The sequence below is a fragment of the Lissotriton vulgaris genome, chromosome 5, assembly GCF_964263255.1.
Source record: "Lissotriton vulgaris chromosome 5, aLisVul1.2, whole genome shotgun sequence".
Taxonomy (NCBI): Eukaryota; Metazoa; Chordata; class Amphibia; order Caudata; family Salamandridae; genus Lissotriton; species Lissotriton vulgaris.
In genome coordinates this window covers 1,609,772,128-1,609,916,306 of record NC_141693.1, presented here as the reverse complement: position 1 = coordinate 1,609,916,306, position 144,179 = coordinate 1,609,772,128, and positions in this window count along the sequence as shown.

Genomic DNA, 144,179 nt, shown 5'->3' with positions numbered 1-144,179 from the left:
CTTTTTCATTTATGATAAGGATTTGTTACAGCATTTCAGAGGTGTTCTGTTGGTTCTATTAGCAGCATTGAAAAACTGTTTGCATAAATTATCTGTTGTTCAAACCCGACAGAACTCTTATCATAATGAAGGCCAAACAGACAAAGACTTACTCAATAAATGAAAAGGGTTGGGGAGGAGAAACAGGTCTGGTACTTGACACCTCGCAAAGTCGTGTGACCACATAATATACTTGGAGGGGGTGATCAAAAGCAGGTGGAATTCATGCATAATAAATGTCCTGGTTATGGGAAAACAGGTAGAGATAGGAAGCTGTTTCTGTTCCTGAGTATTAATACCCATTGCTAGGTAATTAACAGAATAGCACAGTATTTAAAAATATCGAGTGCCAGAAATATGGAGTTTTAAATATTGTTACACAAAAATATCATGATGCAGAAAAATCATTGACAAGACTATTGATTTTTTAGGTAATACAGTTTTGAAGAATATCTGTGTTGTTAATATCGTTTTTAGTAACATAGTTGTAAAAACTATAGGGCCCCATTATGATTGCGGGTGGTTCGCCCGCAGAAAACCTCCGCCCGCAGTGTAATCTCCCCCGCCACATTAAGATGGCGGGGGGAGCCTGGCGGACAGAAATACCGTCCGCTAGTTTTCCGCCCCGTCGGAGAATCGACCGGGCGGAAAAGCTGCTAACATGGTGGTCATATTAACATAGGCAGGCGGAAATCTCTTGCGGGCCGATTGCAGGCCCCCAGGGATTTTGGGGGGTGCACATGGGGGGGTACATTTCAAAATACAAAGTGGCAGGCACCGCGAGGTGCCTGTCACGTTGTGCACTGAAATGCATGATGTGCATTTTTAGCATTGCGGCGGGCGGTGCTTTCAGCACCGCCCGCCGCAATGCTAAAAAAGTGGGATGCGCCCACCAGTGTGGAGGGTGCATCCTAATGCCCCCACAAGACCCCCGCCCTTATGGTGGGTGGTCCCGTTTTGCGTCTGGATGGTGGGCGGAGTCCGCCCGCCATCCTAATGGGCTCCATAGTGTTTAAATCATTTTTATGTGTTTTAGTTCATATATTCATTTTACACGTTAGATATTGTTTGTATAATTGTTGACAATATTTTTAAATATAGTTTATATTTTAGGTGTATACCATTTTTAATTTGTCAATAGTAATTTATAGTGTTTAGCAGGTTGCAAGGTATATAGGGATGCAGGGTGTAAAATTAACTAACTATAATTCATTATAATACACTTTTTATTTATTATTATTTATTTACTTGATAATTATGTAAATTGTGAAATTATTATATTTTCTAAGTTCTATTTTAGGTGAGGTTTGTTGGGTTTGTAGTGGTATAGGGTTGGAAGTTAACTAAGTAATAATTAGAAAAAGATTAATTATTAATTTGATATGAATTATTTAATTGATTTATTATGTAATTTGGTAAATAATTATGTCTTTTATGTTATATACTAGGTGCGGGCTATTTTGGTAGGGGCATAGGGGGGAGCTATTTATGTAATAATTAATTAACAATGAATTATTCATTTATTAACAATTGATTAATACATTTGTTAAATGTGTTATACTCCTTTATTTTAGTTTAATTTTTTTTGTGGGAGTAGAGTGTGGGAATTTAATTAAAAAATTAATTAATTAAAAATCCAAATGAATTAATAAAATGTTTTATAATCATGCAGATTGTTTAATTGTTTTTTAATTTGATGTAGATCATTTTTATATTAAGAGCTTTATATTTCTGGTCAGCTAATAGGGTTATTATAATGTGTTATATGTTTGAAGTGAAGTACTTTCCCTAGTGCTGGACAGGCTTCAGTGGAAATAGTAAATATAACCTCTCTGAAGTCCAATGCTTTCCCTACTGTTACACAGACTGGAGTTGTAATAGTACATTTTACCTCTCCAGTGTCAAACGCGTTCCTTACTGTTGCACAGACTGGAGTGGGAATAGTAAGTTTAACCCCTCCGAAGTACAATAATTTCCATAATGTTGCACAGACTGGGATGGAAATAGTAAATGTAACCTCTCTCAAGTCCGTTTTCTCTACTGTGGCACAGACTGGATTTGGAATAGTACATTTTACCTCTCCAAAGTCTAACGCATTCCCTACTATTATATATACTGGAATGAGAATAGTGAATTTTTCCCCTCTGAAGTCCAACACTTTTGCGCATACTGGAGTTGGAATAGTAAATGTAACCTCTCCAAAGTCTAACATTTTTCCCACTGTTGAACAGATTGGGGTTGGGGGGGTTGGGGGAGGACAGTAAATGTTACCCCTTTAAATTCTAACGCTTTCCCTACTGTTGCACAGACCGGAGTGGGAATAGTAAATTTAACCTCTCAGAAGTCCAACCCTTTTTCTACTGTTGCACAGACTGGAGTGGGAATAGGAAATTTTAGTACTCCAAAGTCCAACGCTTTCCCTACTGATGCACAGATTGCAGTGGGAATAATGTATGTTTTATTTGTTGATTTGAATACTTTTCTTTAACTATTGAAATATATATCTTAGTAATATTTGTGTTGAATTATAAATTATGTGTTTATATATATTTTTTGTAATATTTTAAATATTTTTTTATTTTATAATTTTTGATATAATTAATTAATTTGGTAATTGTGTTTTCATATTTTTGTTTATTTAACTATATAACTGTATCTCTTTATGCCTTTGAGAATAGTAAATGAAAAAACAATAATTCATTGTTTTATATAAATTACAATATATATTTGTATTAAGTGTTACATTTTATATATATATGTCTATATAGATGTGTGTGTATGTTTTTATATGAATATATATTTATGTATTTTTAAAATATTTATTTATTTTATATTATGTTGTATGTTAAAATATTTTAGATTTACTATTTTATACTATATATATATATATATATATATATATATGTATATATATATATATATATATATAATGAAAATCGATACTTTTGTATTATTTTTAACACTATTAGAGCCAAATATATTTTTGTTCCAATGTTTTTGTACTTGCCATTATAAGTAGATGATATTTTTGTCATCCATATTTTTTACTTGATATTTGTGTATCACAATATTTGTTGTTCCCATATTCTGTCAAATTTCCGAATAGCACATAACTTCAGATATATAAATATACATAAATGCAGTTAATTCTTGTGTTGAGTCAATGTGCTTCAGTGCACTGCCCCATCCCAGTTTCTCTAAATCACCTGAGTCTGTAACATCGAGTGCTCTCTTTTAACTTACGTTTGGGACTGGTAAGACAGTGCCTGTCGTGGGGTAAATCGCAGCTGTGGGGGGAGAAAGACGCATCTGAATTATACATCATAGTTTTGGCAAGTGCACCTAATGTGGTCAAAGGCAATGCCTCATTTTTAGGATAAACTTTTAAAAGCATGCTTGGTTCACTTCATTTTGTGATTTTCTACAGCGCATCTCTGTAAATGAGGTGTCAAATTACTTTAACCACACCTTTGGAAACAGATGTCTAGAATTACAGATAAAAAACTATTATTTGTCTGTAACCCTAGTTCTCCTGCATTTCTAAAAAGCCCATTACTAAATGGATTGTTGCCTCCATTTTACTATTATTAAAATGCTAACTGATCTTTGTCTGCTAGGCTCAAAGCCCAGCTGCACTGCCTTAAAATATTTCTATTTCTAACATATGTAAAGTGGTCACTTGGTGGTTTGTACATACCTTTAGAATACATTGTTGTCTTGATTCAGCTTCCAGAGCAGGTGCCCATGTAGGAAAAGCTTCTTTTTAGCATCTTTTTGATTAGTATAATTCTGCTATTTTTACTTTTGTCTATCTCTACTTTTAATGGAGATTGGTTTGCTATTCTAATCAGTTCTCAGGACTATAAATGGTAGAGGAGGAATAGTTGCTATCATGTAAACCTAGTTCTCCTCAAGGGGAATTTGCTCTATAGTAATGAACAACTCATTATCCTCCCTGGAGAAGAAGACAAGGAATTAACTACTATACTCCATGATCCTTAACTTTCCAGTTTTTCCATTCTTTTAGGTTCCAAGTTATTAGGCTACAGTGCCCCTATGTTCCCATATTGTTCATTTATAAAGGTCTGTAAAGGAGTTTCCTGTCACTTTCTGAAAATTGTAACGTTTTAGAGTAAAAAAGTGGCTATTGGTAAAAACAAAACCTTTGTAGGCTATCAAAATATTTACTATTGTTTTAAAAACTGCCTTGTCAAAAAAGAAAACGTTATTGAACTTCAGTAACAATCTTTCAGGTGGATACTCAGTCTACCTGAAGGTTCCGTACCTTTTCAGTTTCCCAGGTGCTAGACTGTACCTGGAAACTTTTCCATAGCTCTTCTGTAGTATTGCCTAAGGCCTGCTTTGCACACATGTTATATTAGCATGGCTTATTAGAAGTTTAAACGCCATTTTTACCTTTTGCCGCTTTTGCACACGACAGTCCATGTAGCTGTTTTTGTAAGTTAGGCTTCGTGAAGGTCTACACATGAGAAAAGGTTTGTTTTCGACATCTCTAGACTTACATCGTGCCACTAGTCTGCACAGTGAGTGCTGAAGCCGTCAAGGTTATCATAACATGGTAGCTATTGTTCGACATGATCAAGTAACGCTTTTTAGACACAACAATTTGGCAGCTGTGAGCCAACTGAGATTCTGGTGCCTTTATTATGGTACAGTTGCCATGATTTCACACACTTGGAAGATTTTGCGTTTCCAGGGATGCAGAGAGCTTTGGCTGATCCGGATATGATTTACTCTCACTGAGCGGAAAGGTAATGGGGTTCCCCAAACAAGCCTAAGAGACCTTTTTTATTTTATAAACATAGTTCCTATATAGGGAGGGTGCAAAAACTAGGCGCTATAAGACCTGTTTTCTCCATCATTATAATATGATTTCTCCTTTTGTATTTTATGGAATTGTAACAATGCTAACCATATTATTTCTAATCATATGTCTGCTTATGTTGGCTAAGATACTGCACCTGAGATCACGTCGTTAAACTAAATATTTTAACCTTACCTGTGTCTCTTATTTACTCCTGTTGTGGACTGGTATGAGAGTAGAACGAAAGAGTGTTCTCACTTCCCACCATTCCTGAGTTTGTCCTAAGTCGCATATTCTAGGATGTCTAATCATTGGTTGCTTTGCTATAGGATGAAGAGCTAATATGACATTGATGCTAGCTGGTTGGGGTACTGAGGTGAGTTTCAGGTACACCACAATTCACTGATGTTCTGGGTCTCTGTGCACAATTCTGTGTATGAGCAGGATCCTTGCAACACTTCTACACTGGTGTGAGGGGTGGCGGAGGGTTCCAGCTATGCATCATCGACATAATCAACACTACTGGAGCCACAAAGCACCCACCCCAGTGGTGTTCGTCAGTTTTCCATCCTTACACATTTTTACCACCAACAAGATGGAAGGGCAAGAACAACATCAATCCTGGTGAGGCAGAGTGCCGAAAACAATTTGGGACCTTATTATCATGTCCTATGACCATCTTTCAAGACAGTGAGCAGTATGGGATTGGTAAGGAACCTAGAGGGAAATTGAGTATCCAGCAGAAAGATTGTTACCAAACATAAGTAACTTTTTTTTCTGATGCAGATTATTCACTTTTAAAAAAGACTTGCAGCCCGTCCAGACGTTGTCCGGGTATGAATTGCTGCCGGCCAGTAGTATATTGTTTTGGAGGATTTCGTTTAGATAGCATTTCTTATCTGTGACAGGCCTGTGAAACGCTCCGATTCACAGTGCACTGCTGATGCACTTAAGAGTGTGCATTCAGTAGTGTGTGAACTCGAGTTTCCCTACTTTATTTTTCCTTGCAATATTATATAGCACGAACTTGACAACATGGCATGAGCACAATTTACATTACAGAAGAACACATTCATTTATGGTAGGCACGGGGAGACAAAGCGATTTGCCTGGAATCACAGGATATTGAGCTGATGCCGAGATTCGAACGTAGCTCCCCAGCTCTAAAGCGCGCAATTCTAGAACTTGTGGCGGGAGGTGTGTCTAAAAGTGTATGTCTGTGCTGGCCATCAATGAGAGAGATCTGTGCATTTTTCAAAGGGGTGGTGAAAAAATATGAGTATGTTGCTGGAGATGTGAGCCGCCGTGCCACCAATGTACTTACCGGGGGAGGGTAAACACCCATTATTCCGCAACTTTCTTTCCCGAACCATCACTCCGAATATTTTCGTTACGAAAGTACCATGACTCCACAATGCCATTATAACTCATGGCATTACATTTTATATGCTTTTAACACGCATACATTTACAACGAAATTCGTTGTAAATGCATGAATGGTAAAAGTATGTTTTTTTAAATGTTTGGATACGGTAAGTATGGGTATAGGGGTATATGTTTTGGGGTACTGAGGTATATGTTTTGGGGTGTTTGGGTATTTTAAGGGTTCAGATATAGTTTTGGGTTATGGGTTACAGGGGTAGTTTTAGGGTTTAGGGATAGGTATGGGTTTTGGGGTACAGGGGTATTTTTAGGGTTCAAGGCTAGGTTTGGATTTTGGGGTATAGGGGTATTTTTAGGATTCAGGGGTAGGTTTGGGTTTTGGGGCACAGGGGTATTTTAAGGGTTCAGAGCTAGGTTTGTATTTTGGGGTACAGGGGTATTTTTATGGTTCAGGGCTAGGTTTTGGTGTACAGGGGTATTTTAGGGTTCAGGGGTATGTTTGGGTTTTGGGGTACAGGGTTATTTTTAGGGTTCAGGGTTAGGTTTGAGTTTTGGGGTACAGGGGTATTTTTAGGGTTCAGGGGTAGGTTTGGGTTTTGGGGTACAGGGGTATTTTAAGGGTTCAGGGTTTGGGTTTTGGGGTACAGGGGTATTTTAGGGTTCAGGGGTAGGTTTGGGTTTTGGGGTACAGTGGTATTTTTAGGGTTCAGGGCTAAGTTTGGGTTTTGGGGTACAGGGGTATTTATAGGGTTCAGGGCTAGATTTGGGTTTTGGGATACAGGGGTATTTTTAGGGTTTAGGGATATGTTTGGGTTTTGGGGTACAGGGTATATTTATAGGGTTAAGATGGGTTAGTTTTTAAGGGTGTTGGGGTATTTTAAGGAGTAAGGGTGGGTTATGATTATGGGGTGCAGGGGTATTTAAAGGGAGCAGGGTGGGATTAGCACACAATATGAGACATGGCATGAAGGGCGGAACGTACCACACGCCCCCAACATTTGTTACACCCCCAGCACACACCCACAGCACAACGCAGACACACCCACAAGGGACTACTTTGCTGACACGGTTCTTTTACCTTTTAAATGTATATGGTGGGCGTCTGCATTGCCTATGTCCTTCTGCTGCAACTGCCCTTTCCAACTCTGTATTGGGTGTTGTGATTGGTGCTGTGGTTCCTGAGATTACCCGCCTCAAAGGTTTGGGCTCTCTCTTTATTATATTAGTATGGATAATGAAGCAGTACACCACTTGGAGGAGGGATGTAAAGGAACTTTAAGGGATGGTCAGACAAGAAAGTAATGAAAGACAAACTGGGTGTAAACAATAAGAGGAAATGCACAATGAAGAGGAAAATTCCATGTCAATCATGATACCTCCCACAAGACTCCTTTCAAGTCATACTGGATGGCACAGAACTGCAGGCATTGCATGTTGCTGTGAGTCTAACACAGGATGGATCAATCACTCAATCATGGGCATTTGTTTAGCGTGCTACTCACCCGGGAGGGTCTCAAGGCGCTGGGGAGAGGGGTCCGTTACTGCTCGAAGAGCCAAGTCTTGAGGAGCTTCCTGAAGGAGAGTCGATCCTGGGTCAGCCGGAGGTGGATCGGGAGGGAGTTCCATGTCTTGGCTGCCAGGTAGGAGAAGGATCTTTCCCTGGCGGTGGCTTTGCAGATGCGTGGTACGGCGGCGAGGGCGAGGCTGGACGATCGGAGCTGGCGGGTGGGCGCGTAGAAGTTCAGGCGGTTGTTAAGGTACTTGGGGCCCAGGTCGTGGAGGGCCTTGTGTGCGTGGGTGAGGAGTCTGAACGTGATCCTCTTGCTGACGGGGAACCAGTGCTGGTCTCTCAGGTGGCTGGAGATGTGGCTGTGTCAGGGGATGTCCAGGACGAGTCGTGCGGAGGCGTTCTGGATTCGCTGGAGTCTTTTCTGAAGTTTGGCTGTGGTTCCAGCGTAAAGGGTGTTTCCGTAGTCCAGCCGGCTGGTGACGAGTGCCTGGGTGATCGTCTTCCTGGTTTCGGTGGGGATCCAACAGAAGATCTTGCGGAGCATGCACAGGGTGTTGAAGCATGATAATGAGACGGCGTTGACTTGTCTGGTCATCGAGAGGGAGGAGTCCAGGATGAAGCCCAGGTTGCGTGCGTATTCCGTTGGTTTGGGAGTGGTGCTCAGGGCAGGGGGCCACCAGGAGTTGTCCCAGGCGGAGGGCGATGATCCCAGGATGAGGATTTCCGTCTTGTCTGAGTTCAGTTTCAGGCGGCTGTTCTTCATCTATTCGGCAACGTCTTTCATCCCTTCGTGTAGGCTGGTTCTGGCGGTGGCGGGGTCGTTGGTGAGGGAGAGGATCAGCTGGGTGTCGTCGGCGTAGGAGATGATGTTGAGGTTGTGTTTGCGTGCGATGGCTGCGAGAGGGCTCATGTTGAAGAGGGTTGGGCTGAGGGATGATCCTTGTGGTACGCCGCAGATGACTTCGGTGGGCTCGGATCTGAACGGGGGAGGCGGACTCTCTGGGTTCTTCTGGCGAGGAACGAGATGATCCACTCCAGTGCCTTCTCTTGGATTCCGATGTTGTTGAGGCGCTGTACTAGGGTGCGGTGGCAGACCGTGTTGAAAGCTGCAGAGAGGTCCAGGAGGATGAGGGCAGCTGTTTCCCCGTTGTCGAGCAGGGATCTGATGTCATCAGTGGCTGCGATGAGGGCGGTCTCGGTGCTGTGGTTGGCTCGGAAACCGGACTGCGAGGGGTCGAGGGATCCGTTCGTCTCGAGGAAGGCGGCAAGCTGTCTGTTGGCGGTCTTCACGATGACTTTGGCAGGAAAAGGGAGGAGCGAGATGGGGCGGTAGTTCTTTAGGTCGGTGGGGTCCGCTGTTGGTTTCTTCAGGAGGGCGCTGAGCTCGGCGTGCTTCCAAATCTCCGGGAAGGTGGCGGAGTTGAAGGAGGCGTTGATGATGTCCCGGAGTTGGGGTGCGATGATGGAGTCGGCCTTGTTGAAGACGTGGTAAGGCAGGGGTTGGTTGGTGATCCGGAGTGGATGGTGTTCATCGTGTGGGTGGTGTCTTCAGTGCTAACCGGGGTCCAGGCGTAGATGGTGGTGGTGGGGGGCGTTGGTTCGGTGGTTGGGTGCGTGGTTGGTGCGCTGAAGCTGTTGTGTATATCGGCGATCTTGCGGTGGAAGAACGAGGCGAGTGAGTCGCAGAGGTCTTGCGCGGGAGTGATGTCGTTGTTTACGGCGCTGGGGTTGGAGAACTCTTTGACGATGCTGAAGAGTTCCTTGCTGTTGTGGGCGTTGTTGTCCAGCCGTTCTTTGAATGCTGTCTTCTTGGTGGTGCGGATCAGCTGGTGGTGTTTGCGGGTGGCGTGCTTGAGGGCCGTCATGTTGTCTGTGGTCAGGTCGTGGCGCCAGGCTTTCTCTAGGGTGCGGCAGTTCTTCTTGGAGATCTTGAGTTTGTCAGTGAACCAGGGGGCTTCCTTGCTGCCGGGTCTGCTGGGAGGGTTCTTCAGTGGTGCGAGGTCATCTGCGCAGTTGGTGAGCCACTGTGTGAGGTTGTTGGCTGCTTCGTTGGGGTCCGTTGTGCTGGCGGGAGGGTTCTGGCGGAGGGAGGTGGCGAGCTGCTCGGCGGTGATCTTGCTCCAGCTCCTGTGAGGAATCTGTTGCGGGTGGTGGTAGGTCGTGGTTCTTCTGAAGCTGAAGTGGATGCAGCTGTGTTCAGTCCAATGGAGTCCGGTGGAGTGGCTGAAGGAGATGTGTTTGCTGGAGGAGAAGACGGGGTCAAGCGTGTGGCCGGCGTAATGGGTGGGGGTGTTCACCAGTTGCTTGAGTCCGAGGTTAGCGAGGTTGTCCAGCAGGGTGGTGGTGTTGCTGTCCTTGTTTTTCTCCAGGTGGAAGTTGAGGTCCCCTAGGAGGATGTAGTCAGCGGAGGGGAGGGCGTGCGGGCTGATGAAGTCGGCGATGTCTACGCTGAATTGGGTGGGTGGTCTTGGGGTCAGTGTGTATCTGGAAGTGGAGGTGTTCAGCGGCGGTGAAGGTGTCGTCGGGGTTGGTCGTGATGCGGATGGTGTTCTTGTGTATGGTGGCGATGCCTCCTCCAGTCTGGTTGACGCGGTCCTTCCGGGTGATCTTGTATCCGTCCGGGATGGCTATGGCGATGTCAGGCGCTGAGGAGGCGTTCATCCAGGTTTCTGTGAGGAAGGCGACGTCTGGTGATGTTGTGTCGAGCTGCAAGCAGGTTCCAGAGTGCGACGGCGTGTCTATGGACGGAGCGGGTGTTGGGCAGGATGCACTTGAGGTGGTTGCTGCTGGTGCTCGGCTTGTCGGTGCGGGGCAGGTCCGGAGGCAAGTGAATTTGCAGGCTTGGCAGGTGAAGGGTCCGTGGGTGCGTTTCGGGGTGGCTCAGTAGCAGGCGGGGGTTCGGCCGGCGTTGAGTGCGTTGAGTGTGGCGGTGTCGTAGGTCCGTCGTGTGGTCTGGCGTCAACGGGGGCCAGGGGTCCTGGCACTGGGCGCGGTCCAGGCGCGGACGGGCACAGATGGGCTTCCTTTGGCGCGCCTTCGTCGCACAATCGGCGCGCCCGCTGCGCGCGTCCGCTGTGCGCGTCCTCTGCGTGGCCTCCATATGTAGGTGGGAGGGAGGAGCAGCTGGGAGGGGGAGCGGGTGGCCAATGGGGTCAGGTGGCGGGGCCGCAGGGACACAGCGGTGGGAAAAAACGGCGGCAGAGATGCAGAAAGAAGGTGGTGGTAGGGGCACAAAAGGCAGGTGCACAGGAGGGGAAAGCAAGCCAGAAACGGCGGTAAACAGCGGCGGGAAGGGGTGGCGGCAAGGGCACAGGGGCCCAACAGGAGTCACAGGGTAGAGGGTTAGCAGGCACCGGGGTGTAGAATAGTCAGCAGCGGCTAGCAGGTTAGCAGGTTACGCTGCACCTCCTATACAGCACACCAGTCTGTTTCACCCAGCAGGAGCCATGAATGTGACAGGACCCATACTATCTCAATTTCATGCCTGATCTATACAGCCGGCAGAAGTCCAGTTGAACAAGTTACTTATCTTCCGTAATGCTTTATCTATTTTGCTGTAGATTCTTACCTTAGAATATCCCGAGGCATCAGACTGGATTTGGAAGATTTTTGATCAGTACTCTTGGTAGGTGGCGTCATTCGGCTCCATGTTGACAGTGCCGCCATGACGTGCAAGGTACCTATATAGGTGACAACTCGGTGCGCTGATGTCAGTTACTTTCACGACTTCACCTGTCAGGAGTGTGGACCCACAATGAGCACAGACCACTGGTGTGATAAACTAAGGGACTGAGAAGGTTGTTCCCTACACCGTAATCGATTAGCAGAGCAGGGAGGGTCAGTAAGGAATCTGTAACTCTGATAAAGCATTACAGTAGGTTAGTAACTTCTAGCCACAGATTCCTTACCTTAGAATGAATATCCAAGCAATTCCTCACCGGAGGTGGGACTGTGAATCTAATGAAATCAGAAAGTCCTGCAGGACAGAACAAGTGAAGTGCCCATCATGAGAAACCTGATGACAATGCTCTTTTTGAGTCCAGATGGTAGAGTCTATCCTCTTTGGAGGGGTGAGGTGGAGCAAAGAGGGTAGGCAGGGTTGTTTTCTAGCCCACATGGAAGGGAGTCATAACCTTCAGAAGGAAGGAGGCATATGTCCGGAGAACCAGCTTGTCCAGATCGAACGTGGTAGAAGAAGGGTGCGCAAAGACTGCCTGCAAGTCACTGATCCTCCTGGCCATTGTTACGGCCACTAAAAAGGCAGTTTTTAATGTCAAGAGCCTAAGAGGACAATTGTATAGATGCTCCAATGGTGGACACATGAGAAAGGTGAGGATCAAGTAGAAGTCCCACTGAGGCATGATGAATGGTGTAGGGGGAAACATATGTTGCAGGTCTTTAAGGAATCTAGCCACAATCAGTGATTGAAAGAGAGAAAGTTAATCCGGCTACCGCAAGAATGCCGAGAGATAACTCTTAACTTTAGGCGAAAATGTAAAAAGGTCTTAAAGAAGGCCAATCGATATGTGATCCAGTAGAGAATTATTATTTTTATTTTTTATTTTTTTTGAAGACGTTTATTATTGTAAAAGAAAAAGTGCAGTACATATAGCGGAGCCTACAACCCTGCGGGCCGGCTGCAAGAAATCCGTGAATTGTAGGGGCATAGGGTTACAGGGGAAGGCATTATGCATCGTCTCGCTCGTTGTCCGGTGTGCCTCGTCACTGGCGGATTATGTATACTCTTCACTTTCCGCACACGATCCTTTCTATAATTGACGTCTCATTTTACATTTTTCTATAATTCAACCAGTAACTTTTCAACATAAAACAGGGTTGATCATATCAATATGTCCCAGCGTGTCTGTGATGCCAGTGCCGCGCCACGTATCATCGGTGCGCACGGCACCAACGTCCCATCTACTTGTTAGGCATGTGCTGGTGGCGCATCAATGAAATGTGGGGTCTATAGCTCGCTTATGTGAGTAGCTGTGAAGCTGGTGTGGAACAGGTCTGGTGAGCGGTGGTATCCCCCCATCTGTCGGTTCAGTGTACGGCGTGCGTGGCAGACATATGCGTCGCCCCTGTTGCACTTTCGGTGGGTGTCACCCGCTCCCGTGTTCCCTGCCGAGTGTCCAGTCAGTGGCACTTGACCGCCGCTGTGTGATGGTGGGTGTTCACGCGGCTAGTAAGAACAGGAGTGTGAAACCTTTAACTTGGGGTTACGTGGGGGGGGTCGGATATGAGGGGGGGGGAAGTGTACTCGTGGGGGCTGGGTCAGGGCAAAGTTGCTAAGATCAGTATTCGGGCTATTGTGTGGTGGAGGGCCCTCGTGTGTGCGGCCGATTGGTGGTCGTGGCTTGTGTGTCGAGGGGGTCGGTGCTGCCCACATGGAGGGGGGGGGGGCCATCGTGGCGCGTAGCCTTGTCTATGGTGTCGCCGCTCGCGGGGCCTCTACCCTTCTCAGTTGTCTCTGCGTGAGCCCTCTGGCCTCGCCCTCCCCCCGCAGGGACCCCAGGATATCATCCCAAACGTGTGCGATCGGGAACTGCCTCAAACCCGCAATCTCCTCACTTCGCAGTGCCGTGCCCTCTGCTCTGGCCCAGTTGATAAAGGATGTGTACCAGTGTGCGGGGGTCGGTGGTTCTCTACTTTTCCAGTGCCTGGTGAGCAGGCGCTTGGCCGTGATAAGGCCTAGGTCCCAGAACCGGGCTAGTGTTTTATTTTGTTTGGTCCTCTTGTATAGCCCAAGAACGCATGCCTCCCACGTGTTAGGTAGCCCCGGGCCTGTGCTGTGCGTCAGGAGCGATGTCACCTCCCCCCAGTATGTGGACAGAGTCGGGCAGCTCCAAAGCATGTGCAGGATGTCGGCATCCAGCAGGTCGCACCTGGGACAGGCTGCGGTGTCTGTCGCGAAGTACTTATTTATTCTGTCTGGCGACAGATATGCCCGATGCAGTATATACAGTTGAATAGTGCGGAAGCGGGAGTTACGTGGGATGTTCACAGGGCTGGCTAGGACCAGTTTCCATTCTTTGTCTGTCCATTCCCTCCCCCGGTGGGTCGCCCACTTTTCCCTAATCGGTTGTGTGGACCTCTGAGTGTGCATGAGGAGCGCCTGTGCCAGCCAGTGTGTAATGTGTGATCCTCTGCCCATAACATGCAAGTACTGGATCAAGTGATGGAGTGGTGGCTCCTCCTGGATGTCCCCCTAGGACTCCGTGTATGCCCTCAGCACTGACGCGTGGAGCAGGAATTGTCCCGCTGGCAGGCCAGTGCTCTCCGATAGTTCCGCAAAAGGAAGCAGGCCCCCGTCCGTGTAGAGGTCTCCCATTGTCTCCACTCCGGCGGCAACCCAGGGTTCCATGCTGCGTGGTGACACCATCCTATTCCTCCGGGGGGTACCCAGCAGGGGAAGGGCGGGGGCATACGGCTTGACGTTCTTTGTCAACTTCAGGCAGCGAAGGAAACATTTGCGAGCTACGGCCATGTGCAGGGGCAGGGGGCGAGGTCCTTTGGTCAGTGGGTGAAACAGGGCACACACCTGCGGGTGCGTCCATTGGTAGTCCGCGTTGGCGGTGTCGTCGAGGTGTGAGTCGCTAAGCCAGTACGTGACCCACTGCAGCTGTGCTGCCAGGTAGTACAACTCCATATTGGGGACCGCCAGCCCCCCCTCCGCCGTCGGGGAATACAGCTTCGCCAGGGCTACTCGTGGGCGCCCTGTGTTCCAGATCAGGCCTCGGAGCATCGCCTCCAGTTCGCGGAAGATCCTTGTGGGGACATACAGTGGGACGTTTGCAAAGTGGTAGAGTAGTCTCGGTAGCGCAATCATTTTAGACAGAGCGATCCGGCTAGGCACATTCAATGGCAAGGTCTTCCAGAAGTTCATCTGGGCCCTCAGCGAGGACACGGCGCGCACCAGGTTGCCTTCCAGTATATTCTGCGGGTCTCTGTAAATGTGCAGACCGAGGTACTTGAACGTGGTCGGGTACCAGGTAAGCCGGGCGCCACCAAGGTGCACCTCGCATTCCTCCAGGTCCGGGCTGAAGGCCTATACTCCGGACTTAGTCCAATTGACTCTGAGGCCCGACACCCCTTCAAAGGTCCGGAATATGTCCGACAGCGTTGCAGGCACCGTCGTGAGGTCTCGCACATAGAGTAATAGGTCGTCCGCGTATAGCGAGACCGTGTGCACCCCGTCAGCCAGCGGGATCCCCCATTCCACTCCCTTGTCCCTCAGTAGAGCCGCCAGGGGTTCGATCGCCAGGGAGAAGAGAAGGGGCGACAGGGGGCAGCCTTGTCTGGTACCCCTGCGCACCCGCACCGTCTCCTACAGCAGCCTGCCCGTCCGTACGCGGACTTTAGGTCGCTGGTATAGCAGCCCGACCATGTCCATGAAGGCATCCCCGACGCCAAGTTTGTCTAGCACCGCTCCTAAGTACGGCCACTCCACCGAGTCGAAGGCCTTCTCCAGGTATAAGACGAGGCACCCCGACCTCGGCCAGTGTACCGTGGCCGCTTCCTGGACTCGAAAGAGACGTCGCAAGTTACGGGAAGTGCTCCTCGCCGGCATGAACCCAATTTGGTCTGTATGTACCAGTGCCGGGACCTCCAGGGTCAGGCGGCGGGCCAGCAGGGAGGTGAACACTTTGTAGTCCGTGCTCAGCATGGCTAGAGGCCTGTAGGACCCCATGCACGTGCCATCCCTGCCTGGCTTCAACAGCGAAACCAGGTTCGCCTCATTTAGTGAGTTTGGGAGCGCCGAGTCCTCGATCGCGTGTGTATATAGCTTGAGCATCTCCGGGACCAGTACGTCCGAGCAGGCCTTGAAGAACTCGGCAGGCAGGCCATCGGGGCCGGGAGACTTGCCGTTGGACATTGCGAAGATGGCTTCTCGCAATTCCTCTTGAGTGAATGGGCCCCCTAAGTCCTCCTGCTGCGCGTTCGTCAGAGAAGGCAGTTGGATGTCAGCAAGGAAACCCTCAATGGTGGCCGTTGAGATCCTCAGCTGTGACTTATATAGGGCCTGGTAGTGCCCCACAAATGCCTGGTGTATCTTGCTTTGTGTGTACACGATCTCCCCTCCAGTTGTCCGAATGGCGGATACTGGTTCCGTGCGGGATTCCTGTTTGACCAACCAAGCCAACAACCTCCCCGGTTTGTCGCCATGTTGGTGCACCCGCGCTGAGTGGGCCGCGAAGTTGACGTGCTTCAGTCTTTCTAGTAGCGCAGTGTGTTCCTCACGGGCCTCCCTTAGCCGGTCACTCGCGCCGATCACTGCCTCCCGCTCCCAACGGAGCAAGTCCGCCTCCACCCTGCTTAGGTCCGCCTCCAACTTTTTCTGTATGCTCCGTTGTGTGCCCAAGCAGTGACCCCGTATCACCACTTTGAAGGCGTCCCACTCCACACTTGGGGAGGACGCCGTACCCGAGTTGTCGGTGAAGTACTGTGCTACTCGGGCCTGCAGGGCGTCTCTGAAGGGTGCGTCGAGCAGCAGGGCCGGTTGTAGCCGCCACGTGGGTATGGGTGGGTGCGGGCGTTCCCATGCTATTGCCAGCGTGTGTGGGTTGTGGTCTGAATGTGTCCGGCCGAGGTATTGCGACTCAGTGATGTGCGGTAGCATTTCCGTTGTCACCATGAATCTGTCCAGGCGGACATGTAGCGTGTGTGCCCCCGAGTAATATGAATATACCCTGGTGTCTGGGTTGTGCGCGCGCCATGCATCCTTGAGGTCCCACTGTGTCGCCCATCTAGTGAACGCCTTCGCAGCCCCCAGAGATGTAGCATCTGGCCTGGGCGGGGTCGAGCGGTCCAGCACAGGGTCTAGCACTGTGTTGTAATCACCTCCCAGTACCCAGGGGACTCCGTGCCAGGGCGCCAATTTTTCCGATAGGTGTGTCAGGAAGCTTCCCTGGTCTGTGTTTGGAGAGTAAACGGACGCCAGGACTACTGGCAGCCCGTCCATCCGGCCCTTCACCAGTACATACCTTCCCCCCTGGTCCGTGAGCACTTCAGACATTGTGAAGGGGGTGCCCGGCCTAACCCACAGTAGTGCCCCACGGGCAAACGAGGAGTATTCCGTGGCGTAGAACTGACCCCTCCACCTGCGCCGCAGTGCAGCCACTTCCGCCCCACATAGGTGTGTCTCCTGCAGGAGTGCGATTTGTACATGCTGCCTTTTCAGGTAGGAATATATCTGGTATCTGCGCGCGGGCGTGTGCATTCCCCTGATATTCCAGGTGCATATCTTAATCGAAGTCATACTAGCGGTGCATACTCCTCCCCCTCCCCCGTACAAACAGCCGCTCCACCAGAGGCCCTCCCATCGCCATCCTCAGCATGCCCATCTCCTCCCCCCGTAGTACACTTTGCATTGTTCAGGTAGACATTAGGTGGGGAAAAAACAATAACCAACATTAACCAACTGTGGGCAAGACCCACTGAAATACCAAAGGGGCAGTGGCGAAACGGGCCACCGTCCATAATCTCAATTGAGAGGGACAACAGTTCCAGTCTAAGGGGCAGTGCGCGTAAGCACGGTTGAGGCTAAGAGGAAGTTAAGTCAGTTAAAGGAGTTCCAGTTCCATCCCCGAGCCTCAGGGTGCAGGCCGTTTGCTGGCCACCGGCTGTGGACTGGCACACGACGTGGCTCTGGTCCTATGGGGCCCCGCTTGTGTGGACCCCGTCCATTTGGGGGGAAGGGTCGCAGTTCTGTGCGAGCTATCTCGGCCCCAGTCAGGGAGGGCACCCCTCCCCCCCAGGCCGCACCTGCAGCCGGCCAAGGATGAGCACGGGTCAAGGGGCAACCCCACCATCACCAATCCCTTCAGCCTCCAACGCCACTTGGGCAGTACTCACTGTGTCTGTGGTCCGCTGTCCATTCGGCAGGCAGGGGGGGGAGAGGAGCGCACTCCCGGCTGCACCTGGAGCTAGCTGCGCTTCAGCATCCCGTCGGCCATTGCCGCATCCCCCTCGCCTGGACGGTCTTGTTCCAGACTGCTTCTGTGGGGCTAGTGGATCAGGTCTGAGGTTTGCGGCGTGACCACCGGCAGTTCCACAGAGATCTGTGAGTTCGGGATCCCGTAGATGGCTTCGTCGTTGTCGCTGGGCGCTGTCTGCTGTCCGCCCTCGGGGTGTGATTCCTGGGAGGGTGGGTTGCTGAGCTGGGAAACTTTCCGCATCGCGTCGCGTTGTTCCTGGTGCATCTGATCCAACGGGGGAGAGTGTCGCGACCCTCCCTCTGCCCGCTGGGACTGTTGTGTTCCGTGCCTCCGGCGGTGTCGTGGGCCGCGTCGCCTGGGCCTTGTCTCGCCCCCTCGATGGGTCTTGGGTGCCGCGTCCGTGCCTCCGTCCAGCCACTCGCTGACCTCCCCGGGGGTCCCGAAGAAGTACGTGTTGTCCCCCGCCACCACTCTCAGCTTTGCGGGGAAGAGCAGGGAGTATTTGAGGCCTGCAGTGCGCAACCTCCTCTTAACTTCCAGGAAGTCATGCCTCTGGCGTTGCACCTGGATGGTGTAGTCGGGGAAAAACATGATCGCCGCATTATCTATACGGATTTCACCCATCTTCCTCGTTTCCCGCAGCACTGTGTCACGGTCCCTGTAGTTCAGTATCTTGAAGACTAGTGACCTTGAGTTGGCGCCGGTCGCGTAGGGCCTGGTCGGCACTCGGTGCGCTCGTTCTACGACAAAGTGGGGCGAGAGCGTGCCTTCTGGCAACAGGGTCCGTAGCCAGTCTTCCACATATTGTGCAGGGTGGTTCCCTTCCCATTTTTCCGGGACACCCACGAGCCTGATGTTGTTGCGTCTCGCCCTCCCTTCCGCATCCTTGGCCCTGTCTTCCAGGAACTCTACTCTGTTCAGGAGGTCCTGCACGTGCCTGTCCGTTTGGGTGATTTTGGGCTCTATCTCCTTCATTGCGCCTTCCAGGACCTTTGTTCGGTCGGACAGCTTCCTGTGGTCGTCTCTCAGGAGGGTCAGGTCCACGGCCACGCCGTCTATCTTGGACTCTAGGGAGGTCCTGGTCTGCTGGAGCGATTGTTCCATTCGCATGACGGCCGCCAGCACGCTGTCTAGTCTCGTGGCCAGTTGCTCGGCAGCCATTTTGTCGAGCTGCTTGTTCGTTTTCCCTTTCTGCTGGGCCCCACCAGTCCCGGTGCGGGTCCGCACCCCTCCTGACATGTGCGGGGGTGAACGACCAGCAAATTTGTTGTCTCTGCCGCTCTGGTGGCACCTCTGGGATCACCCCCGGCCTGGGTTGGGGGTTCGCTGGTCCGAGTTCCCCCCCGACCGTGGCTGGTGTCTTCGCAGGGGGGGGTGGGGGGTCCGATGGGTCTTCGCCCCTCCGTGGCCCAGCTCCGCCACGCAGCCCCTGGTGTATCGGGTGCCCCAAGGGTCCGGGCGTCTCGTGTGAGGCCGGTCACTCCCTCCTGGCCTTCCTTCCTCCCTGCACGTGTGCCTGTGCGGAGGGGGGGGGGTTCGCAAATGTCTTTGCGTGTGTCTTCACTGTGGGGGGGGGGGATGCCCGCTGTGCCACCAGCCACCGATCGCGGGCCTGACGTGGCGGCGAGTTGTGTGTGGCCTCCCCGCCCCAGTCCCTCCGTGCCTGCGCCCTTGTCTGTGACTCTCGGTTTGCGCTCCTCGGTCCTCCCAGGCGCATCGGAGGCAGCGTTACCGGACTTGTGGCTTGAGTGCTGGGTCCTCGTCGCCTTCCGAGTGGTAGCGGGTTGCTGGCGGTCCTCGGGGAGCGTGGGCCGGGCGCGGTGGCGAGTTGTGGGCGGCCTCTCCGCCCCGGTCCCTCCGCGCCTGCCTGTGAGTCTGTGGCTCCCCGGGTAGCGCCTGGTGTCGGGCGGCGCCCCAGGGGTCTCCCGACTCTCCCCCTCCTCACCGGGCAAGTCGCGTTCCTAGGCTGCAGCGTGGACGCTGGGCTGCCGCGGTTCGCTGGCCGGGGCAGTGGTATCGAGGCTGGTCGCTGCTGGTGTGGCGGCAGTCCGCTGGCGGCCCTCGAGGAGTGTGGGCCGGGGCCTTCACGCTGGGCCTAAGCCCCGTTCTCTCGTGGCTGCACTGCCGGCCAGGGGGCCTCCGGGTCCGCAGGAGGGCCGTAGGATAGGCCGGGGTCCGGCCCGACGGAGCCTCGGGTCAAAAGTCGGCCTGGCTGTCGGGATGGTCTCCGCGGGTGTCCGCCTGCAATTTCTGGCGGCCTCGATGTAATTTGGCGGATAACTGGCTCGGGGAAGGGGAGCTTTTCACAGAGCTCTACCCGAGCACGTCCTCCGCCATTGCGTGCTTAGCCACGCCCCCATCCAGTAGAGAATTATATCAGTTTAACTATGGCATATTTATTTTTTCAGCTGGGTGATAATCATATTTATGAATTGAATATAACAATTTAAATATTGTTCATGTGGTTTATGTATCTTGAATTTTATTGATCTCTGCTTTGTGTCTGTGTATTTTTTCCCTCCATAACAAACAAATCCAGCTATGGAATAGAATAAAAACATTGTGTGACGCACACCATGACACAAACTTGTCCCAACAATAGGCGTATAATGTCTTGGTGGAGGGACGCCCGGTTGCCAGAATATGATTACAGACTCGGAGGAATATTTAAAGCTGTAAACTGTCGCCTCTCAATCTGCACACATTAATGTGGAGGGTGTGCAGGTTCGGGTGCAGGACCCTCACCTGTTGCTGCAACAGAAGATCCTTTCAACAGGGCAGGCTTGACTGGAGGACCGAGGGTCATGTTTAGCAGATTAAGATACCAGACTCTCCATGCCCAATCTGAAGCATGAACAAGAATGACTTGGGCCTGGTCATTCCTGATCTTCTTGAGAACTGTGGGCAGGTGTAGTATAGGCGGAAAGGTGTACAAGAGGCCTGAGCTCCACTTGAAACGAAACGCATCTCAGAGCGAGAGTTGCCTTGGAAACTCCAGAGCGCAAAACTGCTGCCATTGTGCATTCTCAACTGTAGCAAATAGATCTAACCAAGGCTCTCCCCACTGCTGAAAACATTCAATCAATCAGGGAATTGTAAGAGCGCTACTCACCCGTGAGCGTCTCAAGGCGCTGAGGGGGGCAGGGGTATGCAGATCTGTTCAGCCGAAGAGCCTGTTCTTGGGAGCCTTTTTGAAGGTGTCCAGGGAGGGAGCGCGTCTGATGCCTGTTGGTAGCTTGTTCCAGGTCTTGGCTGCAATGTGAGAGAACGATCTTCCACCTGCTCTGGCGCAGTGGATGCGCAGGTTTTCAGCTAGTGCAAGGTTGGCAGATCGGAGGTTTCTATTGGGTATGTGGAAGTTTATTCTGTTGTTATGTAGGTACTTATAGCCATGGGGGAGCATCTTGAAGGTGACTCTCTTCTCCACTGGGAGCTAGTGGAGTCTCCGCAGGTGTTGGCTGATGTGTTCATGCCGGGGGATGCCGAGGACGAGTCTGGCCGCAGTGTTCTGTATTGTTTGGAGTTTGCAGAGTAAGCACTTGTTAATTCGGGCAGAGAGAGCGTTTCCATAGTCCAGTCTGCTGGTGATGAGTACGTGGGTGACTGTCTTCCTTGACTCCGGGGGGATCCATTTGAAGGTCTTTCGAAGGATGCAGATGGTGTAGAAGCAGCTGGAGGTGACGGCATTGACCGGTTCAATGTGAGTGAAAACACACCACAAAAAGAGCCCACAACAGCGTTAGAACAATGGAATGTTTTTTAATAAATAAAACAAGATCAAAACAACAAAAATTCAACAAGTAGAACTGGAGATATTGAGTGTTAAAGTGTATAGTGAGAAATAGTGCCAAAAAGAAAAAAACACCTATAACAGATATCTGGTCACGCCAGGCAGGAACAAAGTCACAAGTTCAGGCCGAGTGCGATGGAGGGTGGGCTGGCTACAGGGATTCAGTTAGGCCTGCTGAACAAAGTACCTTATAATTCAGGTGCGGAGTGTTACCTTGATCAGGTTAGAAGAAACGCCCTGCAGCAGAAGTGATGCGTTGGTTCCGAGATGCAGCGAGGCTGCAATGCGAGGTCCTGTTGCGTCGATTTAGAGGATCCCATCAGCAGGGCATGTGATGCAAACTCCTGGCTTCGGGGATGTGTGGGACAGCTGGCGATATGTTGGTTCCGCAGAGCCTTGAGGCTGCGATGTGGAGACTGATGTTGTCAAAGCTGCTGTCGACGAGAGATGTGAGGATCTGGGCTGCAGATGTGGCATGCTGTTGGTGATGCACCAGTTCTGAAGACTGGAAAGGCAATGCGGGTCTTCTGTGGCAGGTCAATCCCATGCAGCAGCAGCAATGCATTGGTTCTGCTCAGGGATAATGATCCACTCAGCAGAGAAGATTTGTCTGTTCTGCTCGGGAATGTGTTCTCAGCAGAGAAAATGCATCAGTCCTTCTGGCAAGCACCTTAGGCCTACTTCCAAGGGTCTAGGACTGGGTTGGCACCACTCGGCTGGGCGACTCACAGATGGCATAGTCCAGGTGCAGGTTTCTGGAAGTCTGTTATGTCCCTGAGGCTTCAGTCAGGAGGCCAGCCAACTATCCCTGGGTTCTGGGTTCAAGAGATGCAGGTCCAGTTCTTCTCACCCACGCAAAAGAGCAGCAGGTCAGCACAGCAAAGCAGGAGTCCAACAGAGTAGCTGTCCAGCAGAGTAGCAGTCCTACAGGAGCACAGCAGTCCTTCTTCGTGGCAGAGTATGCACAGGTCCAGAAGTGTACTGAAGTGGTCATGTCTGATGTCCTTCTTTTATACCCCGATGGGCCTTTGAAGTGGGGGAGAAACTTCTAGAGTCATGCCTTTGAAGTGCACAGGTGCTCTGTTCTGCCAGCCCTTGCTCAGGCTAACTATAGGGGGTATGCAGCCCTTTGTTGTGGAGACAGGACACATCCTATTCAGGTGTGAGGAAGGCTGGGTCCAGCTCATCCCTAACATCCGGTCAGTGATGGCCCATTCAGTCACACCTAAGCTCCCATTGTATGTGGCTATCTAGGAGGAATACACAAAGCCCAGTTACCAACTACACCCCATCAGGTGGTCTGAGAGATGCCAGCGGCACCAAATGGCTAAGGCAACAAAATGCCAACTTTCTAAAAGTGGCATTTTCAGAAGTGTAAGTTAAATTTCGACTTCATCATAAGTTAGGATTTAAAACTAAGATTCCAGAGACACCAAACGTGAACCATTTATATCTTCTCATTTGAAAATTACACTAATAAAATATAATGAGATAATCAAAATTTTAACCTATTGGAGATATAGACCTTGCAGCAGCGAAAAATGAATTGAGAAGTTTTTGACTACCACAACATGAAAAAGGTAAAAGTACATGTCCTGCTTTTTAAATAAATTGCACCCTGCCCTTTGGGCTATCGTGAGCTTATCATATAGTTGGCATACATATTAAAATGGAAGGTCTGGTCAAATGTTTATTTTAACAGGTCAAAATGGCAGTTTAAGCTAAGCTGCACACACAGGATCTGCAATGGCAGGACTAAGACATGTTTAGAGGGCTATGTAAGTGGGTGGCACAACAAGAACTGCAGGCCCACTAGCAGCATTTCATCCACAGGACCTGGGCACATGTAGTGCACTTTACTAGGGACTCATAAGTAATTTAAATATGCCAGTTGGGTATGAGCTAATATTACCATATTTAAAGGAAAGAGCACATGCACTTTAGCACTAGTTAGCAGTGGTAAAGTTCTCAGAGTCCTAATGGCAGCAGAAAAGAGGTCAGAAAAATGGAGGAAGGCAGAACGTTGGGAGAAAGATCACCCTAAAGCTGGCAGGTTTAACACAAGTGAATCACTCGCAGCTCCAACTGGTTGATACGAAGCTCGGACTATGCTGGAGACTAGAGACCTCTGATCTCCACGTCTCCCAGATGGCTACCCCAGTCCAGGAGTTATGCATCTGTCACTACAGTGCGTCTGTTACTACAGCCAGCTACGGTTGAGGAAGGGAGAGGGGTCTGCCACTAACCTAATTGCAGTTTGTTAGCCTGTAGATCTTCTGCTGTCCCCTCCAAGATCTGAACCATGTTGGTGAGATTCCCCTGATGCTGGGCCCACTGAAACTTCAGGTCCCATTGCAGAGCCCACATTTGCCAAGGGCATGAGTAAAAGCAAGATGCAGCATGCCATGAGGCCCAGTAGCCTCAGAGTTATTCTCACCAAAATCCAGGATGGAGCCTGAAACATTGCAATCATAGCCTGAATATCCTGTACTCAGGAGGATATACCTGAAACTACACTGTGTCGAGAACAGCTGCAATGAAAGGGAGTGTTTAAGAGGGAGACAGATGTGACTTCAGTATGTTGATAGTGAACCCCAGCGAGTGCAGGAGGTGTGCCGAATTCTGAAGGTGGCAGACGACTACCCTAGGGTGAGTCAGCCTTCAAAAGCCAATTGTTGAGGTACGGGAAGACTGGAAATTGCAAAAAACACAGTTGATGGACAGAATGCAGAACAATGTCTTACATTCACCCCAGTACAAAGATCTGGGCCTAAATCCATCGTTTTTTTGCACTCCACACCACCCTAGGTCAGACAATGGCTATATGCAAATCAGCCTTGACCCTGTGCCTCATGGGAACAGCCCAGCCCGAACTACCAAGCCATGTCTTTCCTAGACCGGAATCAAGCATCCAAGGACTGGTTTCTGGCTATCAGCCTTCTTCAGCCTGGATAGCTTGACTCCAGTGATGTGGAGAACCTGGGACTCACGTCTGAGCATACCCAGCCCACTCCGGGTGAAAATTGCAAAAAACACAGTTGATGGACAGAATGCAGAACAATGTCTTGCATTCACCCCAGTACAAAGATCTGGGGAAGACTGGAACCTCTGACCTCGGCAGGTGCGCTGCAACCACCATCACCACTCTCGTGAACACAAATGGGGTGCTGGTAAGGCCGAAAGGGAGCACTACAAACTGCAAGTGCTCCCTGACGAATTCTGTCCATGCAGGAGAGGAACCTCTCCTGACGTGCGCAGGATTGCCGGGCCCCGGTTAGTGTTTCTTTGCCTCCCCCTCTGTGTGAATTGGCTGGAGAACTGACACACCTCTCCTGAGGCGGTCTACTTCACTACGGCCGTTGCATGGACGTGCTGGACCTGAACTCCGGTAGGAGAGCACTCTTGCTGTTGTTTTATTCCACTCCCCTGGGAGTGGGACTTCTTACTCGATCTAAAGTGTATTGTATTATTCACTGTTTTTAGAGTAGGATCCTTTTCCTTGTAGCACTTCAAGTGTGGGGAGATGCCTGGCTCCCCAATGCTTAAGAATATTTCCTTCTTGTCCTTGTAGCACTTTGGATTTATTCAGAATGGGCCACATGTATCAACATTGGAAACTGCTATTACCTAATTGCAATTCTCAGAAAATCGCAATTAGGTTATCGCAGTTTCCAATGTGTGAAACTCCATCAGTTTCAAATACCGATTCGTAGTTGTCCGCAAACCGACCTACCTCATTAATATTAATGAGGTAGATCCCAATTTGCGACCCCCTAGAAATCGCAAAAATCACAGGGATGGTGGCCTGCTGAAGTCAGAAGACCACCATGTTTGTGGTTGCTTTTAGGAGTCAATCTATTTATTGAAAGGAGTTAATATTTGTGGAACACAGCTTTCTGCCTACATCTGGTGGCCGGCTGAGCAGTGGGAGCACATACACAGCGTTTAAGCCACAACCCAGAGGCCGGCCGCGTACATCCATAGCTAACAGGCTAATATGAGTGTCTTCCAATTTTCGGAGAGTAAAACAAGAAAATTTGAAAAAAAGTATAACAATCAAGAAAGGAGAAATCAAACCTTTCCCAACAGCACCCCTCCGGCCTCCCCACCCTCAGCACCGGCTAATGCCTCTGTATGCGATGTTAAGCATCAGCAGCGAACTTGGGATGAGCCCCCTGTTCACTCCACTGGGGGAGCGTCTGCGGATGGTTTCTCCATTGGTTGGCGTAGGACCTGCAGATACCTGGGGCACGTAACTTCACTCATATCTCGTGACAATAGACTCATAAAGGGGCCCCACAGAGTAGCAAAGTCTCTTCTCCTCCCCTCCGCTCCCAGAGACAGACACTCCATAGCTAATAGATTCCATAAACGATGTAACCAGGACAGTAGCTCTGGTACTGCCACTGTGCCCCAATGTACTAGGATGACCTGCCTGGCCGCCAACAATGCTAGTGCTATTTGTCTACCCCTCAGGGATGTCTGTGGGAAGGCCTTAGGATGTGAAAGGCCTAGGAGAGTGTACTCCGGGGTGCGGGGCAGTGATATGTCAAACGCTGCATCTATTTTATCTAAGACCTCACCCCAGTATCTTTGTAATTTCGGTCGGGCAATTCGACATTCAAGCATAGTTAACAGGCCCCGTGACCCTGTGTGCTAGTTGGCGATATGAGTACGCATCAGTGGCGGGCAAATCGTAATCCTGTTGCAACTGCGGGAATGGGATCAACCCCTCTACATTGAAGAGGGACCCTATGCGCTTGCAGCCCTGCTCTCGCCAGCCACAGGAATATCGTTGAGCCTTTACCCCGGGGAAAGTCCCGATAATCCACAATGGGGGTCATCGGCGAGGGGAAAGAGGTCCAGCCCCTTTGTACTGCCACTCTGTCCCAAACCTTGAGTGTTGGCGCCATAACCATCGAGGAGTACAGACTCCAAGCCCGGTGTTTTCGGGGTAGCCATAGTTCTCTCCAGATGTTTGTACCCGCCACAGACAGGTCCATAAAGTTCCAGTGCTTCTCTGATAGCAGCCTGTTCCATTCAACTACGTATCTAAGGCATGTGGCTTGATAGTATCCACCAATGAGGGGCAAGCCCAAACCACCTTGCATTTTTGGGTGCGTCATTTGTGCAAGTGAGAGGTGCGGCCTCTCCCCCTTCCAGACAAACATATAAATGGGGGCTTACAATTGTTTGAGTGCTTGGAGCGGGGGCGCCATGGGTATCATTTGAAATATATAGACAATGCACGGGAGAATCGAATGCGTCCGAACCATGCGAGGCGCAGCTTTGACCAGGCGTTTAGTGCCTTGGTCGTCTGTTCCAACAGTGTTGAGTAGTTGAACTTCACTGTACATGCAAGGGTCGGGACAGCTGTAGACCCAGGTACTGCATATCACTCTGCATCCAATGAAATGGAAATTGTTGTTCCATAGCAATCACTTCCTAAGTGGGGATGGCTGTGTTCAGGATAATAGATTTGTGCAGGTTCACTTTAAACCCGACACTTCCCCAAAAGCCGAGATCTCTTCTATCAGCGTGGTAGGGAGGTCTGCGGAAGCATGAGGGATAAGATCACGTCATCGACATATAGACTTATTTTGTGGATATCCGCCCCAAACTTCATACCTACAATGCGTTGGTCTGCCCGGATACGCTGGGCAAAAGGCTCCATGTATAGCACAAACAGGAGTGGTGACTAGGGACACCCCTGTTGGGTCCCTCTGGAGGTCGGGAAAAGGATTACAGCCATTAGCGCGTACAAAAGCTGATGGGGCACAGTATATACACCGAATCCGCGTAAGGAAGTTTTCTCCAAAGCCAAAGTGGCGCAAGGTCTCAAACAGATAACCCCAATCTACCCAATCGAAGGCCTTCTCGGAGTCGGTGGCTAACAGTAAGGACTTCCGATCCGATCTCTGCGCACTATCTAACAGGTTAAAGATCCGTTTGGTGTTATCTCACCCCTGGCGAGTGTGAATGAAGTACGCTTGATCAGGATCTATTATTCCCGCCATGAGGGGGTTAAGGCGGGCTGCTAAGACCCCTGCGAAAATTATCGCATTGATTTTAAGGAGGGAGATGGGCCTGTATGATCCACACTCCTTCGCATCTTTGCCCGGTTTGGGGATAACGGTGATGGCCGCCTCAGACATAGAGGGGGTAACTTTCCCAGTCTCTAGAAACAAGTTGAACAGTCTAGTAAAAGGGGAGCCAGCTCCACGCAAAAGGCCATGTAAAAGGAGGTTGGAAATCCGTTGGGGCCAGGTGATTTGGCCACCTTCAACCGAGAAATAGCCGAAATCACCTCTTCTATTCTGATCACTGCCTCAAGCCCGTCCTCCGCGAAACCAGTGATGGGTATAACATCGCAAGTTGCTAGATAAGCACAGGGATCGCTAGTGGGCGTGTCCTGACCAGTATAAAGGGCACTATAAAACTGGTGAAAGGCATCAACTATATTTTCATCTTCCATGTGTTCCACCCCCTTGTGATCACGTATCGCAGAGATTTGCGAGGCTTGCGTTTTGGCACGTAGTCGATGGGCTAGCATCTTGCCGCATTTGTCGCTGCTTAAAAAGAATTTGTGCTGTAACTTCCACAGAGTTTTCATTAAACTCTGTGAAACTCTGTGGAGTGCCACTCCGCATACTCTGCCCAGGGTTAATAGTGACCTCTATACTAATCTGCATAACATAACATATTAGCCACCATTTCACATTTTCCCTTGAGGCCATTTGAACAGTCATCCTAATGTTGATAGCTTTTTGTATGCACTAAAACTTAGACATACCATTTTGAACAATAACGAACAGATGAACACAATTTGGCAAACCATAATAACCACCTTGGTTTATCACAATAGGAAAAAAGGACGAAACACGTTGGCTGATGGTTGTTGGAATAATAAAGAAAAAATACATTCTACATCTTGTATTAGCAATGACTAATTTTATTGGAATAGGATTCTTCAATATTTATAACATATTTCTTTATGGACTCTTTTTTCTGACAAATTGTGGTGCTGTCTCAGAAATGCCCCAGTGCAGTGGGTTGAGCTGCAACTGAGGACCCATTAATTGTACTGGATTGATCCTATTTGGGGGGAAAAGGTCGTACATGTTATTTTTGCATGTTTTTATCTTAATATTTAAAAGTAGTGTATGAAGCAAACACATCTGACAAAGCCTGTGGGTTGGTATTAGTATAGCATCATATAAGCAATATTGGTACTGAGGAAGCACCAAGCCTGAATGCACCAAGATAAGAATCCATAAGTGATATTAAATTCAACAAATGACAGGATTAACAAAGTGGAAGCCAATTCAAGTCTTTGCCTAACCCCATGGTGTATCTGTCTACCCAATCATTCCATACTTCATGCATGGAAATCAGGAAAAAAGGCTCGCCAAAAAGGTGTAAGGGTGAATCTTAGTCTTGAAGAGAGGTCTCTGGGCACACTGTACTGCACCATTCTACTACTATGGAAAAACATGATGTATTAAAGTGACAACGTCAAATTCCTCTCTTATGAGTCTTCTGCTTACCAAACCCGTTTCCTGGATTGTTTCTTCTTTCATACGAAGAATTTAAAAGGCTCTTTAGGCCAGCTATTGGTTTAAGCCTGCTTATAAATCTATTTGGAGTATTAAAGGAAACACACCAAAAAGAGAAAGAACATGTCTTAAACTTGTAAAATAATACGTCGAAGAGTAATATTTCTTTTAGAAAACGGGTTCCGGCATTGGAAACATAAAATGAGATTTTGAATGTTAATGAATGTTAATAAGAATCCCACAATGGAGATCCAGCTTCAGGATGATCAGTCACTAATCTTACTAGGCAAGAATAAAAAATTGTAAGGCAGCAAAATACAGGAATTACTTGATACCAACCTGTATGGGTCTAAGGCTGTTCCCTGGGTTGCCATTACCTTCTTCTCTGAGGTCGGCTAAGGAGAGAAAATATGGAGCAACATGTGAGTCAGGAATTATCAGGCACCTCTCCTTAGTCATCTTTTCTGTAGTGATGGCGTTGGTTATTAAAGGGCGCACAAAAGCTCCTCCTACATGTAAGCAACACACCTGAAAATATGGTAGGGGTGAGAGTGCTGGACTGGCCACGAGCTCGAGCTTCATTCACTCTCTGCCCAGAAGCGGAACCCAGTGAAATATTAAGCTCCGGAGTGTGGGAAGAGGAAGCTGGAATCCTATGAAAAGATAAAAAAAGAACAGTAAATAAATCAGGCGCAATACTTGCAGGCCCACCGTGAAATCATGACCTGGCGTAACAAAAGAGGCGAGAATCTTAGAACAATGTTTCATTCTGGATGTTAGCCTGCTGAAGTGCTATGCTTCATTCTGGATGTTAGCCTGCTGAAGTGTGCACTACTACTTTCTCATGTATGAGAGATGTCCAGTTGGTAATGGATATCTGTCCAGAGAAAACATAATGTCTCCTTATTCGTGTAGGGAATTTGGGGAGGCCAGAGCGGGCACGGCTGGCAGTACACGATTGATGCGTCTTCCACCGGGGACTGGATCCACCTTCTGCGGATAAATCACATTCTCTTGCAGTGGCAGCAAAATGGCATTGTGCCATGGCACTGCAAGGAGGCCCAGGTTGTTAAGCCCAAGTGCACCCTCCAGATCGATGAAAGGAAGGGTCGGGGGTGCGGAGGGGAAAACAAGATGTCGCCCAGCTCCAGAGGAAAGTCGAAACATATGTGCACGGCATGTGAATTATTACTGGCATCAGGGGCTACCTTGTGGGTGAGGTGGGGCAAGGGAGGAGTGGGGGTGTTGGGAGGAGGCTAACACATTCAGCAAGTGGCGCAAGCATTTCAACCCATGGGTGCAGAGCTATCTTATAGCAAATTTGAGGGAAATAAGTGCTAAACTATGCAGTTGAAACATATTAAACAACCCAATCTGATTATTATTGAAAGATTGGAGTCAATGGTTACCCCTAGATTCCTCACTTGGGCTCTTTTGTTTGATGGCGCACCTGGCTGTTGAGGCCAAACTTCTTTTGACTGTTTGAGGCAATGTCCATATAAGTAAGAATCAAAGTCATATGGTATTTCATACCTAAATAGAATTTGAGTATTATGTTATGTTAATGTTATGTTAAAAGCTTTTATAAAGCACGCGTACTCCAAGCGGTTTCATGGCGCTAAGGAGGCAAAAAGGTGATAACAGGAAACTGAGGTTAAATGTCATATATTATTGGGCAAGCAGTCAAATCTTAAGCAGTTTTCTTAACTGTACGTACGACGTAACCAATCTCATCTCCACGCGGAGAGAGTTCCAAATTGTTGGCCTAAAACAGCAAATCCTGAGTCTCCATTCTTCTTACATTTAAAAGAAGGAGTGACTAGCAGGTTTTAATGAGAGGAGCGCAGAACCCGGGAGGGAATATGTTAATGAATCCTAGAAGAGATGAAAGCTGGGCTATTGCCATGAAGGGCTTTAAAGATAGTACATCCCAGCTTGAAAGCACTCCTCTTGGCCACGAGGAGCCAGTGTAGTTTTTTCATAATAGGTGTCACATGTTGCACTTTGGTTGGTGAAAGATGAGTCTGGCAGCTTGGTTCTGGACCAGCTGAAGACGTCTCAGTTGATAGGCGGGGATGCCACAATACAAAGAGTTAGCATAATCAGGTCGGGAGATAACCAAGGCTAAAATAACCAAGGTCAAAGCTTCCCTAGACAGAAATCTACTAATCTTCCTTATTTTCCGCAGTTGGAAGAAACTTGCGGAAACCACTGAACCAATTTGGGCATTCAATGACCGGTCGTTAGAAAATCACAATGCCTAAGCTTTTGGCAGAGCTTGCAGGCACTGGAGAGTTGCCCAAAGAGGATAGCCAGAAGCTGGAATGCCAAGGATTGGCAGAACCACCTGTGAGAATCAGCTTACTTTTGTCAGGGTTCAACTTGAGTTAGTTATTGTTCATCCGAGGGCATATTACCAACAACTAGCGATAATTATCGCTATGTTGGTTTAGCGGCAATATTTTTATCGCCGAGCTGCGGGGGATTTTTATTGCTTAGGAACCTTGCTATTATCAAGTTTTATCTCCTAAGCGATAAAAATAGGCCAAAATGCATGAATATCGCTGAAAAGTCAGCGATATTCATGCATTACCGAGCTAATGCTCTTAGCCATGTTATCCACCTACCATTGGATAAAATGGCTAAGAACAGCTCAGGGGCAGGTGTTAACTTTTGGAGATATTCGCGCTTAGCGCGAATATCTCCAAAAGTTGGTAATAGGAGAAAGCAATTTTAGCGACTGTTTCCGGTCGCTAACATCTTGGCACGCCCACTTTTCATGTCATTAGTGATAACTATCACTGACATGCAAAGCGGGGTCCAAGATGGTCGCTATCTCCTACTAGCTGTCGCTAACTGGTGTTAGGGACAGCTAGGTAATAGGGAGATAATTTTATCTCCGCTTTCTTGGCTTTTAAAGCCAAAAAAGCGGAGATAAACTCCCTTGATAATATGCCCCCCGGTCACTTATAAAGATCATAGTAGTTTGAATGTGGAAGACTGAGAAAGCTGATGAGTTGATGTCAAACACCAATTGGAGATCATCAGCATAGTTGAACGTCCTAATCCTTCTTTCTCTCAAAGATCGAATTAAAGGTTGAAGATTCAAATTAAAGAGAAGTGGAGAAAGGGAAGAACCCTGGGGAACCCTACAAGTCAGTTTCCTCTTGTTGGACGAGAAATTAGCAAGCCGTACTGCTTGAAAACAGTTGCTAAGGAAGGAGGAAAGCCTTCTCAATTCCAGACCCTGGATCTGGATCCCGGCATTTCTGACACAGTCAGTCAAATGCTGCTGACAAATCCAAGAGAACCAGGGCCTGGGGAATGCCACTATCAGCTCCTCTTCTTAATTTATCCAAGACTGTAGGTATGACAGATTCCGTAGAATGGGCAGGTCTAAAACCTGCCTGATGGGAGTCCAAGATCTGGTAGTGTTCAATAAATGAACTGTAGCAATTTGCCACATACCCTCTAAAACTTTACCCAAATAGGGCAGCAGGGAGATGGGGCGATAATTGCTATGGACTGACGGATCCGCACCCGGTTTCTTCAGGATAGGGACGATTTCCGAATATGTCAGGGACAATTCCATGTTAAGTGAGTTGTTGAGGAATGAGAGAGGAGGTTCAGAACAGGTTCAGAACAGATAATAAAAGCTTCTCGAAGTATATGAGGAGGGCAACAATCAGTAGGGGAACCAGAGTTAACCTTTTTAAGTAGATCGAGAAAGGTCGATCGGTGGTGGCCCCAGGGGCTGCAGGGGGTGGTCTGTGCCTGCCCCCACATTAATTAAAATTAAATCCCCGGTTAGGTGGTGGCCCTTAGGGCTGTGGGGGTGTCCACATGGCCCCCTCACATTGTTTAAAGATAAAGCCCTTGGCAGGTAGCGGTCCCTGGGGCTGGGGAGGGGGTCCAAGAGGCCACCCCACTTATAAAAGAATAATTCCGGGGAGGTGGTGGTCCCCGGGGCATCAGGAGAGGCTGTACAGGCTCCCCTGCATTTATTTTAAACAAACCCCAGGGAGGTGGTGTTCCCCGGGGCATCAATAAGCTCCAGGGCCCCCCTCCTTTATTAAAATGCCCCTGGGAACTAGGCCATCCGGGCGCAAATTAGAAAATAGGCGCGGGAGTCCGTGCTTCAATTTTGAAAATATTTTCGTCAGGAGTTGCAGATTTAGCGGGACACCCACCAAATTTATTTTTGTTAAAATTGCTTTTTTTGGCCCAGCAGGGTCCCTGTGGGAGCCCCTTAGTAGGCTTAGGGGTTCAGGATGTTCCTACCCTGCCCTTTTTTCTTTTGTTTAAAATGTTTTTGCTGTGACTCGGTTCAAGCCGAGTCACAAGTGGCTGCCAACACTTCCTAGTTTTTAAGTGTTGGCAACCAATCAGATCTCAGGATGAGATCGGGAGGAGTCGAGGATCCTCTGCATCCTTATGTAGGAAAGTGCCCCTTTTTGTATGACTACCCCCCACTTTTTGCCTGACTTCTGATGCACTTTGACTAAATGTGCACTGGGTTCCTGCTAATCAGGTCCCAAAAATGGTACCTTTGTTCCCACAATTGGCACACCTCTGGTCCAAATATAAGTCCACTGTAAAAGGTACCACTGCTACCAAGGGCCTTGTGACCAAAGAGGGTCTCTAAGGGCTGCAGCATGTATTGTGCCACCCTCAAAGACCCCTCACCCAACACATATACACTGCCTTTGCTGACTGTGTGTTTTGCTGAAGACAAAACGTAAGAGTTGACATTGCACACATCCCTGCCTACAAACACTGCCTGTGGCATAGGTAAGTCACCGCTCTAGCAGGCCTTACAGCCTTAAGGCAGGGTGAGGGCATTTTTTGAGATTGCCGCCATTTTGTGTTGCCCCCACTCAGGCAGCTTGGCGAACGCAATGTTTTTGTCGTTTCTGCTTTGCGTGTCAGGTGGCTTCCTCGCCTATGTTTGCTAACGAGTGTCAGCGTCTGGCCGAGTACACTAATTCCTGTCTGAGCTGATTAATCCCCGTCCCGACTACATGTCATTTCACACCATTGTTTCCTTTAAGTTATCTTATCTGCTGTCCTTCGCTACATGTCTCATGCATTCTCCTGTTTCTCGACTGTCCTTGTACAACACGCAGCTGTGTTTTCTCTGCTTGTAAATCGAATTTTGTGGATTCGCTTGTGATTTACTTAAGGGGTCGAATGACAAACAGAACCGGGAACTTGAGTTGCTTAGGTCTTTAAACATTGTCTATAACATTTGCCAATAGCTCATGCTCGTGTGTGATTGCATTTTGCATTGTATTATATCGTATATAAGCCTGTGCGCCACGGAGTTAAGTGGCAGTCTCTTTTGAACCTCGTTGTACGGAAGACTTCTAAGAACACTGTACTAGCTGCAGCTAATAAATACCATCTTCTACGCCAGACGAAGAGTCTGTGTCTCTGTTTTGACAAGGCAGGTGAATCCCGGGGATTTCAGGCAAACCCTGCGCCGCCGGGCCTTAAGGCTGTGGTTCTCCAGCATAGACATTGTAGGGGCAAAATCTTAATGCAGCCAAGTCCATTCTTAGACATCGTAAGTGCAGTGAAGCCATTTTGAGTACATGGGCTAGGAGTTTATCATCACAAACTCCACAGCTCCAAGATGGCTTTACTGAATGCTAAGAATTTTGCTATCAAACTTAATTAACTTCTCAGCATAATAAATCCTCATTGATGCTAGAGCTGGATTTATTAGAAAATGCACTCAGAGGGCATCTTAGAGATGGCCCATGAAAAACGACCAACTCTCTAGTGTACAGCTGACTGGTCTGCACCCGCCTGCCACATTTAGACATGTCTCTGACCACCTGAGGTGGGAGCCCTTGTGCTCTCATGGGTCTGGAAAAAAGCCTGCTTGGGGTGGCAGTGCTTCTCATCTACCCAAGCAGGAACAGCATTCAGAGCGGTGAGCCTCAATGGCCTCCTGCCCTTTGTAGTGCTAGCCATGTCCTCCCCAGCTCGTAGAGATGGCCGCCGATTTGACCAAGCCACACTTTTGGCAGCAAAGTCGGTGGGAAAACTAGTAAGCAGGAGAGATGTGTCCCCTCTCAGCCAGGACCATCCCTAAGGTGTACCTGACTGAGGTGACCCCCTCCTGAGAAAATTCCCCATATTGGATGGAAGGATTTTAGCCAACCGTGTTAGAGGATGCCCCTCCCCAAAGGGAGGAGTCATACAAAGGGTGTAGTTACCCTAAAGGTAAGTAGCCCATTGGCCATTGCAGCGTTGTGATTGGCTTCCTTTTGCAGCTTAGACGACGCTGGACCGACGAAGCGGACATGGGCCGCAAAAGTAGGTAAACTTTTAATTAAATTAAACCCGCCACCCCCAACCGCGAGTCATGCCGGACACGACTGTCTGTGGCTGACCTCACTTGGGCTCTGTTGAGATGCTTGCTTGAAGAAACGACCAACAGACTGTAAGTAAAATGAAGATCTTTACTGAGAGCACAACCTGGCATCCGACCACCTCAACGACCCAGCTGCAACTGTCGATCATGGAGTGCTGTCAGCCTAACAATCTAAGAACGAAGGATAGAAAATGGAAAAAGAATGTAGAGAGCATGGGAGCTCCAACTCAACTCAGGTAGGAAGAGTACTTAAATAACGTTAAGTAACATCACAACACATCCTATCCCTTTAGTATAAAGAAAGAAAACAGAGAGGGAAAAAAACAACAAAGAAAAAGACAATAAAAGAGAGGAGAAGAAAAAAAACATAAAAAGAAATTCCTGACCAAATATAATCATGAAGATACACTGGTGGTCTGCGATTTCTAATAGACACCTCAACATCAGGAACGTGAGACAAACTGTTGTACTTGGCCCTTTTTGCAGGGTCATCCCTGAACTTTTTGCCTTCCTCCTGTATTTTGTATGAGCTGTTTATGTTGGTTTTATGACTCTGGGCACTTTACCCCTGCTGATCACCCCACTTTCTGGCAGCAGGACAGGCAAGAAAATTAGTTAGATTAGGTGGTGTGCCCACTCCTAGCCAGCACCACCCCTAAGGTGGGGAAGCTGATGTAGGCCCCACTTTTTAAAATCCACCATCTTGTATTGGATGGAACTAGCCAATAAGGGACATGGTTATCCTCACTTCCCACAGAAATAAGTCATAAAGAGGGTGTAGTAACCCTACAGGTAGGTAGCTTATTGGCTGCTACATGATACTCCCATTAACACTGCTGAATTGAGTATTTAGGTGGCACCCCTCGACCCAGAACTTCAGATTTGACCAGCCTAAAGATGAAGAGAACAAAGAAGAGCTGTTGAACCTGAAAACTGAGTGCATGCCACAGATTTTTGGCATGAACACCTGCCTGCTGCTTCAAGACTCGGCAATCGAGGTGTACTGTCACCTCCTGCTGCTTTGTGGCCTCTAAGACCTGCCCAAGAACTCCCTCGGAGTAGAGGAGCTACTTCTCTGCAGAAAACAGGCACAGAAACCGCAGAGTCCGGCCCACAGACTTGCAGCTCCCCAGCCCCGACCTGGGCTGCAACCAACCAGGAAGAGGTTCTTGTGCTCTGGAAGGTCAGATCTGTCTCCACCCCTTACCCCCAAGTGTGGAGACAACAGGACCGACCCGAGCACTGCAGTACCAATACCGGGCTACCAGACGCCCTACAACCAACAGTGACTTTGAAGAGTCCAGTTGGGATTCAAACTGTACCAGAGCCCATCATTTACCAAGGGGCATCAAGACCCCTGAGACCCACTTTGTCAGTGGCGAAGCAGTCCTGAATTCATCCCTCCTAGCTGTCGGTCCCTGGCAGCAAGGAGCACTTTTATGCACAGGGGCCAAACAACCTACCTGCTTTGCTCCCAGCCCGCCTGTCCTGGGTAACAACAAACCGGATGTGCTCCTTTGTCCCTAAGGCCTTTGCAACCCTAGCCCCCATTTCGTAGTTTTTTAACTTGCTTGCAATTCCCCTTATGCAACCTGTCTTTAGAGGGCTCCCCTTCCCAGTAGTGTGCCAGATAGCAAATCCATCAAATCCCTTCTCCCGGCGGAATTCGGATGCATCCAACAAACTCTTGGACCTTGGCTTCCTAATACTCCAAACTCAGAAGGTGACCTGTACAACTTTCTGTGCTTTACTAACCTTCTTTTTCCTCCCATAGGATTGTATGGTGTGAAATTGTGCACGACTTTGAACTATTTACTTATCTTTGAAATTTCATAAGAAATACAGTACTTAGCTTTGAACATGGTTCAAAAATATAGATAAAAAGAATTGTTCTTTTTCTAAATTGGTCTCCGATTTATGTGTCTTGTGTTTTGCCTCTGTGAGTACAACAAATGCTTAGTACTACCCTCTGATATGCCTAAATGGGCGCCCACACTACTATAAACAGAGTGTTAGTATTATCTACTTTAGCCTCTGCCAACCAATTGGGTACTTACTGGACTCTCTGCACAGTATACTTCTTTTTAGTACACTATATAGAGAGCCATCTTCCTACACGCACCACACCAGACTTTACAGCCTCTGCCTCAGTCCAAACTTACTTCTTGTATGACCTAGCAGCCTCAGTACAACTCTCCGCTATTGCACCAGACTAGTTGCAGACGAAACTAAATAGAAATCTAGTACTACAATGTTAGAAATTAGGTTTCCGGTTGACAGAGGTTTGCACCATGTCCAAGAGGGAACCACAATCCTAGTCAGGGTAAGTCAGATGCACACCCTAAATAAACCTGTGCTCACCACCAGGTAGCTTGGCTTAACTTAAGAGGGAATGTATAAAGTATTTGTGCAACACTTCGAACAATAAAACAGTGAAAACACCACACAAGAAGATACCACACCTAGTTAGAAAAACAGAGCTTAATGTAATGAACATAAAGACTAAAATAACAAAAATCCAATAATTAGAACTGGATTTATGAATTTTCAAAGAATAAACTGTAATATAGTGCTTAAAAACATAAAACGTCAACTGGGGCTATCTGGTCGTGCTAGAACGGGTAAGAACCAAAAGCTCAGGCCAACTGTAATGGAGCGCAGGCCGGATTCAGTCCCAGGAAAGTTCCGCTGAATTTTAACTTCTCGCTGGTTTGCCTCTGATACTGAGAAACCATTCCTGATGTCTATAGTTAGATTTCCCATTATCGCCTTAAGAGAACCGGGTGTTGGTCCTCCTAGGTCCCTATTGCCAGTAATTGTTGTATTCTTATCTGGCATGTCTGGCGTATCTGGCGTATGCCCCCATGTCCACCATAATCCTTGTCTCTCTTTTCCTGAGTGTCCTGAATGCTATCTCCATTATGATTTATCATTCCATCTGAAATGGCAGCATTAAAGCTTTTTTCAACATTGACCTGACCACCATTCTCCATAGTGGGGGCTGTGGTACCTACAATGGCTATTGGCTCTCGGATAATTTTCTGGCCCTCTAATTCGGTTTGTGGTGGTGGTCTTTTCAATTTGAGCACAAATGGCTGCACTTTAAGAAATGAACACAAGGATGGTGTACTCTTAAGTTTAGAATCTATGGACCCTGTTTTTTTCTTTTGTATTCTGCCTTTTTTTTCACTTCTTGTCCTACTTTTTCTCTAGGGAGGCATTCCTGAGGATGTGTTGGGGATTTCTCGGGGGAAACTGAGTCAGCCTAAACAGCCAAATCCTGAGCTAAGCCCTGAACAGGGGCCTGCTCTTCTATAGCCCCCTTATTCACCTCACATTCAACTTGGAGCTCCACTGTGGCCTGTCCTTTTAACTCTCTTTGTTCGTTGAGAGAACCCCCCCGCATTGGCCCCCCGAACTTCTCGAAGCTTGCCATCCTTTGTTGTAGATGGAAGCCGGCTGCTTCGCCTGAGTTGCAGTCTCCAAACCTCCTGGGCGTGCAGCCGCAGAGCATGTACTCTACTGACGCTGCCTCCACTCGCCCGAAGGTAATCTTGCGCTGCTGCCCTGTGGCTCTTCTTGAGCTCACAGCGCGGACCGACGCACACACCGAGAGACCCGGAATCAAGATTGTTAGCACCGAGGTGATCTCGGTGGCCAAACACATCGAGGACACAAGAAAAACACCCCAGGTAAGACGTGCAGCATTTAGGGATTGATATCAGCAAAGACTAAACATAATTGTCCATAAATCGAGCGACTGAGAGCCTCCAGAGTTCGCTACCTGCTTTACATGCGGCCGCCATATTTTCCTTCCGTTTGTGTCGCTCAGCGAAGTTTTACCTTCTAAACAATTATGCCAGAGTCCCGTTGGTGGAGAAGAGGTTCGCCGAGAGTCTCGATGGACGAGCTGGACCCTCGCGAACAGGTATATGTACTGTGCAAAGAGATAAACATGCGCCTGCTCATGCTGATGCTTTGTGCAATTGGTGCAGTTCCTGATCAAGCAGGCCCATTCACGGAGAGCCCAAAAGCTTGATTTCAAGAGCTGCAGAACCACCCAAGGACCCAGGCTAGCCTTTTGAGTCACTATAGTGTCCTGGATTCAAGATGGGTTCAAGGTCTTCTTACCCAGGCAAAAGGGCAGCAGGTCATGTAGCAGGGTAGTAGCTCCTTCAGAGTAGCAGTCCAGCAGAGTGACAGTCATTTCAGCAGCACGAGTCATTCTTCCTGGCAGAGAATTCATTGGTAGAGGTCCAAAAGTGGACTGAGTTGGTGGGTCAGGGATACAGTACTTATACCCAGTTGTGTCTTTGATGTGGGGGAGACTTCAAAGGCATTTGAAGTGCACAGAGTTCATGCCCTTACTGCCCTGGCTCCAGGCTCACTGTAGGGGGGAGAGCTCCTGTGTGTGGAGACAGAACACAGCCGTTTCAGGTGTAAGTGTCAGCTCCTCACTCCCAACATGCCCAGGATGACCCATCAGTCACACTTAAAATTCCCTTTGTGTTTTGCTGTCTGGAGGAAAATTAGCAAAGCCCAGCTGTCACCCACCCCATACGTGTATTCAGAGACAGACAGAAGGCGCCAAATGGCTAAAGTAAGAAAATGCCAACTTTCTAAATGTGGTGATTTCATAATTACAATTTAAAGTCTGACTTCACCATAAGTTAGGCTATTAAATTGTGATTCCAGAGGCACCAAACTTGGGTGTACCATCTCTTCTCAATTAGAAATTGCACTTCTAAGATGTTATAAGGTAATATATAGGAGAGATGGGCCTTTAAGTAGTGAAAAATGAATATAAGAATGTTTCACTTCCTGGACATGTAAAACATAAAAGTACATGTCCAGCTTTTTAAATACACTGCACCCTGCCTTCATGTTGTCCAGAGCCTACCTTAAGGGTGACTTGTATGCATTAAAAAGGAAGGTTTGGGTCTGGCAAGAGTGTTAACTTGCCCAGTGGCCATGAACGTTTAAAACTGTAATGACAGGCCTGAGACATGTTTAAAGGGCTACTGAAGCGAATGGCACAATCAGTGTAGTAGGCACTCTAGTTTATAAAGGCAAGTTAGCCAGACCTGCTGTTCAAGTGGCTGTTTCAATTAATTAACAGACTTCAGACCATTTATCTTTTTTGCATGGTCTGGGTAATTTAATTACCAACGTTTTTTTTTAAAGAAAATTTTCACAAATTCTAATTTCTTTCAAAAAGTGTCAGTGGAAAGACACACAACACCTTGTTCTGCAGTTTCAAAATAATATACATAACATATGTTATGAACAAAATAAATCACATGCATTAAGACAAAACATTATGAAACAAAGAAGCCTGTCAATGATTTAAACCAGAAGCAACAACCACTTTTCCTAGTGCTCAAATTCCTACAAAATACAGGGGTTGTTGCACTCCTAAGTTAACATTTTTGGATCCAATGTGCATAAAATTCAAACAGCATGCTACATCTGGACAATTATTATTTAAATAACCCAGCAGTGAGGAGAACGCCGATGCGTTTTGAATTCCCTATTTCTTTATAGGATTCTCATCAGGGCTGTAGACTGGACAAGACGTTTTCTCCGCTTTAACTTTTGATTCAGGGGATAACTCTGGAAAATATTTGGGCAGAGGTCCAGTGTGAAAATTAGATTTCTTTGTTATGTGATGGTGCATCTAATGCGGTGAAGAACGGAGGAGAAGTCAATTAGGTTCCATCTGCGTTCAGAGTTTTACTCTGCGTTTGGCAGTTTTAACACTGTTGTAATGAATCCTGAGCTCTTGCTCTGACTCGAACGTGAATTTGTCTCACAGTTGCAGCTTGCTTTCCAGGTTTCCTGTAGGCACTCTAGTAGCATTTCATTTACAGGTCCTCTGCACATGCAGTGCACTTTAATAGGGACTTATAAGTAAATTAAGTATGCCAATTTTGGATGAGCCAATGTTACCATGTTTTAAGCAGAGAGCACATGCGCTCTGGCACTTGTTAGCAGCGGTAAAGTGCAGAGAGTACTAAAGCCAACAAACAAGAATTCAGTAGGAAGGGGAGGAGGAAGGCAAAAGGTCTCGGGTGACCCTGCAGAAAGGACCAGGTCAAACATACAAGAAGACAAGCTATTCTGTGGTTTGTTTGTAGATATGTGTGCATGTTCATGAGTGTTGGGTCATTTAACGTGTGTTGAGTGAGAGGTGTGCCTGTGTAAGTGCTGGGTGACTGAATATTGTGAGTGCAGAGATAGCGTTGTAAGTGCTGAGTGAAAGGTGTGCCCATGGTAGTGCAGGGTGAGTGGTGTGCTCTTGTGAGAGATTAGTGACCAGTGTGTCTATGTGAGTGAAGGTTGAGCTGTGTACTGGCCGCGTATATTTCTAAGTGAGTAGAGCGCAGTTGGTGAACCTGTATACATGTAGGCTGAGAGGTGAGAGCTGTGTGAATGCAGGACGATATATCCCTAGACACACTAGGTAGCTTACCATGTCACTGACGCTTGGAATGTAAGGTTTGGGGTGTAATTTAAGCTAGGATTACTGTGACATTAATCAGAGAAGTAAGGTGGAGAAAATAAATACATTATCTGCTGATTCTGAATCAAAATGTTAGCTTTTTGAACATGCCTAAAGTTACTTTTCTAGTGGTGTGAAAGTCAATGAAGGCCATGTTGCGCTCTGACTCTGAAAGATATTTTCTTGGAACCTCAAGCCAGCAAGTCTTCATATGGCTTCTGCCACTCACCACTTTTGTAAATTATTAAGCCCCCTCTCCCTTTATCTACTGACTGGTTAGTGCAATGTGAAACGGGCAAACCTGAGATCAAACAGTTTATATGCTTGACAAAATTGTATGAACTTAGACCTAATTTCACTGTACCTCCTTTTCTTATATCATCACATTAATGAGTACCAGTTGATCAGTTAGATATTCTCCTTGAGCGATATTGCTCAAAAGGTAACATTATTGTGGCAGGAGATTTTAATTGTTGTTTTGAACCCCTAGACAGCTACGATATGGACCTTACAGTGGAAGAGGACTATATCAGGAAGATCCCTCAGCTGACAATACCACTTATTAAAAAATGGTCAGAGGCAGCACTACAACTCAAAGTCCTATGTGTGGAGCACGGGTTACGTGCCACTAATGGAAGAATGGGTTCTGACAAACAGGGCGCCTCTACCTTTAACAACGGTATATCTATAGCCGCATAGATTACATCCTTACAAATAAGGAGAACTGGTCCAGTATTGATGACATGCGGATAGAGGAACGGGTAGAGAGTGATCATAACCCATTAATCCTGTCATTTAGGTTATTTGACTTACTTAAACGCGAGGGCCTGGGTGATTGTGTGGAGATAGCCCTCTCAAATAACCATAGACGAATTAGATGAGCTAACTGTGTAATGAATGAAGAAGGCGTTGCTGCCATGAGGCATTTGACTGTCCAGGCTATAGCAGAATTAAGGAACAATTCCACTGTGGAGGCAATCGTGTCAAATGCTAGTCGGATCCACGACAGTTTTTTTAATCAGTTAAGATCTTTCTTTGTCAAAAAGGTGACTAAAAAACAGAGTAGGCCAGTGAGAAAGGAGGATCAATGGTATGGCAAATCCTGTAGGGTTGCATACAGGGCCCTATCAGATGCAGTAAAAACCAAAGATATAGTTAAGATCAAGACTGCCCGAGTCACGTATAAAAAAACACAACTTAAGGCAAAAGGTGACTGGGACAATGAATGCTGGAGGGAGCTCCTGAGTTCTTGCAAAGAAAGATCTATGTGCTCCTTTTGGGATATGGTCAAATGGGGTAGAGGGATTAAAAGGGGTGAACCTATTAATTATGTTTCACCAAATGCTTGGGTCTCTCACTATGCGTCCCAGTTTGCCGCTGTGGAAGAGGAGGGAGAGGAGCGTGAGGCTCTTCTAAAAGCAATTGAGGGTGCAAATCACCTTTCCTTTACCAAAGCTGATATCCTTAAAACCCTGAACAATATCCCAATAGCTAGGGCACCAGGTCTGGACTCCGTTCCAGCAGACCTTTTTTTGCATGACAAGGATCTTTGGGCCTCTTATATCCACCTGCTAGCTAATGGCATTGCGATGGGCTCAGCAATACCAGAGTCATGGAAGGGTGCCGAGATTATCCCAATTTTTAAAAAGGGGGAGTGCTCGGACCCAGGAAATTATAGGCCAATTAGCCTAATTGCTTGCATACAAAAGGTAGTGGCAAGGCTCTTACTGCAGCGTATTCAGGGCTGGATAGAGGAAAACAATATTTTGTCGCCTCTACAGGCAGGGTTTCGTAGCCATACCAGTACGATCAACCAAGTTTTTAGATTTGTTTTATTATATTGGCGTGTAGTGTTACTGGGGGATGGGGTATGGTCTTTGCAGTTTGCGTTGATCTTAAATCAGTGTTTGATTTGGTGCCTCGTACTAAGCTGTGGACAGTCTGACAAGAACAGGGCATCCCACTGGATATCCTGTCACTCCTAATCAGACTGCATGAAGATAATTTTGCCAGGGTCCGCTGGAACCAGCAGGGAAGTGTAACTGATAAATTTCCTATCGCAAGGGGGGTTCGCCAAGGGTGTGTACTTGCCCCTACACTCTTCTCACTATACATCAACAGGGTGATCAGCTATTTTGAACAGCAACCAACCGATGCCCCCAAGTTGGATGGCAAGCTGATCCCCCTGATGATGTTTGCCGACGACACGCTATTGATTTTGAAGACACAGCAGGGCCTCCAAAAGGCTGTTGGAGTCTTTGAATCTTTCTGTAAAGACCATGGTCTTGTCATTAATACATCATTAAGACAAAGTTCATGGTCCTACATAAAAATAAATTCGTCAGAGGGAATATGGTTATGGATGGGGTTCAACTGGAGCAGACCCAAGTATTTAATTATCTGGGCATAACCTTATCATCCAAATTAGACTGGAAACAGCACACCAACCAGCTGGTCACGAAGCACACACAACTGTCAGGAGCACTAACTAAGGAATTTTATCTATCTCATACTAGGCCAATCACCCCGGTCTTAAAGATTTATGACGCTAAAGTTGGAGCAGCAGTTCTCTATGGGGCGGAACTGTGCTATTTGTGTCCAGTTAGGTCTCATAATGGGTTGTGAGGCAGTCAGGATTTTACGATCTGACAACTCCCAAGCCGTAGTCATAGCCATAGCTAAATTCCTCCACTGGATGTGGATAATTCGGGCCCGTAAAATGAGCCTACAGTAATTTTGGCCTAATGACACTTGACACTGTAAAATGTACTTAGTGAGTAATGTACCTAGTGATGAATTTAAACATTTTTTTTTTCATGTTTTCTTTCTTCTTTTTAACATAACTTATTTAATGATTGTAATCTTTGGGTTTTATGTTTGGCGGTAGGCCAATAATTGTTAATCAAGAGTTGAAGTGATGAACTGTGGATTTTACTAGCTGCCAATGAAGGGTAATTTAAAATTTTAAATTGTAAACATTTTTGAAAATGCTCAAGGCTGTAACTGTCTTTTATGATTGAAAAAAATCGAAATAAAGACTTTTTGTATTGAATTGAGTACCTTAAAAAACTTCAGTTTAGTATGTGTGCTCTACAAAAACCAGAAATATTGATCCATATGTTTGTAAAACTCTAGCAGCATTCACATGATTGCTTACTTGTATCTTGTTTTATGCACAGCATCATCAGAGGCATGAATGTCTGTGCTTTTATGTGAAACGATTAGATAGATTTAATAAAAACTCATGCGAAGAATGTAGGAAAGAGCTCCTTTTTACAAGGTTACCCCACACTTTGTGCCTAATTTCTGATGCAATTTGACTGAATGTGCACTGGGTCCCTTCTAATCAGGTTCCCAGTACCTGTGTTCCTTTCCAAAACTGTACCTTTGTTCCTACAACTGGCACACCTCTGGCACACATAAGTCCCTTTGAAAAGGTACCACTGGTACCAATGACCTTGTGACCGAAGAGGGTTTCTAAAGGCTGCAGCATATATTGTGCCACCCTAAGAGACCTCTCACCTAACACATACCCACTTCCATTGCAGATAGTGTATTTTGGTGCAGCCAAAACTGAAGAGTTGACATGGCACACATCCCTGTGTGCCATGCCTACAAACCACTGCCTGTGGGTTAGGTAAGTCACCCCTCAATTATGCATCACAGCCCTAAGGCAGTGTGCACTACAACACAGGTGAGGGCATAGTCACATGAGCAATATGCCCCTACAGTCTAAGTCTATTCTTAGACATTGTAGGTGCAGTGAAGCCTTGTTGAGTATATGGGTTGGGATTTTTGTCATTCGATCTCCACTGCTCCATGATGGCTATACTATACTGAATGCTAAGAAGTTTGATATCACACGTTTCAGCATAATAAACCCACATTGATGCCAGTGTTGGATTTATTGTGAAGTGCACTCTGAGGGCATCTCAGAGATGCCCCCTGAAAAATGACAAACTCTCAAGTGTGCAGCTTACTGGTCTGCACTAGCCAGCCGCTGTCAAATATGTTTCTGGCCCCCTTAGGTGGGAGCCTCGTGCTCCTGTGGGCCATAAACAAAGCCTGCTTGGGTTGAGGTGTTTATCATCTACTCCCAAGCAGGGGCAGTATTCAGGGTGGTGAGTCTCAAAGGATTCCGGGTTTTTGTTATGCTAGCCAGGGCCCCTCCAGCTAGTGGAGATGCCCACCCCACTGACCATGCCACACTTCTGGTGACAAGGTCGGCGGGAAAATCAGTAAGCAGGAGAGGTGTGTCCCATCTCAGGCAGGACCACCCTAAGGTGTCCAGAGCTGAAGTGACCCCACCTTAGAAAATCCTCCATGTTGGATGGAAGGATTTTAGCCAATAGGATTAGGGGATGCCCCCATCCCAAAGGGAGGGGGCATACAAAGGATGTAGTCAACCTAAAGGTCAGTAGCTCATTAGCAAATACCTACTAAATGAGTATTTAGGGTCACCCCTGAACCCTGATTTTCAGATTCCTGGCAACCTAAATAAGAAGAAGGACTGAGGAGCTGTGTAGCAGTCAAGACTCCAGACGACAACCGACTTGGCCCCAGCCCTACCGGTCTACGTGCAGCCCTCGAGGAAACCTGCTGGAAGAAGCGACTTTTCCTGCAGGCCCAGAGACCTCCACAACTCTGGGAGGACTGCCTCCATTCCCTAAAGACCAAGAACTCCTGAGGACAGTGGCCCTTTCCAGAAAGAAACCAATACCAAGGACTCCCTTGTATTCTGGATCTGCAAGTCCTGCCCACTCTGCACCAGACTCCCACGGCCCAAGTCTGAGTGGCCCACCAGTCCAGTGAAGTCTCCCCAACGATCCTGACCTCAAAACCTTCAGTGGCCGACCTCTCCTGGACCCCATGAAGACGCCTGCAGCCTCAGCACGAAGGGTCCCCCTGACCGCGACAACTTCCGGTAAAGATTTTCCAACATCTAAAGGCACCCCTGTATCCTCATCCCCGGACTTTAGGGAGCCCAGCCAACTGTGCCCAGGTGTCCACACATCCCAACTTACCTGCCCAGGTGTTGATCACCTTCGTCTAGCCTCCTGGTCAGAGCCTGCATTCTCTTTTGGAAACCGAACTTCTCCATGTGCTTGTTTTGGGCGCCCAATGCTGTCTTTGTACACTGCCCCTGCGCCGCAAGTGGTGTATGCTTGGTGCTGCTTTGTGGGCCTCCCCTGTGCTTGCTTTATCCCCCGGGGCCCATGCCCTGAAACTGCGCATGCTTACCTGCAAACCGTGGATCTCTCATCACCTCCAAGTCTCCAAAGACAAACTTAGGGCTCCGAGAACCACCTGTGAACTCTGCACCCGGCCGCCCCTGTACCGCTGGTGGTGCAGACTTGGTGTCCACTTGAACCTTGCCCTTTGTTGGTCCAAACCGGTTGGAACTGGCCCTTCTTGCAGGGTCATCCCCAAACTTTTTGCTTCTTCCTCCCTTATTTTTCCTGACCTGTGGCTGTTGGCAATAGGACTCGGCGCACTTTACCACTGCTGATCAGTGCTAAAGTGCATATGCTCTCTGTGTAAATTGTTATTATGATTGGATATACATGATTTGCATATTTGTATCACCATGAAGTCCCTAGTAAAGTGCACTGGGTGTGCCAGGGCTGGTGATGACAAATGCTACTAGTGGGCCTGCAGCACTGATTGGGCCACCCACATGAGTAGCCTCAAAATGGTGTCTCAGGCCTGCCACTGCAGTGCCTGTGTGCAGTCTAGGAACTGCCATGTCCTCCTGGTCAGTGTCCCCACTGACCAGGCCTAACCCTTCCCTTTTTGTGCACATTAGTCACCCCTATGGAAGGCCCAAGGTACCCCCCTGGGCAGGGTGCAGTGTATGTGAAAGGTAGAGCATGTACTGGTGCAGGCGACATGCTCTGGTAGTGAATTACAGCCATTTTCGTTTTTCACTATTGTAAAGCTATCTTGCTCCATAGATTAACATGGGGGGTGCTGGCTACAGTGGCTACCAGCATTTCGTCCCATAGGAACAAGATAGGACATAAGAGTATAGTATCCCTGAACTCAGAGTTTAATAACACATCTTTTAGAAACGGTTGTTTTTAAATCCTGTGTTTAAGAACAGTACTTTTAGAAAGTTGCTGTTCTCTTGTCTGACCCTTCTGTGTGCCTGGGCCTGTTTGTGTATTGACTGTCTGGTTTGAGAGTGACAGGGGCTGGGGATTCCCCAGGAGGCTGGCTGAGTCAGCCCTAGGCTGAATGACTGCATTTGCAACCTGAGTGGTGGGAGGAGTTAGCACCTGGGCCTGAATAGGGCTGTGCCTGCCTGCCACAATGCTGGCTCCACCTCCTGCTGGGCGGCTGACGACCCTGCCCCTCACTCTGAAAGGAAAGGAGAAGCCAGGAAAACAAAGTACTCAAAAACCCAGAACTGGTTCAGACCGGGCTCAGGGCCCACATGCACAAAGAGAACAAAGACTTTTAGGGGTATAAGTACAGGACCCTTGACAACAGAAAATTAGATCATCCTGGAATCAAGAAGGAACCTCTGCCAAGGAGAAAGCTGACTCTGAAGAAGGAATACTGTCCTGCTGTTGCTCTGCTGGACTGACCTGCTGTTGCTTTGCCGCCAAGGAGAAGGGAAGGACTTTGCTAGTGTGCTGTGTCCCCTGTCTTGAAGGAATCTCCAAGGGCCTGAGTAGAGCTGGCTCCCTGTTCTGAAGTCCTAGGAACAAAAGGACTTCACCCCCAGCTTCCCTGAACTCTGCTGAGAGAGTTCTGTCCTTCCTAGAGTACTGGATCCAGTTGTAGGGCCTCTGGAAGTTGTACCTGTGCTGGGAAGCTTGAAATTAAGCTTGAGAGACTTTTGCAATTGAAAAGTGTCGCATCGCTTGCTTGCGGAGCGCATCCCCGACAGTGCGAGAAGATTCCTGCCGCTACGAAGGCCAAATCGCCGCAGCGCCTTCGTTTGCGGGAAGCACTAGATCGGTGCTGGAAAGTCGAACATCGCTGTGAGTGCCGTTGCAGAGCCTGTCGTCGCTGTGTGAGAATGCCGCACCACTTGCTTGCAGACCGCATCACGTCGCTGCGAGTGTCGTCGCAGAAACCATCGCTTCAGGAGCTGCGAGAGAGAAGATCACCGCTGGTCCGCACATCGTCGCCCCGGAGATCATCTTATCGTGCCTTTGCGAGAACAAACTTCCCACAGAACCTCCGCACCGGAATACATACAAGTGGCCTTCCTCCCCATACAGACCGGATTTGTTGCAACACGCCCGCTGCTGCAGCGGGGCTGTCGCATCCCCTCCCCAGGGTTCCAGGGTCTCAGGAGATTAGCCATTTAGAATAAAATTGCACACTCTTAAGGTTTGCGCGCCTCTCAGTACTGAAGCATTACGTGTATTAATTCTGCTCCAAGTGGTTTTTGAGAAGTGCATCCCTTCCCTTTTCCACCATCTATCGCAAATTTTTTCATATAGGGAAAGTGACTTATTTTCGTCTAAAATTTTGACCCATCCACTGAGTGATCGTTGTATGGGTATCAAAAGCTTCATTGATGTCTGCTCTTAAAGGTATACTTCTTAAGTCGAATTTTTCCAAAAAGGGTTTAATTATGATAAATGACCATTTCAACAATGCTTTAGAGTGTAGGAGCCCCATTTCTATCTCAGGACATGACTTCCATCAGTTGCCTATGATAAAATCCCGAATCTGTACATATCCATTATTTTACCATTTTTGAAGATACGGGTCTCTAATAAACATTTTACCACCGTATAAAAATGGGACAGCCTTGTCGAGCAATTATTTGAACATCAATTGAATGGTCTTACATCGAACTTTTTTAAGGATATTTAACTATTCTTGTGGGGTCGGCAAAATTATACTCCATTAATATTTTATTCCTAAAAAAATTATCTGCCTCAGAGGAGTCTAATAGAGATCAAAATCTACAACTATTATGTGCAAAACTAGTATGGTAGTAATTCCTAATATTTGGAAGGGACAGCCCTCCCTCTACAACAGGGTAGCTTAAAGTGCTCAGTGCCAACCTCAGTGTTTTGGTAGACCATAAGAAGGAAGAAAACATTCCATCTATCTCTTTAAAAAGGATGCTTAAATAAGGGAAGAATAGACATACGAATTAGTGCCATCAACCTAATATTAGTAGAGGGAGTTGGTTCCATTGTGCTAAAAGGCATTTCACTTTTTTGATCAACGGGGTATAGTTCAAGTGGAATATGTCTGCTACTTTCTCCGTCACGTAGATTCCTAAGTACCTCTTTGGGAGAGTGTTATAGACGGATCTAAAATCTGGCAATAGTGAATCGGTGAAACAATTGCACAGTAATATCTCCATCTTGTATTTATTTATTGAATAGCCTCCTATTGCCTGGACATCAGAGATAATCCTCATGATTTCCTCCTGGGTGTCATTTCTGGGATTTAAGAGAAGAACAATATCGTCAGCATACAATTTTATGTTAGTCATCCCTTGAAGGGGGACGGTATGCACCTTTTTCTGCCTATTTCGAGGGGCTCTATAAATGGCTCAAATAAAATAAGAGAAAGAGGACACCCTTGTCTGGTGCCTCTATTTATTGGACAGGTGCCTACATTTATGGAGTTAATTAGGATTTGCACCTGTCAGTTCGTATATAACCATCTTATTAGTTGTGTGAACCCATCTGAGAAGCCAAACTTTTCCAAGATTAAAAACAGACATTCCCATGAAACCAAATCAAACGCTTTTTCAGCGTCTAAAAACCAAATCTGGGCCTCAATCCTGTTTTTCTTAAAAAAAATACAGTGCTTATAGTAAAAATGTTGTGTTGGTATGGAGCTGTCTCTCGGCTACAAAACCGCACTGATCCGTGTGGATAAGAGAGCCCACCATATTGTTAAGCCTATTAGTAATGAGCTTTGTAAAGATTTTACAATCGACGTTAAGAAGGCTTATGGGCCTATATGAATTAACGTTCTCACAGTTTTTATCCTTCTTCAGGATATGTCACGATCGCTCTGCCTGGGTGCTGTCAGCACAAGGGGCAGAGCTAGCCGGGAGTTAAAACCCTGCTTGCGGACGGGAGGAGCGCTTCGCGTTCTAGCTGTTTTTTGCATTGCTGTTCTCCTTTGAAGCTCCTCCATGCCACTTCCGGGGTCGTTTAGGCCGCTGTCACGAGCATTCGACTCTCCTCATCCTCAGAGTATTGCTTTCCCTCCTCACATATACGTGGGGTTCCCTCCCTGAGTGTCACCACGCCACCGTTCCTGGTTTCTCCGCTTATCTCCATATTGGGTTTGACAATATCGGGAGCACCGGGCACAATGTGGTAACGCGCTTAGCGCTGGAATGTATGGCTGACACATCATTTTCCCATGATAGGGGAAACAACACTTGAGCATCTGCATTTCTGTTTAGTGGCCTTTATCTGATTTATGCTTAGGATTTAACTACGTAGGGGCTCGCAGTGTTCAGAGGGTCTCTGAGTAGCACTAGGCGCATGTTGTGAATGAGTTCTACCCTCCGATACGTCTACTGTACATTCAGCAGTTTGCATACATCCAGAGAGGAAGGATGATTAGTTGAGCCTGCATCATTTTTCTTTTTTGAATCGCTGTGAACCAGTCTACCTATTGACAGTTGGTCATTATTATTTTTGGGGCTAATCTTTCTTTGTTGTTACACCACACCACTGGTAAGATTCCACTACTTTGTTTTCTTTATATAACTAGACCTCTGGCATTGAGTAATTTCCCTTTTGCTCTGTTCAGGTGGCACCGCTTATGTATCCAGTATTTATGCAATTAGTGGACACCAGCAGAAGAGGGGAAAACAACAGGTATTAGTTCTATGATAGTCGTTGTCCTGCGCAGAGGCATAAGGTTGAAATTAGTTTGGGAAATTATATTGCAGCAGAAGGCGAACGCTATTTCTGTTCACAGGATTTTGACAACTTCAGTAACAGATTATTGCTGTTCCTTGAGGTCTCAGTCAAGGTCAAGACAAGGGTTCTACTGCAGTTGTCTTCCTCCCTTGTTTCCCCTCTTCCCCCTGCTTACTGGTTCATAGTTTTGACACGGTTGGACAGACCAGTGGTAGCAGGAAGTTAGGACCTGTGCATTGGCTTCCTGCCTCTCATTCCCGTGGAAATACAGGTAACCACGCCTCCTTTTATTCCTTTAGCTCCTCCAGAAAGGTTCACGGGCGACCCAGCCCGCTTTGCGTCTTTCATAAATCAATGCCAATTGCACTTTATGTGTAAGGCAGCCTGCTTTCCAACAGAGCAGGTTAAAGTGGCTTTTGTGTTGTCATACCTAGGAGGGGTTGCACATACATGGTCTATACCATTAGTGGAAAATAACGATCCATTGTTATATAATTATGCTTTGTTTAAGGAAGAGTTAAAGAAACTATTCGACAAGCATTTGTTCAATCAGTTGATACGGAACTATTAAATCTGAAACAAGGTTTCAAAGATTTGATTACCTATATTTCTTACTTTAATAGATTGGTTGCAGAAGCGGTTGGCCCATGGCTAAAAGAAGCGCTTTGTTTTACAGAGGATTACGAGACGAGTTGAAAGATTTATTGGCTCAGGTTGTAGACCCTACTGATGATTGTAAAGCTCTCATAGATCTAGTGGTGAAGTTAGACCACAGACTACATGAGAGAAGGAGGGACCGAGGGCGTTCTGAGGTGCGAGTAATGGTTTATCGAGAAAAACGTACTGAGACGGAAAAACCTGTGACAGAAATAGAACCCATGCAAATCAGTAGCATCAAGGGTCCCATTAGTAATGAGGAAAGGCAGCGTCGAAGAGACAACAAGTTGTGTTTGTATTGTGGGAAGCAGGGTCATTTTTTGAGAGACTGTCCTGAAAAACCCAAGAGAAAAACAGATTTGGGAAACTACTGAGCCTGAAACCTAAGGGGAGGAGAGTTTCAGGCGGGTCAAGTCTAATAGTCTCCCAAATTATTCCTCACAAAGCATGGGCGAATTTTGCGAATCTGGCGTTCGCGAATTTGCGGATTTGCGAACTCACAATCCGCAAAATCCGCTAATTCTCGCGAATTTGCGGATTTTTTTTTGTGTTCGCAAGGATTTCTGCCAGTTCGCGAGGGTTTTGTACCAGTTCGCAATTGCGAACTTACATGTCGGCTCGCAACGGTCGCGATTATGTTGTTTCTACGTCTGGTTCATCATCACAGGTTCCCAGCACCCTCTGTTTCACCACTGCCACCCTCTGTTTCAACCATGCCACCCTCTGGTACATCAATGCCACCCCCTGGTTCATCATCACTGTAGATTATGGGGGGAAAAAGGAAGCACACCTGCCCTGCTTCAACTGACATGAATTAATTTGGGGTTGATATATTAATGTGTCATTGTTTTAAAATTCCAGTCTGCACCTGCTTCCTTATCTGTAATTTGCTTTCTGTTGCAGTGCAATTTTTTTTTCCAGGACCTTTGTGGCCTACTTGTAGCTATTCTATGATCCGGCTGTGAGGGTCAGAGCAGGGTCATACAATTGTTGCAACTAGCAACTGAACTCTGGAGGGGCCCCAGTCAGGATTCACTACAGGGAATGGTTACTAATGATGAATTTGAACTTTTGCACCTGCTGCTGAGTGCTTTCAGTTTAGCAAAACTCGTTTTTCTGCAGAACAGCAAATGTAATGCCAACAAACTTACTTGTGAAAGTTTATTTCTAATCCAAAAGTGATCCAAAGAAAGTCAAAAGGCCTCAAATCCAAAAAAGGTTAGGCAAATGTCAACCTGAGGAGTTATTCTGATAAAAATCATCATTTTCAGAAGGTCTATGCTGCTTGCTAGTGGATTTCTTGTGCAGAATTGCAAATTTTGTAATTTCGCGAGTGCGAGATTGTTGCTGCCCGCCGCACCTACATGTTCGCAATTGCGAACTTACACCACACGCCGCAAAATTGTATCAGCAAGAAAAAAAATCCACTGCGTGCGAATTTGCGGATTTTCGGTAAATTCGCGAGCGTTCGCGGATTGCGAATTTACCGAAAATCCGCAAAATCCGCGAGCGGAGCGGATTTTCCGCCCATGCTTATTCCTCACAGGGTTTCCTCCTTATCTTCTTCTCATGTACACGTAGATTCACAGCTTTACCGGGGGAAAACAGTCCGCCGAAGTACGCTTAATGGTGGATTCAGGGGTATCCGGGAATTTCATGGATATTAGGTGGACTCAGGAGATAGGAATTCCAATGGAGAGGAAATCAGTCACAGAGGAAGTCAAGACATTACATGGTAGCATTATAAAATCAGGACCTGTTACACACACCACAGAAGCACTGTCCTTGTGCATAGACAAGACACACTTGGAAGTCATTTCTTTCGATCTGATCCAGTCCCCTCAATTCCCTGCTATTGTGGGCGTCCCGTGGTTGGTACATCCTAACCCCATCATAGACTGGAGAAAGAAAACCCTATTCTTCACATCTGACTTTTGCACTAATCACTGTCGGAACACCCAGCTTCTGCCCTGTGCGATGGTGGGATCATGTGTCACTGAAGAACCTGAACTACACTCTTGTTATCAAGAAGAAGCCGAAGTCTTCGATAAACAAACAGCCACTGTTCTTCCCCCCAATTGCCCTTATGACTGCAGGATAGACCTGATTCCTGGAGCCCAACTTCCCTGTAGTCGCATGTATGCCCTGACTGAAAAAGAGAACATATATCTGAGAGAGTATCTGGACAAAATACTACGTATAGGTTTTATTAGACCCTCCAGATCCCCTGCCTCTTCTACGCTCTTTTTCATACCCAAGCGGGAAGGGGGTCTTCGGTGCTGCATTGATTATAGGATTTTGAACGATAATACCATAAAGAATAGATATCCCCTACCGTTGATTCCTTCTTTATTGGATCAGGTCAAGTGGGCAAACATTTTCACAAAGCTTGATTTACGAGGGGCCTATCTCATGGTGCGCGTACAACAGCGGAAGGAATGGAAGACAACCTTCCGGACTACGGACTAAGTTCGGGTTGTACGAGTACGTGGTGATGGCCTTCGGGCTGTGTAACGCCCCTGCTGCTTTTCAATTCTTCATTAATGAAGTTTTGAGAGAAATGTTGGACTTTTATGTCATCGCATACATTGATGATATACTGGTTTATTCTGGAAATGTGACAGATCACGGGAATCATGTAAAAAATGTGTTACAAAAATTGAAGGAAAACAAGTTATACGTGGAACTGGAAAAATTTGAATTTCACGTCTCTAGTGTGGCTTTCTTGGGCTTCATTCTCTCCCCTTCGGGGTGATTATAGATCCACAGAAGGTTGCTGCAATAACACAATGGCAATTGCCTAAATCAGCCCAGGACACACAGAGTTTTTTAGGATTCGCCAATTTTTATAGGCGTTTCCTAGATGGCTTTTCATCATTGGCGTCTCCCATAACACAACTACTCCGAAAGGGAGTGATGTTCGCTTGGACTGATGAAGCAGAAGCAGCCTTTGTGAAGCTCAAACAGGCTTTCACTCAAGCCCCCATCTTGAAACATCCAAATCCGGCTCTCCTCTTTACGGTCGAGACAGATGCCTCTCAACTGGCCATAGGGGGTGTTTTGTCTCAACGGGAAGCCAACACCGGGTGTCTGCACCCTGTAGCTTTCTTTTCACACAAACTCAGTCCTACAGAACTGAACTACTCAAAAGGAGATAAATGATTACTTGCTATCAAAAGAGCCTTCGAGGAATGGCGACAATATTTATTGGGGGCTCTGTATCAAGTAACCGTACTCACGGATCACAGAAATCTGCTATTTTTAAGATCTACCAGAGCCCAATCCATGATACAATTACGATGGGCGCTGTTTTTCAGTGAGTACGATTTTGTCTTAAGGTATCAATCCGGAAGATGCCACAGAAAGGCAGATGCCCTCTCTAGGTTAGGCCATGAAATCGAAGAGCAAGAAACAAACCCACCTCCTATCCTAGACTCTAAATGCTTTCTTGGGGCTCTCTGTTCAGAAGAAGAGTTCCTATGGAAAACAGCTAAGGCACAGAACACCAATGAGGTCCGGGAGTGGGAGAAGCAATACACCGCTTCTGGGGTAGATAACCTTCTGTACATCAAGGGAGGGTTGGTGGTCCCCACTAAGCATGGGCGAATTTTGCGAATTTGCGATCCGAGAATTTGCGGATTTGCGAATTCGCGATCCGCAAAATTTGCGAATTTGTGCGAATTTTTGTTTTTTTGCATGTTCGTGGTTTTTTTTGCGTGTTTGCGGGGTTTTTTGCGTGTTCGCTGGGATTTTTGCGTCTTCGCGAGCCGCTTGCATAGCGAAGTTACCCATGCAGTCGTTTATGGGAGAGGGAGAGAGAGATAGATAGATAGATAGATAGATAGATAGATAGATAGATAGATAGATAGATAGATAGGTAGATAGATACAAAAGAGAGAGAAAGAGAGGGAAAGAGAGAGGGAGAGAGAGAAAGAGAGAAAGAAAGAGAGTCCGGATCTCTGAAGGGCCAGATTCCTGAGTTGCCCCTGCAGAACATACAGCTTTTTATTTTTAGCAAAATGCATATGAAAATTGTGCTGTAAAAGTCTCTTTTAGTTTAACCCCTCCTGACAACTCAAAATGGGTGCATTTGCCATCCTCTCCCTTCTTCCTGTTTTTTATATCTGGAAGTGCTTCCTGATGAGGTTTAATTCCTTGGACAGGTGCCTCGTTGCCTACTTGTAACTATTCTCTGACCCTGCTTCAAGGGTCAGAGTAGGGTCAGAGAATAGTTGCAAGTAGGCAACGAGGCGCCAGGAAGCAATTAGCAGGAGGTGTCCAAGTTGAAGTTAATTTGTTTGTAACCCTTTTGTAAAAGGTTACAAACAAATTAGGTTCAACTTTTGCACCTGCTGCTGTAATCCTTGCTTGGCTGAAAATTCGTTCCCGCTGATTCGCGGATTTTACCGCAATTTCGCGAGATTCGTGGATTGTGAAATCGCAGAAAATCCGCAAATTCGCCCGCGAAACGGATTTTACGCCCACCCTTAGTCCAGACTAAAGCGCTACAACGCAAAGCTTTGGAATGGTGTCAGGTCCATGACTAGCACTAGTGTAAAGCCAGCAAACAACAAAGTAAATAACGTAGGAGTTAGGATTGCAGTGCTAACCAGGCTATGTAAGCAGCATAGGGTTCAGGGCAGAATCCAACATGGCGGCCGTTTGTTCCATGGGAGGAATCCGGTCGGCGTTCCAGCTTACCCCAGCAATCAGCGTGGTGCAGGTGAAGCGCGCAAGCAGCTGCGCAGTTCACCTGAATTCATGGAGGAATAAGACGTGTTCCAGAAGCGGCGCGTAGTTAGGGACTAATTCGTGTCGCGAGTCCTGTCGGAGGAAACCAGTTATCTTGAGACTAGCGAAACTACATTCCAAGTAAGACTGTTCCGAGAATTACCTGTTAAAGACTTTGTATCTGCGCATGCGCTGGGAAGCCCGTCTTCCTCTGGTGCATGCGTGGAAGTACCTGAATAGCATTTCTTGAAAACCAACTATTTTCTAGAGTCAGCATAAGTTCATAGAGGACGTATTCACCGATAATAACATGAGTTGTTTGTACAAATAAGCGGAGCAGAGTAAAGGGGTTCCAGTGATAATTCAGATTCACCTCAGCTAGGGGCTTTCAGGCAGGCTACAAATTATCAGTAAAGAATCGCTTAGCATTTCCGGAACTGTGTAAGGAGTATGCAGTGAGTTAGGAAGGCTATACTATAGATAAGAAGGATACACGCAGGAAGTAACTGTAGTGAATTCAGGAAAGTACAAGATAAGGAAGAGAGAGTAAAACAGAAGAATTTCATTATCATATAGGAGCAGCCTTGGGAACACTAGGTGAGAGTCACGTAGAAGGATATAGGAGAAAAAGCATTAGGAGGCATAGAATTCACATATAATAATCAAGATTTGTCATACACAGCCAAGAAGAAAAACACAGATAGAAAAGAACAAAAAAGAAAAGAATAATAGAAGAGGAGCAAAAGTCACACCACACATGGGTAGGTAGAGGAGAAGAAAGATAATAAGTGAAAGAAAGATAGGAAGACTGAGAAATTAATGTGAATTTACTTTGCAGCAGAAGCTAGCCATAAGAGAGGACTTCAGCTGAAAAGACACTACGAAGAAGAAAGAAGAATTCTCTGTGGTGTGTTGTCTCTTCTCTGTCTAATTCCCCTTTCCCCCCTGGGGCTCTTCTGGCCACTCATCCTTAATAGTGCGTGGCTGGGGAGTCATGAGGTGGAATTGGGAGCCTGCGACATTCTGCTCCTGTGTCGAGTGCCAGCAGTGGAGAAAGGCTGGTTCTGACAAATGGTGTCATGATCATTTTGCTCACTGGTCATCCAGGTTGCACAAAGACAGTGGATTTAGCTTGTCTGTATTTCTGGTGGCCTTCTTTGGCCGCAGATGCAAAAGCATATATCCAAAGGTGTCTTGTTTGTGCTCAAGGTAAAAGTACATATCAGGTACCCGCAGGGTTATTGGTTCCCCTACCAACCCCTCCCAGCCCATGGCATATATATATCAATGGATTTTATAGTGGACTTATTAAAGACCAGGATGGGAAACACTGTAGTATGGGTGGTGGTAGACATGTTAATGAAATTGTCTCACTTTATTGCTCGAAAGACTCTTCCTACATCCCAGGAGTTGGCTAGGTTATTCGTGCAGTACATAGTTAAGCTGCATGAACTGCCTTCTGTGATGATTTCCGACCGTGACCCACAGTTTGTGTCCAAATTTTGGAAAGGGTTGGGCAAGTTGTTATGCATTGAAGTGCATTTCTCCTCTGGTCATTGCCCCCAGACTGATGGGCAGACGGAGAGGGTTAATCAATGTCTAGAACAGTATCTAAGATGCCAGCTACTGCAATCCACCTCTTACTGGGACAACTTCTTATGGGCTGCTGAGTTCGCCGTTAACAATAACACATACTCTTTTTCTGTTCCTTTGGTTTTCATCCTTGTTACCTACTCTCTTTACCCACCACCTCCATTTTGGCCCCTACGGCCCATGATTTTGTCAAACAATTACATGAAATACAAAAGGCTGCTACTTGTACTTTAGAGAAAGCGAAAGCAGACTACATAAGAAATGCAGATCTTCGTCGTCTTCCCAGTCCTGATTACAGCGCCGGGGACATGGTATGGTTGTCCACGCGTTACATTAAAATTAAGTGAAGACAGAAGATTAAACCCCGTTACATTGGGCCATATAAACTCACAACACTGGGTAATCCTGTTGCAATAAAGCTGGAACTCCCTAATAACCTGAAAATACACCCCGTATTCCATGTGTCCCTATTGAAACCCGTGGCGCAGGGCACGGTCATACCCCTTCAGCCTGTTCCTGTGGAGGTGGAAGATGATACCGAATATGAAGTGGGAGCCTCTCTGTACTCTAGAAGCGTCAGAGGCCAACTGCAATATCTGATACACGGGAAGGGTTAAGGAGCAGCGGATCGTACCTGGGAACCCGCAGGGCAAGTTCATGCTCCACGTCTGGTTCGATTGTTTCATCGTAAATTCCATGGAAGCCCAAATCTGTGGGACGAAGCGTAGGGGGTGTGTACTGTCACGATCGCTCTGCCTGGGTGCCGTCAGAGCAAGGGATGGAGCTAGCCAGGAGTTAAAAACCTGCTTCCGGACGGGAGGAGCACATCGCGTTCTAGCTGTTTTTTTGCATTCCTATTCTCCTTCGAAGCTCCTCCAGGTCACTTCCGGGGTCGTTTCGGCCGCTGCCACTGCCATGAGCACTCGACTCTCCTCCTCCTCAGAGTATTGCTGTCCCTCCTCACAAACATGTGAGGTTCCCTCCCTGAGTTTCACCACACCACCGTTGATGGTTTCTCCGCTTATCTCCATATCGGGTTTGACAATATTGGGAGCACCGGGCACAATGCGGTAACGCACTTAGCGCTGGAATGTATGGCTGACACCTGTGTGTGTTTTTTCCCACAAGGCATTTTCCCACAACAGGGGAAACAACACTTGAGCATCTGCATTTCTGTTCAGTGGTCTATATCTGATTTATGCTTTAGATTTAATAACGTAGGGTCTCTCAGTGTTCAGAGGCTCCCTGAGTAGCACTAGGCGCATGTTGTGAATGAGTTCTACCCTCCGATACGTCTACTGTATATTCAGCAGTTTGCATTCATCCAGAGATAAAGGATGATTAGTTGAGCCCGCATCATTTTTTCTTTTTTGAATCGCTGTGAACCAGTCTACCTATTGACAGATGGTCATTGTTATTTTTGGGGCTAATCTTTCTTTGTTGTTACACCACACAACTGGTAAGATTCCACTACCTTGTTTTCTTTATATAACTAGATGTCTGGCATTGAGTAATTTCCCTTTTGCTCTGTTCAGGTGACACCGCTTATGTATCCAGTATTTATGCAATTAGTGGACACCAGCGGAAGAGGGGAAAGCAACAGGTATTAGTTCTATAATAGTCGTTGTCCTGCGCAGTGGAATAAGGTTGATATTAGTTTGGTAAATTATATTTCAGTAGGAGGCTAACGCTATTTATGTTCACAGGATTTTGACGTCTTCAGTGACGTATTATTGCTGCCTGGGGGGTGCCGAGGTTTCCTTTTCCGTGAGGTCTCAGTCAAGGTCAAAACAACGGTTCTACTGCAGTTGTCTCCCTTTCTTGTTTCCCCTCTTCCCCCTGCTTACTGGTTCATAGCTTTGACACGGTTGGGCAGACCAACTCTCCCCTCTTCTTTTTAATTTGTATATCTTCCCGCTCATTTCTGCCTTACAGAGGATGGAGGTCACAGTGTTTAATTACGCCGATGACCTCCAGCTCATCTTTAACCTCTCTAACTCTTCTGATTCTATTTATAATTTTCAGTCGATGATGGTCTTTATCAGGGATTGGATGAGCTTTAACCACCTCAAGCTCAACCCTGATAAGACCGAACTTCTCCTCACTGGCGGCAAACTCAACCCTTGGTCTCCTATCTTTTGGCCCCCCTCTTTTGGTTCCTCCCCTTCTCCTTCTTCCTTTGTTAAGACACTGGGAATCTCCCTCAACCCACAACTCACCCTACACTCTCAGATCAGCACGATGGTTTCCTCCTGTTTCTTTACTTTGCGCACTATCCGGAAGATCTCACGGTTCTTTTCCTTCTCTGCTCTTAAATTGATCCTGATGGCTATGGTCCTCTCCCGTTTAGACTACGGGAATGTCCTGTACAATGGTGCTCCTGCTTACGCCATCCGACGGCTCCAATTGGTGCAAAACCAAGCTGCTCGCCTTGCCTATGGCTTACCTAAATCAAACCATATCACTCCCCTCCTAAGATCCCTCCACTGGCTCCCTATCAGACAAAGGGCCCTCTTCAAGATAGGATGCATCACCTTCCAGGCTCCCGCAGGAACAGCCCCTGAGTTCATCAAGTCCAAAATCAAACCTTATATCCCCAGCAGACAACTGCGCTCTTCTTCTCTGTCCCTCTTGGTGGTACCCAGGTTCAAGAAGAGCAGAATGGGATGCTCCAACTTCTCCATCCTTGCTCCACAATTTTGGAACTCTCTTCCTCTCCAGATGAGATCCAATACCTGGAGTTCCTGGAGTTCCGCAGCATCCTGAAAACCTTTCTGTTCTCACAGGCTTTTAACAATCTAAACCCTCTCCCCTTCCAACCCAGGAACCGTCCTCCTCAATAGCGCCATGAAACCGCCTGGTGTACGAGCGCTCTACAAATACCTTCAAATTCAAATTTAAATTCAGTGGTAGCGGGAAGTTGGGACCTGTGCATCGGCTTCCTGACACTCGTTCCCGTGGAAATATCAGGTGAGCCCTGACAGATACTAACCACTAAGGCTGTATGGAAAGATAGCGGAGGGATGCCCCCTTTAAGAAGATAATTAGCAAGTTTTAAAATGTTAATAATAAAGGGTTGAAGCGAACCTTTAAAAAAATTCAATGGGAAAGCCATCTTCGCCAGTTTCTTTACAGTTTGACATAGAACGTGTAACTAAATTAAGTTCATCCATCGTTAAGTCCGATATCAATTCTTCTCGGAATTCCGTATTTAAATGGGGAAAAGGCAAGCTGTCCAGGAAACCTAAGATAGATTTGGAAGATGCACGATGATCTGATTGATAGATTCCCTTATAATGCCTAAAAAAGGCATCACCTATATCCTGAGATCTAGTTAGGCGTGTTTTCGTTGGTTCATCCCAGATACTCTCAATTCTGTTACGCACCTGTTTCTCCTTTGCCTGCAAAGCTAAAAGCTTCCCTGTGTATTCACTTTCTTCATACACTGTCTAGAGGTAAGTCCTACTTGTTGCATCCCCTAAATCATAATAAAATTCCCTCATTTGTAATTTTGCCTGGGCTAACTTTGCCTGGTATTCGGATTCCTATTCTTAGTGTGCTCCTGGTTCGCATGAGCGAGTTTTGCTTCGATCTTCAATCTTTCATCTTTTTTGCCCTTTGTTGCACTTTCTGTCGAGGTGATTATACCTCTTAGCGTGGCCTTAAATGCGTCCCAGATTACATTAACTGGGGCTGAGTCTTTATTTATATCGAAAAAGACACTAATCTCATTGGCTATTTCTGTGCACCACAGCGCATTTTCCAGATTAAATTTATTAAAATACCATCTTTTAGGTACCTTTCCGCTTCCAGCAGCAATTTCCATTTTATTTAGGGCATGATCCGAAAAAGCTTTCAGAATATGATCATACTTATTGACAGAGAGATTGTATGAGGTCAAGAAAAAATCTATTCTGGATGCTGTATCGTATTTTGCCAAATAGCAAGAGATCTCCCGCTTGCCTGGGTTTTTAAGGCGCCATTTGTCTACTATATCTAAATCATTTTTACAGCTAGACAGGGCAGTGGAGACCTGGGGTTTATTTTGTTTGCGCTCTTTCTTTGTAGAGTCAACAGAAGGGTTCTGCAAGAAGTTAAAATCACCTCCCTATATAATGTTTCCAGGGATACAATATAAGGAATGTTTTAAATGTAAAAGAGGGAATGGGTCATCGATGACCGGTGCGTAAATTGTGGCCAGGATGAGGTTTAACTGATTTAGTTTTCCATAGACAAACATCCATCTTAGCCTTGGGTCAGAGTGTGATGAATTTACTTGAAATTGAACGTATTTGCCTATAAAGATTCCCACGCCCCTCTGCACACTACCTGAGACAGATGAGCAATAGAATCCCGTCCAGTTCTTAAAGGTTTTACTTGCATCTGAGATACTCCGGAAATGTGTCACTTGTAAAAAAAATTACATGAGGATTGTGTCCTCTAAGCCACCTCTCAATTGCATTGGACTTATGACTATTGTTAAGCATTAAAAGAGAGAATCGTTAAGTTATTCCTGCTCATAGTTATTGTGTCTTGTCATAAGCTAAAGAGTAAACCCTCTGGGGCCCCCAGACTTCTCTGGGATCAAAATATTGTAAAAGCACACTTGGGCCAGCTTCATATGGAATAGTAAAATATGCTCTAATGTGTGGTGTAGGCCACATAAATACAGAGTATCTAAGAGAACACACAGCATTGCCCAACATAGTTAAAGTGACTTGTGCTAGCGTAAAACAAAGCCAGTAGCATAGTAAAATGTTATTAATTGACTGCGTAGCATCAAAACCCGAGATACATAAATACAGTACTAATCATAAGAATACTGACATACACCTAGTATACTCCGTTGGCCCTGTAGAGGTTTATCATGCATTTCAAAAACTACTTTCCTGTAGAGCCACTTTCCGGCAGATAGCCATCTAAGGTGCAAAATTTGCATGGAGTAGCAGGTTTTAGTAGCAGCTGAGGTATAGCGTAGAATAGAACATAGAAACCAAAAGTGCATTAAATAAATGAGGTATATAAAAGTGTTTAAGTGCCCTACTTCGCTGACCATTTGTTTGACAGAAATAGCTTATTAAAAGGGCACTTCCCAGGGGATGGCTGTCTAACGTGCAGTTTTAGCATTGAGCAGCAGAAATTCGTATTAGCAGCTAAAGTGTAAAGTGTGAAAGGACATGGGAACAGAAAGTGCATTGTATAAATGAGGTATATAAAGTGCTTAAGTGCCCTACAACCCTGACCATCTGTTTGGTGGGATACCTTCCAAGAATGCTGCTTCCCAGAGGATGGCTGTCTAATGTGCAATTTAGCATTGAGCAGGCGTTCGTATTAGCAGTTAAAGAGAAAAGTGCAATAGAACATAGGTACCTAAGGTGCATTGTATAAATGGTGTGTATAAAGTGCTTGAGTGCCTGAAAAAATATACAGTACTGTTCATAATGAACAGATCTTCTATGAAACATTCCTCAGTAATGGCTATACAAATTCTGCAACATTAAAACTTCACACAAGAACTCTCTTTTTTCTAGATGCTTCACCGCCTTCACCCCCCCTAACCTCCTCCCCCCTTGGAGGACGGAATTTCCCACTATTCCCTCCTTCCACCCCTCTTTACTGGATGCCATCTTATTGCATCCTTTTGCTTCTCCGGATTCACCTCATGTCCGCCCTTAAGCTAAGAAGTCATGCAAGATTTTTGTCAGAGGCCACCCTTGTCGACCCTATATCTGCAGTAGATCTTCTCTTATGCAGCGCGCAGTTCTTCCAAAAAAGATTGAGCGTCTGAAGTGTCCCTAAAAATAAAAAATGTTTCTTTAGCCAAAACCTGTAACTTTGATTGTTGGACGATTAAGGCTTGTGCTCCCTTTGCCTTAAAGGAGCCTATCATCTTGATAAAATCCTTCCGTCTACATGCTGAGGCTGCGGACATATCTGAAAAGATTTTAAAATGTTGGATCTCTGAAGTAGAAAATGCTCTTTTTGCTATTGCTGTACTTAGAATTCTTTCCTTAATTCTGTACTTTGCGAAGTTCAATAAGATTATGCAAGGGTATTTGGCATTCGGAAGCTTCTATGCAGGAACTCTGTGGGTTCTAGTGATTGTAAGATCTCCTTGTAGCTCTGGAATTACCTTCCTTAGGAGCGTCTCGGACCACCCCACCATGTCAGTATTCTCCAGGCCTTCTGGTACTCCGACAAGACGCAGATTGGATAACCTATTATAATTTTCAAAGTCCTGGGGTTTTCACTCCATCTGGTACTTGTTTTTGTTTAGCACTTGGATGTCATTCTGCATAGCTGTGGTGTTGCCCTCTGGGTCTGAAACGCGATTTTCAACTTCTGAAAGCCTTTTAGGGAGATTCACTAAACTCTCCTTGAGCTTGGACAGTCTTTCATGCAACTGCGCAATTTCAATTGCCTGAGATGCTTTAAAATGTAGCCCTTGTAGGATGGTTGTGAGCAAACTTTTTATTTTATTGAGGGAGGGGGGTGTGTTGGGCGCGGCTAGCTTCTCTGCTCGCCAGTGGCGTGGCGGTTTGGCTCCTCCTTGGAGGTGTGTTTGGGGGCTCGGTGCTCGTCTCGGGTCCGTGTTTCCCTTTTTGTGTTTTTTACCTGGGAGGCAGTACACGATGCTTCTGCAATGATCGTAATAGATGCGCACAGAGCATTGTATAATGCGGCCGCGATATCGGTCTCTGCAATATCCCTGCGGGGATTCGCTTTTGATCTTTTAATGGACAGGGCTCTGTCTACCGGGGCTTCGTGTTCTCTGGCCGCGGATCGCTCCCTGCCCCTTTTTCGGGGGCGTTGCTTTGGTTCACACAGTGGGCCGTGGTTGCAATGCTGTGCCTGTATGCTTCATTTGGAATGTCCGGGAGTTCGTGTTCCCGTGTCTATTTGGAGGCAGGTTACTTTGCAAGTGGAAGCTGCTCTCTCTTTCGGTCCTGTTTTGGGCTGCCTGTTCTTTCTAGGGCCCGCCTCGGCGGGTCTTGGGCTCACACTTCCACGGACCCGATTGTTCTTTTCATCCTCGGTGCCTAATCCAACCCTTGCGGGGGTGTAGTGCGTTATGCAAGTGTCCATATGCTTCTCAATGCGTTCCGTTTGTCCTTCAGTTTGGGGGCGCCCTGGTGTTCTGAATATTTTGGGCTGCGCCTCGTGACACGTGCATGAGGCTGTACTTTTGGGGGTCGGGACTCTGTGTGCTGGGACTGCGTGTCCTTGGTTCCTCCCCTGGCCTCTTTCTCCTGCCGTGGGTCGCTCTCTGCCCCTTTTTTGGGGGCGTTGCTTTTGTTTAGGGCGGTGACCCGTGGTGGTAGCGCGTCTTGTCTTCCTGCTGGGGCCTCCCCTCTTCCGGGTTAGTTCCCTGCCCTGGCGATTTCACCTGGGGTGGGTGGGGAGGTGTGTTGGGCTAGGCTGGCTTCTCTGCTCGCCAGTGGCATGGCGGTCTGGCCTCCTTTCCGGTACGTGGTGTCGGTCTGCTTGGCGGCAGTTTTTTTATTCCCCTTGGATGCCTGTTGTTTCGGGTACATTTGAGTTGCTGCTTTGGCGGGTCCATGGGGTTTGGGGGAGTCCGGGACTCCCTCTTTCTGTCTTGTTTGGACTGGCCTGCTGGCCTGTGGGGGAGTGGCATTCCCTGATTGGCCCTTGTGGATCTTGCATTGCTTGGTCTGGGCGCTACTTTCTCTGTTCTGTGCCCCTGTTGGAGATGTGTTGTTTTGGCATGTATGGGCTCTGCTGTCACAGGGAGGTGGTGGTCGCTGGGTCTTCCGCTGCGCCTTCCTTTGGGCATGGTCAGGTTGCTTCTGCCACGTGGATCCAGTCTTGGTTTGGTTGGGTCCGGGGGGCGAGCCTTCGTGGTTTTCTGCTCCGTGTTCGGGTCGCTTTTTGGTTCCATTGGTTCTGGGTGGGTGGACAGTCTGTAGACTTTTTCACCGTTCGCCTGTTGTTGGGGCTTATGGGCCTCCCCTTTCCTCGATCTCTGTGTATGCTGTGCAGGAGGGGGTGTTGGGGTTGTTTGGCGGACATGCCTTTCCCCGGTTTCTGGACGATTGGGGTTTCCTTTACGGTGGTTCGCTGGGGTATCCTGGCTGTGTAGCGAGTGGTTCCCGGTGGCTGGTGTAGCAGCTCGGTGCCTGGTGGTGTCCGTGGTTGCGGTTCCTTCTTCTCCTGTGGTCATGCGGGATGGGGGTCCTTAAAGCTGGCTTTTGCTACCTCTGGTTTTGCGGTCCGGGCTGCGTCTTGCCCTGGCTTTTGGGTCGGTCACTTCGTGTGTCTGTCCGTTTTTTCTGTGCTGGTTTGCTGGTTGTGGGTCCCTCTGCCTCTTTTTCCGGGTTGGGACTGCAGTTGCATTTCTGGGCAGACTTTTTCCTTTGAAACCCTTGGTGCGATGGCGACGGTGGCTGGGTCCTCTGTGTCTGCTCGCTGGGTTTTGCCTTGGAGGACGGTACTGCTTGGGGGACTCCCTTAATGGTGCTTCCCTTCGCGGGCTCTTTCCTATTTTGGGATCCGTGGGATTGTGCGCCTGCTTATGGGCGGCGTTTCATTCTAATTTGGTGACCCTGCCCTTTGGTGGTATGGATTGGGGCCGGGGTGTCCCTTCCTTCCTCTTGTCCCAGGGTCTACGGGGTGCTTCCTCTTCTCCTTGTCCCTCCTGGTTGGGCTGGGCTACTGGCTGTGTTCTGTGCTGCCCCTTTTATCCCATTTCTCAGGCACTGTGGCAGGCTTTTTGCTCGGGGCTCGGGTCTCGTTTCTGAGGGGCGGTGTTGTGAGTGCAAGTGTTTCGGCAGGGTCGGGGGGTGTACTCGCTCCTGTTTCTGTTCCGGGGTCTGCTGTCCGGTGCTGGTTATGGCAGCTGCACGCTTGTGTCTCCCTCGTCGATCCTTCTGGTTCTCCGGGACACATTCTTCTTATGCCGGTTCCCGCGGCTTCTTTGCCTACTAGGGGGTTCCGGGTGTTCCCTGCCTTGTTCGGTTGGTTGATTCTTCCTCTTCTTTCCTTCTGGTTTAGGCCCTTTCAATGGGTGTTTGCTGCCTCCTGCGTCGGTTTGGAATGTGCTGCTGTTCGTGGGGTGGTTTCGACACCTCGGTTGGTGGGGTTTTCCTGACGGTGCCCCGCAGACTACGGTGGTAGTTGGGGGCTCGGTCTTCCTCTACTCCCCGGCGGCTCCATGTTCGGCGGCTGTTTCCTGCTGCTGTGAGGTTTGTCCTTGGGCCCAGTGGCTCTTGTTCCCCCTGGCGTGTCTTGCACTGGGCCTCTTGCGGGGCTATCCATTTGGGTCCTGAGAGAAGTTGGTTCTCTGACCTGGGCTCTAGTGCTCTGTGGAGTGTTTTGTGCCTCTGCTGTCGCAGGCTCCCGCTGGACGGTGGGTTCATTTCCTGCCTCTGCTTTCTTAGTGTCCCATGGGGGTTTTGTGCCTTTGGCCTTGCTTGCCTGGTGCTCCTGATCTTGTTTGAAGGATCTGGGGTTCTGCAGTTTCTGGCCTGGTTGGTGCCTGGTTGGGAGGTCGCCTGGGTATGCCGGGTGCTGTTGCGTTCGTGTGGTGCTTTCATGTGGCCCGGGGTGCTGTTGCTGCTCTTGTGCCTCTGGTGGCGCTGGCTCGCTCTGGTCTGGGGTTGAATCCTGTTTGCCTGTGCTTTCAGTCTGTCCCTTGGTCGGTTCGGTTGGCCTGGCCTCTTTCTTCCTTGGTTCCTCCTGAGGTTCGTGGGGGTCTAGTCGGTCTGTGTGCTGGTGGTGTGTTGATCGTCCGCCTTTGTTGTGCTGGGATGGCTTCACTTGACGGTTCGGCTGTTCGGCCGGGAGGGGGGGCGTTTTCTTCCTTGTGGCCCCTTGGACTTTTCGTCTCCCGGGGGGTTTTTCTTCCCGGGGCGGCTCTACTGCGTGGGGTGTTTCCCTCCCTGTCCGAGTTATGCCTCTTGCTGTCCAGGTTCAGTGTCTCGTGGTTGGGCCTGTTTTGCTTCTCCGGGGAGGGCTTTGGGTTGAGGTTGTTCTCTGGTTTGGTCAGGCTCTGTCTGCGGGGTGGTTGCCCTGTCCTTCTGTTGCACGGAGGCCTGCTGTGTGTTTTTTCCCCCGTTTGCACTGGTTCCGTGGGTCCTGCTGCGGGTTGGACTGGGTCGGGCCTCGTTTGTCCTGGTGGCTCCGGTTTGGTCTGGGTGGCCTTGGCTCCCTCTGTTGTGGTTGGCGGTGGGGCCTTGCTGGTGTTTGCCGGTGGTCCCTTGTTGTTTCCCCTATGTCTCGGGGTGTCTGGTCCACTTGCCGGTTGGCTGTGGTGGGTCTGGACCTCCTGGCTTTGGGGTGTTCTGGCTGAGTTTTTTCTCAGTTCGGGGGCCCTTCGCCTCTCCTGTCATGGGGTTTTCTTTCCTGGATTGCTGTCCGACACAGGGTGTGTCTGCTTTGGATTCCGGGGCTTGTCTTGAGTTTCTGGGTGATTGGCTTCGACTTGGGTCGGCCTGTATCCTCCCTGCGAGCTCTGTGGGCGGATGGCTGGCTTTTCGGGGTTCGGGCGTTGGGCTGGTGCGCCCCTTGGGTCCGGATGGTTGTGGGATTGTTTCCTCCTGGCGCCGTTCTTTAGTTCCTTTGCTCCTTGTTGGAGTTTCTGGTTCTGCCTGTTTTCTGTACTGTACCTCTTACTGGGGTTTGGGTGCTGCTGCTCTGTTTGGCGGTTGTGCGGGCTCTGGCGGTGTGCCTCCTTCCTTCTGTGCCTTTTTTATGGGGTGGTGTTCCCTTTTTGTTGCCTTTAGGCTGGCTGGTCGTGTTCTGGGGCCTTCTGTAGCTGCTCTCCGTCAGTGGCTGTGTTGGCTGTGCGACCTGCTGTTGGGCTTGTGGTGTGTTGACGCCTGGGTCGGTTCGAGGTTCCTCGCCTCTGGGGTAGCTGCTCGTTGGGCTTGCTTCCGGGTTGGGGCTCCCTGGCCGTGTTCTGTGTGGATGCTGCTGGGTGTTCTCCTCGTGCTTTTCTGTCCTGTAGTCATTGAGTGCTTTGTGGGACTGTGTCTCCTGGGTTTGGGAACGCTGGCTTGCGTTCTGCTCAGGTTGTGTGACTTTCTGCTTGTGCGGCTTGAGTCTGTTTTTCTGCTCTGTGAAGCCGATTCTTGCTTTGGTATCTGCTCATTAGTAAGGACTGGGACGGGGAGGGCTGACGAGGAGGTAATGACCGGTTACTCACCGGTAATATTCATTACTCCGAGTCGTAGCCCTCCCCGTCCCAGTCCTGGTTCCCATCCCTCCCTCCCTGTTCGGCTTCTTGTGCTTGGTAGTACAGGATGTGGATGGGCGGGTCACATGATTATATGCCTTAGGGTGTGGGTGTGGCCTGGAGGGAAGGGATGGGTTTTTAGTTGCTTGGGAGTTTCTGGTGGGAGGAGCTATGCTCATTAGTAAGGACTGGGACGGGGAGGGCTACGACTCGGAGTAATGAATATTACCGGTGAGTAACCGGTCATTACATAAGGTAACCGGATCTGGATACGATTCGGACTCAGACATAGTCTCAGACCCTGGCGCTTCTAGAATTGCTTGAATGTCACTTGCTACACCCTGCGCGGCCTGTAGAATCTTTCCCAGAGATTCTGCCTCGGTTTGCGAGTGAGATTGAGGCTGAGACTGGATTGACTGAGCCAGCTGAGCAGGCTGCCCTTGGTGGTCTGGTTGGAGATAGGGTACTGGTTTGGGTGCTGGTCCATCATTGCTCGGTTGAGACGTGCCTTTTGATTTGTTCGGAGTAAAGAGATGCTTCTGAAAGAGAGGGTATTTCTTGGGGCTGAGCTGATTGTCATCTCCCCTATTGACCTCGTCTACTACACCATCCTCACCAGCCTCCCCACCTGTGGCTTGGGCTAGGCAGCTTACACCTAATAATTGTTCAGGTGAATATTCATCTTCATCTGAGAAATCCTGCTGAGCATTTTGCCCAGACTGCTTATCCTTCACAGCCAATGCCTTTGCCTTCAATTCCATCCTCTGTTGAGCATTTCTGTGGCCCCTTCGCATCCCTCTTGGGGCTGGTGAAGGTGTTGAAATTATTTGTCCAGGCATCTCATTGATTTCTTTTCCCAACGCCACCTTGCTCTGTTTTACACGCATATCCAGCTCTTTTTAGCGAAACAAACCAGACTAGAGGGGGCAAACAGGCTTAATGAATGGGGGAGTAAACAGAGAGGAAGAGGTGTCCCAGAGAAGTCTCAGAAATAACCTGTATGCCGAAATGCTGGAACGCCACGCCACGGCTAGGTGTCTGAGCTGGGGACACTCACCACACTCTAAGAGAGCCCTGAAAACGCTCAATAACAACACAGAGGATGATACTTCTAGATAGTGCTGGATGGTGCTAGGTGGATAAACAGTTAGGGTGTGCGACACAGGATACAGGACACAGTGCAGGACACAGAGTTATATGGTCTCTTAAAGTCTTAATGCCCCTGTCGGAGTCAGTGCTTAAACCGACGTGGACTGCCCAGACCTCTGCTCAACTCCGCTCTCTACTCACGTCTTCAGACTCCCCCAAAGGCTGACCACAGTGGAATGGAGTGGAGTGGTGGGATTCCAGAAGATTCCATTGGCGAATGTAAAAAAAAGGGAGCACCACAGGAGATATTCCTCTGCTTCTGCTTTCGCTGCTGCTTTCACCTGCTTCAGTACACTCACTTCTTACTGGCTCTCCTCCTCCCTTTTTGCTACCTGACTGGGTCTTACCGGTACTGGTGCCGGAGGCGTTAAATGTGACGCCTTTAAGTGTTGCGCTTACTCCTCCACTATAGGGCCTGGCGTGGGACACTTCTGCCTTCTGCCTCCATACAAACGCAGCGTGCAAACGTGCAGGTGATGTGGGCTGTGCTGCCATTGGCGGCTTAGGTCGGGCAGGGGTCCGTGCGGGAAGCGAGCGGGAGCGACCAGGAGATACCATCTACCTTCGCGAGGTCTTAACGGGGTGCCTGACCCCATGGTAACGGCCTCCCGGTATCCACAATAACGAGCAACAGAGGAGGAATCCCAGGCCGCGTGCACTGTGGGTTAACCTTGCTGGCAGGGAGGCTCGGCAGCCATTCTAGCGTGGCCTCGGACTGCTGCTATTTTTGGTGTAAAACCCTTTCTACTATTGTTAGTAGATGGGGCTTTGAATAAAAAACACGGAACACGCATGCATTGCCCAGTGCAACACTCCCCTCACTCAAAGTAAAGTAAAGGAGTGCAAAGCGCTACTTCAGGCAACTTTGGAAAGCTGAAAATCAATTCCAAATAAATATTTTACTTTTGTGATGCAAACCTGGCACAGAATGTTAGTAAATCTGCCCGAAAGACTGCTAAGAAATGTCTTTTAATGCAGAAATTAATTCTAGTGTTCTAAAGTTTCACATTAAAGAAATATACTTTTTGAATTTTGAAGAGTCTTTAGCACATTCTTACATTACAATTTACATATCACACAGAGGGCCGGATTTGTGTTATGGCGCTTAGAAACAAGCCGTATTATTTGCTTAGCACTGGGTTGGCACTCCCTATTAATTTTCTGCTTAGCTGCCTGTGCATTTCCCCCGAAATACATTGTGGCAGATACAGTCATTTACAAGAGTCAGGGTGGCAGGGGGCCCGGGAAGAAGTGAAAAAACAAAAACAAAAGGACAAGTTACTTACCCTCAGTAACACCTTATCTGGTAGAGACATGGGGCCCGATGTAGGTGCCCAAATACCGGTCGGAAACAGCCGAATTCGGCCGTTTCCGACCGGTATTACGGTTTAAGATGTAGGGCATGCATTTACAGAATCGGTATTTTACCGATTCTGTATTTACCGATTCGGTAAATACAGACTCGGTAAAATACCGATTCTGTAAATGCAGATGTAGCTGGCACATGTCAGAGTGCCACAGGGCTTTAAGAATCAGTATTTTACCACCCAATCCAATTGGGTGGTAAAATACCGAATACATGTGTGCATGCACGATGTGCATGCACACCTGTGCAATATGACACACAGACATGCCCTAAGGGCATGTCTGTGTGCCACATGGCACACAAGTCCGAAATTGGGGTGCAAGAGGGTGTCAAAGTGACACCCCCTGCACCCTTGCAAAAATCGGTATTTACCGAATCGGTAAATACCGATTCGGTAATGACCATTGATTCCTATGGGCTGCAATGCCCATAGGAATCAATGGGCTTTACCGATTCGGTATTTACAGAATCGGTAAATACCGAATCTTAACGATTCGGTATTTACCGAATCTGAAATACCTACATTTCCCCCCTTCTAATTTACCACTTCTTAAATACCGAATCGGTATGATTCAGTATTTTAGAAGTGGTAAATTAGAATTACCTACATCGGGCCCATGATCTTGCCGCTGATTCCTTACCTTTGTATTTCCCAGGTGTGAGACTGAATCCAGAAGATTATTCATCAGGTAATACCCCTGCGTGCAGGTAGGTGGTGTAGGTTGGCTCCACGTGATGTCATCTGTGTTGTCTGCACCGGTGTGACATTCAATTAATCTGTATTGGCACCACCTTGGCGCGCTGGCGTCAGTTACAGTTCACGACTTTCCACGCCACAAGAGCAGGGCCATGAAGTTTATTGACATTGGTGTGTTTGGAACAACTAGGGCCCTGAAAGAGATATGCCCTGTCCTTAGAAACCTGTTTGCAGTGAGGAGAGGATGGGCGGGTCGGTAAGGAATCTGCAGCTAGATCATGTCTCTACCAGATAAGACATTACAGAAGGTAAGTAACTTGTCCATCTAATAGAGACTTCTAGCCACAGATGCCTTACCTTTGAATAGATACCCACGCAATATCAAGCCCAGAGGAGGCGTTGCAGAGAAATGTAGACCAGGAAGTCCTGCAGGACAGAGCAGCCAAAAAGGCTGTCCCTTCAGACTTGACTGTCCAGGCAGTAGTGCTTGGTAAACATGTGCATGGACGCCCACGTTGCTGCCTGACAAATGTCAAGGACTGGAACTCCACATTGCAATGCCGCTGTAGCAGCCTTAGCTCTATTCGAGTGAGCCCTTACGCCTTCAGGAGGCTGCTTTTAGGCCAGAGCGTAGCAAATTTTAATGGAGAGGACGACCCATCACAAGAAAGTCCTCTTCATGCCAACGTACCCCATGAAGAGTTGGTCGTATACTCAGAACTCTTTAGTGTGGTCAAGGTAGAATGATAATGCTCTATTTGGGTCCAGATGGTGGGTCGCTCTACTTCTTCTTTAGAGGGGCGCAAAGAAGCAAGGTGACAAATTGTTCCATATGGAATGGTGTTACCACTTTCGGGAGGAAGGAGGTCCTAGTGCGAAGCACCAATTTGACAGTCTGCTCAAAGGCCAGGTCGCTCCCCAGCCGCCTACAGCACCACCTGTGCGCGCTCTACCCCGCTACTGCCGTTCCTGACTGGGGTTCGAGCCTCCTGTGCCCAGCTCAGCCTGTGGTTTGTTTTGCGTTTAACTCTCATTTTGACTGCTGTTTTTTTATACTTGTTTCCCTTTTGCCTCTGTTGCACCCCTCCAACTCCCCCACTCTTGCCTTCTGTGTCCGCTGTTCCTGCCGCTTCCCCCACGGCCACGCCCCTTCGCCACCTGGCTCGCCCCTCCAAGCTGATCCTCCATCCCTCCTCGCATCATAAGGCGGCCACTGACGGACGGATAGGGTGACCTCGACCCTGCTCAAGGGCCGGGTTGCTCCCCAGCCGCCTACAGCACCACCTGTACGCGCTCTCCCCCACTGCTGCCATTCCTGACTGGGGTTCGAGCCTCCTGTGCCCAGCTCAGCCCGTGGTTTGTTTTCTGCTGAACTCTGATTTTGACTGCTGTTTTTTCTATACTTGTTTCCCTTCTGCCTCTGTTGCACCCCTCCAATCCCCGCCACCCCACCACTCTTGCCTTCTGTGTCCGCTGTTCCTGCCTCTTTCCCCGCGGCCTCACCCCTCTGCCGCCCTGCTCCCGCCTCCCAGCTGCTTCTCCCTCCCTCCTCGCCTCATATGGCAGCCACCGCCCGGATGCGCAGCGGACGCGAGCAGCGGGCGCGCCGATTGTGCGCCGATGGCAAGCCCGTCTGCGCCCGTCCACGCCAGGATCGCAGCCAGCGGTAGGACCCCTGAACCTCGCGCACTCCAAAATGCCAGACTCCGATACTACGCTAACACCCTCCATGCTCTCAACGCCGGCCGAGACCGCCGCTGTTTCCTTGCCGCCCCGAAAGGCACTTGCGGACCCTTCTCCTGCCACACTTGCAACTTCACCTGCGACAGAACCACCAAGCCACCAAGGACCAGACCCAACCCAACCACCTTGGATGCATACTCCTCAACACCCGCTCTGCACGTAAACACGCCATCAAGCTCTGGGACCTGCTCGACACCTCCGCCCCAGACGTTGCCTTCCTGACCGAGTCCTGGAGGCGGCTACAAGATCTCACGCAGAGACCGCACCAATGGAATCGGAGGAGGAATAGCCATCGTCCACAAGTCCACCCTCCAGGTCCACACCCTTGCAGACGACTCCCTCAACTCCGCCGAACACCTCCACTTCTGTATCCACACCGACCCCAACACCACTCTCAGAGGAACACTCTTCTACAGACCCCCCCGGACCAGGGGCCCTGTTCAGCGACCCCATCGCCGACTTCGCCAGCACGTTACCGAACCCACCCACACCGCCGGCCACATGCTCGACCCCGTCTTCTCCACAAGCACCCACCTCGCCTTCAAAAACACCACCGAACTTCACTGGACCGACCACCGCTGCATCCACTTCACCTTCAAGAAACCAACCATGCACCACCACGCCCAACTTCTGCCCTGCCGCTGCTCAAGCAAAGTCACCGAGAACCAACTAACCTCCACCCTCGCCCAGAACCCACCCACCGACCACACCGACCCAGACGCCGCCGCCCGTAACCTCAGATAGTGGATCGACAACTGCGCAAACACTCTCGCCCCACTCAAGAAACCCTCCATCAACCACCCCAGCAAGAAAGCCGCCTGGTTCACTGAAGAACTCCAGACCTCCAAATGGATATGCCGGAAGCTGGAGAAGAAATGGCTCCATGACCGTACACCAAACAGCCACGAAGCCCACAAGGACACCGGGAGGCTTTAGAGCAGAACACACACAAAAGAAAAAAAATGGCAAATATTCCCCTACTGGTTTTTTCAACTTTCCACCACACCCGGGTGAGGATAAACTGGGTCAAGGTGGTAAAAAAAAACAAAAAAAGAAGGTGCTGTAAGGTACACACTCCTCTATGGGAAACACACACTTCAGTTCCCCTCTGTTGGCAGACTTTATTCTGTAGGGGCTTACTAAGGCTCTGCCACTTGTGGGGAGGGGAGTGTTTGGCTCAGCTATTGAAAATAAAATAAAAAAATCATAAATCACACACTTTAAGTGGACTCTCTATAAGTATTTGTTGGGGTAGGGTGCTGGCGTAGCGTGGTGTTCTTAGTAATCTACCACCCACTCATGAGTGACTCATGAGGTAGGATGCGGGTGTGGTGTGGCGTGCTGGGAACCCACTTCCCACCCACAACCCTGGTGCCCACAGCACGTACCGCCTTATGCCGCAACTCTCCTGAGTTGCGGCCGCTCCTGCGTTTCCTCCGGGGACCACCACTCTTCCCACCACACGTCAGGGGCTTCGTCGTCCTCAGCGTCTTTGGCAGCAGCGTTGTCTTTGGCAGCATCCTCGGTATCTTTGCAAGCAGCATCGTCTTTGGCAGCGTCCAGACCAACAGTCTCCTTGGGTACTGCTTTGTCTCGCCTCAGCTTCCTCTCATCACCGGTCTCTGTTCTTTTGGCTACCCGCTCGCCGTTTTTGAACTTTCTTGAGTCTTCTGTCTTTTCCTCAGCCTCTTCCTGGTTGTGGTTGTTGTCCCTCTTCTCTGACTCCTGTTCTCTTCCCTCTTTTGTCTGGGATTGGTTCTTGCAGCTCACATGATTGTCCACCCCCGGCTTGCTGATTCTCCGTCCTGTAGAAGAGAGCAATAGTCCTTTGTTAATGTTGTTTTTTTCTTCCAGAGCTCGTCGTCGGTGTCGGAATACAGGACGTATGGACCGCAGGGTAAGTTGGGGTTTTCGGGAGGGTTCCCTGGCGGTTTTTCACAGACAGGAAATACCGTCAGGTAAGGGGGCCTGGATGACAAAGCCTGCAATGTGCTCACACTCCTGGCAGATGTGATTGCCATTAAAAAGTCTGTTTTGATGGTAAGCAACTGGGGGTGGGGTGGGCAATTGTGCAGAGGTTCAAATGGAACACACATCAGGAAGGTAAGAACCTAATTAAGATCCCACTGGGGCATAATGAAAGGGGAAGGTGGGAACATATGTACAAGGCCTTTGAGGAATCTAGGATCTGCAAGCTCTTTTTACACTCTACATTCCCACCGTCCCCTCAGATCAGCCAACCAGGGCCTTATTGATACCACAAGGATAAGAGGGGCAAGATGGGGGAGGGGGGTGTGGGCAGAGCAATCACGCATTGTGCATCCAAACTTTGGAACAAGGTGTCGCTCCTTCTGAGAACTCAATCCAACCTCCAGCTTTTCAGAAGGAGCTTAAAGACCTGGCTGTTTACAGCCGTATAAGATCTCACTCCCCAGCCTTTCCCTCTACATATCTCAGCACCAAGACGCCTCGGCATTCGAGCGCTTTACAAGCATACATAAACATAAATATATTTACAATAGGAGATTTAAACAATGAGGGTTGGTCTGGCAAACAGGACCGAAAGGTACCCTTTGAGAGTGCCAAGTGCAGAGCCCTGCTGGGCAAAGGTCAAAAGCAAAACTTGAGAAAGAAAGGCAGAGAGAGGATCAATAGACCTTTCTGTACAGTATTTAAAATTGTGGTCCACTAATAGGCGTACACGGTCTTAGTGGAGGGCCACCTGGCCGCCAAAATACCATTACAAACTTCGAGAGCGAGGATGAATGCTATCAACTTCCGCTGCTCAATCTCCACACAAGAAGGCATAGAGTTGACAGGGCCCTCCCCTGGTGCTGTGACAGAAGATCCTTTCGAAGGGGCACCCTGATCAGAGGATCGATGCTCAATTAGAGAAGCTCGGGATACCAGACTCTCCATGCCCAGTCCAGAGTCGCAAGAATGACTTGAGCCCGGTCGCTCCTGATCATCTTAAGTACTCTGAACAGGAGAGGCCTGAGCTCCAATCGAGACGAAAAGACTCCCCAAGCAAGAGCCTCCTTGGAAATTCCAGCGTGCAAAACTGCTGATATATGGTCATTTTTGGCGGAGGCGAACAGATCTAACCAATGCTCTCAACCATTGTTGAACGTGACCTAGCACCACTTCCAGATGGAAACGCCATTTGTGATCTGCTAAGCATCGGCAGGAGAGTGCATTGGCCCTGACGTATCGGTGGGTCTGTTTTTGATTCAGGTCGAGTTTGATGATACATACGCTGGAAACACTGCGATAATATGAGGTATGATGCTGTAGTTCATGAACGGCGATGTGTGATGGGCGAGTAAATAGTGTAAAGATACTTATGAGACCCACATATTTCACCGATCTTAATGTCTGTCTCTCTGGAGATAATAATTGTAAGACGCCGCTTTGACAGTAAGTAATTTTCAATTCAAGTACACCGTATCGCCTAGAGCATACATTAAAAACTTGTGGTCTATTTCAGCAGGAGAGAGTCACAGTGGTGTTGTGCTAACTATCAGTCACGGGCAACCCGGCAGTTGGTATTTGACAGCATGCTGCTCACAGACCGGTTTTGTTGATAAGTGGAATGTGGTTACCATCTCAATAAATTAATGAATCACATGATTGAGACTGTGTAGAGGTTGCGTAATCGACCCACGGTGATGTAGGAAGGCATGGGTAGATGTGTATGGTCCAGGTACCAGTTTTTGATAATGTTGGTTTTACTTTTAACATTTTTTAGAGGTCCCTGACGAAGGGACTACGTGTCCTGAAATGCATAGGGCACCACATGGATAAGATGGGGTTACATCAAAGAAGCATTTATTCATTATCAATATAATTTGTACTTTTGCTGTTTTGTTGTACATTTTGAATTGAGTCTAAATGAATGTTGACATGTGATTTTTTTTATTACATGTATGTAATACAAAGATAATGAAAACAAATGGTTTAATGATTTACTGGATCTAATTATGTTGATATTATGTACAAGTTTAAAAAATATGTTGTGATATACACACAGCTGTGCACACAGTTATTCAGGTACACGCTTACTTGAACATTATTTGAAGTTTCAGAATGGAGGATTGGCAGCCTCCAAATACTATGTAGCATGCAAAACATATTTTATATAGTGGATGGTTAGAACAACATATTAAGAACATTGCTCAATCACGGAGTGTGCCACTGAAATCCATTTTTTAATTTGTTCAGAGACCCTGCCCGGGATTGAGCCACAGGGATATGCCCTGCTGTTCCAGCCATGTCCAGAGATGCAGGGCCTCTTGACAAAGGGTCCATGACCCCACCTGGCTCTGTTTGTTGCAGTTCCACATGGCGGCAGTGTTGAACATGAACACTTGAACCAGCTTTCCCTTAATTGAAGAAAGAAAGGCTTTCAATGCCAAATTAATCACTCAGAGCCTCATCAAGTTGATGTGGAGTCCTGATTCCACTAGAGACAATGGTCCTCTGATCTCCAACTCTTCTGGAAGGCTGCCCTATCGCAGGAGTGATGCATCTATCACTACTGTGTGATCTGGTTGGGTAAGGGAGAGGGGTCTGTCTCTATCCCAACCACAGTCAATCAACTACCAGTGCAGGTCCTTTGCAGTCCCCTTCGAGATCTGGACCATGTCGGAGGGATTTCCCTGAAGCTGCACCCACTGGAACTTCAAGTCCCACTGCAGAGCCAGCATATGCCTTCTGGCATATGTCACTGGCAGGATGCAGGAGGCTATGAGGCCCAGCACCCTCAAAGATACTCTCACCGACATCCAGGATAGAGGCAAAAATATTGGTATCATAGCCTGAATATCCTGGACTCGCTGCTCCGAAGGATAGGCCAGAAACTGCACCGTGTCCAGACACCTCAGATAAAAGGGAGCGTCTGAGAGGGAATCAGGTGTGACTTCAGCTTGTTGATAGTAAATCCCCATGAATGCAGAAGGTTCACCATAGCCTGGAGTTGGGAGACGACAGCGTGGGAAGAAGCCGCCTTCAACAGCCAGTCTTCAAGATAAGGGAAGACTGGCACCCCTGATCTGGACAGATTAGTTACGACCATCACTTTGGTAAACACCCCTGAGGTGCTGTTAAGGCCAAACGGGAGCACGGTGAACTGAAAATGTTTGTAGCCTACCGTAAACTGCAGGTAGCGCCGGTGAGCATGCAGGACAGGAACGTGAAAATTGGCATCCTGCAAGTCCAATGCTACCATCCATTCTCCTGGGGGCAGACAAGACCTGTGCCAGAGTCAACTTTTCCTTTTTGAGGAAGTAGCTGAGGGCTCGCAGGTTAGCACAAAGACCTTTGTCCGATTTCGGGACCAGAAAGTAGCGGGAATAACTACCACAGCCTACTTCTGGCAGCAGAAACCCCTCTATGGCTCCCTTGGCCAAGAGAGTCATGACTTCCTCATGATACAAAGTCAGGTGATCCTCCATCAGCCGGTCGTAAGTTGGAGGCATGGAGGGAGAAGTAGTCTCGAAGGGAATAGAGTTGCTCTTTCTGACTATCTGAAAAACTCACTGGTCAGAAGTGATGTTCGGCCAGTGGTGGAGTTGATGTTTGATCCTGCCACCAACTAGCTGCCCATGATTTGGAAGGGCCAGACTAGGAAGGTTAGGAGGCTGAGTTTGCAGGGGGTGGGGGTCTAACCTGACCGTCAATGAGATCACTCTGCCCAGTGAGTCGGTTGTGTCGAGACTGAGGTTCCGTGACGATTCGAACCCGTGTTTTCGACATCGTCGTAAACCTATAATTTCGGTACCAGTGAACCGTAAATGATCCATATAGTATATCCTGGTGTTTTCGCTATGCTATGAGCAAGAGCACTCTTGTTACGAGCACATTTCTGGTACACCGATGGCATCCATTTTAGAATATGGCATCCATCTTGTATTCTTGCCCTCACATAGTCAATGAACAAACAGTGACCTCTGATCAATTCATTTCGCTTATGGACACGTAGGCTTTAGCCGGTGATTCACCTTGTTAATGACACGTACACCTTAGTTCAGAAACGCTGTGGCCGCATGACTCGGCAGAAGCTGCCCCCTCTGCCTGAGGCCAGTCCTGCTATACTGGTTCTCGTACTCGTTGGCCTGATCATGATTAGGCGGCCGAAGTCGGTAGCCTTGCCCATTTAAAACCCACAAACATCTTTTATCCTGTTTTTCTATCTTCTACACCTGGCTCTGCTCCTTTCCTTCTGGGCCTTTATTAGGGGGAGGTAACGAAATTTACGATGAGGCGGTCCGGCTCTTGAATGAGAAGATGACATGAGATTATGATTGAACAGTGGGAACCCCTCATTCGTAATGTTTTACATCAGAAATTCGTTGACTGTTCCTGTTTGACACCAAATATTTATTGTTTAGGATACAAAGTTTAAGAAATGTACGAGTATGTGAAGAATGTTGCCTACAGCTAAGAAACGTGTATTTAAGGAGCAACTCACTTAGTGCAAATCGAACAGGCTCCTAGAATCTGCCCGTGTGTAGTTTCTGTGACTTCTGTATCCCTGCAGTAATAAACCTTTGGTCTTTGACGCCACCATCGAAAAGCCCGGGTTTCTGTTTTATTTGTGCACCGAGACAGGTAGAACTCAGGGGTCTTCGGGTGTTATCCCTGACACCTCTGGACCTTAATTAGTCCAGAACTCCAATTGGCGCCCAACGTGGGGCGACGTCATTCGATACCGGTCCAAAAGCCTGAAGATTTCGAGAAGCTTCGTGTGAAGATTCCAGAGGGAGGCGCCCCACTTCATCGATCCCGGTATATCGCAAAAGTGGCCCGACGTTCTCTTCCACGAGGGTTCCCATTCAGACGGCTGCAGAGGTCCGCTGCCTTGACTGTCGCCCTGTCTTGGACCCGAGGTGCAGACCTTAGTACGGCGAGACGTAGACGGGTTTCTCCTTGGTGACGTCTTCAGTACCTCAGTTAAGTATTAAGTGGTTGCTAGTTGTTTTTGGTTACTTTGTAAGGATTTATCAATTGGTTGCTTCTGTTCGGATAATCCTTTCAGTTCTCTGATTTGACTTGGTTTTGTAGATTATCACTGGTTGTTCTCGTTACGATAATCTTTGGTTTAGTTTGGGTATTGATACATTTGTTCATTTGGTAGGCCTAAGTTCTAAGTTCGATTGCGCATCTTTGTTTGTGTTTGTTCTGTGTTCCGGTTTGTAAAATGGTAAGTCGGAAAAACTGTATGTTTTCATGTTTTGGTTGCAACAGGGATTCCCGGTTGAAGGACTCATGTCCGGTTCCTCCGATTGGAACTCCTACTTACGAGCTCTACTGCAAGCATGGTGTGGGACCTATATCTTATAATGAGGTGTGGGTCCGTTACACGAAAAAGGATGGTGTCCTTAGTTGGCCACTACATGGTAGTTTTGAACCCGAAATCCTTGATAATTTGGAAATAAAGCTGTTTAAGAAGAAAGCCCGGCCGGCAATGTTTGATTCTTTCCGTTGTTGGCGAAAAGAATCCAAACAAAGAGAGCTTAAGAAATTGAAGAAAGAGCAAAAAGAGCAAGAGTTGACCTTGATGCAGTCTGCTAAACAGCTGCAACTCAATGAAACTGAGAAAGCGATAGAGATATCTGATAGAGAGCGTAATTTGGCGATTGACAAGTGCTACCCTGCCTTGCCATCATGTGCTGCTAAGCCAGTAGAGGACCCTGAAAAGGATCCCCTGTTGTCTTATTTGTTGAGGTCACCTCCACCCTATGCACAGGGTGCTACGGCTCCACCTTTGCCACATGTTTTGTTACCGGCTGCTGGACAGCCTGAGATACCTGCTCCTGTTCCCTTGAATCCAGCCCCTGCACTCCCTGTGGTTAACAATATTCCTCCGGCACCCCCTCTTCCAGGGTTGCCTGCTCCTCTGCCTATGCCTGCTCCGCTTATACCTGTTGTTTCGCAAGTTGCTCTCCCTGCTACCCCTACTCTTGCTGTTTCATCTGTACCAACTACTACTCTACTCAAAACTTCTGCAAGTTATATGTCTCCGCTTTCTGTTCGTCGAAAAATCACTGAATCTGTCGCTAATATTCTATCTCCTTTTTACAAAACTCTAATTAGGACTCCTGCCTCTGAATCTACTCAGAGACGTAGTCAGCTTCCTAGTGTTGAAGAACGGGGAATATTAGATTCTACAGCCCTTAGGTGGATTTCGAAAGTTGGAAGGTATGATGTACGAGATGTACTGGAAACATTTATGCAATGGAATGAACCGACACAGCGCTATGTGTTCGATGTAATGTGTTCCCTTTTGCGTGAGGTTTGAGAGGAGGACGACTCTGATTCAGTTCCGGATGAATTAATTCATATTCAGCAAAAATTTGCTGCAGGTATGATAGTAGGTCAGGACGTAAAAGAAGCGATGGAACTGATCTTAGGCTATAGGTTTGATCCTTCTCTCCGCTCACCGAGGGACCTAGAGAAACGTAGCACAAAACAAGGTCGTCAATATCCGATGAGGGAGGTTCCGCCAATATGGCGCGAAGCCATTCAAGCTGATGTGGCCAATGGTATTGCAGCCGCTCCAGCACAGTTCCAGAGAGTGTGGATACACATTCCGTGGAAACGAGCTGAAGTGTTAGCAGTAAAACAGGCTTTACCAGATCCGCGTAAGAATCCAGCTGGGTATTATAAAGAGCTGACTCAGACGGTTCAAGCTTGTGTCATGAACTTAGCAGACATCGACATGCTATTTGGGAATGTAGTGCCGCAACCTATTTGGGCTAAAATTCGTAACGAAAATCATCAAGTTGCCCTTGGTGGTGATTGGGCAGCTATAGTAGCGGCAGATGGTCAACAGATTGGTGGTTCTAAGCCCGAACCTCTAATTGCTAATTTACCTGGTAGGATTATTGATTTAATGAAAACTTTGATGCCAGCATTGCGCGTTAATTGGGACAAATTGTCAGCATGCAAGCAGAAGAAAGACGAAAGCGTCTCCGACTTCTTCACTAGATTTGAAGAAACTTTCGTAGATCACAGTGGTCAGGATATGAGCACGGAGGGAGGCCAGAGATTGTTTGTCGATAAATTTGTGCATAATTTGTTACCAGAGCTTAGTAATAAATTAAAAGATTCTGAAAGTGCGTGGGCTGTCTCTACGACTGCGCAAATACTTGCAACTGCTCAGTACTTTGAAAATAGGGATAAAGAAGAGAAAGAAAAGTCAGAAAAGAAAACAAAAGATTTAAAAACTAAAGTCCTTTTGCAGCAGGCATATCCGCCTCGCACGAATCAGACAAACTCACAGCAAGGGCCATATCAGAGGACCGATTACGGTTACCAAAGACAGCAGGTACAATGGAATCAGTATAATTACTGTAAAAAAGAAAGAAGGTCATTATAAGAATGAGTGTCCAGTCCTAAATCAAAGAGGTCGTGGTGGTTCAACGCAAACCCCTAGAGGCCGAGGACGAGGTACTATGCCTCCGCAGACTAATGATCGTCCTTCTAATTATTTCGATCAGCGAAACGGACAATCTGTACAGCCTGGTAGATCTCAACAATACCATGTTGAAGATTACTGTGAGGTTAGCGAGGAAATTCAACAAAATGAGTACTAGGACAGCCATGGACAAAGAGAGGGAGTAGTATAGGTTCCAGTAGATCAGAGTGGGCCTTATGTCGCAGTAGCTACATCAGGTGTAATAGAACCGTTTCTGTTGGATACTGGTGCAGCAAAAAGTTCTATCATGCATGCGAAACTCCCTGGCGCACCTTTGTCTGGCTTAACAAACGTTTCAGTAGGTTTTACAGGCGCCCCTGTTCACAATCCCGTTTCTGGTCCTTTGTCTATTTCTGTTGGGCCTCGTCAATTAAAAGCACCCCTGATTTTGACGACCGGTTGCAATGAAAATCTGCTTGGTTTAGATCTGTTAAAAAGCCTGTATGCGACATTGTACTGTTCTCCGTCAGGAGTACAGCTTACGTTGGGTAAGAGAGTCATCTCCCCAATGTACTTGTCAAAGGATGCGCTCCCACTGGAGCTGCGTTCTCTCCCTGATACTCTTTGGGCAACTGGTCCTAATGATGTAGGTCTTTTGGAAATACCTCCTTATGTAGTAAGTTTGAAAGCAAATGTCAAATTCCCACAAATTCCACAATATAGGATCTCCAGCGAAGGCAAACGTGCGCTTTTATTGATAGTGCAAGATTTGATCCAGAAAGACGTAATAGAAGAAACTAGAGGGAATGTCTGTAACAGTCCTGTCCTGCCGATTCTAAAACGCACTGATCCTTCAAAACCTCCAGTCTACAGATTTGTAATAGACCTTAGAGAGGTTAACAAAATTGTGATTCCACAGTTTCCTGTGGTTCCAGACATTACTGCATTGTTGACACTGATTCCTGCTACGGCCACATGGTTTTCAGTGATTGACTTGAAAAATGCCTTTTTCAGCATTCCGATAGCCGAGGAGAGCAGAGATATTTTCGGCTTCTCTCTAGGAGGTCGAAGTTTCAGGTTTAAGTGCGCTCCACAAGGCTATTGTGAAAGCCCATCCATTTACAGTCAGGCATTAAAAAGTCAGTTAGATTCCTTTGTGCTTCCTCCTGGTTCTGCTTTGGTGCAATATGTAGATGACCTTCTAGTGGCTGCTGATGACGAGGAAACTTGCAAAACAGCTACAATTTCCCTACTGCATCATTTATCGGATTTACATCACAAGGTGTCACCTTCCAAACTACAATATTGTTGCCAAGAAGTGACCTACCTAGGTCATCTCTTGTCAAAGGAGGGAAGAAGGTTGACCCCGGAGAGAATAAAAGCAATTACGCAGATGAATGTTCCTAGCACACAGAGAGAAGTGCGTGCGTTTTTAGGTATTACTTCATACTGCAGGCAATGGATCCCAAATTTTTCTCTCTTGGCAAAGCCATTGGTGGCCCTGACTGAAAAAGGTGTTCCGAGTCCGGTGCCATGGTCTGACGAATGTCAGCAGAGTTTCTCTGAGTTACGAAATGCACTGTGTTCAGCTCCTGTGTTGGGTACACCTGACTATAGTAAGCCATTTACACTCTATGTTCACGAGAGAGAAGGTTGTGCGTTGAGTGTTTTGACGCAACGATTTGGTGATAAACAACGTCCTTGTGCGTATTTTTCATCAACATTAGACCCGGTAGCCAGAGCGTTGCCAAGTTGCTTAAATGCTACAGCAGCAGCTGCAGTGTCCATTCGACAATCTGCTGGTCTGGTCATGAACAATATGCTAGTAGTCATGGTTCCACATGCCGTGGATACACTCATGAACCGAACGAAAACTCAGCACCTCACCAGTGCTAGATTATCAGGCTATGAGCTGACACTTCTAGCGAGTCACATTCAGATTAAAAGATGTAATGTACTAAATCCAGCAACACTGTTGCCGACTAGCCCGGAGTCGAGTGATTCTGAACCTCATGACTGTTGTTTTAGAACCGAGGAGGAGACAAAAGGACGGATTGATCTTAAGGACACTCCGTTACCAGATCCAGATGGCACGTTATATGTTGACGGGTCTTGTTTTAAATTGGAGAATGGTGATGTGACAGCTGCCTACGCAGTAACGACATTGAGTACGATTGTGGAGACTGCAAGAGTGAGTCAGAATTCTGCCCAAGCTGCAGACTTAATTGCATTGACTAGAGCGTGTGTTTTAGCAAAGGGAAAGAGAGTGAATGTGTTCACAGATAGTCAGTATGCGTTCGGTGTGGCGCATAGTTTTGGTCGACTGTGGAAGGAAAGAGGTTTCATTACGTCCCATGGGACTAAGATCCAGCATGGTCAGCTAGTCAATGACTTGTTGGAATCTCTAATCTTGCCGACTGAAGTTGCGATTGTGAAGTGCAGTGCTCATCGAGCAGTTACGGATGATGTCGGTCGTGGAAATGCTTTTGCTGATGAGATAGCTAAACAGACAGCTAGGAATACGATGAGTGGGATGTATGTTGCAACGTCTACGAGATGGATTGCTGAATCGGGAATGTCTGAGGACACAGTGGAAAGTGTGAAAGCAATTCAGGAAGAAGCGACTGAAGAGGAAAAGATTGCATGGAAAGAGAAAACGGGTAAATTGGACTCGAGTGGATGTTGGATTGATTTGTCGGAGCATCAGCGTTGGATGTTGCCTGATGCGTATGTGCTTGCGGTGGTAACGATGGCGCACGGGGCAGCGCACATCAGTTCAAAAGGGATTTGTAAAATGTTGGCCCCAGTCTGGAAGAATGATGGAATCAGTAAGTGTGCAGAAAGAGTGGTTAGGAACTGCATGGTATTCCTGATGCATAATCCTGGTAAGGGAACCCCCACACCCGCTGGACACTTCGCTCCTCCTTCTTGTCCCTTCGAAGTGATTCAGTTGGATTTCATCCACATGGACCGATGTAATAACCTTAAATATGTGCTAGTGGTAGTCTGTGCTTTTTCGAGGTGGATTGAAGCATATCCGTTAAAAGATAACACTGCCTTATTCACTGCTAAAATCCTCCTAAAAGAATACTTCCCCAGATATGGTATGCCACGGATTGTATGGTCAGACAATGGGAGTGAGTTCGTAGGGAAAGTTATGCAGAGTGTGTGTGCAGGCTTGGGGATCAAGCAGAAGTTTCATAGTGCGAACCACCCCCAGTCAGCAGGTTTAGTTGAAGGGTACAATGGTACACTTAAACTGAAACTTGCTAAGATCCAAGCTTCCACGGGTTTGTCCTGGCCAGATGCACTACCGCTGGCTTTGTTATCCACTAGAGCGACTGTGCACTCTCGAGTAGGGCTTAGCCCCTATGAGATTGTGTTCGGTCGCCCTGCAAATGTCTGGGGGGTACCGAGACCACGAGAATTTAAGCAGCTAGAGTACCCAATGTTAATTGATTACCTTTTTGACTTGACTGCTAAATTGAGTCTCATTCACCAACAGGTTTTCGATGCATTGCCAAAGCCTCCGGAAAGTCCAGGTCACCAGCTGAAACCCGGCGATTTCATCGTCATCCGAAACTTCGGACGGACCAGGAATCTCCAAACAAAGTTTGTGGGCCCCTTTCAAGTGCTCTTGGCGACAAGGACTGCTGTACGTGTGGCTGGCCGGAAAAATTGGGTCCACGCTACTCACACTAAGCGTGTACCCCTTCCACTCCCTTATGACAATTGGGTTAGACAAGGAATTGGTGCCTCTGACACAGAACCTGTTCCTAGATATGTTCCTTTCAGTGATGCAGAACTGACAACTGATTCACCGAACTCTGACTCCCCCCCTGAAGCTGCTTCTTTGATCACTGACCAGAACACTGCATCGAACGAACATTTGTCACCTGCGAATTCGAACATTGTTGCCCCTGCTGGAAACAGACTATTCCCGGATCAAACAACGCCAGGAAAACTGAGATACAACCTTCGTTCCCATTCTAAGGACAAATAAAGCAGGAAACTGCATTTTTATATTTGATCTATTACATTACCTCCAGCCAGGAAGTTTACTGAACATTTTTGTATTTCCCTGTTTATTTCTGTTGTTTCTATTACCTTGCCGTCTGGGTCGCCGTAGGGTCGTGGCTTTGTGCCTAGTTGAATCTGCGGGGGCCAGACACAAGGTCGGTCTTTCTGTTTGTTTTGGGAACTCCCAGGGCTGATAGAGGCATTTTCATTTACGTACATATCATCAGTGGTCACGAGCGGTTGTAGAAGATGGAGCTTCCTGGGCTGCACCGAGAGAATGTAATTTATGTGCGCAGGAATAGATTATACAAAATTTTACATAACAAATGTTTTCTGATGCAATGTGCAATTACATTTTTGATTATTTTAATAACGTTGGTGGGTGGAATTGTCTTTGGTATTCATTTAATCTTTGCACCGATCACGACTACAGTACCTCCCCATGTTCCTGTTTCTCCTACTGTTGCTTCTCTTCATTCCTTTCATCCATTTCCTGAACATGAGCAAGCTCGACGCTCAGAATTCATAAATAACACTTTCGTACAGCTCTTGCACCAACACCAACTGGTAGTTAACACAACGGACTGCTGGGTGTGCGGTTTGATACCACATACCACGGATAAAGGCATTCCCTACCTGGTCTTGCCTTTTAGCTATAATGGATCATGTCGGGCCTTTCAGACTGTATTTGTCTATGCCCTCGAGACCTATCCCCCGCGTCCTCCACGTTCCACCAAGTATAACTCCGCTAATAAAGCTTTGTTGAAGGGAATAACTGACATGATTAAAGACGTCAATAACACCCCATTTATTCCTAAAGATGAGCTACGAGTTTATTTGAGTTGGAATGCTACGGAGTATAGCATTAGTTTGGGTGAAAACAAGCGTAAGAGCTCCACTCCAGTTTGGGTCGTACCTCACCGGGGTCAAGTCTGTTTGCAAGGTAATGGGAGGAATCCAAGAGCTCGGCTAGGGAAGAGTGACTGTGTTGAAACTTACGTGTATCCATCAAACTCTTCCCCTGCCTTCCTAACTGCTAAGGGTACCTACTTCATCTGTCGAGACAGGGCATATACATGGTTGCCTGCTGACTTTTCAGGTTCATGTTATATTGCTCGACTGTTGCCTCCGACATATACAGCTGCCCCAAATTATCACAAAACCAGAGTGGTAAGAGGTGTCTTTAGCAAGGAAGATACCGCTGGTCAGGAAGCCGCAGACTTCTTCAAAGGTTTCCTTCCGTTCTGGGGGCCTATGGTCAATAGTAGAAATCTACGTCAGCTAACACGGGTAGTTGAGTCTACTATTACGGAAACTGCTGGTGCCCTTAGTAACTTAACAGCTGAGCTCCAGGCGGATCGTCTCATGACATTACAGAACCGTATGGTTCTTGATGTAATACTTGCAGATCGAGGTGGGGTATGCAAAATGATCCAATCGAGCTGCTGTGTTTATATCCCCAATAATGCTCCGACAGTGTACGAAGCGATCTCTAAGCTACACAAGATTTCCGGCTCTATTCATGTAGACAAGGGAAATTGGTCGTTAATGGAATGGCTTTGGGCTCTATTATCAGCGTGGGGATGGAAGGTTCTGATGGTCATTGGTATTGTCTTAGTGTTCCTATTCTCATGCGGTCTTGTTATCCAGTGTGGTCCTGCCTTGTGTAGCCTCTGTGCTGCAACCTGTTTAAGGAAACCGCCTGTGTTGGGAGACAAGGTACGAGAAAGAATAATGCTACAGCAACATATCACTGACCTGATGAACATCGAGATAGACCCTGACATAGAGTGAGTAATTGCCTATGTAAGGGCAAAAGGAGGGACTGAGGTTCCGTGACGATTCGAACCCGTGTTTGCGACATCGTCGTAAACCTATAATTTCGGTACCAGTGAACCGTTAATGATCCATATAGTATATCCTGGTGTTTTCGCTATGCTATGAGCAAGAGCACTCTTGTTACAAGCACATTTCCGGTACACCGATGGCATCCATTTTAGAATATGGCATCCATCTTGTATTCTTGCCCTCACATAGTCAATGAACAAACAGTGACCTCTGATCAATTAATTTCGCTTATAGACACGTAGGCTTTAGCCGGTGATTCACCTTGTTAATGACACGTACACCTTAGTTCAGAAACGCTGTGGCCGCATGACTCGGCAGAAGCTGCCCCCTCTGCCTGAGGCCAGTCCTGCTATACTGGTTCTCGTACTCGTTGGCCTGATCATGATTAGGCGGCCGAAGTCGGTAGCCTTGCCCATTTACGACCCACAAACATCTTTTATCCTGTTTTTCTATCTTCTACACCTGGCTCTGCTCCTTTCCTTCTGGGCCTTTATTGGGGGAGGTAACAAAATTTATGATGAGGCGGTCCGGCTCTTGAATGAGAAGATGACATGGGATTATGATTGAACAGTGGGAACCCCTCATTCGTAATGTTTGACATCAGAAATTCGTTGACTGTTCCTGTTTGACGCCAAATATTTATTGTTTAGGATACAAAGTTTAAGAAATGTACGAGTATGTGAAGAATGTTGCCTACAGCTAAGAAACATGTATTTAAGGAGCAACTCACTTAGTGCAAATCGAACAGGCTCCTAGAATCTGCCCGTGTGTAGTTTCTGTGACTTCTGTATCCCTGCAGTAATAAACCTTTGGTCTTTGACGCCACCATCGAGAAGCCAGTGTTTCTGTTTTATTTGTGCACCGAGACAGGTAGAACTCAGGGGTCTTCGGGTGTTATCCCTGACACCTCTGGACCTTAATTAGTCCAGAACTCCAAGACCAAAATGAATGGCGAACTTTGTTGCATCTCTCTTGTTTGATACTGCTTGGGAGAGGACGGCCCAGCCTCCTCCTGGAAACTGTGGCAGCACTTGCACAACCGTTTCCCACAGGGCTGGAAGTAATGGACCAATAGGCATGCAGTGTTCACTAACCACAATGCAAAGCTGGCGGAAGAAAACATTTTCTTAATCCAACTGTGCAGCCTCTTGGATTCCCAGTCCAGGGGTGTGAAAGGGAATGTGCCGTGGAAAGTAGAGGTTTGGCGCACCAAGCTCTCAGTGTAGTGTGGTTGGAGAGGATATTTGAGTCATGCGGTGCAGGACAATTTCTAGTGTGCTATAGTCCTATTCACAAGAGCCCCTGTTTAGGTTTGGACCAGGATCCCAGTAGGACATCAGTTAATGCCTTGTTGAAGGGGAACAAGGGTTCAGAAGAGAAGACACCTAGCTGTAAAACCTCTGTCAAGATATTTGTCTTGCATGCCACGGAAGGGATCTGAAGGTCCAAGACCTCAGCATGCCCTTCGCACGACCATAGTGTATGATGCTCCCTCCTCCGTAGCCACAGTAGGAGAAGTAGGCCAGAAACTGGAGAGGTATTCAGTCAGCTGGCCTCAACCAGTTTCTCCTACCAGTCAATTTTTTGGTATGGCAATGACCCTTCCCAACCTTCCTTCATTCCTAGCCCTTCAGAATAAGGCTGAGGAACAGACTTAGGACCCAAGGATTCTGATGGCGCCAGTATCGGCTTCGTTGGGTGCCGATCCAGCTTCGAGCCATCGGTATGAGAATGGTGCTGGTGCCCCCAAAGGTGCAGACGTCGTCAGGAGTATTGGTGGGGGCCGGCACCAGGGAAGGTCGTAATGGCGCAACCCGTGTCGGTCTGGATCCATGGGGGTGGGGGGTCATCAGCGCCGGGGCTGGAACCGTGGATTCCGATGGAGCCCCCTCTGAGGCTCCAGGGTCTGAAGGCTCTCCGGTAGACTAGGGCTTCCCAAATATGAGGCACATGGCATCATAAAATTCTTTGATCTAGGTGGGGGTCACTGGAAAGCAGAAACTCGCAGAGCTGACCCAGGTGCAGGTTCATTGGAATGAGGCCTTGAACGCCAAGACTCCTTTGTTGCGTTGACCAATGAGGAGAACGACGTGGTGCCGAGCACTGGGCCACAAGCAGCTTTAGGGACCACTCCCTAAAAGCTTTCGAAGGAAGCCATGGCCCGGCAGTCAGAGCACTACTTCAAATTGTGATCCCACTCCAGGCTGTAGGAGAGAAAGCAAATGGCAAAGTGTGGCAGATTAAAGTTAAGAAGAAGAGCAGGAGTGGGCTGGAGGCAGATGTGCAACCTTGCGGGGAAGGACAAACTGCAGCATAGGGTCGCGAGGAGGTGTTCCTAAGAGTACTGTTATCAATGGGGTAGGTATGAGGACAGCAAGGAAAACTCAGGGCTGCAACAGGAAGAGTTTGCTAATGTTAGCAAAAAATTGATGCGTGAAAAGGAAGCAATCTGAGGTTGAAGAGGTGAATTTGAGCGATAAGAGAAGTTTGAAAGAGCGGGGTTGAATAGAAAGATGGAGGATGGTAGGGTAAGCAGATGCAAGAGGAATCATTCACAATAACGGAAGGAAAAGTGGAATGTCAACATCACGAGGGAGAATAGGGAATTGAGGGCAGCAAATTGACAGGTATTATGGAAGAGGAGGCAGCTGGCTCCCAGAGTGCTCAATAACCACAAGACACACAAAAGGATGTGAAGATGGGCCAGCATGATGGGAAACTCTGGATTGAAAAATAGTATTAGGAAGGTGAGAGTCAAAGGAAACAATTTGGAAGTAGAGAAATGGAAGACTGGAAGGGCGAGGAGGAACACAGATCCCTCAAAAGGAGGGAGCATGAGACATGTATGACAAGTATTTAGAACACGGAGAACTGACAGGATATATTGACTGTTAGAAAGCACAGTAAGTAGCATAGGTGGTTGAAACTGGGTGCACAAAGTAATAGGTGAATACTGCAGATGCAGGTACAGTGTTGCAGTCCAGTGCATCTCTCTCAACCATTAACAGGAAAGCAGGGATGTGGCAATCAGGGTAAAAAGAGACAGCAAGGAGATAAGTGAAGGAGAGGACAGTACGGCTGATGAGTGATTTCCATACGCAGGCATTTCAATATATTAAGAGACTTATTAGTGCTCCATAGGTTCATGAAGGAGAGGCATGCCTGTAGACATACAGACTCCAGGGAGCCCGCCTGGCCTCTGTTGCCTAAAATACCTCTGTCCGTGCCTGCATCTTGATGGCGGCAGGCACAGACGGAGCTGGTAATGTTGTAACGTATCTAGTGCTCTAGTGTAATTTTCCCGATTCATACCCTTATATAGGTATAACTTATCATATCCTTATATAGGCATAAGAATCATAACCATATTTAGGCACAGCCAATGTAGTCCAAATACGGAAAGGCTACTTCCACTAAGCTCGTGGCGGTCCTCTTCATGGCCTTGTACGAGGAACGGTTTGTGTACCACAATAACCCCTATCAGAACCACATTTTAAATTGGTATTGTTACATTGACGACATCTGGTGTCAATGGAAGGGTTCTGTTGAATCCTTGATCCAATTTCATGAATGGCTGAACATGAGACATCGGATATAAAATTAACTTTAACCCACAGTACCACCCACCTGACGTTTCTCGACGTTGAGGTTGGTGTACAAGACCATAAACTCATTACCACGTTACACCGCAAATCTACAGACAAAAACACCATACTCCACTACAGAAGCTACCATCCTCAAAGTTTGAAAGCTAACCTCCCCTATGGACAAATGCTAAGGATTAGGAGGAACTGCTCTAGGAAAGAGGACTTCGCAGCACATTCAGAAATTCTCAGTAACCAACTTAAAAAAAGAGGTTACCCTGATAAAATGTTAAAGCACTCCATCAAAAGGGCTTGGTGTACACCAAGAGAAGAGTTGCTGTCTAAAAAGCAGAAAAAAACGTTAGACAGACTAGTTTGTGTTAGTACCTACGGGCCCCACACTAATAAGTTCAAATCCATAATTCTCAAAAATTGGCACCTGCTATCTGGACTAGGAATGCCAATGCAGAAACCACTTTTTGCCCTGAAAAAGAACAAAAGCATTGGACAACAGATTGTGAGGGCAGACCTAGGAGTCAGCCAAGTTAGAACAGACCTACGCACATTATGGCGACTGAAACCAGTCGAAGGACATCATAAATGTGGAACGTGTGTCTCGTGTGCCACTACAATTGAAGGCACTGAATTTGAATTCAACAACACGAAATGGTTCCATAAAGAGTTTACAAACTGCAAAAGCCGCAACCTGGTGTATGCGGTGATCTGTCCATGTCCCAAATTATACATCGGGAAAACCAGTCAGCAAATAAACCAGAGAATGGCCCAACATCGGTCCCGCATCAAACAAAAAGTACTAACAGCCCCAATGGTACAACACTTCACTCAAAGTGGACACACAGATGGACAGTCCTGTCAGGAATAAAAATTCCACCAAGAGGAGGAGATGTAGAAACATTGTTGCTACAACGAGAAGCCTACTTAATTCTTAAGTTCAACTGTGTAATTGAGGGGATGAATGAACTATCTGAACTACAAAGAAACATTCATTGAGCCCTCGTGTAATACCACCGCCCCATCTGGAGTACCCGTCCTGCCTTCAATGAAAATGAAAGAATTAGCTTCCTCTAGCTTTTTCTAAATTCCTATAAAAAGCGCACTTCAACTCCCACAACTCCCCCAGCGGGTCATGTCAGGTGATTAACTTGTGTCACTTCCGGGTGAAGTCCGGCAGAGTCAGTGTGGTCGAAAGAACACCGAGATTGAATCCAAAAAGGTGAGCTCCCACAGCCTTGCGTGTGCAACCTCGCGCTCTCAGTTTTCATTTCTGAAGCAAAACGCCGATCTAATCTGAGCGTTTTTGTTAACTTTGTAGCCACAAGCGATTGAAACAAAGAAACAATCCCAGCAAGGGATACGCGCCTAACGCGGATACTTCCCTGCCAGCACCCGCTCCAAGAAGCCAGCGTGACTGACGCCCACACACCTTCAGATTAAGTAAGTGAAGTCATTTCAAATACTCGGTCATGCCCATGTAGCCAAAAGAGAGTGAGACATAGCGACAACTCATGGTCTCCTTTCTCTTGATACAGAGTCAAGGTCAGGAAACCCGAATGACAATGACGACATCGCGTACTTGAAAGAAACAGGTACCACATGCCCCATTTAATATAACCTACTTGTAAAAAACATGAGAAAGAGTAGAGACTAAAATATGATTTTTAACCCAACAGGTACCCAGGCTTGCCCTGAAGAAAAACCCGAGTAATCACACCGGGTTTGGAAACGCGTCGGCTTTTCCACATGTGATTTATTTTCAAATCCACTATAAGGCATTAAATTGAAAAAGACGTCCCGCGTTGTAGGACGTTCTCGAACCTTGAATAAATCAGATGCCCATAATGTGTCAGTCTTAAAAAACTCTCAAAACGAACTATGACCAAAGACTGATTGTTGAAAATTCTGGTGTACCTTTTTAATGATTGAAACTTATGTTTATGTATGTAATGGACATGCAAACCATTGATGTTATGATTTTCCATGCACAATTGTTTTTTTGAATTATGATTTACATGTAAGAACTGCTTCAGGTTGTGTTATAACCTCTTACTGCAAATGTACAAGTAAGACAAACACTTGAAATAAGTTAATTAACAATGAGTCCCTAAAACTACATAATAGAGCTCACACTTGCTGATAAATAAAAAACAGCGATTGAACCCGAGACCAGGCAATCCTTATTGTATATTATAAACTTGTCCTGCCTGGTCCTGTAGGACAAAACCCCTCTAGCGAATACTGCATCTTGATGGCGGCAGGCACAGACGGAGCTGGTAATGTTGTAACGTATCTAGTGCTCTAGTGTAATTTTCCCGATTCATACCCTTATATAGGTATAACTTATCATATCCTTATATAGGCATAAGAATCATAACCATATTTAGGCACAGCCAATGTAGTCCAAATACGGAAAGGCTACTGCCACTAAGCTCCTAGAGTACAACGAGTTCTTGAAGACAACCAGCCTTCAGAGGTACGGGACTTCCCCCTGCTTCAGTATTGATTTACCCCAGAACTCCTGGAGCGTGTAAAGAACTTTGAGTTCTTAGTGACGTTATTTTGTCCACCCTTATGTCAAACTCAGCACCTTCCAGGTATAAATATACCCACATCTGCCCTAGCAAACACACAGTGATTTGGAGCAGATCGACTAACTACTTGCCCAACGCCCTCCTGTAGCAAGTGCCGAAGAAAGCCGACCCTCCAGCTGACGCACTGAGAGACGCTGTCTTTTCTCTTGCCGAGAAATCCAGCTCCAGTGTTTCCCTGCTACCCTTGCGGGTTACTGGGAGATCGAGTCCTGAGAGAGAGATACAAGACCTCCTTCATCCTATAAACAAGGTACGGAGCTGATTAGACCCCTAGAGAATTCTTGGATAGATTCTTGGCAGAAATTATTTAACTCAAGCTACACAGAGACAGGTAGAACTCAGGGGTCTTCGGGTGTTATCCCTGACACCTCTGGACCTTAATTAGTCCAGAACTCCAATTGGCGCCCATCGTAGGGCGACGTCATTCGGTACCGGTCCAAAAGCCTGAAGATTTCGAGAAGCTTCGTGTGAAGATTCCAGAGGGAGGCGCCCCACTTCATCGATCCCGGTATATCGCAAAAGTGGCCCGACGTTCTCTTCCACGAGGGTTCCCGTTCAGACGGCTGCAGAGGTCCGCTGCCTTGACTGTTGCCCTGTCTTGGACCCGAGGTGCAGACCTTAGTACGGCGAGACGTAGACGGGTTTCTCCTTGGTGACGTCTTCAGTACCTCAGTTAAGTATTAAGTGGTTGCTAGTTGTTTTTGGTTACTTTGTAAGGATTTATCAATTGGTTGCTTCTGTTCGGATAATCCTTTCAGTTCTCTGATTTGACTTGGTTTTGTAGATTATCACTGGTTGTTCTCGTTACGATAATCTTTGGTTTAGTTTGGGTATCGATACATTTGTTCATTTGGTAGGCCTAAGTTCTAAGTTCGATTGCGCATCTTTGTTTGTGTTTGTTCTGTGTTCCGGTTTGTAAAATGGTAAGTCGGAAAAACTGTATGTTTTCATGTTTTGGTTGCAACAGGGATTCCCGGTTGGAGGACTCATGTCCGGTTCCTCCGATTGGAACTCCTACTTACGAGCTCTACTGCAAGCATGGTGTGGGACCTATATCTTATAATGAGGTGTGAGTCCGTTACACGAAAAAGGATGGTGTCCTTAGTTGGCCACTACATGGTAGTTTTGAACCCGAAATCCTTGATAATTTGGAAATAAAGCTGTTTAAGAAGAAAGCCCGGCCGGCAATGTTTGATTCTTTCCGTTGTTGGCGAAAAGAATCCAAACAAAGAGAGCTTAAGAAATTGAAGAAAGAGCAAAAAGAGCAAGAGTTGACCTTGATGCAGTCTGCTAAACAGCTGCAACTCAATGAAACTGAGAAAGCGATAGAGATATCTGATAGAGAGCGTAATTTGGCGATTGACAAGTGCTACCCTGCCTTGCCATCATGTGCTGCTAAGCCAGTAGAGGACCCTGAAAAGGATCCCCTGTTGTCTTATTTGTTGAGGTCACCTCCACCGTATGCACAGGGTGCTACGGCTCCACCTTTGCCACATGTTTTGTTACCGGCTGCTGGACAGCCTGAGATACCTGCTCCTGTTCCCTTGAATCCAGCCCCTGCACTCCCTGTGGTTAACAATATTCCTCCGGCACCCCCTCTTCCAGGGTTGCCTGCTCCTCTGCCTATGCCTGCACCGCTTATACCTGTTGTTTCGCAAGTTGCTCTCCCTGCTACCCCTACTCTTGCTGTTTCATCTGTACCAACTACTACTCTACTCAAAACTTCTGCAAGTTATATGTCTCCGCTTTCTGTTCGTCGAAAAATCACTGAATCTGTCGCTAATATTCTATCTCCTTTTTACAAAACTCTAATTAAGACTCCTGCCTCTGAATCTACTCAGAGACGTAGTCAGCTTCCTAGTGTTGAAGAACGGGGAATATTAGATTCTACAGCCCTTAGGTGGATTTCGGTATGATGTACGAGATGTACTGGAAACATTTATGCAATGGAATGAACCGACACAGCGCTATGTGTTCGATGTAATGTGTTCTCTTTTGCGTGAGGTTTGGGAGGAGGACAACTCTGATTCAGTTCCGGATGAATTAATTCATATTCAGCAAAAATTTGCTGCAGGTATGATAGTAGGTCAGGACGTAAAAGAAGCGATGGAAAAGTTCTTAGGCTATAGGTTTGATCCTTCTCTCCGCTCACCGAGGGACCTAGAGAAACGTAGCACAAAACAAGGTCGTCAATATCCGATGAGGGAGGTTCCGCCAATATGGCGCGAAGCCATTCAAGCTGATGTGGCCAATGGTATTGCAGCCGCTCCAGCACAGTTCCAGAGAGTGTGGATACACATTCCGTGGAAACGAGCTGAAGTGTTAGCAGTAAAACAGGCTTTACCAGATCCGCGTAAGAATCCAGCTGGGTATTATAAAGAGCTGACTCAGACGGTTCAAGCTTGTGTCATGAACTTAGCAGACATCGACATGCTATTTGGGAATGTAGTGCCGCAACCTATTTGGGCTAAAATTCGTAACGAAAATCATCAAGTTGCCCTTGGTGGTGATTGGGCAGCTATAGTAGCGGCAGATGGTCAACAGATTGGTGGTTCTAAGCCCGAACCTCTAATTGCTAATTTACCTGGTAGGATTATTGATTTAATGAAAACTTTGATGCCAGCATTGCGCGTTAATTGGGACAAATTGTCAGCATGCAAGCAGAAGAAAGACGAAAGCGTCTCCGACTTCTTCACTAGATTTGAAGAAACTTTCGTAGATCACAGTGGTCAGGATATGAGCACGGAGGGAGGCCAGAGATTGTTTGTCGATAAATTTGTGCATAATTTGTTACCAGAGCTTAGTAATAAATTAAAAGATTCTGAAAGTGCGTGGGCTGTCTCTACGACTGCGCAAATACTTGCAACTGCTCAGTACTATGAAAATAGGGATAAAGAAGAGAAAGAAAAGTCAGAAAAGAAAACAAAAGATTTAAAAACTAAAGTCCTTTTGCAGCAGGCATATCCGCCTCGCACGAATCAGACAAACTCACAGCAAGGGCCATATCAGAGGACCGATTACGGGTACCAAAGACAGCAGGTACAATGGAATCAGTATAATTACTGTAAAAAAGAAAGAAGGTCATTATAAGAATGAGTGTCCAGTCCTAAATCAAAGAGGTCGTGGTGGTTCAACGCAAACCCCTAGAGGCCGAGGATGAGGTACTATGCCTCCGCAGACTAATGATCGTCCTTCTAATTATTTCGATCAGCGAAACGGACAATCTGTACAGCCTGGTAGATCTCAACAATACCATGTTGAAGATTACTGTGAGGTTAGCGAGGAAATTCAACAAAATGAGTACTAGGACAGCCATGGACAAAGAGAGGGAGTAGTATCAGTTCCAGTAGATCAGAGTGGGCCTTATGTCGCAGTAGCTACATCAGGTGTAATAGAACCGTTTCTGTTGGATACTGGTGCAGCAAAAAGTTCTATCATGCATGCGAAACTCCCTGGCGCACCTTTGTCTGGCTTAACAAACGTTTCAGTAGGTTTTTCAGGCGCCCCTGTTCACAATCCCGTTTCTGGTCCTTTATCTATTTCTGTTGGGCCTCGTCAATTAAAAGCACCCCTGATTTTGACGACCGGTTGCAATGAAAATCTGCTTGGTTTAGATCTGTTAAAACGCCTGTATGCGACATTGTACTGTTCTCCGTCAGGAGTACAGCTTACGTTGGGTAAGAGAGTCATCTCCCCAATGTACTTGTCAAAGGATGCGCTCCCACTGGAGCTGCGTTCTCTCCCTGATACTCTTTGGGCAACTGGTCCTAATGATGTAGGTCTTTTGGAAATACCTCCTTATGTAGTAAGTTTGAAAGCAAATGTCAAATTCCCACAAATTCCACAATATAGGATCTCCAGCGAAGGCGAACGTGCGCTTTTATTGATAGTGCAAGATTTGATCCAGAAAGACGTAATAGAAGAAACTAGAGGGAATGTCTGTAACAGCCCTGTCCTGCCGATTCTAAAACGCACTGATCCTTCAAAACCTCCAGTCTACAGATTTGTAATAGACCTTAGAGAGGTTAACAAAATTGTGATTCCACAGTTTCCTGTGGTTCCAGACATTACTGCATTGTTGACGCTGATTCCTGCTACGGCCACATGGTTTTCAGTGATTGACTTGAAAAATGCCTTTTTCAGCATTCCGATAGCCGAGGAGAGCAGAGATATTTTCGGCTTCTCTCTAGGAGGTCGAAGTTTCAGGTTTAAGCGCGCTCCACAAGGCTATTGTGAAAGCCCATCCATTTACAGTCAGGCATTAAAAAGTCAGTTAGATTCCTTTGTGCTTCCTCCTGGTTCTGCTTTGGTGCAATATGTAGATGACCTTCTAGTGGCTGCTGATGACGAGGAAACTTGCAAAACAGCTACAATTTCCCTACTGCATCATTTATCGGATTTACATCACAAGGTGTCACCTTCCAAACTACAATATTGTTGCCAAGAAGTGACCTACCTAGGTCATCTCTTGTCAAAGGAGGGAAGAAGGTTGACCCCGGAGAGAATAAAAGCAATTACGCAGATGAATGTTCCTAGCACACAGAGAGAAGTGCGTGCGTTTTTAGGTATTACTTCATACTGCAGGCAATGGATCCCAAATTTTTCTCTCTTGGCAAAACCATTGGTGGCCCTGACTGAAAAAGGTGTTCCGAGTCCGGTGCCATGGTCTGACGAATGTCAGCAGAGTTTCTCTGAGTTACGAAATGCACTGTGTTCAGCTCCTGTGTTGGGTACACCTGACTATAGTAAGCCATTTACACTCTATGTTCACGAGAGAGAAGGTTGTGCGTTGAGTGTTTTGACGCAACGATTTGGTGATAAACAACGTCCTTGTGCGTATTTTTCATCAACATTAGACCCGGTAGCCAGAGCGTTGCCAAGTTGCCTAAGAGCTACAGCAGCAGCTGCAGTGTCCATTCGACAATCTGCTGGTCTGGTCATGAACAATATGCTAGTAGTCATGGTTCCACATGCCGTGGATACACTCATGAACCGAACGAAAACTCAGCACCTCACCAGTGCTAGATTATCAGGCTATGAGCTGACACTTCTAGCGAGTCACATTCAGATTAAAAGATGTAATGTACTAAATCCAGCAACACTGTTGCCGACTAGCCCGGAGTCGAGTGATTCTGAACCTCATGACTGTTGTTTTAGAACCGAGGAGGAGACAAAAGGACGGATTGATCTTAAGGACACTCCGTTACCAGATCCAGATGGCACGTTATATGTTGACGGGTCTTGTTTTAAATTGGAGAATGGTGATGTGACAGCTGCCTACGCAGTAACGACCTTGAGTACAATTGTGGAGACTGCAAGAGTGAGTCAGAATTCTGCCCAAGCTGCAGACTTAATTGCATTGACTAGAGCGTGTGTTTTAGCAAAGGGAAAGAGAGTGAATGTGTTCACAGATAGTCAGTATGCGTTCGGTGTGGCGCATAGTTTTGGTCGACTGTGGAAGGAAAGAGGTTTCATTACGTCCCATGGGACTAAGATCCAGCATGGTCAGCTAGTCAATGACTTGTTGGAATCTCTAACCTTGCCGACTGAAGTTGCGATTGTGAAGTGCAGTGCTCATCGAGCGGTTACGGATGATGACGGTCGTGGAAATGCTTTTGCTGATGAGATAGCTAAACAGACAGCTAGGAATACGATGAGTGGGATGTATGTATGTTGGCTTGGGGATCAAGCAGAAGTTTCATAGTGCGAACCACCCCCAGTCAGCAGGTTTAGTTGAAGGGTACAATGGTACACTTAAACTGAAACTTGCTAAGATCCAAGCTTCCACGGATTTGTCCTGGCCAGATGCACTACCGCTGGCTTTGTTATCCACTAGAGCGACTGTGCACTCTCGAGTAGGGCTTAGCCCATATGAGATTGTGTTCGGTCGCCCTGCAAATGTCTGGGGGGTACCGAGACCACGAGAATTTAAGCAGCTAGAGTACCCAATGTTAATTGATTACCTTTTTCACTTGACTGCTAAATTGAGTCTCATTCACCAACAGGTGTTCGATGCATTGCCAAAGCCTCCGGAAAGTCCAGGTCACCAGCTGAAACCCGGCGATTTCATCGTCATCCGAAACTTCGGACGGACCAGGAATCTCCAAACGAAGTTTGTGGGCCCCTTTCAAGTGCTCTTGGCGACAAGGACTGCTGTACGTGTGGCTGGCCGGAAAAATTGGGTCCACGCTACTCACACTAAGCGTGTTCCCCTTCCACTCCCTTATGACAATTGGGTTAGACAAGGAATTGGTGCCTCTGACACAGAACCTGTTCCTAGATATGTTCCTTTCAGTGATGCAGAACTGACAACTGATTCACCGAACTCTGACTCCCCCCCTGAAGCTGCTTCTTTGATCACTGACCAGAACACTGCATCGAACGAACATTTGTCACCTGCGAATTCGAACATTGTTGCCCCTGCTGGAAACAGACTATTCCCGGATCAAACAACGCCAGGAAAACTGAGATACAACCTTCGTTCCCATTCTAAGGACAAATAAAGCAGGAAACTGCATTTTTATATTTGATCTATTACATTACCTCCAGCCAGGAAGTTTACTGAACATTTTTGTATTTCCCTGTTTATTTCTGTTGTTTCTATTACCTTGCCGTCTGGGTCGCCGTAGGGTTGTGGCTTTGTGCCTAGTTGAATCTGCGGGGGCCAGACACAAGGTCGGTCTTTCTGTTAGTTTTGGGAACTCCCAGGGCTGATAGAGGCATTTTCAACTACGTACATATCATCAGTGGTCACGAGCGGTTGTAGAAGATGGAGCTTCCTGGGCTGCACCGAGAGAATGTAATTTATGTGCGCAGGAATAGATTATACAAAATTTTACATAACAAATGTTTTCTGATGCAATGTGCAATTATGTTTTTGATTATTTTAATAACGTTGGTGGATGGAATTGTCTTTGGTATTCATTTAATCTTTGCACCGATCACGACTACAGTACCTCCCCATGTTCCTGTTTCTCCTACTGTTGCTTCTCTTCATTCCTTTCATCCGTTTCCTGAACATGAGCAAGCTCGACGCTCAGAATTCATAAATAACACTTTCGTACAGCTCTTGCACCAACACCAACTGGTAGTTAACACAACGGACTGCTGGGTGTGCGGTTTGATACCACATACCATGGATAAAGGCATTCCCTACCTGGCCTTGCCTTTTAGCTATAATGGATCATGTCAGGCCTTTCAGACTGTATTTGTCTATGCCCTCGAGACCTATCCCCCGCGTCCTCCACGTTCCACCAAGTATAACTCCGCTAATAAAGCTTTGTTGAAGGGAATAACTGAAATGATTAAAGACGTCAATAACACCCCATTTATTCCTAAAGATGAGCTACGAGTTTATTTGAGTTGGAATGCTACGGAGTATAGCATTAGTTTGGGTGAAAACAAGCGTAAGAGCTCCACTCCAGTTTGGGTCGTACCTCACCGGGGTCAAGTCTGTTTGCAAGGTAATGGGAGGAATCCAAGAGCTCGGCTAGGGAAGAGTGACTGTGTTGAAACTTACGTGTATCCATCAAACTCTTCCCCTGCCTTCCTAACTGCTAAGGGTACCTACTTCATCTGTCGAGACAGGGCATATACATGGTTGCCTGCTGACTTTTCAGGTTCATGTTATATTGCTCGACTGTTGCCTCCGACATATACAGCTGCCCCAAATTATCACAAAACCAGAGTGGTAAGAGGTGTCTTTAGCAAGGAAGATACCGCTGGTCAGGAAGCCGCAGACTTCTTCAAAGGTTTCCTTCCGTTCTGGGGGCCTATGGTCAATAGTAGAAATCTACGTCAGCTAACACGGGTAGTTGAGTCTACTATTACGGAAACTGCTGGTGCCCTTAGTAACTTAACAGCTGAGCTCCAGGCGGATCGTCTCATGACATTACAGAACCGTATGGTTCTTGATGTAATACTTGCAGATCGAGGTGGGGTATGCAAAATGATCCAATCGAGCTGCTGTGTTTATATCCCCAATAATGCTCCGACAGTGTACGAAGCGATCTCTAAGCTACACAAGATTTCCGACTCTATTCATGTAGACAAGGGAAATTGGTTGTTAATGGAATGGCTTTGGACTCTATTATCAGCGTGGGGATGGAAGGTTCTGATGGTCATTGGTATTGTCTTAGTGTTCCTATTCTCATGCTGTCTTGTTATCCAGTGTGGTCCTGCCTTGTGTAGCCTCTGTGCTGCAACCTGTTTAAGGAAACCGCCTGTGTTGGGAGACAAGGTACGAGAAAGAATAATGCTACAGCAACATATCACTGACCTGATGAACATCGAGATAGACCCTGACATAGAGTGAGTAATTGCCTATGTAAGGGCAAAAGGAGGGACTGAGGTTCCGTGACGATTCGAACCCGTGTTTTCGACATCGTCGTAAACCTATAATTTCGGTACCAGTGAACCGTAAATGATCCATATAGTATATCCTGGTGTTTTCGCTATGCTATGAGCAAGAGCACTCTTGTTACGAGCACATTTCCGGTACACCGATGGCATCCATTTTAGAATATGGCATCCATCTTGTATTCTTGCCCTCACATAGTCAATGAACAAACAGTGACCTCTGATCAATTCATTTCGCTTATGGACACGTAGGCTTTAGCCGGTGATTCACCTTGTTAATGACACGTACACCTTAGTTCAGAAACGCTGTGGCCGCATGACTCGGCAGAAGCTGCCCCCTCTGCCTGAGGCCAGTCCTGCTATACTGGTTCTCGTACTCGTTGGCCTGATCATGATTAGGCGGCCGAAGTCGGTAGCCTTGCCCATTTACGACCCACAAACATCTTTTATCCTGCTTTTCTATCTTCTACACCTGGCTCTGCTCCTTTCCTTCTGGGCCTTTATTAGGGGGAGGTGACAAAATTTACGATGAGGCGGTCCGGCTCTTGAATGAGAAGATGACATGGGATTATGATTGAACAGTGGGAACCCCTCATTCGTAATGTTTGACATCAGAAATTCGTTGACTGTTCCTGTTTGACGCCAAATATTTATTGTTTAGGATACAAAGTTTAAGAAATGTACGATTATGTGAAGAATGTTGCCTACAGCTAAGAAACATGTATTTAAGGAGCAACTCACTTAGTGCAAATCGAACAGGCTCCTAGAATCTGCCCGTGTGTAGTTTCTGTGACTTCTGTATCCCTGCAGTAATAAACCTTTGGTCTTTGACGCCACCATCGAGAAGCCCGTGTTTCTGTTTTATTTGTGCACCGAGACAGGTAGAACTCAGGGGTCTTCGGGTGTTATCCCTGACACCTCTGGACCTTAATTAGTCCAGAACTCCAAGACCAAAATGAATGGCGAACTTTGTTGCATCTCTCTTGTTTGATACTGCTTGGGAGAGGACGACCCAGCCTCCTCCTGGAAACTGTGGCAGCTTTTGAACAACCGTTTCCCACAGGGCTGGAAGTAATGGACCAATAGGCATGCAGTGTTCACTAACCACAATGCAAAGCTGGCGGAAGAAAACATTTTCTTAATCCAACTGTGCAGCCTCTTGGATTCCCAGTCCAGGGGTGTGAAAGGGAATGTGCCGTGGAAAGTAGAGGTTTGGCGCACCAAGCTCTCAGTGTAGTGTGGTTGGAGAGGATATTTGAGTCATGCGGTGCAGGACAATTTCTAGTGTGCTATAGTCCTATTCACAAGAGCCCCTGTATAGGTTTGGACCAGGATCCCAGTAGGACATCAGTTAATGCCTTGTTGAAGGGGAACAAGGGTTCAGAAGAGAAGACACCTAGCTGTAAAACCTCTGTCAAGATATTTGTCTTGCATGCCACGGAAGGGATCTGAAGGTCCAAGACCTCAGCATGCCCTTCGCACGACCATAGTGTATGATGCTCCCTCCTCCGTAGCCACAGTAGGAGAAGTAGGCCAGAAGCTGGAGAGGTATTCAGTCAGCTGGCCTCAACCAGTTTCTCCTACCAGTCAATTTTTTGGTATGGCAATGACCCTTCCCAACCTTCCTTCATTCCTAGCCCTTCAGAATAAGGCTGAGGAACAGACTTAGGACCCAAGGATTCTGATGGTGCCAGTATCGGCTTCGTTGGGTGCCGATCCAGCTTCGAGCCATCGGTATGAGAATGGTGCTGGTGCCCCCAAAGGTGCAGACGTCGTCAGGAGTATTGGTGGGGGCCGGCACCAGGGAAGGTCGTAATGGCGCAACCAGTGTCGGTCTGGATCCATGGGGGTGGGGGGTCATCAGCGCCGGGGCTGGAACCGTGGATTCCGATGGAGCCCCCTCTGAGGCTCCAGGGTCTGAAGGCTCTCCGGTAGACTAGGGCTTCCCAAATATGAGGCACATGGCATCATAAAATTCTTTGATCTAGGTGGGGGTCACTGGAAAGCAGAAACTCGCAGAGCTGACCCAGGTGCAGGTTCATTGGAATGAGGCCTTGAACGCCAAGACTCCTTTGTTGCGTTGACCAATGAGGAGAACGACGTGGTGCCGAGCACTGGGCCACAAGCAGCTTTAGGGACCACTCCCTAAAAGCTTTCGAAGGAAGCCATGGCCCGGCAGTCAGAGCACTACTTCAAATTGTGATCCCACTCCAGGCTGTAGGAGAGAAAGCAAATGGCAAAGTGTGGCAGATTAAAGTTAAGAAGAAGAGCAGGAGTGGGCTGGAGGCAGATGTGCAACCTTGCGGGGAAGGACAAACTGCAGCATAGGGTCGCGAGGAGGTGTTCCTAAGAGTACTGTTATCAATGGGGTAGGTATGAGGACAGCAAGGAAAACTCAGGGCTGCAACAGGAAGAGTTTGCTAATGTTTGCAAAAAATTGATGCGTGAAAAGGAAGCAATCTGAGGTTGAAGAGGTGAATTTGAGCGATAAGAGAAGTTTGAAAGAGCGGGGTTGAATAGAAAGATGGAGGATGGTAGGGTAAGCAGATGCAAGAGGAATCATTCACAATAACGGAAGGAAAAGTGGAATGTCAACATCACGAGGGAGAATAGGGAATTGAGGGCAGCAAATTGACAGGTATTATGGAAGAGGAGGCAGCTGGCTCCCAGAGTGCTCAATAACCACAAGACACACAAAAGGATGTGAAGATGGGCCAGCATGATGGGAAACTCTGGATTGAAAAATAGTATTAGGAAGGTGAGAGTCAAAGGAAAAAATTTGGAAGTAGAGAAATGGAAGACTATAAGGGCGAGGAGGAACACAGATCCCTCAAAAGGAGGGAGCATGAGACATGTATGACAAGTATTTAGAACACGGAGAACTGACAGGATATATTGACTGTTAGAAAGCACAGTAGGTAGCATAGGTGGTTGAAACTGGGTGCACAAAGTAATAGGTGAATACTGCAGATGCAGGTACAGTGTTGCAGTCCAGTGCATCTCTCTCAACCATTAACAGGAAAGCAGGGATGTGGCAATCAGGGTAGAAAGAGACAGCAAGGAGATAAGTGAAGGAGAGGACAGTACGGCTGATGAGTGATTTCAATACGCAGGCATTTCAATATATTAAGAGACTTATTAGTGCTCCATAGGTTCATGGAGGAGAGGCATGCCTGTAGACATACAGACTCCAGGGAGCCCGCCTGGCCTCTGTTGCCTAAAATACCTCTGTCCGTGCCTGCATCTTGATGGCGGCAGGCACAGACGGAGCTGGTAATGTTGTAACGTATCTAGTGCTCTAGTGTAATTTTCCCGATTCATACCCTTATATAGGTATAACTTATCATATCCTTATATAGGCATAAGAATCATAACCATATTTAGGCACAGCCAATGTAGTCCAAATACGGAAAGGCTACTTCCACTAAGCTCCTAGAGTACAACGAGTTCTTGAAGACAACCAGCCTTCAGAGGTACGGGACTTCCCCCTGCTTCAGTATTGATTTACCCCAGAACTCCTGGAGCGTGTAAAGAACTTTGAGTTCTTAGTGACGTTATTTTGTCCACCCTTATGTCAAACTCAGCACCTTCCAGGTATAAATATACCCACATCTGCCCTAGCAAACACACAGTGGTTTGGAGCAGATCGACTAACTACTTGCCCGACGCCCTCCTGTAGCAAGTGCCGAAGGAAGCCGACCCTCCAGCTGACGCACTGAGAGACGCTGTCTTTTCTCTTGCCGAGAAATCCAGCTCCAGTGTTTCCCTGCTACCCTTGCGGGTTACTGGGAGATCGAGTCCTGAGAGAGAGATACAAGACCTCCTTCATCCTATAACCAAGGTACGGAGCTGATTAGACCCCTAGAGAATTCTTGGATAGATTCTTGGCAGAAATTATTTAACTCAAGCTACACCTCACTTACTTCTTCCCTCGTACTAGACTTAGGTTAGGTACACCGGGATAGGCATATTTTAGATGCACCAGTTGAGTACTTTTAGTCATTATTTACCATTGTCTGTATTTTATCTATTTTATGTATCTTATGGCTTAGAAACCATATCATGCTTTTACAGTATTATTTCATAATACTTTTTTTACTGTACGCACTTTACTTCATAGCAAGTATTACGAATGTAGCAATTAACTTCTCTTGCATGAGAAAGAAGACTGCTCAATAAATAACCTTTTTATTGAAAACGCCCGTCTCTCTATTTCTCTGCAAAATCCCTGGTGAAACGAAGCATGCATGCACGATTTACTGAGTGAAATAGCCATTTATTGTTTCCGCGACTCTGATGATATATTTCTTGTTCTTGGGGAACAAAGTTGTCATGTTATATGGTTGTCAGAAACGAATCCCTTCTTGTTTATTCTAGAAAGTTTCTAGTGACCTCTGAGCTAGCTGGCATTCACAATTAAGTCTAACATACTCAAGAGAGACCTCGTCGACTTCAGTCCTACGTCTAAACTATTGTTTATGTTATTCCAATGCGCAGAGCCTATTGGGAATATAGGAACTACACTACATGGCGCCCAACGCTTGGTAAGGCGACAATTTAATGCTAGATACTAGAGTAACTCAGTCGTGCTTTTCACACAGACCCCTTTTTCCGTAAAAACTCCAATAGACGTCTGGAGTGGGTAAAAGGTTAGTATCCACCAGAACTAAATATGACGAGAATCCTATGTATTAGTTTTTGTGTTTATTCAACATTGAAGGATACATTATTCCAAAATATTGTGCACCTAATCTTTGTTTCCTTGAAAACATACTCTGCAAGCTTTCTGTCAGCAAAATGACGGAGAGTGACGACGAAAGGGAGAGTGCTAGAATAGCAACTCAACTATTAGAAGAGGACACAAGTCTTCAGCAAAACAACCCGGATGCAATAATCATCCTGGTAAATGTAAGAAAGAGTGTAACTTACAAGCTAATAAATAATGGAGTATCATCGAGAGGTGGTACAGTAATATTTGTGGTAGAGGCACATGAGTATCGGCAGACAGAGGTATTCTATTCATGGATAACTTTTCCGGCAGCAAATGCTGTGACACTCGAGTTCCACTACTACAAAGCAGAGGAACCTCCAGCGGAATACGTTCCTTTCGAGGACGTTGAAATTCCACTAACTTACCAGGAGCATCAGCTCTGGTTTAATGGCGCCCTAAAACATAAAAATCACATTACCAGGCTTGGTCCAATAGGTAGACCAGGAGCCACATGGCTGGTTCTAGCCAGCTATATACCATATCATGACATTGAAGAAATGTCAGACAGAGAACTGTTAGTTCAACTAAAACAATTAATTAAAATACATAGACAATTAGTCCAATATGTCATGCGGACTTTAACAGTCCAACCAGCAATATCAATTCCACAGCACACCTCTCACCAGGGGAATACAAACAAAATTACACCACAGATCATACAATCAGTCATTGGTAAATTACCCGCAAAACGGGAACAAATTCCGTTCTGGTTGGCTCAAAAGATTACTCAAATAGAGGCAGTATTCCCTGCTAGTACACCTCATGAAAAACACAGAATTCTGACAATCTGTTTACCAATGGAGATCGCACCTCATGTGGAAGACTGTGACACTTGGGGAACAGTCTTTGCTTCAATCTACACAAAAACACATTGTGTTCCGTCTATGGCCGTTATACCAGACGTACTAAGACAGATTCAAAATGAATACGATCCAGAGCCTGCTTTAAATCTAGGTATGAAATTACTGAAAGATTTTAAACAAGCCTCGGCTATACTACTAGCCAACATAAAAGGAGAAGCAGCATCAGTGGGCATCCGCCCAAAAATTAAAGGAAACAGATATAGCAGAACAACCTTTGAACTTGCCAGAATAATTGAAAAATCCTATGAAGAATTAGGTAGAGATAGTTTGGGTGGGAAACCACTAAAACCACAATTAACGGAAAATCCTGAAAAAACTTTCATTCAAAATAGTTTAATTACTCCTAAAAAGAAATGGGAAAATATCAGACAGACTCTTCCTAAAGAGAAACAATTTCACTCCAGAGGAAGGTCTCCCCAACGGAGAGATAGATCTCCAGAACGGGGGGTAGGTTTCCACAATGGGAGCCCTCTGAGAAAAGATATAACCTCAGAAATAGGGATAATTTGAAAAAACCTGACAGATATCAAGATAATGATACACGTCCCTCTCGATCTTTTCAGACTTCCTCACAGAAATCGAAAAGAAGAGGATGGTCAGAAAATAAAGAAGAGCGCGTCAAGTCCAAAGAAGAGGAACCCCCTCACCAAAGTAAAAAATCTCAATTTTCCAAAAAGAAGGTAGCAAGCATAAAGATAAAACATGCCGAGGATCTGAGGACACAACTCAAAAACGGAGAGTGGGCCCAAACAATGCTAGACAGCGCAGCAGAAGTGACCATAGCTCGCAAGATCCTGATGAATCTTCTGGAGACAGTGGACACGAATGAGTACATTCAGGTGGAAACTGCAGACACCAGAGTTAGTGTACCCCATAAATTATATGAAATAACATTGCGTATAGAAGGGGACATAACTAGGAAAATAAGAACTCTCTTTTGGGCGAAGTTATCTAAAGGCTATGATATTCTTCTAGCTGAGAAAGACTGGCCACCAGAATTTGTTAGGGAGTGCCCACATGGCGAAGAAATTATTATGCCTGCCTTCTCAAATCATATTCCAATTCACAAAAAATACACATATGCAAGAAAATGGGCAGTGGCCCAAGCCCCTGCATTATATAAAAATCATGTAGGATGGGAGGCGGAATCCCCTCACCATAAAATTCAGTTAAAAAATCAACCTACTACACAAAGGCAGTATCCTGTTAAGCAAGAAGCTAAAAAACAAGTCAGGGAGATCTTAGATCAACTTGAGTACCAGGGGGTGATTGAAACATGTACCTCAAAAATGAACAATCCTTTGTTTCCTGTCTCCAAACCAGATAATTCATATTGTCTAGTATTGGACTACAGACACTTGAACTCTTGTTGCAAAACATTTGCAGTAAAGAATTCACACAGTGCAGCACTGATGAATAACATTGTGCGCAAAAAATATAAAATGACATTAGATATTTCAAATGGTTTCAAAACATTGTACCAGAAAACAGGTATTTGACCGCTTTCTCAAGTATGGGGGCCCAGGGGCAATTTTGCTGTCTCCCCCAGGGATTCAAGAATAGCCCAGGATTATTTTCAGCCAGAGTAACAGAGTTACTACAAATGTATGATGATGAGGCATTATCTTATGTCGATGACATCTATCTAACAGATGATGATTTGGACAGCACTTGAAAAGAGTGAACACCATTATACTTGGGTTCGCATCTGAAGGGTACAAATTCAACTTTAAAAAATTACAGATTGCTCAACTCACTGTCCTATTTCTAGGATATGAGTTATCAAGTGAAGGGAAAAGCCTAGCAGCCAATTTCTTATAGAAATGTGCGCTGCTCCAAGCACCAAAAACACTGAAAAAGTTACAATCAATTCTAGCTTTCCTGAATTTTGAAAGAACTTACGTTCTGAATTACGCAGAGAGGGTTTAACCTCTCCATGAATTAATAAAACCTGATTTCAAACTAACTAATTGGACTCGAGCACACACAGAAATTTTACGTTCAATACAAACAGACATGTTAGCTAAAACAAAACTGCAAACACGCGCAAAAGTATGCAACCTTGTAATCTGAGTCATCCCAGGAAGATGCGGATTCACGTACCTGACCTATAACCAAGGTGAAACGGTACCAATAGCTTACAAATCACACTTGTACACACAAGCTGAAATGAAATTCACTTCAACTGAGAAAATTCTGACAGCGGTTCAAACTGCTATAGCAAAAGAAAGAGCCCTCTCACAGGGAAAACGCATATTGGTCGTTACACCTGTACCTGCCTTAGAGGCAGTGACAAGAGCGAGCATTCCAAATGCTAAAGCTTTACATCCAAGATGGATACAATGGGTTAATTCTCTTGCTGCAAAAGACATTGAATACGTTTTTGACCTTAGCTTGAAAACACAAGAATTTCTCCAATACGAGTATGAATGTCCTCTGCCGACCGAAATTCTGCCTCTTGAACATTACGGCTGTATAATATATACAGACGGATCAGCACAGCCCGCAATTGGGGGTAAACAAGCCTACAGTGCTGCGTGTGCGATTGTAAAAGGTCGCTGGCGTGAAGGTAATTTCAGAACTATTCTCACAAAAACTCAATCACTCTGAGACTGTACAGCTCAGCGAGCTGAACTTCTGGCTTTCATGATGGCGCTTGAGAATACTGATCGCGAATTCCCCACACTAATAGTGTGCGATTCGTATTACCGCATCCAGTCTTACAATGAATACTTGCAGAACTGGGTTCAAAACGGTTTCAAAGATGCGAAAGGTGAAGGTGGCACAATAAAGCATAAAATGCTTTGGGAACAAGTAGTTCTTTTGCAGAAAGAACTACAAAAGACTCATGTGATCCATACACTGAGTCATCAACGGAGGGTTTTCTTGATTCAAGAAGCAAACAAGGGAGAGGATCTGAGGCACCAAGGGATCTTAACTACTCTAATTAAGCGTGGGCGGAAAATCCGTTCCGCTCGCGGATTTTGCGGATTTTCGGGAAATCCGCAATCCGCGAGATTTGCGGATTTCCCGCAAAATCCGCAAATTCGCACGCAGCGGATTTTTTTGGCGGCGCGCGGCGTTGGTGATACAATTTTTGCGGCGCGCGGCGTTTATCATCGTTTGCCGAGTTGTTTTTTTCGATAGTTTGCGAGTGCTGCGCCATTTTGGATCTTGCTGTGTGATCCCGCGGGAATTGGCGAGCGCGATTACGTCATCGCGGCTTGCCAGCGATAGTTTGTCAACGCGAGTACGACGAGATCACGTCTCGCGGTACTTCGCAATTGCGAGATTTGAGATGCGGCGCGCGAAAATATAAATTTGCAATTCTGCACAAGAAATCCACCAGCAAGCAGCATAAACCTTCTAGAAATGATGATTTTTATGTGAATAACTCCTTAGTTTGACATTTGCCTGCACTTTTTTAGCGAGGAGTCCATTTTGGGGAGGGGGGCAGGGGGGTGGGAGGAAGGAAGTGCCCCATAGTCTTCAACTTCCTGTTCCTGTTCAGCAGGCTCCTCCCAGTGCTTTGTCCATCTCCTGGTCACTTTTCATTCGGATGTGGACCTGGAAGGATTACCTTTTGTGGATGCTGCTGGATCTTTGGATTTGAGGCCTTTTTGACTTTCTTTGGATCACTGTTGGATTAGAAATTTTACAAGTAAGTTTGTTTGGGGCATTACAGTTGCTGCAACTAAAATTTTGGGATTTTCGATTTTTGGGCTGTTTTGGGGCCTTTTCCCAGGGGTACTCAGTGGTGGGTGGACTGATTCTTTCTGTGGGTTGTCTTGAACTTAAACATCATGGAGGCCATAGATGAATTGGGATTGTGCTGATTTTTCTGTGTTTTTCGATTTTTTTTTTTTGTAAAATTTTGTGTTTTTCGATTTTTGACCTGTTGTTGGGGCCTTGACCAGGGGTATTTGAGTCTAGCATGGGCCTAGTCTTTCTGTGGGCTGTCTTGAATTTAAACATCATGGAGGCCATGGATGGAATGGGATTGTGCTGATTTTGCAGTGTTTTTCGATTTTTGGGGGTGTTCATGGGGAGGGACATGCCATGTGGCTGGTGGCCATTTTGAGTGCAGCTACAGGCACTGGCCATGTGCTGGCAGGCAAGTGGCCATTTTGAATGCAGGCTTTGTTGTTAGGCCTCCAACCATTTTGCCTACTTTTCAACCTTTATTTATGCCAGGGGTAGTGAGTCTAGCATGGGCCTAGTCTTTCTGTGGGCTGTCTTGAATTTAAACATCATGGAGAGGCCATGGATGGAATGGGATTGTGCTGATTTTGCAGTGTTTTTCGATTTTTGGGCCTGTACTTGTGGCCTTTTCACCAGGGGTATTTGAGTCTAGCATGGGCCTAGTCTTTCTGTGGGCTGTCTTGAATTTAAACATCATGGAGGCCATGGATGGAATGGGATTGTGCTGATTTTGCAGTGTTTTTCGATTTTTGGGCCTGTACTTGTGGCCTTTTCACCAGGGGTATTTGAGTCTAGCATGGGCCTAGTCTTTCTGTGGGCTGTCTTGAATTTAAACATCATGGAGAGGCCATGGATGGAATGGGATTGTGCTGATTTTGCAGTGTTTTTCGATTTTTGGGCCTGTACTCGTGGCCTTTTCACCAGGGGTATTTGAGTCTAGCATGGGCCTAGTCTTTCTGTGGGCTGTCTTGAATTTAAACATCATGGAGGCCATGGATGGAATGGGATTGTGCTGATTTTGCAGTGTTTTTCGATTTTTGGGCCTGTACTTGTGGCCTTTTCACCAGGGGTATTTGAGTCTAGCATGGGCCTAGTCTTTCTGTGGGCTGTCTTGAATTTAAACATCATGGAGGCCATGGATGGAATGGGATTGTGCTGATTTTGCAGTGTTTTTCGATTTTTGGGGGTGTTCATGGGGAGGGACATGCCATGTGGCTGGTGGCCATTTTGAGTGCAGCTACAGGCACTGGCCATGTGCTGGCAGGCAAGTGGCCATTTTGAATGCAGGCTTTGTTGTTAGGCCTCCAACCATTTTGCCTACTTTTCAACCTTTATTTATGCCAGGGGTAGTGAGTCTTGCATGGGCCTAGTATTTCTGTGGGTTGTCTTGAATTTAAACATCATGGAGGCCATGGATTGAATGGGATTGTGATGATTTTGCAGTGTTTTTCGATTTTTGGGCCTGTACTTGTGGCCTTTTCACCAGGGGTATTTGAGTCTAGCATGGGCCTAGTCTTTCTGTGGGCTGTCTTGAATTTAAACATCATGGAGAGGCCATGGATGGAATGGGATTGTGCTGATTTTGCAGTGTTTTTCGATTTTTGGGCCTGTACTTGTGGCCTTTTCACCAGGGGTATTTGAGTCTAGCATGGGCCTAGTCTTTCTGTGGGCTGTCTTGAATTTAAACATCATGGAGGCCATGGATGGAATGGGATTGTGCTGATTTTGCAGTGTTTTTCGATTTTTGGGGGTGTTCATGGGGAGGGACATGCCATGTGGCTGGTGGCCATTTTGAGTGCAGCTACAGGCACTGGCCATGTGCTGGCAGGCAAGTGGCCATTTTGAATGCAGGCTTTGTTGTTAGGCCTCCAACCATTTTGCCTACTTTTCAACCTTTATTTATGCCAGGGGTAGTGAGTCTTGCATGGGCCTAGTATTTCTGTGGGTTGTCTTGAATTTAAACATCATGGAGGCCATGGATTGAATGGGATTGTGATGATTTTGCAGTGTTTTTCGATTTTTGGGCCTGTACTTGTGGCCTTTTCACCAGGGGTATTTGAGTCTAGCATGGGCCTAGTCTTTCTGTGGGCTGTCTTGAATTTAAACATCATGGAGAGGCCATGGATGGAATGGGATTGTGCTGATTTTGCAGTGTTTTTCGATTTTTGGGCCTGTACTTGTGGCCTTTTCACCAGGGGTATTTGAGTCTAGCATGGGCCTAGTCTTTCTGTGGGCTGTCTTGAATTTAAACATCATGGAGGCCATGGATGGAATGGGATTGTGCTGATTTTGCAGTGTTTTTCGATTTTTGGGCCTGTACTTGTGGCCTTTTCACCAGGGGTATTTGAGTCTAGCATGGGCCTAGTCTTTCTGTGGGCTGTCTTGAATTTAAACATCATGGAGAGGCCATGGATGGAATGGGATTGTGCTGATTTTGCAGTGTTTTTCGATTTTTGGGCCTGTACTTGTGGCCTTTTCACCAGGGGTATTTGAGTCTAGCATGGGCCTAGTCTTTCTGTGGGCTGTCTTGAATTTAAACATCATGGAGGCCATGGATGGAATGGGATTGTGCTGATTTTGCAGTGTTTTTCGATTTTTGGGGGTGTTCATGGGGAGGGACATGCCATGTGGCTGGTGGCCATTTTGAGTGCAGCTACAGGCACTGGCCATGTGCTGGCAGGCAAGTGGCCATTTTGAATGCAGGCTTTGTTGTTAGGCCTCCAACCATTTTGCCTACTTTTCAACCTTTATTTATGCCAGGGGTAGTGAGTCTTGCATGGGCCTAGTATTTCTGTGGGTTGTCTTGAATTTAAACATCATGGAGGCCATGGATTGAATGGGATTGTGATGATTTTGCAGTGTTTTTCGATTTTTGGGCCTGTACTTGTGGCCTTTTCACCAGGGGTATTTGAGTCTAGCATGGGCCTAGTCTTTCTGTGGGCTGTCTTGAATTTAAACATCATGGAGAGGCCATGGATGGAATGGGATTGTGCTGATTTTGCAGTGTTTTTCGATTTTTGGGCCTGTACTTGTGGCCTTTTCACCAGGGGTATTTGAGTCTAGCATGGGCCTAGTCTTTCTGTGGGCTGTCTTGAATTTAAACATCATGGAGGCCATGGATGGAATGGCATTGTGCTGATTTTGCAGTGTTTTTCGATTTTTGGGCCTGTACTTGTGGCCTTTTCACCAGGGGTATTTGAGTCTAGCATGGGCCTAGTCTTTCTGTGGGCTGTCTTGAATCTAAACATCATGGAGGCCATGGATGGAATGGGATTGTGCTGATTTTGCAGTGTTTTTCGATTTTTGGGGTTGTTCATGGGGAGGGACATGCCATGTGGCCGGTGGCCATTTTGAGTGCAGCTACAGGCACCGGCCATGTGCTGGCAGGCAAGTGGCCATTTTAAATGCAGGCTTTGTTGTTAGGCCTCCAACCATTTTGCCTACTTTTCAACCTTTATTTATGCCCAGGGGTAGTGAGTCTTGCATGGGCCTAGTCTTTCTGTGGGTTGTCTTGAATTTAAACATTATGGAGGGCATGGATGGATTGGGATTGTGCTGATTTTGCAGTGTTTTTCGATTTTTTTGTGCTCTATAACTGAACTGATGTTCCTCTGTCTTCCATTTTTTTTAGGTGCACAAGACTCAAGAGAACCACCAGTGCCAGGAAGAAGTCCTGCAGCGGTGTGTGTGTGCAGCATAACGTCACGCGACGTCACGTCTGGCCTCAGACAACTCTACAATTCGTGCAACTGCGGCCTGCTGTCTGACCTGCTCTGAAGAAGATGGCCCCAAAGAAAGTTCTCCGTAGCTCCTCTAGCAAGAAAGTTGCTAGTAAGGAGCAGAAGAAGCAAGTTACCAAGGAGGCTGGTGTGCCACCCGCCACTTTTTTTGGGAGCAAAAAAAAAAGTACGCCTGCAGCAGCAGGATCTGCTGGGGACCAAGCTGAGAGCAGCACCCCTGCTCCATTGGGTTCAGTGCCTCCACCACCACGCCAACTTAAGTCAAAGCCCTTGAGTGCTTCAGAGGCAGTCAGTGTACTTCTCCAATCACCATCGACCAGTGATGTTGGCTCATCGCAAGAAAGTAGCAGCAATGTCCCTGAATCAACACAGGTTGTTGTAACTCATCTGACAAGTGTTGAACAACCACAGCCGCAACAACACCATGTGCAAGTACACGCCCAAGTACATGTGGAAGGAGAGGCAGCAAAAGGAGATGCGCAAGCAAAGGTGCATGGAGGTTCACAAGTGCCCACAATAGTTGTTCCTCCCGAAGTAGGGGCACATTTGGAAATCGACATTGAAGCTGAGGTATCATTGGAAGCCACTCCTCCTGATGATCATTCATTGTCTTCCACATCCCTAGCAAGGAAAAGATCAAGGGGGGTGTCTACATCTTCTTCAAGCCCACCTCGTTCTGGTGCAAGTGATCTGTCTTGGGAACCACAACTGCGGTCTGACAGTGAGGCAGAGGCACACCATGATCTGACACCGGCACCTAAGCGTAAAAGGAAGGTCGTCCAAAAACTCAAACCTATGGAGTGTGATGAGGCTCAACAAGAAGTGACAGATACTGCTGGTGATGAAGCCTCTCACGATGACGACGAGCCAGTCATCACAAAGGTCACTGCAGCCCCACCGGGCATGCAGCAAAGAGACATTTTGACCCTATCCCGAGAAGCTGCTGAGCGTGATGATGATGTCGGCGAGGAGGCAATGGAAATGGAATCATTAGATTTGGAGTTAAGTAGTACACCAAAACCTACCGCTTCCATATTTCTTCGCAAGAAGGTACCCACCTCGTCCTCGACCTCAATTCGTGGTGGTGAAAGTGCAAAACGTACTGAAGTTCGGCAATCCACATCCTCCACTTCATCTGTCATTAGCAGCAGGACCACCACCACCAGTATCGCCGCCTCCTCCGGCCCCCGAAGACATTTCAAGTCTCCAGTTTGGGACTTCTTTAGTGTTTGCCCAAAAAAGGAAAACGTAGCCATTTGTAGCCTTTGTAAGCTTCGATTTAGTCGTGGTAAGCTTGGTTCTAACTATGGTACCGGAGGCCAGAGAGGTCATCTTGAGAGAAGGCACCCTGTCCAATGGTTTCCGCACCTAGAGGCGATCAAGAAAGCCGGAATTGCACGTAATGAAAACGTTGATTTGTCATCTGCTGATGACGAGGAGGTAGAAGAAGACGATTCAAACACTTCACTTACACCCAGTTCCCATGTCAGCAGCACACCCCATGGGAGCCACACTAAGAGTGTGGGAGAGAGTGAGACATCAATGCGGAAAAGTTCATCAGCGAGCGTAACTGGGTCGAAGAGATCATCATCATCCCGTAAATCATTGGTCCAGGGCAACATTAAAAAGATGTTGTTTACAGAAGCGCAATATGAACGCAACCACCCAATGACCCGTCTGTATAACACTAAGCTGGCTAAAATGCTAGCTCTGGACCTTCTCCCTTTTTCTTTTGTAGAAGGGGTTGGTTTTCTAGAATTAGTGACAGCGCTCTGCCCTAAATGGAAGGTTCCTAGCCGGTTCTATTTTGCCCGAGTTGCGGTTCCAGCACTACATGAAGATGTTCTGAAGGTGATTGGGGCAGCTTTGCAGAAGAGTGCTGTTCACACTATACATCTGACAACAGACATGTGGACCAGTGGCGCAGGCGCTGATTACATGTGCATCACTGCACACTGGGTCTCTTTTTCAGGGGCTAAAGCAAAGCTAAACTCAGGTGTTGACACTAACATTGTTTTTAAAGGTGCTCGGAAACATGCAACACTAGCCATGTTTGGTTTGGAGAAACGTCACACAGCAGAAAACATTTTGGATGTCTTTAACACAAAGGTCCTTAACTGTCTGTCCCCACTAAAACGCAAGGTTGGTTATGTTTCCACGGACAATGGCTCCAATATAGTTAAGGCCATGAGGGACGGTTACTATTTCAGAGTGCCGTGTTTGGCGCACTGTATAAACCTGGTTGTCCAAAAATTCTTGGGTAATAAAAGCAGTGCAGCGTACAGTGTATTGGAGAACTGCCGAAAAATTTGCAAGCATTTCAGGCATTCTTTTAAGGCCCGCAAGCAGCTGAGGAGCATGCTATATCAATGTCAAATGCCAGTGAAAGCACTCATCCAGGAGGTGGTAACACGTTGGAACTCAACCTTCTACATGCTTGAGCGTCTGTATGAGCAGTATACGCAACTCGATCAATATTTCTTGAAAGAGGGTATAGAGGAGCTGAGGATGGGTGGGCCGCAATGGAACATAGTTGAAAGCCTAACACGCATGCTTCGTCCTTTTGAGGTCTTCACGCGTGCAGTCAGCAAGGAGGACTCTAATTTGGGAAAAGCTATCCCATTGTTGTACATGCTGGAGGACCAACTGAAGGAGGTGTGTTCTGTGTTTCGAAAAGATGACAAAAAGAAAGACTCTTTGCTTCTGGCTGAGCAATTATTAGAGCTCCTACAAGGTGATGAACGTCTTCAAAAGATCCACTCAGAACAGCATTACATTTGTGCTACTATTCTGGATCCACGCTACAAAAAGGCGCTGGCAGGCAGAGCATTCTTTCCTTTTGGTGATGAAGATGTTACAAAGTACAAACGTTGGCTAGCCTTGTCAGCCAAGAAGTTTGAAACAGAACGGCTGGAAATTGAAGGAAATGGCAGTACATCAGCAGGCCATCCCCAGTCAAAACAATCCACTTCTGCACCTGTGGCTGTGGCACAAGTGACCTCTCAGCCGTTAAAGACACCGGCAACCGGATCATCTGCACGAAAGACAACAGAAACATTGGAGGCTGAAGAGGATTGGCTAGCTCTGCGTGGGTTTGGTTCTCAAAAGGTCAGAGGCACAGCAAGAGCTACGCAAAGTGGAGGAACCTTGGAGGAGGACCTTGAGTCGATGGTGAAGGACTATCTGAATGACTCCACAGAGGTCTATGTTAATTCTGACCCATTGGCGTATTGGCATGGGAAAAAAGAATTGTGGCCACAGCTCACCAACCTGGCTATAAACTACTTGTCTTGCCCACTCGCAAGTGTGTCTTCTGAACGGGTTTTCAGTGCGGCTGGTGGGATTGTAACTCCCAAACAGAGCCGCCTCTCGCCCAAAAATGTGGAGAGGTTAACAATGATCAAGATGAATCAGCACCTCATACCACCAGATATAAGAGTACGAGAGAGCGTGCCGGATGAAGAGGAGGTGGCCAGCACCATAGATGAGGGAATTTCTACTCTGTCAGGTGGCACTGACCTCACCCGGGCTGAATTCGCAGAGTATGATGACGAAGCCTTATTCTTATTCCTGGACCGTGATACCGACTTCGAGCCCTGAAAATGAGACAACGAATCAATAACTTTCTTTTTCATCCTTATTCACTTTTATTCCTGTGTGTCTGTCTTTCTTTGTTGTGCACAGTTAATATAATTCAAACTTTAATCAGATAATCACAAAGACAAGCCCATCAGCAGAACTGTCTTCACTTGTTTGCTAATTTATTTGAAGGTGCCGCAGTCTGCATTCCTCAGGTTCACAAGTTCAGAAGAACATGCTCCTCTATCCTCCTCCTCCAGACTCCTATTTCCATCAAAGCAGAGGGCTGGTTTACGCCCAATGAAGAAAGACTCAGCACTTGTGGGGGTGTTGTTCTACCTCTTTGCAGGTGAGTTGACGGGTCTGGGGCCATTGCTGGGAAGCACTAAAAGTGGTTTGTGCCAAATCCGAGGCGGAAAATTTTTTGTGTTTTTGATGACTTGCTTGCCTTTGAGGTGCTCTTAGGGGGGCTTCCTGGTGTTTGTGGGTGAGTTTCGTGGTCTGAGAGCATTGCTGGGACACTCTAATCTTGATTGCATTTGCTTTTCAGGAAATCCGTCGTGCCAACCCCGACTTATGGCCTAGCTACGCAGCGCGTTTGGACCGAAGGCCCAGAAATATTGCAAGTATGAGATTTTGCTTTTGGCCTGTTTGGGGGTGTTATGCTTCTTGGCGGGTGGGTTGCCGGGTCTTGGGGCATTCCTGGGAAGGTCTAATACCGGGTAGAAGTGGTTGGGACAAAATCCAGGCCGATTTTTTTTTTGGGCTATTTCAGACATTTTGCTCTATGTAGCGTTTTCGGGGGCCTGTTTGGGGGGCTTCCTGGTGTTTGTGGGTGAGTTTCGTGGTCTGGGAGCACTGCTGGGACACTCTAATCTTGATTGCATTTGCTTTTCAGGAAATCCGTCGTGCCAACCCCGACTTATGGCCTAGCTACGCAGCGCGTTTGGACCGAAGGCCCAGAAATATTGCAAGTATGAGATTTTGCTTTTGGCCTGTTTGGGGGTGTTATGCTTCTTGGCGGGTGGGTTGCCGGGTCTTGGGGCATTCCTGGGAAGGTCTAATACCGGGTAGAAGTGGTTGGGACAAAATCCAGGCCGATTTTTTTTTGGGCTATTTCAGACATTTTGCTCTATGTAGCGTTTTCGGGGGCCTGTTTGGGGGGCTTCCTGGTGTTTGCGGGTGAGTTTCGTGGTGTGGGAGCACTGCTGGCTATATATACTTTACTTTGCAAGAGGTTTGAAGCAAATCCATGGTGGCTGAGGGGACTTAGGGCCTAGCTGCAGAGCGCGCGCGGAGTGATTTGGGAAATTTGTGAAAAAGTGACTAAGTCCCCATTTTTGTACTTTTGCTCTTTGGCTGTTTGGGGGTCTTCTACTCGTTTTCTCCTGGGTTGACGGCTCTGGGGCCATTGCTGGGAAGCTCTAATACCGGATAAAAATGTTTTGGACCAAATCCCAGGCGGAATTTTTTTTGTGTTTTTGATGACTTGCTTGCCTTTGAGGTGCTCTTAGGGGGGGTTCCGTCTGTTTGCGGGTGAGTTTCGTGATCTGGGAGCACTGCTGGGACACTCTAATCTTGATTGCATTTGCTTTTCAGGAAATCCGTCGTGCCAACCCCGACTTATGGCCTAGCTACGCAGCGCGTTTGGACCGAAGGCCCAGAAATATTGCAAGTATGAGATTTTGCTTTTGGCCTGTTTGGGGGTGTTACGCTTCTTGGCGGGTGGGTTGCCGGGTCTTGGGGCATTCCTGGGAAGGTCTAATACCGGGTAGAAGTGGTTGGGACAAAATCCGCGTGGAAAAGCCTTTAGTTTTGGCACTTTTTGTAACTTAGGGTTCGTTAGGGTTAGCCCTAGCAGCAGGATTGCATGTGTTTCGGGGTGTTCTAGATTTTTCAAACTGAGTTCTGGGGTCTTAGAGCACTCGTGAGAATGTGTAATTTTGGTTGCAAGTCATTTGAAGAAAATCCATGGTGGGAAAGGGGGGATTTGGCATAGTTAAAGAAAGCCTTTGCCACTATTCTTAACTTAGGGTTCGTTAGGGTTAGCAGTATTTCTATTGCATGTGTTTGAGTGGGGGGGATTTCGAGTCTTGGAGCGATGCTGGCTATGGCTACTTTTGCTTGGTTGCTTGCAAGTGGTTTGAATGCAATCCACGGTGGGTAATGGGTAATTAGGGTACTTCGGCCTACTTTTACTTTCAAAGTAAGTTTTGTCACCAGTTTTCTGCTAGGCCTCGTTTTTTGAGATTTGATTGGGGGTCTTCTACATTTTTGCGACTGGCTTTAGTAAGGGTCTGGGTGGGAGCACTGCTAGGAAGATCTAATTTTGTTCTAAAACACAGTTTACAGTACACCTAGCTTGAGGGGCAAGATCCGATACATTAATTTGCCCATACATCCTTCAAAAGGTGACTCAGAGTACGCACTTTCAAAAACATTGTACTGTCTACTAGGAAAAACAAATTGTGACTTTTTGCACTCCACAGCCTACATGCCTTATATTTATTTATCAGTGGTGTTGTAATATTATATCACTTCCTGTTTTTCGTTGAATAATTACAGGCCGGGTTTCAGTCTCTGCAATGGGGAAAAAAGGATGGAGTCAGGCTTCACAGTAGCGAGCCACAATTCAGCATCAGGCAGGCAGTGGACAGGGTGTCTTCTGGTGACCAACATCGATGGACGAAGCGTCGGCTGCAATGGAGGAGTGCCGCTAATAGGAGGATTTTTTTTCTGCGGGCAACTTACTTACCACTTCCAACAGGACCACTACAACCACATAGATACAGTATCCCTTGCCTTTTTCTCTGACTGTGACTGCATTTCTTGGCTCTCTCTCTGCTTCTACATTGATCCCTTAACACATCACTTAGTCCACTCCACTATCACATCTGCACCACACATAGTCATTTGTAAGTGCTCCTACGTAATTCGCAAGTCGCAGCACGCCCCAGGCCGTAGAGGACTGGGATGGCCCCAATGATGAAGCATGTCACCAAGGGGCAACCCTGGTGAGTGAGGGGACACCTAGAAAAAAAGCAATTTCTCCTTTTCTATCTACTATACCTTCTTCTTGTATGTTAGGACAGCACTTCACTGATGCCTGTCTTGTCTTCTGTTACAGGTATCCTTTCCCTGCTGACCCTACCTTTACCCATCCCACATTTTTTATTTTAGTTTGTTATTTTTCTCCCCCGCCTAATGCCTCGAACACCCTGTGTTTACACTTCTGGGTGTTGGTGACATTTGGAAGTGGAACCATATTTGCATCGACTGGATCACGGGGAGTAAACCGGACACCTTCCAGACCAACCCCATTGAGTGTTGTTGTGAATGGATTTATAGTGACCAGCAAGGCTCTCGGGTATCTGGCTACAGAGACCTTATGTTGAATATCGTTATCAATAATTCCACACAGGCCCTGTACTGCCGCATTCTTTCTTTCCACAGTTGTCGATGATATATTCTTACTCAGCTTGACAAAGAACCATTGCTAATGTGAAAGAACTTCAACCGAATTAGTAGTTATACTTTACCATTTGTTAGGCTACAATGTGGCACTGCTCTACTGTACTTCTGTCACATGCTATATTCTCAGTTGTACCGTTGAATTGCTCAGGAGGACAAACCAGATTTCATTTTCTTTTTTTTCATAGGCATGCAACTGCCACTGTGTCACAACAATAGTACCACCGCTATGAGGAAATTTTATCCGACCAAGATTGCCAACGTTATTCGGTGTTTCCCGTGGAGCCAGCCCTGGGTCTAGCCCTACTTTCAAACACAAATTACAGGTAAGATAAGCGTTTGGTGGTTTGGGGGTATAATGGAGTATTAGTACGAGAGACGAGAGACTGAAGGTAGTACTACTAAAGTCCTAGGACTCTTAGATTCACTTCACTGAGTCTGTGAGAGGCACTTAGTGTTGAAAACATTTGGGCATTTACACTTAAAGGAAGAAAATGGAACTAAACTTTCAGGAAAACAGTCAACGTTAAACCCCCACCCACCAGGCAAGCAGTAAAAAACAGGTATGCTCAGATAAAGTTTGAAAAAGTATATTTATATCCCTAACAAAATAATCTCCCGCAAGACCCTCCCTAACCCCAACGATTGTCCTTCAAAAGTCCCCAAAAACCCAACTCCCAATTCCCACCCCCCAAAAGTCTCTAAAAAAGGGGCAAGGGACACTATGGGTGGATGCTGTTCACTTTTTGGGCCAGGGCATCATGCTCCTCGCGGAGCAAGGCGAGCTCCTGCTGAAGGCGGGACACCATCAGGGTGGTGCGGCGCAGGCGTGCCTTCACTGCCTTGCAGGTGCAATGCCTGTGAGAGGCAGCTGTTGGCCTTGCTGCTCGGTGGTGGCGTTTGCCTTTGGCAGCCCGGCTCAGTCTGGGTGGACCACTGTGCTGGGTGGCAGCCCGTGGGGCCACGGAGGCCGATGCAGACGACGTTGTTGTAGTTGTCGACTGCACACTTTCCACGTCCTCCAGGGCCACCAGCCGCCGATATTCCGCAACAGTGGCCTCGATGCTCCGTTGCCGGGCCGCTCTAGCCAGCTCCTTCCTCCTTGTCCGTTTGGAAGGAGAACCTATATGAAGAAAGAAAGACATAGTCTGTAACCAATGCTCTTTTAGATTAACTCAATCATTCAGCAGAAATTTGTGTTGCAGTACAACTAGCAACTTGCAAGCGCATTACATAACTATTGAGGCCAGTATCTATCTAACCTCACACTTCTTCATCCTTGCTCTAACATTAGTGGGAGTTTAAGGAACAAAGTCTACGAGCACTGTGGACTTCCATTGGAGTCGACTATGAAAGTACACCAGTCTTATTCTTCTTCTTATCTCTTGTTTTGGAAAATTGGTACGTTATTTTCTGCAAGCCGGCATAATGCCAGCGCGGTAAACTTGCACCCGAGAAAAAGAGACGCACGCCATGAGGAGTGACCTAGACTTGCGTTGCCGTTGCGTTACTGTACCCGTCCAGTACATGCAGGTGGTGAATCTCTTACTTTTCTAGTACGGGTGGCACTGAGAATACTCTGTTACAACTCAAGGGCTACTGCTTAATTAATTTAACTTTCACCCTACAGTGGAAATGAGTACTAGAAATGGAAAATTGAAGAAGATAAATAATCTGATTATCTATCACTTCACATGGGATGTTTTTGCTTATATATGGGATGACTTTAGGTGCTTTGCTTTTTATTGAGTGACCAGTGATACATCCACACATGAATGACTGAGTACTACTAAACTTATTAAGAGAGGTAGGGAGTGGCCACCATAATAACCGGATCTATGCAGTGCTTGCAATACAAACTACTGCTACTATTTATGGTAGTATTTGGACAAAATTAAAAGTTCTTTTCCTTGCCTTTCCTACACTGGAACGGACGTGCGGGTGCAGTGTTAGTGTTACATGCTCTTCAAAGTTACACTTAGTTCATCCACTGACCGTCTACTCTCTCTAGATCATGGGTACTCACAAACTTTCTCTCAGGGGCTACATTTACAGTGTAGTTTGGGGCCGAGGGCCGCACTGGTGGGGGCGGAGTCAGAGGGGGCGGGGCTAAAGCAAAACGATAACTTGTGACCATGAGGTTGCACACAGGTCCCTGCAGCAGATGCCCTCATCCACTGAGCCACCAGACCCAGCATTTACATACATCTCTCTCCCTCCTGCTCTCCCTCCTGCCCTCCCTCCATCTCTCTCTCCCTCCTGCCCTCCCTCTCCCTCCCCCTCTGTCATCTCACTGTGTGTGTGTCTATCTGTGTCAGCCTTCAGCCCGGGTTGAGACCGCTTCCTCAACGCGCACACACAGACAACAACACCAAAGTACTTAACAGGTCTTTAAAAGACCATTAACATATTATTGAGGCTTTGTTTGTTTTAGCGCCCCTGCTTCTCCACCCTGACAATCACTGCTTGCCCGGCCCCACAGAGCAGAGGCTTAGTTCTATTTCACCTCTTTGTGGCCTTGCATCTCCACTCTGCTCTGTGGGGGCCGGGGGAGCAGTGATTGTCAGAGTGGAGATGCAGGGGCGCTAACAGGTGAAATACAAAAAAGCCTCTGCTCTGTGGGGGCCGGGGGAGCAGTGATTGTCTGCAAGGTCAGCGCACCGCCAACGAAGGCTTGCCGGGCCACCACCGGCCCGCGGGCCGTACTAGGAGTACCCCTGCTCTAGATACACATATGCTATCTAAGAGTCAGATAGTAGCATGATCCAGGTATATGGACACATACAGTTTCTGTGTCACCCACCCAGGCTGTTGTCCTTCCACCCATCATTGCTTCATCATTCACCCAGCCATGCATCTCATATTCTTGCCTTCCCAGCTAGTCTTCAATCTCAATAAGTAAGGAATATATAAGAGCTTACCTCTGGCCGCCACCACCACCGTCTCAACTCTCACAGCTGCCGCCGCCGCCTCCTCCCCTGAAGCATCGCCCGATTCGCCCTCCGCCTCGGTGTCGAGCACCACCACCTCCACACTGGCCCGCCACCAGATGTTCCACCTACAAAGTACATTTAAGAATGTTAGAATAAAGCAGTCACTAGTATTTGGTCTAGGAATGAAGACATGTGAAAACAATGTAATTTGTGACTGTCGTTAAAGTTAAAAAAAAATGTCCCTTTTTCCAGGGAAGGTTGTCTTGCTGCACTTTTTGGCACAACTGATGAAGGCTGTTTTTTTAACACGCACCATTTTTCTCCACACAGACAGAAGATGGACTTCTAACAACAAGATCAAGTTGAAACCAGGTGAGAGCTCGGCTCGACCACAAGAAATGTCTTCAATTAATCGTCAGCACTAACCACTTTTCCATTATCAGTTAAACGTTTAGTTTTATTATGACTTCATTTTAATAAATGTGTTTACTTTTAATAAAGCTTTTAAACTTAAATACAATCTGTGTTTTTTGGTCCAGACTAGAGTGACTGAGCGAAAGGTTTTGCAATTTTTGCAAGCATGAGTCCAGATAGAACACTTCAAAAGACATTATGGACAATCCCAGAGGACTGCACTAAGTTGATAGAGCTATTGCTGACTAGAATCATGGGAGTTTCGCCAACCGTGCAATCTTAGTTAGCTACACAGACAGACTAATAAGAATAATCTAGTAATACCACAGGGAGTCATAGTAGAGGCAGGATAAGAATTTAGATACAGTCTACAAGAAGAGCAAAGACAATTTTGAAAAAAGTCAAATGAGGAACGCTAGGAAAAATAGGTACTAGTCTAAAATGAAAACTTACTGGGGCCAGCAGAGGAGCCCTCGCCTGCCCGATCCTGGCCCTGTTGATGAACAGCATCCGCCGCCTGCTGCTCCTGTGTCCTCCTCTCGCCCCTGGGGGGAGCTGACGTACAACATGAAAGAAAGAACAGAAAACATGGATGATTGTTGCTTGTCAATGTCAACCAAATCAAACATTTCAAAAGAACAATAACAAAATATTTCTGCGAAATTATATTGATTATGGTTACTTTTCATTTATATGCAGACCTGTGACTTCGAAAGTCACGTAACTCACTAAACAAAGTACTGAAACGTTCACCTAGGACTGGCAGGCAGCAGTCCGCAGGCAAGACGCAAAGTGACAGACAAACTCCATTGTGATTTCAGTCAGATCAGTGACAACACTAACAGTTGCCTGCTACATTACCAGTCATTTAAATAGTCAAACTATCAATCCACCGCCACTATTTTTCTTATTGTCAGGGTTACAAAGGAAGGGGCAGATTTAAGCCCTTGCGGCTCTTTTGCGCCGTTCTTGCGTGACTTTTGTGACGCAGCAGCTAAACAAAAAAGGGCGCCATGGTGCGGCGTATAATATTATAACAACGTGACGCATTTGGGAGATGCATCCCGTTATAAAGCCCTGCGCCATCAGGGGGCGTTCCGGCGCAAGGGAGGGCATTCCTGCGCTGGAACACATCCTAATAGTGGCTGAGGGAAATCTACAAAATATCAATCAGTCACCTTTAGGACAATGATGCGTCACACAAACCCTGCACCTGCTTGAAGCAGACGTACGGCTTGACCCAGCATTGGGGAGATAGGGTACCCCAGAGCATTGATGGAGCTGCGCCATCGTTGCGACGCAACTCCAGCAGTAAAGCTTCGGTGACGTTTTGGGCCCATGGGGCGCCGCATTGCAAATACGGCGCACCATGTTTGGTGGTGGTAGCGGGCCGCACAATTAATGGCGCATCCCTGCTACTTTGCAGGGATGCGACGGTAATTGCAATTCTGCCCCTTAGGGGCATACTTACTTACGCGTTCTGGCGCATCTCCAGAGATGCGCCAGATCAAATGCGTCACGCAAAACTACCCTTGCGACACGGCAGATGTGCCTCATTTACAATGCGGCGCGCCCTGGCGCAAGGGTAGGCACTTGCGTGACGCATCTCGTCACGTAAGAGCGGCGCATCGCTGGAGTCACGTCGCCAACGCAATGCAACTCCAGTAATGCTCAGGGCCACCCAATACTTTACATGCTGTGTCAGTCCTTTCGCCTGCTTCGAGCAGACATAAGGAATTGAATTGACGTAGCAGCGTCGCAGAAGTGCCTGCGTTAAATCTTGTAGATTTCACGCAGGCAATTTTGCGAGGCGCACAGCCGCTGGACCGCCCACCCTGCGTACTAGGAACGCACCCATTGTGGTGCAGGCCCATGGCTTTATAACGTGACGCATCTCCCTAGATGCGTCATGCTGTAAATGACTTGCAGGGATGCGGCACGTTTACGCCGCTGTTGCGTCACGCAAGGCAACGTAAACGTGGCGCAAGGGGCTTGTAAATGTAATCTGCCCCCTAGTGTCTAGCATTACGCAGTTCTGTTAAGTACACTCATACATAATAGTTACTCAGGCCAATGAGACCACGAAATAGAAAACAAATAAGCATAGTAGCAACCCCACTGAGAAGGAGAGCAGTGCACCTGAAATGCACAGAAGATTTTGAAATATAATTTAACTACAATGTAATCGTCATCAGCGGCATTATTGGCTTGCTCCATGTAAAAAACAAATATTTGCAATACAACAACACAGAGCAGGAGAAAACATCATAGTAGTGAGTGATTAAATGCCAATGGCTACTACTACTCACCAAGCCCGGGGATCTCCAAGCCGAGCTGGTCCAGCAGGTCGCGCTCGCGGTCCAGGAGGTCCGTCCAGCGATGGGTGACCTGGCTGTAGGTGCGCTGGACCCCGTAGAGGTGGGATATGGCCCAGCACACCTTCTCCCACCGCTTCCGGCGCTCCCGCATGTTGTAGCCGCCGGCCGCGATCCTGCCGCCTCCCGCGATGGTCCTGGGCAGGCGGCGCTAGACCAGCGCGCCCACTTCCTCCGGGCTGAATATCTCCCGGCGCGTCACCTGCTCCCCCCTCGATCTCACGCCTGCTGTCCTGCCACTGGGTCCAGCACTACTCCCCGCCGCCGCTGCGGCCCTCAAGTGCCTGGGCAGCTTCACGGCGCCTGGCTTGACCATGGTCTGGGCAGGTAAGGTAGGAAGAAGTAGAAAATTAAGAAAGAATAGGATAGGGAAGAAGAAAAGAAAAGAGTTTACAAAAGTAGTTTAAAAGTAAAGAAAAATAGCAGAAAAGACAAAAATATACAGCTAGGAAAAGAGAGGGATAGATAAGAAGCAAAATCGTAAAAAAAAAACTGAAAACAAGCAAAGGATGGGAAAGATATCAAGAGGATTAAACACCATGCCCAGACACAGGAAATGAATGAAAAACAAGATGGCCGGCGCCCGTTTCCGAGCGCGAAAGTCAGTTCGCGCGAGATTTTCCTCGCGATCTCGTGCGAACCTCTAGATTTCCCGCGCGATCTCGTGCGAACCTCTACTCGCAATGCGCTTACTGCGCGAGATTATACATAGCGGGCGGAAACGGAAATACGTCACGCAAACAAAATGGCCGCGCCCGTACTCGACCTTGGGGTAAATTCGCGTGTTGCGCTGCAAGCGGCTCGCGAATACTGCAAAAAAACTCGCGAAACAACAAGCCGCAAAAAAATAAAATGCTCATTCGCACGAATTGGCGGCTTCCGCGGTCGGTTTCGCACGACGCCGCGCCCCGCGAATAGCGCGAAAAAAACCGCAAAACGATTTCAGCAAAAGCAAAAGCAATGAGCAGGTGCAAAAGGTCAACCTCATGATTTGTAACGATTCTTTGTATTGCTTCCTGAGGGGGCCCTCCAGAATTCGGTTGCCTGCTTGCAACTATTGTGTGACCCTGCTCTGACCTTAACTGTATGCCACAAAGGTCCTGATTTACAGCTAAAGGAGCAGACAAGCAGGTGCCAGGCTGGAACTTTAAATTCTTTCAGTGACACATTAATTAGCCCCTAATTCATTATTGTCAGTTGGGGCAGGGCAGGTGTTGTAACTAATTTTGCAACAATGAAAGCACTTAGCAAGTGCAAAAGATCACTAATCAGGGCGCACTAAGGAAGCAGGTGCCAGCTAAAAAAATATTCTGTGACACATTAATCAGCCCCAAATTAATTCAGGTCACTTGAGGCAGGGAAGGTGTGCTTTGCTTTGCCGAAAATAATGTACACTGGACAACCAGAGGGTGTGGTGATGAAACAGAGGGTGGCATGGGTGGGCCAGAGGGTGGCATGAGTAGTCAGAGAGTGGCAGTGGTGACAGAGAGTGGCAGTGATGAAGAAGAGTGCCCCAAACAGGCTGGACATGTAGAAACAACAAGTTCGCAAAACTTGCGACCCGACAGGTAAGTTCGCAAATTGCGAAATTGTAAAAACCCTCGCGAACTGGCAGAAACACGGGCGAACACAAAAAAAAAAAATCCGCAAATTCGCGGGAATTCGCGGATTTTGCGGATTGCGAATCCGCAAATCCGCAAAATTCGCGAACGCGAGATCCGCAAAATTCGCCCATGCTTAACTCTAATAGAATTACAACTAAAGTACTGGTGGCTGGGAATGAGCGTGCAAATTTATAACTTTGCAATGGATTTTCAGAACTGCAACAGGGATCACAGTCATGAACCGGACCAGGCAACTGACAATAGCACAGTCAGTCCAGCCCAGGCACCACTGTTAGATAGCATTATACTGTCTACACGCAGGCGTCCCTACGGACAAATGCGGCCCCACAACTACTAGGACAAGATTCATGTGGATGTGGCCCCAGCGCTTGGCTGACACCAGAACTGTTTTAAAAGATTTGCGAGTCTCTATCGGCACATACGCAATCGCCACTCTAGATTCTGACCAGGGTCCTGCGTTTAGCTCTCGAGCTTACACGGAGGCCATGGCCAACTTGGGCATTGCATTGCGGTACTCTAGTCCTTTCCATCCTGAGGGTAATGCGGTAGTGGAAAGAAAAAACGTGACATAAAGCAATCTATAAGAGCAAGGATATTAGGTTCGGGTGATGGGTGGGTCAAACATCTAATAAGTGTCCAACGTAGTCTAAATAATCTGCCAAGAAATTCTCTGGGTGGAATCGCTCCGTATGAACTTTTGTTTGGTACTAGAATGATAATCGAAGACCTCGATAGTCAGACTTCAGTGGTGGAACAAAAAACCTTTGACATCAAAGATCGTTTAGCTGTTTTACAGGACTTAAATGAAATAAGAAGTCTAAGTAACACAAAGCTAAAGTCAATGGCCACTGAAGAAAAACCACCTGTCCCAGCAAGACCTGTCTGGAATCCAAAGATTGGGGATCTGGTCAGAGAAAAGATCGCGGTAAAGAAGGAATTTAGGCCTTCTTACAGAAAAGCAGTACCTGTCTTAGCAATCAACGGAGCAAGATCAGTAGTACTACCGCCCCTTGCTGGTAAAAAGGAGAACAGAGTTGTATCAATCGACCTGGTAAAACCACAACCATGTGGCCCCAGTGTACCTAACCTAAGCCTAGTACGTGGGAAGGAGTAAGGGAGTTGCAGTTTAAGTTAAGTTAGTTTTGCCAAGAGTCTGAATCAAGAATTCTCTAAGGGTCTAATCCGCTCCGTACCTTGGTTTTAGAATGAAGGAGGTCTTGTATCTCCTTCTCAGGACTCGATCTCCCAGTAACCCGCAAGGGTGACTGGAAACACTGGAGCTGGATTTTCTCGGCAGGAGAAAAAAACAGCATCTTTCTCAGTGCGTCAAATGGGAGGGACGGCTTCCTTCGGCACTCGCATCAGCTGGGCTTTGGATAAGTAGATAGCCTCTCTGCTCCAAACCACCATGTGTTGCTTAAGGCAAATGCTGGTATATTTATACCTGGAAGGTGCCGTGTTTGATGTAAGGTTGAACATAAGACGTCAATGAGAACTGTCACTAAGAACTGGCAGTTCTTTCAGGACTCGCAGGAGTTCTTGGTCAAATCAAAACAAAATCAGGGGAAATTCCCGGGTTGCTGGAGGTTTGGTTTGTTTAAAGACGCGTTGTACTTTCTAGGAGTCTAAGGAAGTAGCCTTGCCGTATTTGGACCGCATTGGCTATGACTAAATATGGATATGATTCTTATGCCTTTATAAGGATATGATTTGTTATAACCACATAAAGACATAAATCGGGAATATTTAATTAGGTTCCTAGATACGTTTACAACACCCACTCCACGTATAATGTCCATCATTACTAAATACTAAGCAATATATAAACATATAGGTATGCATGTGTTTTCCAGCCCACCCCAAAATACATCAAATGCATTTGAAATGGTATAGATACACGAAAATGAGTATTATACTGTACGCTTTCAAGCAGTGGTATCATTCAGATAAAATTTTGTTCATTTAGAATGTTGACTGAATGAATCACGAAAATTACATTCATGAAATGGCTCTTAATACAGAAAAAAGAGGTTGAGACCATTTCATCACATATTCATACAAGATTGCACATGTGCTAGAGGCTGATTCAAAATATTGTCTCTAGAGTCTCTAAAAATAGAAGTTCTGTTCTCTAAGAATAGTTCTACTTTAAGCAGAGTATCATGTGCCAAAAAAAGTAAATATTTTGGAAATTGGGAAAAAATAATTTCGCTTTCATTGGGAAAAAATAGTTCCAAATGTTTTCAGCAGTGTTGTTTATAAAAACTGAAGGCCGAATTCAGAGTTCAGGGAACACTGTGTGCTCGCTATTTCAAATATTATTATCGTTGTTAGGAGAGAGCATTACCTCAGATAGGCCAGCAAAAAATGCGTCTACCACAGTAGGTGAAAGTTGGGCCAACTCCGAAAAAGTTGAAATAGTGCATATATGCGATGTATTGCTATCATCGGTGTCTAGATCAGCAATGGTCACGGAAGGTTGTACCTGTGTGGTGCCGCTTTCATCTCGTACTTCACCTTCACCTAATCGTAATGGTGAAGTCGCAACGAATGCCGTCATCAGAATAGGTAGCCGCTGGGGACAACGCGTTGCATGAGTCGTTACTGGACAAAGCAAAGCATCGATATCCATTGGTACTGCTGTTAGTAGTGAAGACAGACGTCCAACACGCATTCTTCTCCACATAGCAGACATCGAAGCACAGTTAAGATGCAATTTTGCCAGATTGGTCTGAATGAAAGAAACCAGGTAGTATTCAGATCTCTTAGCCGGGGCCCATCCGAGGACCTTAGTGATACGGTCTCGGTATCGTATTGCTAGGATTGTTTCTTCCATCGTAGCCTGAGTTTTGTCTGCGACTTGGCTTGCCATATCGGAGCAGAAGGAACAAAAATAAAATTCCTGCTACGAGTCCCAAAATAAGAGGCAGGCCACCAAAAAGAGAATGCACAAAATTCGGGAAGATGCCCAGAACTGTTTCAAAGGGTGCTAACAGTCCCGAAAAAATTGTCTTAAATACATGAGCAATGCCACTGGTATCTGACATGTTTAAGATTTGGCTTAACATTTCTACGAAATGCACGGGGCAATTTGTCGATAATAGGGTATGTATCTCTGCCGCTGTACTTGCAACTTGCAGTTCATACGTCTCTTTGGACGAGGTTAATGGCACAGTTGTTTGTAAAAGAATAGACTTCATTCTGCTTAAAGTATCAATTCGAATAGAAGAGATATTCACAGAAGGCCATATTGCTGCCTCTATGTCTGGATTGCTGTTTGGATACAATACTTGCATACAACAAATGACCCTGGAAGTAACGCTCACGAGATAGGCTTATCCTGGCATCATGCCTCAACAGCTGTGGTCACTTAATATAATGTAGCTACCGTTGGAAAGCTGTCTGAAAAAGGGCTCTATCTGTGTAGCAGGGGTACCGTGCAGATGACATGAAAGGTTGTTTGATGAACCTTTGCAGGCTCCATGCAAGTTAATACCTTGACACAGAAGTGTACCGCTTAGTGATTTTTTACAATTCTTACCACTAAGAAATACCTCATTTTTTCCTTTCACTATAACATCTATGTGTATAAGGTAAATTCCAGGTTGATTTGATGTTTCCTTTACCCAATCTTTCATACAGGCCTGCTTGTATATACTTTTGGCAGTATTGAAACTGAAAAGTTGTTGTCAGGATTGTAATGGTGCCATGTATTATCCATTCAATGACAGGTCTTTCTGACATTGTCAATGGTAATCTTTCTAGTTTTTCAATGCTCAGCACCGTATGGTCTGCTCCTTTTTGTGCCAATGAGATTTGTCTATCAGTAAGGTTAAAGATAGAAAATAATGACGTTGTGTTGATTAGATGCATGGCACGTAGCCTGAACGGAGGTTTTGTAACGTCCAGCCTAGCTGTACAATAGAACGCAATTGGGATTGATCATGTTGTAACATTAGCATATCCTGTTGTATTATATCAATAGTAGATGATACAATGCTGTCCAGTGAATAAATTCTGGAGGACAGAGTCGTTAACCCATTGTCCACTACAGAAAGGGATTTTTCCAAATGAATACGATCAATTTCTCGTATTTTTTCTGCAGTTTCAATTTGTGTTACTTTCCAAGCTTCATTGTAAGCTGCGTATATGAAACGTTTTTGACGCTGTTTGCGAGGTCCCAGTAGTAAATCTCGCAAGTCAGCACCTTCTTTAAGTAAAGTTAAGTGTTGCTTAATTTCAGAAGTGTGAAATTCTGTAGCCAATCGAGGCATAGTTTTCCTACACTATATGTTGTAACTATCCGTGGATGTTGTCTCTGGGAATATCTTGGGTCTGGCCTGCTCTGTTTGAACCCCTGTATTTTGTTCAGGAATCTATCTTGACAGTTATTTGTGTCTGTTGGCCAGATCAACCATTTGTTCCACTTAGGAATTGTTCTGTTTTGTTTTAAAATATAGGACACGTCTAACCCCTCATCTGTGGTGGTGTTTCTATCAGGCATAGGTTTTGGTATAGACGGGTTATTTAAATCTTTTATCTTGGCTAGACCAAGACAGGTTGTTTGTTGGATGGTTTCATTCAGGAACATTATTTGTTATGGGATCATGCAGGCTCTAAACAATGATTCTAGACATTCTACCTGCCACTCTTTTGTACCCCAGATGGTTTTTGTCTCAATGTTATTTTTCCAAAATTCAAAACCAAATGTAGGCATTTTTTCATAACATTTTTCAGAATAAATCAGTTTAGTATTTGTCAACATGTTTTTCACTCCTGTCTTATTTAACATTTTGAAATAAAAAGTTTCTGGATTAGTGTAATTAAACCCTGAGAAGTATGGAAATTTCTCATAAAATGTTTTTGAACTGCCTTTTGGCGGAGTTCGACAATGTTCCCACTGATTATAACTGAAAATATTTCTAGGATTAGCAGATTTATGCAGATAATGATGCCCAAAGTGATTGAAACAATACATTTGCTCATAATTCGATAAACCCTGTAAATAATCATGTTCTGCAAAATTTTGCTGACATTTCTAAATCTGACATCATATTATTAATATTTTCAAAGTCCTAGGTGATACTAAGGGGCACATGCATCAAGCGATTTTGGAATCGCAGACGGTGCGAATTGCAAAATTTGGCCGTTTGCGATTCCAAAATCACTTTTTGGGATGCATCATTTATTTTTCATGTTTCGCAATTTAGGAAATCGCAATTGTTTGCGATTTCTCAAATTGCGATAGCATTTAAGAAATCGCAAATTTTGTGATTTCTTAAATCCTATGCATGATTAATTTTATTTTGCGAATTCACAATTTTTAAGGGAAAAATTACCATGAAGTAAATCTTCATGGTAATTTGCGAAAAGTTTCAAAAATGCAAAAAAATGCATTTTTGAAACTTACATGTTACACACACACATGCCCTTGGGACATGTGTGTGAGTAAAATGTACTTACATGACATTCCAGAGGTGCAGGGGGGGTCCTTTGGACCCCCCCTGCACACTTGAAATTGCATTCTCATTTTGCGATTCCTTAATTGCGAATTCGCAAAATGAGAATGCCTTCCCATTGATTCCTATGGGCCTCTAGGCCCATAGGAATCAATGTAAAGCGATTCCTTATTTGCGATTCGCAATTAAGGAATCGCAAATAAGGAAAATTAGGATTTTTTGATGCATAGGAATTTGCGATTCCTAAATTGCGATTCCTTAATTTTCGCAATTTAGGATTCGCAAATTCCTACAATGATGCATATGGCCCCTAGGAGATCTTAAATTGGTGTGGATATTTCAAGAGCTCAACCGGGCCATAGATTTCATAGTCAGTTTTGTCCCATGCTATACCCCCAGGTATAGGGATGGCTGTGATGTTCACTGATGATAGTTCTCTTTTTTCGATGTGAGAGGATCTGCGTGGTTTCAGGACCAAGTTGATGTTCTGACTAGCTGTGTCCATTGTACTATATTTTCCATCAATAAATCTACCCAAATTTAAAACCAAGACGAGCCATAGAAGGAGGAAAAGTACACCTAACACAATCCATAATGTAATCCATGGTGAAGTTAGATATGTTTCTCTGAGTTGATGAAAGAGCTCTGTGATTTTCTTTTTGAATGTTTTTGTTGCTGGCTTGTCTTCATGTTCACTTGGATCATCGGAAAAGTCATCAAAGTTGATAAAGTAGCCAGATGCAGTTCTGTCAATTGGTGGAATTGCTTCCGGATTTCCATTGATCTTTGGATTTTCTTTTGTTACATTTGTATAGTCCGAGGCTACATCGTTGTAGACAGGTGTTTCTTGCAGACGGTTGCGATTTTGGTTTCATGGCTTTGTTGCATAGTCCTTTATTATTCACTGAAGGTTTATCAAATGTGATTAGTCTCTCAGTTTGAACCTCTTGGATTGTAGCAAGATTTGGTCTTCTGCTATTTCTTGGGAGTCCACTGGGCCTACTACTTATTATTGGCCACATGGTTGTGGTTTCACCAGGTCGATCGATACAACTCGGTTCTCCTTTTTACCAGCAAGGGGCGGTAGTACTACTTATCTTGTTCCGCTGACAGCTAAGACAGGTACTGCTTTTCTGTAAGAAGGTTCAAATTCCTTCTTCACCGTGATCTTTTCTCTGACCAGATCTCCAATCTTTGGAATCCAGACAGGTCTTGCTGGGACAGGTGGTTTTTCTTCAGTGGTTGTTGGCTTTAGCTTTTCGTTACTCAGACTTTTTCTTGTTTCATTAAGTCCTGTAAAACAGCCAAACGATCTTTGATATCAGAGGTTTTTTGTTTCACCACTGAAGTCTGACAATCCAAATCCTGGATGATCATTCTAGTACCAATTAAAAGTTTGTACGGACTGATACCTCCTAGAGAATTTATTGGCATGTTATTAAGACTACGTTGGACACTTATTAGTACGCTCAAATTCAGTTATACAATCATTAATCACCCCAAACTTGGGGTGATTAATGATTGTGTAACTTAATTTGACCTTCAACTCGAGCACCTGCTTTACTTTATCTATTACTGCTTCCTGTTGAAGCTGACTTTGTAGCTATTTTAGAATGGCGCTGGCAGCTTGCCGGCGCCATTCTAAGTGGGGCTGAGTGCAGAAGGGCACAAAGTGGGACAGAGGGCAGAAGGGGACAAAAAACGAGTGGGGCAGAGGCCAGAAGGGCACAGATATAAGTGGGGCAGAGGGCAGAAGGGGACAAAAACGAGTGGGGCAGAGGGCAGAAGAGCACAAAAACGAGTGGGACAGAGGGCAGAAACGAGTGGGGCAGAGGGCAGTAGACCACAAAAACGAGTTGGGCAGAGGGCAGAAAAGCACAAAAACGAGTGTAGCAGAGGGCAAAAGGGGACAAAAACTAGTGGGGCAGAGGGCAGAAGAGCACAAAAATGAGTGGGACAGAGGGCAGAAATGAGTGGGGCAGAGGGCAGAAGACCACAAAAACGAGTTGGGCAGAGGGCAGAAGAGCACAAAAACGAGTGGGGCAGAGGGCAAAAGGGCACAAACATGAGTGGGGCAGAGGGCAGGAAGGCACAAAAACGAGTGGTACAGAGGGCAGAAGGGCATAAAAAATGAGAGGGTGGCAGTGATGAACCAGAGGGCGCATCACGGTCCCGCCCCCCAAAAAAACACGAACACGCGCGAACATGCCAAACGCCCCGCTAACACACAAAGCGCCCCGCGAATACACAAAAATAAAAAAATCCGCAAATTCGCACAAATTCGCAAATTTTGCGGGTCGCGAATTCGCAAATTCGCAAATTCGCGAATCGCAAATTCGCAAAATTCGCGAATCGCAAATTCGCAAAATTCGCCCATACTTACTTATTAGATGTTTGACCCACCCGTCACCCGAACCTAATACCCTCGCTGTTATGGATTGCTTTATGTCACAGTTTTTTCTCTCCACTACCGCATTTCCCTCGGGATGGAATGGACTAGAATACCGCAATGCAATGCCCATACTGGCCATGGCCTCCTTGTAAGCCTGAGAGCTAAACGCAAGACCCTGGTCAGAATGTAGCACGCCAATTACGTATGTGCCGATAAAGACTTGCAAATCTTTTATAACAGTTCTGGCGTCAGCCGAGCGCTGGGGCCACTTCTAAATGAAGATCGTCTTAATAATTATGGGATCGCATTTTTCCGTCTGGATGTCTGCGCATAGATAGCCTGATGCTGTCTAATAGAGGTGTCTGGGCAGGTGTCTGGTCCGGTTCACAACTCCGATCTCTGTTGCAGTCCTGACACTTCATTGCAAAGTTATAAATTTGCACGCTCATCCCCGGCCACCAGTATTTTGATTGTAATTCTATTAGAGATTTCAGGATCTCTTGGTGCCTCAGACCCAATCCCATGTGTGCTTCTTGAATCAAGAAGACTCTCCGGTTCGTGTTTGGAATTACTCTATCCTCCACTCCAGGGATTTGAGCAAAAGGAACGGAGTTCGCATCAATTACGTATGTATTGCCGAGTGGATAATTTAGAGGTAACGCAGCATAATTGCCTTCCATTGAGTCTTTTACTGCAAGCAGCGTTTCGCCATCTATTTGTTTTTTCGTACGCTTTTTGTAGCTACGGAAGCCGAGTGATCAGCTGCCGCTGTGGCTCTGTCAGCCAATGAATTCCCTGCAACGTGAACGCCATCACGTTGTAGACTCTGCTTATGTATCACGTGAGTCTTTTGTAGTTCTTTCTGCAGAAGAACTACTTGTTCCCATAGTTTTTTATGCTTTATTGTGGCACCTGTCTCATCTTTGTAACCGTTTTTTATCCAGGTCTGCATGGAATTATTGTAAGACCGGACGCAGTAATGTGAATCGCACACTATTACTGTCGGGAATTCACGATCAGCATTTTCAAGCGCCATCTTTAGAGATCTTATTTCAGCTCGCTGAGCTGTACAGTTTTCTGAGTGATTCAGTTTTAGTGACCATCGGTCTGAATTTACCTAAGCGCCAGCGACCTTTAACAATCGCGCACGCAGCATTGTAAATTTGTTTTTCCACAACGTAGTGTTGTGCAAATCTGTCCGTGTAGATTACACTGGTGTACTGTTCGAGAGGCAGAATTTCGATTGACAGGGGGCATTCATGTTCGTATTCCAGATTTTCTAGTTTTTTCATTTTCGGATCAAAAGCGTGTTTCACGTCTTCTGTAGCAAGAGAATTTTCCCATTGTATCCATTTTGGATCTAGAGCTATAGCATTTGGAATGCCTGGTCTTGTTACTGCCTCAAGGGCTGATACTGCTTTTAAAACAGATATCCTTTTCCCTTGGGCTCAGGCTTTCTTTTGCTACAGCAGTTTGAACTACAGTTAGAATTTTTTCAGCAGAACTGAATTTCATTTCAGCTTGTGTGTACAAGTGTGATTTGTAAGCTATTGGTACCGTTTCTCCCTCATTAGAGGTCAGGTATGTGAATCCGCATATTCCTGGGATGACTCGGATTACAAGGTTGCATTCGTTTGCGCGTGTTTGCAGTTTTGTTTTAGTTAACATGTCTATCTGTAATGATCTTCAAATTTCTGTGTGTTTATGAGCCAATTAATTGGTTTAAAATCAGGTTTTATTAGTTTGTAGAGAGGTTTAACCCTCTCTGCATAATTTAGAATGTATGTTCTTCCGAAATTCAGGAAACCTAGAATTGATTATAGGTTTTTCAGCGTTTTTGGAGCTTGGAGTACTGCACACTTTTCTAAGAAGATGTCTGCTAGGCTTTTGCCTTCACTCGATAACTCGTATCCTAAAAATCGGACTGTTAAGTGGGCAATTCGTGACTTTGAATTTGTACCTGATGAAGCGAGCTTCAGAAAATATTTTATTCTGACTCGTGGATTTAATCTTCCATAACATGAACTAATTTATTAATGAGCTGTTGCATGATTTGTTTAATTAATTCAATCTAGATTAAGTTTGCACCACACATGAACACGCGGGAATTAACAACATGTGCTCTTGTTGCATTTGCAAGTCAGTTTTGTAACATGTGATTAATATTGTTTTGTTTGTCATGTCTGTCCTATTGTCTTTGTCACTATTAATATGCGGCTGATCATTCATGGCATGTGCTTTTTATATGTGCTTACATGTTTGTCCTATGTTGTGTTTGTCTGTCTGTGTATCATTTAATCATCTTTTTACTCTTTCAGAAACATAAAGCTGGATTACATGAAGAATGGTAGATATTTTATGTGCTGCTTTATTTGTTTGCTTTTGCTAAATGTTTTTATATTAGTGGGTTAATTAATATTTAGCAAGGGTGGGGTGGTACAGAAGGGTTTTCTTTACCTGAATTAATCACTCTTTTTGTGTTTGTTTAAATATTAGCCCGAGAGTGGTTTGAGGCCTAGCTTCTGTTTCTGAAGAAAAGTTGGTCGGCCTGTACTGAGCAGAGTTGGAGCCAAGTGCACTCATCTTGGAAATCTTCCATGGAGAATTTTGTTTTACCTTCTTCGTTGAAAAGACTGTGGCTCTGACATTTGAAAAAAAACTGTGACTCTGACAATGGAACTTGTTCACGATCTGCTCTGGATGTTCTTTTCTCAAGGCCGAGGAAATCACAGGGATGATTTTTGCCGAGCTCTGGTGGAGGTTAGAGATGTAACTTTTTAAAATGTTTCAAAAGACGCTCGGAAGTTGATGTCACTCTATGTCAATGAACAATGGCATGGTGACGCTCATTCCCTGGACGAGGTGGCTTTGGTGGTCTGACAGCCATCAACCAATCACAGTGCTGAACTTTTAGAAAAATATTACATTTAGTTAAATTTGAGAGCAAAAATGTTATAAAATTGGCTCTCTTGAAGGGTTTGGGGCTGGCTGTTTCCTGAGGGCGGTGCTGTCCGATTTCCTTGGATTGTAAGCATTCAACTGTTAATTATTTGTTTCCCTTTCAGGTCAGAAAGCTAACTTAGAGAATATGATTTATGTTTTTCTTTATTCATTATTTTGAGCAATGCTGAAATGACAGTTATCTTTGTGCCAATGTTTAATGCATTTAACTGAATTAATAAAACTAAATGTTTGATTTTAATAAAGAGAGTTAATAAAGATTATTCAATTATGAATTTTAAATAAACTTTTAAAATGACAAGCTGGTCTTGTTTATTGTAGATAGTTTATAGTTTTTAAAAAAAACATACATATTAGATCAATTCGCCTCATGATTCAGCTGCTCTATTGTTTCTTATGGGCCTGGTATTGATTGGTAAGTGTGATAGTGGATTGTGACATCATTTATAAAGTATTTTAGTTGGAGCGCTGGATCAATTTTGGTAGCTTCAGACAGTTATATGTTGTTTTTGACATGCATGTTACATATATGTTGGTATATAGTCATAGGATCAATGTTTAACATATGTTGAGTTTTTGATTTGTCAAATGGTTATATGTAGTCTTAAGAGTTTTTCCAGCAGTGTGAAAGACTCTTGGTTAATTGCCGGCAAGGTAGTGTGACTAGAAGAGTTACACAGTGCATTTGTACTGTTTCAAAATTTTGGTATAGAATATACCACGTGTTGTGGACGTACAACACAAGTTTAGGGACCTTAGATTGCATGGTTGAATGTATAGTAAGGATTGATTATGAAATTGTAGCATTAAGCAGAGGGACCTGGTGAGCCTGTTTTAAAGCTTTCTGTGAAGAGAGTAGTAGGATTTATCCAAGCTTGAGAGAAGGATGAGATAGTGATGTCTATTCTTATCAACGTCTGACGTTTTCTGTGGTTGGTTCAAGTCCTGCCAAGAATTCGTGTGTGTATGATCAGGGTTTTCTTGTTTGAAAGTGTGTGAATGATTGGTAACTGAAGGGTAGGGTAAGAATAACTCTATTGGCAATTGAAACTATTCTGTGAGAATAGCGTCGTCTATTCCACGCTGAGAATACTTGAATGAATGTGTAAAACTATCTCTTTGTTAGAGAAACA